This window comes from Ostrea edulis, chromosome 6, assembly GCF_947568905.1.
Source record: "Ostrea edulis chromosome 6, xbOstEdul1.1, whole genome shotgun sequence".
Taxonomy (NCBI): domain Eukaryota; kingdom Metazoa; phylum Mollusca; class Bivalvia; order Ostreida; family Ostreidae; genus Ostrea; species Ostrea edulis.
The window spans coordinates 69,751,823-69,859,322 of NC_079169.1; the positions used below are offsets into that span (position 1 = coordinate 69,751,823).

Here is a 107,500-nt window from a genome sequence, read left to right on the forward strand (position 1 = left end):
GTGCAGATTCTAAATTGTTAAAATCATGGCCCCCGGGGGTCGGATGGGGCCACAATAGGGGGTCAAAGTTTTATATACAAATATATAGGAAAAATCTTTAAAAATCTTCTTCCCAAGAACCACTGAGCCAAAAAAGCTGAGATTTATATGAAAGCTTCCTGATATACTACAGATTCTAAATTGTTAAAATCATGGCCCCCGGGGATCGGATGCGGCCACAATAGGGGGTCAAAGTTGGTTTTTTTTTTTTTTTTTTAGCTCACCTGAGCTGAAAGCTCAAGTGAGCTTTTCTGATCACCCGTATTCTGGCGTCCGTCCGTCTGTAAACTTTTCACATTTTCAACTTCTTCTCAACAACCACTGGGCCAATTTCAACCAAATTTGGCACAAAACATCCTTAGGTAAAGGGAATTCTAAATTGTTAAAATAAAGGGCCAGGCCACCTTCCAAGGGGAGATAATCAAGAAAAGGTAAAAATAGGGTAGGGTCATTAAAAAATCTTCTTCTCAAGAACCACTGGGCCAGAAAAGATGAAATTTACATGAAAGCTTCCTTATATAATGCAGATTCTAACTTGTTAAAATCATGGGTCCCGGGGGTCAGATGGGGCCACAATAGGGGATCAAAGTTTTACATACAAATATATAGGAAAAATCTTTAAAAATCTTCTTCTCAAGAACCACTGAGCCAGAAAAGCTGAGATTTATATGAAAGCTTCCTTATATAATGCAGATTCTAAATTGTTAAAATCATGGCCCCCGGGGGTCAGATGGGGCCACAATAGGGGATCAAAGTTTTACATACAAATATATAGGGAAAATCTTTAAAAATCTTCTTCTCAAGAACCACTGAGCCAGAAAAGCTGAGATTTATATGAAAGCTTCCTTATATAATGCAGATTCTAAATTGTTAAAATCATGGCCCCCGGGGGTCGGATGGGGCCACAATAGGGGATCAAAATTTTACATACAAATATATCGGGAAAATCTTTAAAAATCTTCTTCCCAAGAACCACTGAGCCAGAAAAGCTGAGATTTATATGAAAGCTTCCTGATATAGTACAGATTCTAAATTGTTAAAATCATGGCCCCCGGGGGTCGGATGGGGCCACAATAGGGGATCAAAGTTTTACATACAAATATATAGGAAAAATCTTTAAAAATCTTTTCCCCAAGAACCACTGAGCCAGAAAAGCTGAGATTTATATGAAAGCTTCCTGATATAGTACAGATTCTAAATTGTTAAAATCATGGCCCCCGGGGATCGGATGGGGCCACAATAGGGGGTCAAAGTTTGTTTTTTTTTCTTGTTTTTTTTTTGGTTTTTTTTTTATATAGTGCAGATTCAAGTTTGTTAAAATCATGGACCCCGGGGGATTGGATGGGGCCTCAAGGGGGGCATCAAAGTTTTACATACAAATTTATAGGAAAAATCTTTTAAAATCTTCTCAAGAACCACTGAGCCAGAAAAGCTGAGGTTTATATGAAAGCTTCCTGATATAGTGCAGATTATAAATTGTTAAGATCATGGCCCCCGGGGGTTGGATGGGGCCACAATAGGGGATCAAAGTTTTACATACAAATATATAGGGAACATCTTTAAAAATCTTCTTCTCAAGAACCATTGGGCCAAAGAAATTCACATTTACATGAAAGCTTTCTGACATAGTGTAGATTCAAGTTTGCAAAAACCATGGCCTCCAGGGGTAGGTTTGGGGCCATAATAGGGACTACGGTTTTACATGCAAATAGATATGGAAAATCTTCTGATATGGACCAAGGTGACTCAGGTGAGCGATGTGGCCCATGGGCCTCTTGTTTTTTTGTTTTTTTTTTGATATAGTGCAGATTCAAGTTTGTTAAAATCATGGACCCCGGGGATTGGATGGGGCCTCAAGGGGGGCATCAAAGTTTTACATACAAATTTATAGGAAAAATCTTTTAAAATCTTCTCAAGAACCACTGAGCCAGAAAAGCTGAGATTTATATGAAAGCTTCCTAATATAGTGCAGATTCTAAATTGTTAAGATCATGGCCCCCGGGGGTCGGATGGGGCCACAATAGGGGGCAAAGTTTTACATACAAATATATAGGAAAAATCTTCTTCCCAGAACCACTAAGCCAGAAAAGCTGAGATTTATATGAAAGCTTTCTGATATAGTGCAGATTCAGGTTTGTTAAAATCATGGCCCCCTGGGGTAGGATGGGGCCACAATAGGGGATCAAAGTTTTACATACAAATATATAGGGAAAAATCTTTAAAAATCTTCTTCTCAAGAACCATTGGGCCAAAGAAGTTCACATTTACATGAAAGCTTTTTGACATAGTGTAGATTCAAATTTGCAAAAACCATGGCCTCCAGGGGTAGGTTTGGGGCCATAATAGGGACTACGGTTTTACATGCAAATAGATATGGAAAATCTTCTGATATGGACCAAGGTGACTCAGGTGAGCGATGTGGCCCATGGGCCTCTTGTTAACTTATGTGAACCAAAGGTAAACTTTTTACAATTTCATTTTTCCCAGAATCACAGGGCAAATTTCAACCATAGTTGGACCAGATTGTCCTTGGGAGAAGGTGATTCAAGTTACTTCAAATAAAAGGCCATCTACCTTTTAAGGGGAGATAATCAGGAAAAGGCACAAAATAGGCTTGGGTCACCTAAAAATCTTTTGTTTAGAACCACTAGCCAGAAAAGCTGACTCTAACGTGAAAGCTTCCTGACATCATGGGGATTCAAGTCTGTCCAAATCCTGACCTCCAGGGGTAGGATGGGGCTACAATAAAGAGTAAAGTTTTACGTGGGGATTTGTAGGGAAATCTTTAAAAATAATCTTCTCAAGAACAAAAGGGTGTTTAGTAATATTCAATCATCCTCAGGTAGTGCAGATTCATTTTTGTTTGAACCAATGGGACAGGAGGTAGGTTGGGGCCACAATAGGGATCAAAATTTTAGTACATGGAAATATATTCCAATGTAGTGTAGATTTCATATTTAATCAGTTCTTAAACACTGAAGTTCGATTTAATCAGTTCATAAACCCTGAAGTTCGGGTGGGATTATTTCTGGAGTCAAAGTTTTACATGAGAAAATAGATAAGAAATTATCAACAACAACAAAGTTTCAAGAGTCACAGGGCCACTGTAAATTATATTATTATGCAAATATTCCCAATGTTTATGTTGATTCAAGTTTGGGTGTTTGTTTTTTTTCTTCAAATAATGTACTCGGCTGTCATAATGGGGCTAGAATCAGGGATCAAATTTTACGTAATACATAATTTCTTTTAAAAATCCTTCTTCAGAACAGCAAGACTGTGTTAGTTGTATCCCTATGTTGCATGGGTTCAAATTTGGCTAAGTCGTGACCCTGTGGTGCTAGGGTGGGGTCATGATAGGGGATAAAAATACTTCATGGGAATAAAGAGGGTAAAAAATCTGTTTTGAAAATGAAGAACAGGATCAATGTGACTCAGGTGAGCAGTGTAGTAGTTTGGGACGATACAGTAACCAACTGCAACATTGAAAATAAAGTACATCTGTAGAATGATGTGTTGCATCCCTAATATTCAAAACCCCAAATGATACCAAAATTAGAACCCCGTTCAGTTACAATGGACAAGTCATTAGCAAAGTGAGTGACTGAACTAAGTACATGACCACACCTAAATCTACGTCTGTGTTGTCTATATTATAAACACATGTACATCTACTTTGGCAGTCTATATTTACATTCACCAGCATGTGACAGTTTATTTTGTAGGAGTATTAAGACAGGACACCTATCACAGACTGTCAGTCACTGGTTCAAATAAAATGATGCATCAGAAATTACATAACATACGTATTTACAGGATAATTCAGAAAGGGTTGATTTTACAGGACAAATTGTATCCTGACGAGACAAATGGCAGGTACATGTATAGTTTGCCTTTTACAGGTGTATCATTGTTCTACTGCTTTTGCTTTCAACTTTCCATCTTAAGCTATATCCATAATCCAATTTTATCATGTTACTTATCAGTAAAAACACTCAATCATTCAAGGAAATGAATTATGATAATTATGTGTCTATATCCATAATCCAATTTTATCATGTTACTTATCAGTAAAAACACTCAATCATTCAAGGAAATGAATTATGATAATTATGTGTCTATTCATTTAAAAGACATTGCCTAGCTGAGTAGCTCAGTAGGTTAGCACACCAACTGCTGAACTGTAGATCATGGGATTGAGTCCAGCAGGGGTCTTAAATTTTTTTCAGATTGCGTTCTACTAAAACTGCATTTTTTGACTAAATAAAGTTAATTTGAAATTTCAAAATATTGTTGTACATACTCTCCACTTTTCATCCATATCAAATTTCTCTGGTGTAGCATACCTCCTTAATTGCAAAACCTTTTGTGAAATGGGTCTTGCTAATCTAGTAGTATACAATTTGTTATCTTACTGTAAAACATGTACATTTTCCTATGCCTATACTTCAACTTACTTTGTATTTGTTAGCTGAGTTGCGTAGCAATTCTCGGCTTTTAAATTGGCGAAGGATGGGCGTCCAGTCGGGCAGGCGGCGTCCACAATTAGCTTGTCCGGTCTCTAACTTTCATAATTTTTGGTGCATCTTTGTGAGACTTACATAACATGATCACATCCAAAAGAGGAAGGTTCCTAATTATTTTGAGGTCAAAGGTCAAGGTCACTTTGTCACTAAATGCCATAGATTTGAGCTTGTCCAGTCTCTATCTTTCATACTTTTTGGTGCATCTATGTGAAACTTTCATAACATGATCACATCCAAACGAGGAAGGTTCCTATTTATTTTGAGGTCAAAGGGTCAAGGTCACTAAATGCCATAGATTTAAGCTTGTCCGGTCTCTTAACTTTCATACTACTTGGTGCGTCTTTGTCAGACTTCCATATAATTTTGATCACATCCAAATGAGGAAGGTTCCTATTTATTTTGAGATCAAAAGGTCAAAGGTCAAGGTCTCTTTTTCACTATATACTGTAGATTTGATCTTGCCTCTAACTTTTATACATGTACTTGCTGGTGCATGTTTATCAGACTTCAGATCATGTTGACATTCAAGATTCATGTTGCTTTTGAAATCCAAAGGCCAAAGATCAAGGTCATTATCACATTAAATACCTATTGCAGCCATTCAAAGCTTAATATTTATAAACTATATTAAATACGTGCAATTTTTTACTTCATGAATGCAGATGTGCATAATTTTCCAAATTGCAACTCGGCCATATGCATCTTTGATGCGTTTTAGCGATTTTTGTTAAAGTTTCTGTTTACTAATGTTTTGTGCAAAGTTCTTGTTCAGTTTTAATAAGCTTTCAGATTGAACAAAATCCTGATTAAACAAGATTTACTGTATATTATTCAGTATCTTAATGAATTTTAGTTGGCGTACTTTGGAGACACGGGGAAAGTGGTTGATTTTTTCCACAAAGCTGATGTTTCTATGGACTCCCATTACAACCCAGCAGATTTCATATGTAAGATCCATACCTACGTTCTTATCAATAACACTCCCTGAAAGCTAGGGTAGATAAGCTTCACATGTCCGGGGATTTCTGCAATCATTTTTGTTAGATAAATTGAATTTTTTGAAAATGAATAGATAAGGCAGAATTTTGATGAAAAAATAATTGAAATTGATTTGATGGGAAAGGTAGACCCATGATTTCAGGAACAACATTATTTCCAACGCTCTATGATTTCCAGATTGATTTCTGACTGTTCAACACTTGACTGTATATTCATGTGCATATCTGTTCTTTGTTTAGTGGAAAAATTAAAGGAAGATGAAAAGACAAGATTAAAAATCGTTAGTGCTATGGATCAAATGAGGTATGGATAGTTTTTCCAGCTATTTCTTCTTTTTATTAAATAAAAGCAAATATTGAATTTCTTCTAAAATGTTATTGTATGCACAAGTATATTCCAGGTACTGTGGAATCATTAGATTTTGTAGAGGCTCAATTTTCGTAAACTTTTTAGTACCAGTATTCCATGGATTTTAAAATACAACAAAATGCTCAATTCATACAATTTTACAATGTACAAAAACCATATTCACGAAAATACATCTCAATGAAGAAGATCCACATAACTTGATCCCCATGAATGTAAATGATTTCACAATATTTGTCCAGAATGAATTACTTTCCAGTTAAATTTTTGACTTGCTGCAGGCTATATTGTCCTTTATTGTTCCGTGGTGTGCATAATATGTTGTTCGTTAACAGAAACAGTTCTAACTGGCCAGTAAAATTAAGAAGCTCAGAAGATTTGTTAGATGATGAAATTCAACCTGAAACTGCACCCCCCGCGGACATAATGATGGAACAGCCCTATAACGGTAACAACTAGTAGTCATGCAACACAAGTTTAAAATGTTTTTGATGTAATGGAAATCTAAAGTTCTGCATTTCCATTGCTCTATGGTTTCTAGCATTGATTTCTGACTTTTTAACAATTGACTGTATATTCATGTGCATATCTGTTCTTTGTTTAGTGGAAAAATTAAAGGAAGATGAGAAATCTAAGTTCTGCATTATTACAATGATGCATTGATAATCAATGATGATCAAGTGACCAATAATGATCACTTACTTTTAAAATATTCAGTCACAAAATCATTCTACAATGTAAACTGTATCTACAGTGATATGTTGATATCAGCTGATCGATGTTCATTTCTGCCCACTTGATGTATGTCAGACTTTTGATATATATGTGAACACCCGAGGTAAAATCACTGTTAAAGTAGTTCTTTCAGAAGTAATATTATTTTAGCACCCTTTGCATGGGCTAATTATGTACACCACAAATATATGAACATAAATATACATGGGCTTGCTCTGCTAATTATGTACACCACAAATATATGAACATGAATATACATTTGCTTCTCTACAAGGATGCCTGCCATGTTTCCTGATCCAGGATTTTGCACAAATGTTGAAAAATGCATTAAGTTTGGATTACAACTGTCTACATTTACTACGTGCACAGGGAATTGCTGAGTGTCGGGATTGCTCCAAAGCAGTAAAACAATATGTCTCGTTTCATGTGACATAAGGTGATATAAATGTATTTCGTATGGCATAAGGTCATATTTCATAGGCATAAGGTCATATTTCATAGGCATAAGGTTATATTTCATAGGCTATGCTATCTGCAGCACTGTAGCTCTCCAGAGGAAACGTATATTGACAGACTGATCTATGGCTGGCACTGTACCAGACCGATCTATGGGTGGCACTGTACCAGACCGGTCTGTCAACATCTTTTTTTCCCCGGAGAGCTACAGTTCTGCCGCTAAGGTTATGCATGTATTTGTATCAACATTTTGTGCTTATTTTATGTTTTCCATTTATATCACTACAATGTTGCTTTCCGTGTATCACATGTTGCGATTTTTATCTCTTCAGAAAAAGACAGTGTACGTGTCAGTTTGATTGAGCTGGACAAGACGGATGACAATACACAGGATCAAAAATGGCCCACTGGCTTCATCACTCAATATACTCAACTGACATTAAGAGGTTTCAAAACATCAAAGTCCCAGATTTTCAGCAAATTCAAATTGATAGAAACTGTTACCTTGACTATCATTGTGAGCTTGATCTGGTTCCAGCTGCCGAGAACTGAAGAAACGCTCAGGGACAGGATGGGTTTGGTGAGTCATTTTTGTCCAATATATCAAAACAGCAGAACTTTTGAGATCTGATTTTTCCATGCAAGACATTTGAAGAAATTTCCTAAGTCTGCAAAATGAAACGCACCTTCTCTTTCTACTGGTCCAATGAACAGAACTTTAGACATGCATATTTCAGTATCTCTGAACATTTTCTGTAACTACAGTAAGGAAAGAAGTCTCCCTGGTATTATAATTGCTCAAGAATTTCATCTCCTTAAATTTTAGTATCATTATGTGTATACATTATGTACTAATTTTCCCATTCTTTCCAGCTGTTCTACATGGGCATGCACTTGGGATTCACACCTCTATTTGACACAGTAATAGCTTGTAAGTAGTGAACAGGGAACTGTTATTTGAGATCAGTATAAAGTAGTGAACAGGGGACTGTTATTTGAGATCAGTATAAAGTAGTGAACAGGGAACTGTTATTTGAGATCAGTAACTAGTGAACAGGGAACTGTTATTTGAGATCAGGAAGTAGTGAACAGGGGACTGTTATTTGAGATCAGTATAAAATATAGTGAACAGGGGACTGTTATTTGAGATCAGTATAAAGTAGTGAAAAGGGGACTGTTATTTGAGATCAGTATAAAGTAGTGAACAGGGGACTGTTATTTGAGATCAGTAACTAGTGAACAGGGGACTGTTATTTGAGATCAGTATAAAGTAGTGAACAGGGAACTGTTATTTGAGATCAGTAACTAGTGAACAGGGAACTGTTATTTGAGATCAGTATAAAGTAGTGAACAGGGGACTGTTATTTGAGATCAGTAACTAGTGAACAGGGAACTGTTATTTGAGATCAGTAACTAGTGAACAGGGAACTGTTATTTGAGATCAGTATGAAACACTGCCATCATTTTACTGTATACAGGGTTATTTTTGCCCCGTGTTATTTTCGCCCCTTCTACACTTGCTGACGGTTTTGCCCCGCTTTAAATTCGCCCATACACAGTTGCGTTTATTAAAAGAGATAATGGAGAAAACGATTTCACCCAGTCTTAAATTCGCCCACTGACAACAAGGGTGAAAGATCAAGTACAGGAGGGAAAATTGCGTAGATTTGTGATGAAAAATAGAATGCAAACAACAATCAAGCAACAACTGACAAGCAGTAGCTGGGGTTTTTTTTTGTCATGGATAGTTTCTGGGATTTAGATGTACAAATCGGATACCGTATAGCGGGTTTTTGCCGCGGGTCTAAAATTTGGCAATTTGATTGCTCAAAGGCATGCTAATAATTCTAGCAGATTACTTTTTTGGCGGACAAGGAAGAGTTATCTCTCTTGCTAATATTGAAGTCGTATTTGGGTGCATATTTGGGGAGTGTAATTTTAGCAGAAAGCTATCTAACCACCAAAATAAGCCAAATTTATCACCCGGTGGAAAAAAAACTCTATACAGTATACCATTTGTTTGGTTGGATTTTGATAGTTACCATTGTAAAGAACCTTGTTCGTGATTTAACAGTTCTTTGATAGTTACCATTGTAAAGAACCTTGTTCGTGATTTAACAGTTCTTTGATAGTTACCATTGTAAAGAACCTTGTTCGTGATTAACAGTTCTTTGATAGTTACCATTGTAAAGAACCTTGTTCGTGATTTAACAGTTCTTTGATAGTTACCATTGTAAAAAACCTTGTTCGTGATTTAACAGTTCTTTGATAGTTACATGTACCATTGTAAAGGACCTTGTTCGTGATTTAACAGTTCTTTGATAGTTACCATTGTAAAGAACCTTGTTCGTGATTAACAGTTCTTTGATAGTTACCATTGTAAAGAACCTTGTTCGTGATTTAACAGTTCCTTGATTAGCCTTTTGATTTTTCTCTACTGCACATGTCAATTGATAGGGCTAATCCAGATGTTTGATGGGGGGGGGGGGGGGGGGGGGGGGGTAAACAGAGACAAAAGACAATGTTATGTATGATAACATGTGATGTCAAACTGACTCAATAGTTCAGTGTACATGTTTTTACTTACACATTACTGTTTTTAACTCTTCTGAGCCGAAGGCTCAAAGAGCTAATCATATGGCCATATGTCTGGCGTGCGGTGTGCGTCAACTTTTTGGGAAAAGGGCTATATCTCAAGAACCCCTTGGCCAAATTTTGTCAAATTTGTCACAGGGTATCGTTGGCCCAAGGGCTTTCATTTATACTAAAACTAGGGTTGTGACCCTTTAACAAGGGGAGATAATTAGGAAAATGCAAACAAAAGTAGTGGTTGCTAAAAAATCTTCTTCTCAAGAACCACTGGGCAAATTATCACCAAACTTATGCATAAGGATGAGGATAGGTTGTAGATAAAAAAAATTGTTCAAGGCATCATCCTGGGGCAAAGGGTGTGGTCTCCAGGTCACTTCAAAGTTGACCTTAAATTTTGTTTTGTTAAAACTTTGATATTTTGCTTAGTATAAGGACTAGGATCATCAAATTTTGTCAGTTGATGCATCTTAGGACCTAATATCAAGTTGTCTCAAAAGTAGGTTATGGTGACCTACTTTTTGAATTTCGCAGGTAATTATTATTAAATGGATTTTGATGCATATCTTGGACGCTTTTGAGCCTATCATCATCAAAAGTTGTCAGTTGATGGATCATGGGACCTTGAAGTGCGCCATGTGAAAAGTATGTCACCATGACCTACTTTCTGAATTTTATGGCTAATCATTTATGAATACATTTTAGGTTGTTATTTCAGATACCGAGAGGTTTAGAATCATCAAACCTTGTAAGTTGATGCATCTAGAGGCCTCAAAACATATTTATAAGAAAAGTAGGTCACAGTGAACTACTTTTTGAATTTTGCAGGCATTCAAATTTCACATTTTCAATTTTAGATACATATTTTGGACACTATGAAAGCTAGGATCATCAAACTTTGTCAGTCGATGCTTCTTGAGTCTTCATAGTTTGTTGACCAAAAAGTAGGTCACTGTGACCTACTTTTGGAATTTGACAGCTATATTTTAATATTTCAGATACTATTTGACTTACAATCATCAAACTTTGTCAGTTGATGCATGTTGAGTCTCAGAGTGTGTCGACCAAAAAGTAGGTCACTGTGACCTACTTTTGGAATTTGACGTTTATATCTGAATATTTCAGATACTATTTGACTTCAATTATCAAACTTGATGCATCTTGAGTCTTTGGAGTGTGTCGACCAAAAAGTAGGTCACTGTGGCCTTCTTTTGGAATTTGACGGCTATATTTGAATACTGTTTGACTTGTCAGTTGATGCATCTTGAGTCTTCAGTGTGTCTACCAAAAGTAGGTCACCGTGACCTAATTTTGGACAGTTACATTTAAATTTTCATGTACTATTTGACTTAACATCATCAAACTTTGTTAATTGATGAATCTTGGTTAGTGAGAATTTTTGCTTTACAATGTATCAGAAGAGCAATTCTAGGCCCATGGGCCTCTTGTTTGTTTTGATGCAAGTTTTCTTTTAAGTAACATGTAAGTAGTGAAATATCAAGTTTGAAAGCAGAATTCTCAGCATAGTGCCTTCAGATGACGCTTGTTGAAGTGAAAGTTCATTTGATCTCACTTTTATAAAGTTGAGTTATACATCTTGTTCACTTTTTGTATTTATAAGAGCATCAATAAACTGTTCTCTTCATGTTATATTTCAGTTCCTTTAGAGCGGATGGTGATAACCAAGGAAAGGTTGGCGGGGTGGTACCGACTCTCGGCCTACTATTTGGCTAAAATGACCAGTGAACTAGTGCTTATTCTTATTCAGCCTCTGATCTTCATCACGATCATCTACTGGTGTGTGGGGCTAAATGGAGTGTCATCATATTATGCCACACTGGGAACATTGTGTCTACATTCTTTAGCTGGACAGGTGAGAGAGTGTTGTACAGCTGGACAGGTGAGAGTGTGTTGTACATCTGGACAGGTGAGAGTGAGTTGTACATCTGGACAGGTGAGAGAGTGTTGTACATCTGGACAGGTGAGAGAGTGTTGTACATCTGGACAGGTGAGAGTGTGTTGTACAACTGGACAGGTGAGAGTGTGTTGTACATCTGGACAGGTGAGAGAGTGTTGTACAGCTGGACAGGTAAGAGTATGTTGTATAGCTGGACAGGTCAGAGCGAGTTGTACATCTGGACAGGTGAAAGTGTGTTGTACAGCTGGACAGGTGAGAAAGTGTTGTACAGCTGGACAGGTGAGAGAGTGTTGTACAGCTGGACAGGTGAGAGAGTGTTGTACAGCTGGACAGGTAAGAGTATGTTGTACAGCTGGACAGGTGAGAGTGTGTTGTACATCTGGACAGGTGAGAGTATGTTGTACAGCTGGACAGGTGAGAGTGTGTTGTACAGCTGGACAGGTAAGAGTATGTTGTACATCTGGACAGGTAAGAGTGTGTTGTACAGCTGGACAGGTGAGAGTATGTTGTACAGCTGGACAGGTGAGAGTGTGTTGTACAGCTGGACAGGTAAGAGTATGTTGTACATCTGGACAGGTGAGAGTGTTGTACAGCTGTACAGGTGAGAGTATGTTGTACAGCTGGACAGGTGAGAGTGTGTTGTACAGCTGGACAGGTGAGAGTGTGTTGTACAGCTGGACAGGTGAGAGTGTGTTGTACATCTGGACAGGTGAGAAAGTGTTGTACAGCTGGACAGGTGAGAGTGTGTTGTACATCTGGACAGGTGAGAGAGTGTTGTACAGCTGGACAGGTGAGAGTGTGTTGTACATCTGGACAGGTGAGAGAGTGTTGTACAGCTGGCCAGGAGAGAGTGTGTTGTACATTTTGACAGGGTAGAGTATGCTATACAAACTGACATGTTAGAATATACTGTACATCTGGCAGATGAGAGCAGTACATTTGATTTGCTATTTTCAATCAATACTTTCATTGAATGGACACATTTTATTTGTATGTTTGTTATACAATTTCTACATGCAGTACTCTTTGATATTTTCCCCTTTATAATGTTTATTGTCCTGCTTGTGTTGCAGAGTGTGGGACTGTTCCTGGGAATAGTGAGCATGGACATCAGAAAAGGAATGACACAGGCCACCATTTACATCATGGTTACAATGTTACTCGGTATGCAGCATGAAAGTATTAACTGGGGAGCACATCCCAAAACAAAATTTAAAACAGCAGCATGAAAGTATTAACAGGGGAACACATCACAAAACAGCAGCATGGAAGTATTAACTGGGGAGCACATCACAAAACATAATTGAAAGAGGAATGGGGGGGGGGGGGGGGGGCTCCTGAAACTCTCTCTTAGGTAAAATTTCCAAATCAAATAGGGTAAGGGTTTACAATCCTTGTAATGCACACTCCTTTTAGATCCCAAGCTCTATTGATACATGTTAGATGCTGTATTGATGCATGTTAGATACAACTCAATATAATCTTGAATTCCTTAGAATTGTTAGAAGACAGTTAGCATTGTCTATGATCTCTCCTTCAGGTGGATTTTACACCAGAAGCCTGCCTGTCTGGTTGGACTGGATGAAACATCTGTCTTTCCAATGGTATACTTTCAGTGCTCTGTTGTATCTGGAATTTTATGATGGACCAGATTTAAGGTAATTTTCTCCATCATCTTGTGACTGTTTGTTGTACAGCATAATGCTATTGTGTATTCAATGGAACTGAAGAAAATTTATTGAACATCAACATGTACAGACCCTGAAGCGTACTACTACACCAGAGGAACGGTGAACAGTTTGGGAACAAACGGTTTTGTTTGGGGAATGAACACTGAACGGTTTGATCGGAATGGTTTGAACGGAACGGTTCTCTGCAAAAATGGAATGCTTCTTAACTAGAACGGAACGCTTTGAGATTGAGAATGAACGGTTCTCATCGTGACTATATTATGTTGATTTATTGACTACCTCATTTTGATTTATTGACTACATTATGTTGATTTATTGACTACATTATGTTGATTTATTGACTACCTAGGGTTGATTTATTGACTACGTAGTGTTGATTTATTGACTGCCTTGTGTTGATTTATTGACTACCTAGTGTTGATTTATTGACTACGTAGTGTTGATTTATTGACTACCTCATGTTGATTTATTGACTACCTTGTGCTGATTTATTGACTACCTAGTGTTGATTCATTGACTACATTATGTTGATTTATTGACTACCTAGTGTTGATTTATTGACTACATTATGTTGATTTATTGACTACCTCATGTTGATTTATTGACTACCTTGTGCTGATTTATTGACTACATTATGTTGATTTATTGACTACGTAGTGCTGATTTATTGACTACCTAGTGTTGATTTATTGACTACATTATGTTGATTTATTGACTACATTATGTTGATTTATTGACTACCTTGTGCTGATTTATTGACTACCTAGTGTTGATTTATTGACTACGTAGTGTTGATTTATTGACTACCTTGTGCTGATTTATTGACTACCTAGTGCTGATTCATTGACTACATTATGTTGATTTATTGACTACCTCATGTTGATTTATTGACTACATTATGTTGATTTATTGACTACCTAATGTTGATTTATTGACTACCTAATGTTGATTTATTGACTACATTATGTTGATTTATTAACTACCTAGTGTTGATTCATTGACTACATTATGTTGATTTATTGACTACCTAGTGTTGATTTATTGACTACATTATGTTGATTTATTGACTACATTATGTTGATTTATTGACTACCTAGGGTTGATTTATTGACTACGTAGTGTTGATTTATTGACTGCCTTGTGTTGATTTATTGACTACCTAGTGTTGATTTATTGATTACGTAGTGTTGATTTATTGACTACCTCATGTTGATTTATTGACTACCTTGTGCTGATTTATTGACTACCTAGTGTTGATTCATTGACTACATTATGTTGATTTATTGACTACCTAGTGTTGATTTATTGACTACATTATGTTGATTTATTGACTACCTCATGTTGATTTATTGACTACCTTGTGCTGATTTATTGACTACATTATGTTGATTTATTGACTACCTTGTGCTGATTTATTGACTACCTAGTGTTGATTTATTGACTACATTATGTTGATTTATTGACTACCTTGTGCTGATTTATTGACTACCTAGTGTTGATTCATTGACTACATTATGTTGATTTATTGACTACGTAGTGTTGATTTATTGACTGCCTTGTGTTGATTTATTGACTACCTAGTGTTGATTTATTGATTACGTAGTGTTGATTTATTGACTACCTCATGTTGATTTATTGACTACCTTGTGCTGATTTATTGACTACCTAGTGTTGATTCATTGACTACATTATGTTGATTTATTGACTACCTAGTGTTGATTTATTGACTACATTATGTTGATTTATTGACTACCTCATGTTGATTTATTGACTACCTTGTGCTGATTTATTGACTACATTATGTTGATTTATTGACTACCTTGTGCTGATTTATTGACTACCTAGTGTTGATTTATTGACTACATTATGTTGATTTATTGACTACCTTGTGCTGATTTATTGACTACCTAGTGTTGATTCATTGACTACATTATGTTGATTTATTGACTACCTAGTGTTGATTTATTGACTACCTAGTGTTGATTTATTGACTACATTATGTTGATTTATTGACTACCTTGTGCTGATTTATTGACTACCTAGTGTTGATTCATTGACTACATTATGTTGATTTATTGACTACCTAGGGTTGATTTATTGACTACATTATGTTGATTTATTGACTACCTTGTGCTGATTTATTGACTACCTAGTGTTGATTTATTGACTACGTAGTGTTGATTTATTGACTACCTTGTGCTGATTTATTGACTACCTAGTGTTGATTCATTGACTACATTATGTTGATTTATTGACTACCTCATGTTGATTTATTGACTACATTATTTTGATTTATTGACTACCTAATGTTGATTTATTGACTACCTAATGTTGATTTATTGACTACATTATGTTGATTTATTAACTACCTAGTGTTGATTCATTGACTACATTATGTTGATTTATTGACTACCTAGTGTTGATTCATTGACTACATTATGTTGATTTATTGACTACATTATGTTGATTTATTGACTACCTAGGGTTGATTTATTGACTACGTAGTGTTGATTTATTGACTGCCTTGTGTTGATTTATTGACTACCTAGTGTTGATTTATTGATTACGTAGTGTTGATTTATTGACTACCTCATGTTGATTTATTGACTATCTTGTGCTGATTTATTGACTACCTAGTGTTGATTCATTGACTACATTATGTTGATTTATTGACTACCTAGTGTTGATTTATTGACTACATTATGTTGATTTATTGACTACCTCATGTTGATTTATTGACTACCTTGTGCTGATTTATTGACTACATTATGTTGATTTATTGACTACCTTGTGCTTATTTATTGACTACCTAGTGTTGATTTATTGACTACATTATGTTGATTTATTGACTACCTTGTGCTGATTTATTGACTACCTAGTGTTGATTCATTGACTACATTATGTTGATTTATTGACTACCTAGGGTTGATTTATTGACTACATTATGTTGATTTATTGACTACCTTGTGCTGATTTATTGACTACCTAGTGTTGATTTATTGACTACGTAGTTTTGATTTATTGACTACCTCATGTTGATTTATTGACTACCTAGTGTTGATTTATTGACTACATTATGTTGATTTATTGACTACCTAATGTTGATTTATTGACTACATTATGTTGATTTATTAACTACCTGGTGTTGATTCATTGACTACATTATGTTGATTTATTGACTACCTAGTGTTGATTTATTGACTACATTATGTTGATTTATTGACTACCTCATGTTGATTTATTGACTACCTAGTGTTGATTTATTGACTACATTATGTTGATTTATTGACTACCTAATGTTGATTTATTGACTACCTCATGTTGATTTATTGACTACCTAGTGTTGATTTATTGACTACATTATGTTGATTTATTGACTACCTAATGTTGATTTATTGACTACCTAAAGTTGATTTATTGACTACCTCATGTTGATTTATTGACTACCTAATGTTGATTTATTGACTACCTCATGTTGATTTATTGACTACATTATGTTGATTTATTGACTACCTAGGGTTGATTTATTGACTACGTAGTGTTGATTTATTGACTGCCTTGTGCTGATTTATTGACTACGTAGTGTTGATTTATTAACTACCTTGTGCTGATTACTGTTTTCTGTCTCCTACAGGTGTGCTGTAAGGACTGCTGTCTCGGAGTCCCAATTCAGCACCTGTCTGGACAGTAACTCCACTAGTATCCCATCCAGTGAGGTCCTGCAGTTCTACAGCATCAATTATCCCTACTGGACATACATTCTACCATTGTTTGCATTTATTTTCATTTTTAGGATAGCAGGATACTTCATTTTAAAGTTTAAACAAAAGCCAAATCAAGCCAAGTGATTATTGTCATCTTATTTTTAAAGAATTCGTCCCAGTACCAGTCCTGCCCCTGCACAATCTGCCATTGTTGCATCCCAGTACCAGCCCTGCGCAATCTGCCATTGTTTCATCCCATTACCAGGCCTGCCTCCTGTCAGTCTGCCATTGCTTCATCCCATTACCAGCCCTGCCTCCTGTCAGTCTGCCATTGTTTCATCGCATTACCAGCCCAGCCTCCTGTCAATCTGCCACTGTTTCATCTCATTACCAGCCCTGCCTCCTATCAATCTGCCACTGTTTCATCCCATTACCAGCCCTGCCCCTGCACAAGCTGCCATTGTTTCATCCCAGTACCAGCCCTGCCTCCTGTCAATCTGCCATTGTTTCATCCCATTACCAGCACTGCCTCCTGTCAATCTGCCACTGTTTCATCCCAGTACCAGCCCTGCCTCCTGTCAATCTGCCATTGTTTCATCCCAGTACCAGCCCTGCCTCTTGTCAATCTACCATTGTTTGCTTTTATACATGTATATGTAGTGCGGTTTTAAATGTTCTACAGTTCTTTTATGGAAAGGTAACTGAGTATTTCTGTATTGAGGAAATTTTGCATCATAACAGGTAGATTATAGTGTCTTTAAAGTTTGTTTTTTTTTTCATTTTCTGGAGCATGTAATGTATACATGTATATAAGATGGAGAGGTTAGATATTTAACATGATGTGAGCATTCCATTTTGATATATTTATAAGTATTTACATTTCAAGTGTTTTTGCCTTTGACATCATTACAGTTTTTAATGATAGCCATTTCCTTGTGAATGTGTGGCAGTTGTAAACAATGCACATATGTATCTTGAGGAGTTTAACAGCGGGGAATTTTGACAGAAATGAAAGTAGATTCTGACAGAAATGAAAGTAGAGTGTAACACACCTCATGAAGTATGATGGTGTGAAGTGTCGCAGTTCATACTATCGGGGATTTTCAAAAATGAAATTTATTTCTTGAATAGTAGTTATAGATAAATTGGTTTTATATTTACACAGTTATATCCTCTTGCACATGTTTATTGTAGTGATCGGTTTTATATCACTGTAATGGGAATCATCAACACTTTTAGATAAACTTTTGTTTTATTACAATTATGTGGTGCAGTATGAAATAAGAAAGTTAGAAACTTCAATGAACGGTGCATCATATTATTTTTTTATATAACAGTATGTTTCTAACAGGAATTGCTGTCCACATGATAATCCAGTGGCCTTACAATAGATATCCTAGATATACTCGTAGCTTTACCATGGTTTTAACTAATGAAACAATAGGTGTGAATTATGTTTTGACGGTAATAATAATGTGCTCTTTACCTGTGATTTTCCTGCAATGGAAATAAGTGGGGTTTTTTTTATTAATAACTGAATTTAACCTCTATATTATAAATCATGTATGTGTTTACATTGAATTCAAAATGTATACATAGCTGATTTTTACCTGTTTTAAATATGTTTTTATTATGAATATATATTTACCTTTTATAACAGTGAATTTCTGTTATGAATATAAACGTAACTGATCATTTTTAAAGAACATTTTATTGATTCAATCAATGCTTTGGGTCTCTTAAAAAGATTTATTGATGAAGGCATGGATGAAATGGAATATATAGACTCAGCATCTCATCTCCTTCCTCTGGGTTAAAAGAAAATGTTAATACATTATGCTATATATATTTACATATGTAGTGATAGTGCTGTATGTTAATACATTGTGCTATATATATTTACATATGTATTGATAGTGCTGTATGTTAAATTATTTTGTGGAATAATTTAGATGACTAAGAAGCTTTTTGTTCATATTGTGATATGCATGTAAAACCAGAAATATAAAATGTTGAGAATTCTAAATCTTGTTTTATATATTTTTATACCTTTGTTCACTTTTTAGCTCATTTGAGTTTTTCTGATCACCCGTTGTCCATCTGTCTGTAAATTTTTCACATTTTCAACTTCTTCTTCAGAACCACTGGGCCAATGTCAACCAAACTTCACAAAAAGTACCTTTGGGTGTCACAGAAGGAGATTCAAGTTTGTTCAAATGAAGGGCCATACTCTCTTCAAAGGGGAGATGATCATGAAAATGCAAAAAAAAAAAAAAAAAAAAAAAAAAGGTGGAGTCATTTAAAATATTCTTCTCAAGAACCACTGAACCAGAAAAGTTCAAATTTACATGGTAGCTTCCTGACAGTGCAGATTCAATTTTGTTAAAATCATGGCCCCCAGGAGTAATGTGGGGTCACAGTAGGGGATCAAAATTTTACATGTGATTGTAAAGGAAAAATCTTCTCAAAAACCACTGGGCCCAAAAAGTTCAAATTTACATGAAAGCCTCTGGACATAAAGTAATAAGTTTGTGCAAATCATGGTCCCTGGGGGTTGGTTAGGGCCACAATAGGGGATCAATGTGTTATATGCTGATATAGAGGAAACATCTTTAAAGATATCTCTTGAACTATTTAAGTTGGGGCTTTCATAGTCTGTAAATACATACTTCATGAAAAGACCTTCATGTGATGCAGTTGTGTGTGATCTTGTGACCATGACCTGGAAGTTTGACCTCCTAATAAAAATCTGACCTATTCAATATGTCCTAAACTATTTAAAGAGGAGTGGACACGATTTGAGCTGAAAATTTTCAAAATTTTGTTTTCCATTTTTAATGTTTACAATGCTTAACTTAAGTATTTCTAATGGTTAGCAAGAATTTGAATGTCAGTTGTCGTGGTACATGGGAGATGCAGAGCGTACAATTCTTAATGCTATGAAAACAAGGCTCCTACCATTTTTTTGTTTACATAAGTTAAATATACTAGTAAAATGTTTCATTTAAAGCAGATTTTTTTTTCAATTTACAAGTTAATTATGAACTCAGTTAAATAGTTTCTAGTGTGTGGCACATCTCATTTTGTTTTAAACATGTTATTTTCTATTAAGTAATCTATATGTAAATAAAAATTGTGAGTGCTGGGCTGCGTCCAAGATCGTAGCAGCTAGCCTAGGGGCTGGGTATGGTGACTGATTTGTGCCATTTTACAATTTGTCGTCTTTTCCTTATTTTGAAGCGAAAAATGGCTAATATCATTATGTCGTCTTTTTGTTATTTTGGGACGAGAAGTCGCTAAATATCGTTTTGTTGTCATAGAAACTTGGTTTAAAATTTTGTAAATTTGTTACAAGGGTATCTAAAAATTATACAAATATAGGAATTTATTCTAAACTGGGGAGGTGTTCATTATATATAATTAACTATGTATTGGTGTAGATTATCTAAACGCACCTAGCAACCTACCTGAGGCAACTTTAATACAAAGAATGCATACCAAACACTAATGATTCATTGCATTCTAATTCACTATTATACAGTGAAAAACTTTCAATAAATTTGTCTCATTGCAAAACATTATGTAAAAACAAATTTAAACTTCATATTAAAAGAAACTACAGAACAATTTTCTAAATCATTGGGAACAAATCGCTGTCAACTACTCGCAGCGATCTGGAAAATTAAGTGCATATTCTAAATAACATTTTGAAGAATACCTTGATATCAAAAACAAGGGTAGTCGGGTAATTCTTACATTCAGAATAAGCAATCACTGCCTGATTGTTGAAATGGGTCTATATGGGGAAAAAATCTGTAGCCATGGTAAAGCTGAGATACTTCCTAGATGTGAAAGAGTTTGGGGTTTGAAATGCAAAACGAAACAAAATCTACAGAAACGAAATGAAATCTACAGAAACGAAACCCACTGAAACGAAACAGATTGTATAACAGAACTCTTTTAATTAAAGTAATTAAAATTGTTATCACAGGCCCCTGTGAAAGTTGATACCACACATAAATGAAAATTGCCTCCCTTTGATGCAGTCTTTGGGTTGACTGATACAAACGTTGGAAGGGGGAGGGAGTAAGCACAAAGTACCTATCCGAAATTGATTAAATTATACTAGGCGTAAATTAGTTTCGGATCCTACATTTCTGAAGAGAGGTTAGTTACAGGTCGGAGGTCTGAGAAAATACACTAAACAGGGAGGGGGGGGGATCATAAATTTCTGAAGAGAGGTTAGTTACAGGTCGGAGGTCTGAGAAAATACACTAAACAGGGGGGGGGGGGGGTGTCACTAGCGTTGGATCCGTCTCTGTTTCAGTATTTTTCCTCTAAAGATGTATGTATACATGTGCCTATTGTTGGATTTACAATAAATTGGCAAATGTTTAGGATTATATGGGTGTTGCTAAAACGCGGAGCGGAAAACGAAACGGAAATTTAATACAGTGTATATTTACAATGTTCACGAACTTTGTGATACATATATTTAGCATTCAGTAATACGGTCGTACAGGGGGTGTGGTATATATAAAAGTCGCATCTTACAACAAGCAAGGGGTACTGAGGACCTATTCTAACCCGAATCTCCACGGGACTATAAAAGAACAAAAATTCGTGATCATTCGTGATCTTATTAATTAAGTCAAAGTTGAACATCTTGTGTTTGATTTATTGTCTTTTAACTAACAGCGACTGAATGACCACACCTCTCCAATGCTAAATAGCCTAGAACTTCTACCACTTGATTTCTAATCAAACTGTTGGTATTTTATTATTTAGATTGATAATGAGCTGACCTTTTAATTCAATCATAAATTTTGTTAGTCTTTTCGCTATTTCATACATTGTGAATAAAATTCCTCTTACTTAGTATATCTTCCCGTTCTCTTTGTAATTTCTGCTTCCCTTGTTCATAAGTCTTTTGATTTTACAAAATGCTGACCTCCTCCCAATATTGTCACATCTATGTTTTAGCAACACCCCAAATATATAGAGTTATGTTTAGACTTACTGCATATCGATAATAATTGTTGATAATATATATCTTACCGAATTGTATTCGTATAATATGGTACTATATAGTTTTTCCATTATTGAAAGTACTCGCTCCACAGCAGTTAAAAATAAGATAAGAAGTTAAACGTTTTTCTGACTTCAACTTTCTGGACATGAGGTTCTTCAAACAACTTTTGATACTAACCAATGGACCGCGATTGAAAATGCATCAGTCAACCCGAAAGACCACATCAACCGGGAAACTAGTTTCATTTATAATATGTGATAACTTTCACAGGGGTCTGAGATACTGTTTTTTATTATCATAATTACACAGTTCAGGTTTACAATCTGTTTCGTTTCGGTAGATTACGTTTTGTTTCGCATATTACAGGTAACCAAGAGTTCGTCAGTTTTGTACTTCAAACAAGAAGAATACTTCCTCGTAGAATGTTCATTGTATAACAATGATAGAGGGAAGTTTTTAAGTAATTTATCTTTAAAGCTATGGAGCGCCAAAATAACATAAACTCAAATAATTGAAGATATCTTCAATTATTTGAAGATATCAACTATTCAATTATTGCTCTCTTTAATTGAATTAATGCGCACATTAAATCAATCGTTGTTCTCATCAAATGAATTAATGCGCGCTTCAATTTAATTATTGTTCTTATCAATTGAATTAATGCGCACATCGATTGAATTAATGAGAGCAATAATTCATTTAATGCGCGCATTAATTCAATTATTGCTCTCTTCAATTTAATTGATGCGCGCATCAATTGAATTAATGAGAGCAATAATAGATTTGGTGTGCACATTAATTCAATTACATGTATTGCTCTCTTCAATTCAATTGATGCTCGCATCAATTGAATTAATGAGAGCTGATGCGCGCATTAATTCAATTATTGCTCTCCTCAATTCAATTGATGAGAGCATCAATTTCGTAGAAATAGTGCTCGAAATGATTAATTTAGAGCTTGGTATAAATGATTTAATGATCTCTTTAATTCAATTGAAGATATCTTTAATTATTTACAATGCTTTTGTATAAGGAATTAATGCGCGCATCAATTCTTTTAAAGAGAGCAACAATTCAATTAAAGAGAGCATTAATTCAATTGTGAATATGTTGAATTGAAGATATCTTTAATTTTATAGTTGCTCTCTCTAAAAGAATTATTGCTCTCTTCAATTGAATTAAAGATATCATTAACGCAATTAAAGAGAGCAATAATTGAATTAGTCCGTGCATTAAATCAATTATTGCTCTCATCAAATGAATTAATGCGAACATCAATTCGGTTACTGCTCTCGTCAATTGATTTAATGCGCGCATTACATCAATTATTGCTCTCTTGAATTGAATTGTAGCGCGCGTCAATTAATTTGTTGATATCATTAATTCATTTGAAGAGATAGAGCATTAATTCAATTAAAGCGTGCATCAATTCAACTGAAGAACTAATGCTATCATCAATTCAATCAATGCGAGCAATAATTCAGAATTGAAGATATCATTAATTATTTGAAGAGATCTCTAATTCAATTGTTGCGCGCATCAAATGAATTGATGATATCTTCAAATAATTGAAGATATCTTCGATTGTTTGAGTTTATGTTAATTTGGCGCTCCATACAGCTGTGACGTGGAAACTTCAGCCGCACTGTGCCACAACACACCGTTGCATGTACACAGTATTTGAGAAGTCGTGTAAATGAAATGCGGATTCTCAAAAAATCCAAAGAACCTTTAATGAATTTGAAATAACAACACTTTTCCAGAATCAAAAACATTAAAGTATACAGCTTTTCAGTCACGAAACTTTTCCAAAACCATACGACTTTTCAACACTTTACACCATTATTCCTCATGATGAATTATAAGACTAGGCTTTTTGAATAGGCAGCAGCTCCTTCAAGGAAAATGGACATTGGAAATTTCCATATCGTGTTATCAATCATCCAAGAAAATATTTTGTTAAACACCATTCCTCGTTGATAAAATTATGTACCAGGCTTCGGGGCCACCGACGCTGAGATTTTCTCAAATCTGAGATTTCTCAGAAAATCTGAGTTTTTCTCACCGAAGTGTGTCACCAAAATAAAATTTTCTCACACTCAGCTTTGTCTGAGTTTTTACTTCAACCCGAGATTTGCCTCAATGTCTGTGCCACCAACGTTTTTACGACCTCACCTGCGTCCGAAAGATCGAGCTTTCTCAGGAAATCTTGAGATCAGTGGATAGTAACCTCAAATAAAATCTCACGAGAGTTCATTCAGTAACAAAAATGGCTGTCGGACGACGTCTGCAACGTCGCTGTCGTAATTCAATTCCAAGGTTTACCAACAGTCTGTTGGAATTGGCATGGGCACAAATTATGCTCCTTTTATTTATTTTTAGTTATCTTGCTTTATTTCATTTCATTATTATTATTAATTTCATCTTATAGAGCAAAATTTATTCAAAACCTTCTACACGACAAGAAAACCTTTTTATTAAAAATGGAAAACTAAAACAATACAAATCTATAAAATCGTTATTGAAAACAAACAATAACTGGATTATGAATTTGAAACAAAAATTTTATTATTCAAAGATACCTTTTATAAATATATATAGCCATAATTTAGCATATAAAAAACAAAACAACAGATTTTTATTTCAAAATAAAAATGCAGACTGGGAACACTTTATCTCTATACATGTAAAATAACATCAATGGAAGACAAAAACAGCAGAATGTAGTTACAAACTTTTGAATAATATTTTAAATGTTTTATGCAACAATTCTTATTTAAGTAAATGGAATAATCATTGTAAAAGTCAGCATCAATTAAAAAAACATGACTCAAAAATAAGGAAAACAATGAAATATTATGCTGGTTTTCGCGTTCAATGGAAACAATTAAACTGTTATTGGATATTCTGTTCAGAGTGACACGATATGAATGTACAATCATTTTGTCTCTTTTACTGCATACATAGAAAAAATACCTGTGTATAAACACAAAATGTACGACCATTAACACTGATGTAAATGAACTGTCTTTGGTGCATGTTGTAAAACCTTCGATAACGTTACATTCAAATGGCATTCAAATATTGCATAACATGGATGGTGAATTTTTTTCCCCAAAACCTGTCTTTGTGGTTATGACTTGTTCAGACTCTACAAATCTCACTGCAGAGTGGGACAGTCGTCCTGTACGAGATTCAACCAGGGGTGATATCGTTGATAAGACTTTATAGATATAAAAAGTATGACTTTGGTTGAATGTGAGTGGTATATTCATGTTCTTAGTAATCTGTAATGATATTAGGCAGTTGCACATGTAGCGTTAGGAGCGCACACAGTTCAATGCCGCCGTCTATTTCAACATTGAGGTGAGATCGAGTGCGCCATATCTCCACAAAATATCAAGGGCATAGATGATAGTTTATTTAATGTGTTTAAAAACAATCATTGTCACCCTTTTCCTCTCAAAATTAGATAAATACATGTTAATAACATAAAAACCGGAGTTCTATGTGATTCACTTCCATGTATACTTGGCTAAATCCTTGTCTAAACCACAAATTGTGAAAGGTACTGAAAAGGTGTTAAAAGGGAATCCATTCCCTATAGGCTGTTCCATTCTCTATAGTTTTGCACAGATTTATCAATACCGGTCCCCTATACTAAGATTTCATAGAGTATGGAAAAAAATCATTGATTTGCCCCCCCCCCCCCCTCCCCCCAACCCCCCCGACTCATGTCCAGCTGCCATAATACAGAAGCCCGTTGATTTCAAGTTCGAAAAATGTTTTATCTGACAGATGCTTCGCTAATTTTCAACTTTTAATCTGTGTTTTTCCCAGCTAATTTGCGACCTTTGAATTAATTTTTTTTTTCGCCACTAAGTAAGAGTACGCCACCAAACATTACTTAAGATTATTAAATAAAGAAAGTCGAACAATAAAACTAAGACACTATCATTTGGAAATACCTTCCTGTTGGGCTCTAACGAAGAAAAAAAAGGGTCCGGCATGTATAGCCAAAAAACGAAGAATTCAAGTGTGGCAAGGGGTCTGAGGCCCGGAGGGGGGGGGGGGGGGGGCACCCGGAAACTGCTGGGGTGCACGTTACAAAAGAACCTACGACTTACGACCAACTTTACATGCTGGAATTCTCCTATTTATTGTAAGATAATTCATTCCAATGTATATATATCGATAACAAAGAATACCCTAATCCGTGCACTACATGTACATAATGTACATTATCTAACGTGATATTCAACATGATCATGTTAATGATTAAAAAAGGGCTTTAAATTTGATTGTATGGACTTTATGATGTTGATTAAATTATAACTATATAATCATAAATGCAATTATTTCTGAGGCACAAATATTTTAAACGGCAAAGATCTCTCTCTTTCTTTCCCTCAAATGATGTGTACGCAGTTGCGTACTTGCTTATAGGCAGCTACGCATCTCTGAAGGCGCCAATAAAGTACGTATTTGGGAGCACCATAGACTCCTAAACTGTTTGATGGGATACTAGGTAGGACGACTAATACACAAACTGCAAAATATGCGACTTAGGTGAGACCGGAACGCTTTTCCTAAGATGCAGGCGCAAATATTGTAGACTAGATGACAGTGGTATAAGTAACACGTTTAGAAATTGTTGTTTTAGCATTTGGCCTTCTTTATGGAATATTATATCAAAGGGTCAATATTTAGGCACGGATTTCTGGATACTAGAGCCCCGAACAGAATTCATGAGAAGAAAGGATGCGAAAAAACGAACATATTCACAAATCAGCGAGACGACAGAACGCCAAGAGAAAATATATCAAAATTTGGTTGTTAATCATTTGGAATTTACCGTCAGCTGGATGCTAGAAGACCAAAAAAAAAAAAAAAAAAAAAAAAAAAAAAAAAATGAAAATTGTTGTTCTGCATGTAGACTTTTTGTCTCAAAATAACGAAAACACGACAACGGCACAAATTTAAAACGAAGTCATGGTAACCTTATGATAAATGTACAAGCGATCGGTAACACCGGTATTTAATCATTTCAATAACTTTTTAACCTCAAAACAGGCACATTGATTTTGGTGATTAGATAATTATTGTTTTGCAAGAGAATAATATTCTTCCTGACATATATTCTTTTCACTAAAAGCGGTTATCTAACTTACCGGTAGTTTTATTACTTTCTATTGTTTATTCTACAAAATAGATGTTTTTATTAGTATTAATATATATCCCTATGCCAACGATTTTGAGAAAAAATGGTAGGTATCACTTTCACAGCTTATTATACATGTATGCCTATACCAGTTTAATGTCTCGATGTTCTAGCGGAGCGGAAAAGGATGTTTATGCTTATACGTACAGTAGTAAGTGCATTATGTACATGGTATTCTTCCGATGCAGACCAAGCAATCGAACTCATTTCAGCATCGGAAAGTAATGTGTATCTCTTTATATAAATGTGAAATTACTGTAAATCTTTAGATAAATAGATATTATCGTTTTTCAGAAATACCAAAATTTTATCTATCGGTCATTTGAAATGCTTGTTCCAAGATAGGCCGTGGGCTCTGCTGAAGGGCGCTTCGCTTGGCTGGTTATAGGAACGTCAACGAAAACTGCTATAGATATTTTTAGAGTGGAACGAGGTGTACACACACAAGGTAGCATACAAGACAAGCCTGAAGATCTGTAAGCTGTTCATGCTCGCTATCAATCCGCCATGGAGCCCAGGAACAGTGGAAATCCTGGCAAAGTTAGCAGTAAGTGGTTTTTGTTATAGAATTTTAAATACCGTATTAATATGTCTGTCAACAAGATATGTACGCTATATTAGTACATACAGGACTTAGGACTTACAGGCCATCGGACGCTTACGGAATTATTAAAAACCATTTTATATGTTTGATAGGCCTATATACCTTTAGATATAGGTTGCGGAGAGAGAGAGAGAGAGAGAGAGAGAGAGAGAGAGAGAATGTGAGTACCGACGGCTATCAAATTATATTCACGTCCGTGGTTACAAGCGCTCGAACTGAGTTTTTTCTGGGGTTTTTTTAATTCAAGCCGGAGTGTGTGAATTTTGTTTTTGTGTTATGAATGCAGTGTATGCAGTATATGTGTAAAAATCTTATTTCGAAATTAGTTACATCGGAGTTCAGGGGAATTAACTTGTCCGATATGAATACCCATTAACGGTACAGGTAAACAGAGATTAGTCTGGTACCTGGGGGGAATTCAGTAAGAGGTCAGTCAATCAGAGTATTCCAAGCATTGACGGAACCCGTTAACAAACCAGAAGTCACTGAAGCAGTCCGTGCAGTCACTTATTGTACCAGCAAAAATTCATTTCCTCCGGCATTGCAGATTTCCTGTTATTTTGTTTTCTTTAAAAACAGAGGGAACAAGTGTTTTGGTCATCTAATGGTGGGGGGTTTATAGGAATTCAATACATGAAGTCCCCATAATGACCAATATTTTTATTTATAGATTGTTTGTTAAACAATATTTGTATGGATTGGTTGTGATTGATAATGGACTGCCCTCAGTTAAACTGATTTTTAGCAGTTTATATATTTACTTTACATTGTCTACTGTAATAAAGGCCTCTGTTAGGAATTTCAAAGGGTTTAACATTAACCTGATTGAGAATCATTGATTCACCATTGATGTAGAATGAATATGATAGAATGATTAAAATATAGAGAGTTAAACACATTTGAATTTTTGCTTGGTCAATAATTGAATGTCACATGCATGATATGCCATACAGTTTGAGATAGCATGCAAACTTATTAATCATACACCAGTTGCCAGATGATGTAATGGAAGTTTCATGTTGCCTGCAATGACAGGGTCAGAGTTCGATTTTGCACCTGTAATCTTTGATTGAATAATCATTGTCAAAATTAGTCCAGATTGAATCGAAAGCTGAGTGTAATTTGACTTCTTCATAATACATGCAAGTACCAATATAATTATATTTGGGAACTTCAAAAAGTCAGTTATTTTCTGTAGAACAAGTAAGCCTAATGAAAATATGAATGGTGTAGGTGATCCATAGGTACAATTCATTAGTATTGATAAACGTATCCACACAGAATATACTTCTATTCACCTTGATAAGGTGTGTCACAGGTTAAAACAGAGAATGTCAACATTGAAATTTGGTCAGGTGTGATCAGACTAAATATGGCTTACACAATGAGGAGTGGACACTTGCAGTCAAACCAGAATAGTATGTTATAACATTATGTCACATTATATCTGTATATTGTTTGTTTTAGGTTTAAAATAATAGGATTTTAAATGGCAGGCAAATAACCCCTTAAAAACTCTTGTAATGCAGGTATAGAAAATGTCATGACAGTGGTATGAACTACATGTGCTATCAATTGAGTTTGGACAAGTTGGGACGTGAAGGATGTTTTTGATTCTAAATTGATTTTGGTATCAAAGTAAAAAGGACATGCAACGTTTCTCAATACAGTAATATATAATTTTTCGTGACATTTCTTATACAATTCACTTGCATTCTATCTTTCTTTCTACAAAAAAAATCTTGGGGTATAATTACCATGCGACTATTTTAGAGCTAACATATTTTGAAGGCATTTGGTTGTTGCAAGTAAAAATGTGAAGTCAGCTCTCTCATGTATTACAGTGAGTTGTATAAATGATTGAACCCTGGGCCCTTGCATTACTAGTTAGGTGATCTAACCACTGAGCTAACCTGAGGCTGATAAGTGTGGTAATATTACTACAATTTTGACAATGCAAAATTTAAACCTAAAATTTTGGAAATCATACAAGAACTCTTTGTGAGGAGAGAGAAAGAATACAAGAAACATTGCATAGCATGTCCTTAAAGTTTAATATCTAGAAACATTGCATAGCATGTCCTTAAAGTTTAATATCTAGAATAAGAAAGAAGAAAAAAAATGTCAGTTTTCATCTCACTGATGCCAGGGTCATGCATTTTCTTGCATTAGCATGTTGTAAATCTACAAGGAGCATGAAATTCAGTCACCCCCCCCCCCCCCCCACCCACCCCCCAACCCCCGAAATACTACTTTCATAAGCCAAAAATATTTAAAGGAATTATTTTGTGATAAGTTGGAGCCAGTAGTAATTAATTCATTTAATTATCATTATTATGGCCACCTCTTGCAAATGATCACTTAATTGATTAAATAGATCATTTCAATTGTCTAGCTGTATTGCACCCAAGATGCATCACTAATTAGTACACTGTAATTGACAGCATCCCTGTCTAATTTGATTGACAAACATGAGTTCTCGGGGCAAGTTTTATGTATTACATTTTATGGATATAATCATTAAAATGACCATATTGATATTGTCATTATGTATATAAGGTATTAAAACATTGATGTACATATATACTATGTGTTATACTATGTGTTGTCAGCTGCTGCATAGCGAAACACAAACAATTACTTGTATACATCTCCGCTTTCCTATATTGCATATTAAATGAAGTGTGGTTGTTATTATCGCAGATAAAACACTTACATTCAGTGATCTAACATCTCTTGAAAGGAAAGATGAAAGATTAATTGTTGAAATGATTAGAATTACAAATTCTGAATGATTCCTGAATGATTAGGTTAACTTACTTAAGTGCTTTTTAAAAATCTTGATGTGTTTTAGTGGCATTTAGTAAACATAAAATATTTCCTGTATTTAAAAAGTGTTTATAATACTGGTACTAATTGTCAGCTGGAGATTACATGTTTACAATATTGGGAAGGTTTAAGAATCCTGTGTCAAACACTTCCTCAGATCATTAGGTTCAGGTCTTGAAAAGGGTTGTAGAAACATGAATTAAAATTGTCACAAAAATACAATTTATATATTGATTCAGTCGACACTGCATGTTTCCATGTGTGCTTACATGTTTATGAGAGAGTTTAAGTTTAAAGTGCAGTTTATCCACTTGTATCACATGCACAGGTACATGCAGTTATAATTAAATGACAATAGATGTTGTACAGGTCAGAGGTTGTTCAGAAATGAATGAAGAGATAGACAGGGAAACATTTATATGTAAAAACAAGTACTGATCATGTTGGACAGGTCTTGGCTATGAACAAACATGTTTTTCATTGATTTTACATCTGACAATTCAAGTACGTTTGGGTTAATTATTTATCATCTAAATTTCTGTATAATTAGATACTTTCTGTATAACTAAGCCATGTCTGTATATAACTAAATAATTTTTGTACATTTGAAATGTTTTGAATACCAGTGAGCCATTGGTTTTCAGAGCTGTATGGTTCCTGTTCATGCATTATTTCTTGTACAAAATTACTTTAATAAAAGCAGATGATTTGGTTTTAAAAGTATAATTATATTTCCTTTTATTACATGCTTGAAAACATTGGTGGGTGTAAAAGAAAATGGTAAGAAGATTATATTTAAAAGGTTATAAATATAGTGGGTACGCATAAATAATTTGCTGCTCATTAAGTCTGTTAGGTGTCTATAAATAGACCCAGGCGCATCAAGGGAATTCCAACATGATTTATATAACGTAGATGCAACTGTCTAAACTTAGGTCTGAAAGTGTAAAACAATGAATTACTAAGAGGTATTTGATATTTTGATATTTTCATATCAGCTAGATCTTAAACTGATCTTAAACTTATGGCACATACGGTACAGGGCTTCATTCAAGATTGTAGCGGCAAGGTATGGTGGCTGATTTGTGCCATTTTACTATATGTGTTGTCTTTTCGTTATTTTGAGGCGAAAAGTATTTGATATTATCATTTTGTCGTCTTTTCGTTATTTCGGGACAAAAAGTCGCTAAATATCGATTTGTTGTCTTTTTGCCTCGAATTAAAAACAAGATGATTAAGTGTAAAATGGCATCAATCAGCCACTTTTTAAGCTGCGACGGTATTGAACACAGCCCTGTAGTAACAAAATAACGCAACTTTACGTAGATAAGACTGCCGGTGATCTTCATTTTGAAAGTCTTAACTGGACATGTGACTGTCACTTGATTTGTGCATTACAAACGGCCGAGTGACAGTTGTTTGTAAACAACCTCATAAATACATATGTGTGATGATTTAACATTTTTACAAGCTGTGCTGCTCTGTTCTGAAGATATAAAGTATCTTATTAGATAAATGAAATTAAGTTTTTAATATGGCAATGATTTCCATAGAAAGTCTTAAAATTTTTGTCATTAATCCTTGGAAAGAATGTTGGGAATTGTATCAAAGTTGGAAACATCTGAATAAAATATGTTATAAGTAATAAACTAGCTTAATATGGAAAATATCCGAGGATGAATAATCATATTAAGGTATTTCATCTATATTGGGTATTTCACTGTACCTGTGACCGTAAATTGAACTTGATAACAAAGTGCATTTGTGCCATACATGCACATTTGTTTAGACAGTTTTAATGTACATGTTTTTAGTTTAGTATACAATGTATGTAGAGTGTGTTTGCATGTATATGATGTATTGTTTATTCTTTTAAAGCTTTTTATATTATACAAGTACAACGCCAATGAATACTCTGTGTAAAATTAGGCGTTAAATCAAATAAAAACAGTTTCAGTTTCATGCATACACATATACCCCCAGTGCCCAAGAAAAAAAATAAGATAGGGGAAATGTTTCAATTTGACATATATCCAGAAATCACACACATATATATATATATATATATATATACATCTCAGTCAGTTATTTGAACTAGCTCTTCAGAATTTTACAATGTGGTGACTTCAGATTTAGTGTTGTCAGTTAGCCAGCAAGCAGTCATTATTAAGTGTCCTTGCTGCACCAGTGTTAGATATTTACCTGAGATGAGGCAGTGTAACATTTAATTTTCTGATTTAGAAGGTCATGGACATGAAAGTCGGTGTTGTTTTAACTTGTTAGCTACATAAAGTGGAAATATTGTCCTCCCGAGGCGACATCTTGAAAGGAATCAACCAACCACACAAAAACAAATAGTCTGTGTTGTCAGTAATTTAATTAAGGTTACGTAAATAATTTTAAAGACCTCCACTAATTTCCAACAGTTGAATTCTGAATGGAATATGATTTCGACTGTGTGTTGTGTATAATGCTCTGTTTACATGATAGAGACCAGGTACAGATTAGACCCTCAATGAAATGTGCAGGCAGGGTGCAGTATAAATAAGTTTCTATTTTATCATTGTGACACGGAGTTTTTATTTTAGTGGGGGAGATCTGTGTGTTATTTGATTGGGATATATGTGTAGTGTTCTGCAATGGGGAATAGTAACCACCATTCACAGTACTCACCAAGTGAGGTCCCTCGGGAATCTGGACCATCTGAGAGGGGGAAAGAGATCAATGGAGCAGGTAATTGTGTGTTTTGTAGAGATCATAAATTGACTGCAATTTGGTCTTCCATCCAAAGAGCCTTGGGTAACTTTCTCTTCAGTAAACAGGTCCTTGTGGTCATTCAGTTGAGACAGTACTATTTGTGTGTGTGTGTGCATCCACAATGAGTTTTATGATTGCATGTGTAGCATTTTATTTCATCCTTGAGCTTCAACTGCTCCTATGTCTGACAGCACTGTGATGTTTAATGTACTAAAGAGTATTTTTCATCAGGCAGACTTCATTCATCAGACAGACTTCATACTTACAAACAAGTTGATATCGATGTTACAGGGGTTTCAACCATCTAATGTTTTCAGTCAGCATTTTGCAAATTCTATGGTCGTTATAACAATCTAGTTTGCCAATACTTTAACCTATCATTGGGTCAAATGCTGTGTAATGTGTTTCATACCAATTGTTAGGCCGTTCTTTACATACCAATTTTTACTATGGATATCTGTTTACCTGATCAAGATATAGGGCTCATGGCAAGTGTGACCAGTCAATAGGGGATGATTACTCATCCTAGGCACCTGATCCACCTCTGGTATTTTCGATGGGGGGGGGGGGGGGGGGGGCATTTTGCCCAACTCTTAATTTTGTATTGCTTATAGGAGTTACAAGATTGATCACTGTTCGTTATCTTCACGTTTTCGTTCAGTATGTAAATGGACCATGGTCAGAGAAAGACACTTTTATATTTGAGGTCAGTACATGTTGAATAGTCACAAGAAGGAAATGGCCGACATAGTGTATGGATTTGTGACTTGAGTATTGTTTAACCTGCAGACTTTTCATTGGATACAGAGAGGTTGTAGATTGCCCATAGAAAGTTACCGGTGTATTCAGAAGGGAGAATTACAGGGTAATGAGCCACTACCCAGATAATTATAGGCAGGTAAAAGAGCATTTTACCTGGCCATGGCAATGAAGACCACGAGCGAATGTCCCAAACCAGTCCTTTTAATCATAGTCCTTGAGTGTGTTTACTTACACTTGGTATTGACATTAATTCAGCCAGTCTTTAAGGTTACAGCTCCCCCTTTTCTTAAGCTACCACTCCTTAATAAAAAGTATATTCTAGATCCACCTCTTGAAAATTATGAAATAGCACTTTAGCACTCTGTACTTATATATTAGTTATTTAGTATCATAATCATGTTATGTGTATGGCACATTGCAGAAATACAGTTAGAATTTCGAATTCTTGTAATTTATAATATAATAGTAAATAAAATTTATATAGCGCCTTATATATTAAACAAATTACTCTAGGGTGCTTTACTAGGGTAGAGATGAGGAATGCAATAATAAAACACAATTAAATGAAAGTAATTGACAGTATATGACATAAAATCTTACATCTGTAAAATTTTCACAATAAAACATTATTATTAAGATCGAATCAGCTAAAGGTTTTTTTAATACTCTAAAATGTTTTAGGACAGTAACGCTAAAAATACAAAGATCAAACTCTCAGAACAATAAACACACCTAAATTTGACATATTGGAGCAGATATATAAAGTTATTGAGTAACAGGAAATTTGTCGTATATCATTGTTATTTTTTGCTCAGATGCATTAAATGTCCTGTTCAAAATTAACATAAAACCATTAACTGTTAATGTACAGTTGTATGTAAATTTAAAATTCACCTGAGTTTTGAATTTGCCCATATTAAACAGGGGCAAAATTTCCATAAGATTTACAGTTAAACCTCCTCAGTCTTGAGATTTTTGTTTGAAATGCCAAACTTCACTTAGTTTAATTCATATACTGTACCTATATATTTTCACATTAACTTAAAAACATGGAGGGATCGAGGGGGATAAATATGATGAATTACAAGTTTATTATGACATATTCACTTGTTTGATTTGATCATTCATTCTCTCTTGGGAACAATTGTGCCTGGAAAAGGTGACCAACATGATTGTTACTATGTAGTACAAAGAGCCATTAGCAAAGCATTTACAAACTAGACAGAGTATCGGGAGACAACTAAGAATCAATATTTCATCTAGATTCATCAAAATATGATATTGATGGGGTAAAAGATTTGAATATGCACATTATCAAAATGAAAATTGATAAAAAAAATAGTTAAAATTATACACTCAGTGCTCTACTACAACAATAATTATAGATAAAAATGGAGCAACATTCAAATGTACTAAGAGCAGATTTTTTTAATGGTATAATTATATTCTTAAAATCAGCTTGCACCACTAACTGACAGCTGAAATAGCATTACTTATAACTGCCTCCTTATTGATGAGAAACACTTCCATATAGATTGATTGTGAACTTTGATCATACACTGGTATTTGTTAATATTGCTCACCTGGCAATACATGCATTATCAATTAATATGCTTCCTATTAGTTTCTTCTTATATATTCGATACCCTGCTAATTTCGCATAGAACACAGATATACATATACACGTACACACCATCACTATTTCTGTTGTGTCTCCTTAAGTACTCTTCTGTCTTGTTCAAATTTTTCATTTAGAGGAAATTGAAACAAAAATAACTCCATTAAGGTAGATCATAATACTCGTCCTTAAATGGGCTTGATCATGCAAAAATTGCCTCTATAAGATAGATATAAATTGCAGTAATAGATATAGACATCGAAAAATGTACATGTTGACATGCTATTTTTATTGTTATTGCCTCTCAAAAGTAAGCACCCTCTTCCACATGTAATCAACATTTAATGCACTCCTTCTGATTACCATAATAAGAGGAAGATGCCTAAGGTTTTCAAGGTCAAGGTCATAGTATCAGTTCATAGGAAAACCTTGTAGGAAGAATACTGACCAAATTATTGGGGCTAGGACTATCAAACTTGGTACACATACACCTTATGCCAAGAGGAGGATGCCCTTTGTTTCTCAAAGTCAAAGATCAAGGTTGTAGTATTACTAAGTAGGAGAACCTTGTTTTTGTTACAGATACAGATATTGCCCTGAAATTTAGTGACAAGCTTCTGCTTACAGGAATATAATTTCAGTTTGCATTTCAGCTGAATTGATGCACCATGACCTACTTTATTGATAAAAGTAGGTCAAACAATTTTTCAGATTTTTTTAGTTAGTTATGAATACAGGTATTGCCCTGAAATTTTGTCACAACCTCCCTCTCATAGAAATTTATACATTTCAACTTAATTGGTGCACTGTGACCTACTTTAGGGCTAGAAGTAGGCCATGTAGTTTTCTGGACTTTTTCTCATCATGTATACAGATCTAATGGGCGTATGTTGTACCTTTAGTGGTATACTCGTGTTGATAATTATGCACCAATGCAATAACAAAACTAATTGATACTACATTTGAAATATCCGTATCAATCAACATTGGAGGTGCTTTGTTTTCTCCATTGAAACATAAATATTTTGAAAAAAAAACATAAACAGCCAGTGTAATGATTATAAAAAATGTTACATTTAGCATATATTACGCCACAATAGTAGTTAGGGTTTTGACAGTTAGATAGTGCACTACCCTTGCTTACTATTTTGGCATAGTATACAAAAAAATGTAAAATTATCATGTAAACAAGACAGCAACAGGAATTATTGTAGAGTTCTGTAAGGATTTGAAACATGGTATAAATAAATAGCAATTTGACTGTAATGATTGAAGGCTCAGTATAACTGACTAAGGACACCTGTTAATTGTTTTAGAAAATTTGAGTGTCAGTTGTTGAGGTACAGTTGTTGAGGTACGTGGGAGATACAGAGCTCACAATTCTTTGTTACCGCGGTATGTAAACAAGTCTCTGCCATGTTTTTGTTTACATGGTTAATATACTAGTAAAAGTTTTGTTTAAAACCGATTTTTTTTCAATTTACAAGTTAATTCTGAACACAATTAAATAGTTCTAGTGTTTGGCACATCTCATTTATTTTAAACATGCTATTTTCTTAGCCATCCATATGTACTGTAAACAAAAACAATGACACAAGCCTTATTTACATAACAAAGAATTATCTCATTTGTAACTCAGACAACAACTGTATTCAAATTTTGGTTGATCATTAGAAATTGTTTAGTTAAGCATTGCAAACAATAAAAATGAGAAAAATAAAATTTGAAATTTTTCAGCTCAAATTGTGTCCATGCCCCTTTAAAGTTGTATGGTCTGGATTATGACAATTTTTTCCACCTTGTAAAACCGCTATTAAATCATTGCACGTATGTAGTTATGAGGCTGTACGACATGTCGTACATTATTTCACCTAATTTAACAAAAATTATTTGATTTTAAGTCGGTGTTTACAAACAACCACGTACGTCACTCTGCCATTTCAAGTCACAGTCACGTAACCTGAGTTAAGACTTCCAGATCATCGGTGATTTTATCCGTCTAAACCGGTGTATTTTGTTGCAACAGTACCGTGTGCCATAAGATTAAGAGAAATAAAAATATCAAATAACTCTTTGTTATTCATTGTTTTATGCTCTTTCAGCCAGTTTCATCTAAGTTACACATCATGTTGGAATGCCCCTGACACGTGTCGATCTATTTATAGATGCCTAACAGACAATATGCGTATCCGCTACTATTTACTTTTTAAATAATCTTCTCGTTTTCTTTTAGATGCAAATGTTTTTAAGCATGTAATTAAGAGAAAGTTAATAACTTTATGAACTGATTAATCTGCTTTAAAGTAATTATGTACAAAAATAAGATATAAACATCAGATCTGAATAGATAAATAATAATTACAGCTTTAATGTCTTCATAGGAGTATGTTGTAATTTGCATGTCTTTCTCTGTGTGTCTAGTATAGGTATGTGATGGATTGCAAGGGCATATATGTGCATTGGTCACCACTGCAGGGGAAATGCAGGCATAGTGTAATATTCTAGGTATATTCTTGCACATTCACCTGGGATTTCGTAGAACAGAACTATTGTTGTCTGTGTTACTATTTACTCATGTATGCATAATTTTGTATCGAGGAGAGGCCTATCTAAATTTTTTAAGAAATTGTGTCCAATTATTATTATTTTTTTTGTCAATTAATATATGTGCTCAAATCAACAGAATTATTAGACTGACGTATCACAATTGTTTGAGATTTTGAAGATAGTAGTCTTTTGAGGTAATTAATTCATATGAACTCATTTTATTCCTTACAAGCATACATGGAGAAACTGACTCCATAAAGGAGTGAATTTAGAGAGGGCACACCTGGAGCACTGTGACCCCCTCTAAATTTTTTAATTCAAACTATCGACCAATCAAAATTGATTATCCATTTTCAAATATTGGAATGATATACTTGCCCCACACTACTCCATAATATATATGTGCATATTTGAATAATTTATGAGGACTTAACAGAATTAGAGCATAGACAATTCTTAGCTTTAAATCAATATATATTAAGCAGCTCCTTTAAAACATAACACTGCACCACAATTTTATTTAAATTTTGACTACTTTACCATTAATTTTGATTAGGATTGTTACATGGTTTGGTTCAAATCTGAAAAAATAGCAATATTTATTAAATTACTTTAAATTATTTCAATAAATTAGTACTTTTGAAATTCAGTTGAACTTGTAAAAGTATCTCGATCAAATACCTTGAATATCTTGAATATCATGGATATGTCAAAGTGAATTAGGTTCCCAACTACATTTTCTTTATGTATATGTATTTTTGTGTCGCCTGCGTTACACGCAGTGGCGACATATAGGGATCACTATCCGTCGTCCTGCGTCGTCGTCACAAAAAATTTCTGTCACAGTTTTCTCAAGAACCACATGGGGCAACTCCCTGATATTTGGCACAGAGCATCAGTGTGGCCAACTGTATTGTGTAAGATATTTTCGAATCTGTCGCTTATCAACTTCCTGTTTGCCGGGACTTAGAATTTTTTACAGCAAAAAAATTTCTGTCACAGTTTTCTCAAGAACCACATGGGGCATTGACTCCCTGATATTTGGCACAGAGCATCAGTGTGGCCAACTGTATTGTGTAAGACATTTTCAAATCTGTCGCTTATCAACTTCCTGTTTGCCGGGACTTAGAATTTTTTACAGCAAAAAAATTTTTTGCTGAAGATTTTATTTTATGATTAACTGAAGGGCAGTATTTTTATGTACAAAAGGACAGTATTTGTAATTCCCATACTGAAGGACAGTATATGTGATTTCAGAACAGCACTAATTATGATTTTTCTTGAGAAACAGTAAATTGGATATATAAAAAGACAACAAGACTAAGCAGTAAACCCAACAGATAATTACTTATGGTTATTACCATTGTCTTGAAGAGCACAGTAACAGGTTGATACATATTTTCAAACATATGTTTTCATTCAGTCTACATTTAATAAATGTCTTAATTTCAAACAGATTCTCCCACAAATTCCATTGCATAATAATGTTTCATCTTTCAATTTCAATTAAGTTATCGTTAAAGAATGTTTAGTAATTCTCAAAACCTTTAAAAGGAGTATTAAACTGACAAAAACCATTTGAATAATTTACTTTTTCAACATTATACGTGATATATTACATATAGAATGAACTAGCAGGCGACACATGTCTTCTGGGGAAGACTTAATACTGCGTTTTTTTTATATCAAACTCTCAGATATATTGGAAGTTTTTTCTCAACACCATCAAATTTGAGATAACAAAGTTTGACTATATTTGACTATATATTTTTTCCTCCAAAAAGAGATATGGTTCTTGAAGATTTTAGCTATAGATTTAAAAAGATATTAAAAGGTAATGTTTTGAAATTCTTAAATATTTTTTTTATTTAAAAACTAATAGATATTCATAGCATGTATCAAATCACAGCAAAATTTGAACTCTTAAGATCTCTTATTTATACAAACACATTTTTTTATTATTTTGGAAAAACACAAAACTGAAATCATATGAAATTATTGGGAGCTTGTACACGTGTCACTCTTTTGATGGTGAAATGATAGGATATATGAGATGCTTTAATGAGCATTTTGGTGTAGCGATCTGCTTTAAAGTTTCAACACTAAATTTAGAATCCGTTCCTCTATTACATATACATATATGGTTTTCTTGAATGTACATTTAACACTGTTAAATGGAGCATTCCATTGACCTAGCACCTGGTGGCACTGCCATCTGTAATAACATCACAAAGAATTTGTCAATGCTTAAGTGCATTTTTCTAATTCTTTTGTTTCAGTAAGGCTTAATGTCAAATATACAAGTTTGTGATAAGGGGTAAGTGTATTGACTATCTATAGTCAATAAGCATCAGTTCCCAGAAGTTGAAAAAGAAGCCAGTAATTTTACGACACTTGCGTATGATTATGCATTGTGTGTATCCAGATGTACCACTGCTCTCATCTAAATTTCAAAGAATTTGATGCAGTAAGCTTTAATTCTGCATTGTTCTAATCTGCATGTCCCAGAGATGACACCCATTAAATTCCGGGGCAGAAATATTGGATTTTATATGCTTATTGATCCAGATTGTAGAAAGTTGCTCTTATACCTTGTTAATCAAGTTACAGTGAAAACTGTTAGGGTAATTTGCCAAGAGACATGGTCCCTATAGCATTCAGGGTGGCAGAACTGCATTTGTTCCCATGTAGATGTAAACACAGTACATTCTTATAGGTGATTACTTACATATACTTAAGAGAGTTCTCATTTCACTTGGATAATTGGAATTCATTGTGAATAATTAGACAGTGTTAGATATGAAACACCCAGAATCTTTCTCTTTAGAAGCGGGTAAGTTTGGAATTTTGTTGTTGTTGAAATGTTTTAATTTCTGCGTTGCCTTCTTTGAGATAAAACTTCAAAACCCAACAAGTATTATGTATATTTATGATATGGCACCTGCATGTTAGAATTGCTGTGTAATATATTGATAATTAGAGATAGAAATATATGCCTTATTTTGGGCATGCACTGCAACATGCATTTAAGTTCCAATTTTAATTTGAAAAATAAATTCAAATCAAGCAACTGTGATTCAGTTATTGCACAAAGCATAAGGAAGAGGTAGCAATTTTGATAAATGTCAACTTGTTTCATTAGAATTATGTTTTTTTTCCAGTTGACAAATTGCTGTACATGTTAAATCAAGGATGTACGCTGCACAAGGTCAAAAGTGGTGGTATGCTCTATCCACGCTCCTTCTACCTGGATACAGAAAACATGGTGTTACGCTACGCTGGTTCAGAAAAGCGATTCAGGAAAAAGCGAGTGTCCTGTAAGTGAATTGGCTAATTCCATACGACTGAAATATTTCTAAAAATTAATTCATATGTGATGATCAGAATGAATGGAAAGATAGAATTTGGGTGTAAAAGATCGATCTGTACATGAAGTTTTTATGAAGGAATATGTTTTTCGGAGTTATAAATTGTTAATGATTTTAAAATATTGTTATGATAAAATATTTGTATTGCATATGGAAACTGTACACATTTATAAGGATATAACTGTATATATGCAGTTTACATGTATTCTCTTTTTAAGTATTGCAAGAAATTTAGTTTTAGTGCTATTACCGGTACCCAGTAATTAATATTCAAAGCAAATAATGCAATAAGATGTTTGTTTTTAATGAGAGTTCTTGTGAAAAGGTGTGTAAGGATCGATGCTTTATTGAAATTAAGACTATACAACTCAATACATCCACACTGAAATTGCTTATATCTTAATCAATTCTTATTTTTTGATGAGTGATTTTGAGTTTAACATTGCATTATGATGATCGAGTGATTTTATTGTAGGGCCAATATCGAAGATTCGCGAGGTGCGCGAGGGAGAGAAAGACTATTCTAAACGACTGGACCCGTTTGATGTAAGAATCCTTCTGTATACCTTGATCTACAGTTATCTCCCTCTCTTCGCTCCTTAAAAAATGATGCTTCTCCCAGAATATCTTTGATTTGACAGAAGTTTTAACCATTTAAAAAACTAATTAAGAAAGAATAGAAATGTATATGGTTTAATACAGGGATTTATACCCCCCCCCCCCCCCATTTATATCCAATGAGATGTGACTCTGAAAATCATACAGAATGTGGAAGCTGTGTTTTTGGTGTTATGTAGTTAGGTACAAATAGATGCTACATAATTAATGGCAGGTAATTGGAGAAAAATTATTCTTATTGGAAAACTTTCTCCTTGTTTTATGACCAGAAAATTATCAGACTGATTCCATTAACTTTTTATGATCTGAATGACAAATTACTCCCCAATGCATTCAGAGCCAGTGTGTGGTATTGAGATTCCCATTATTTATAAACAGAAATGCAAACAAAGATAATATACTCTAAGTGGTTTTAATTTCGCGGGGCTAAAAGTTCGTGGTTTTTCATATTGATCTAATTGCGGTGGTTTTATTTTCGCGGAATTCAAATTTTATGACATGTTCAAAACGTATTGTGTCACACTTGCAAAATGATTGTGGTGGTTTTAATTTCGCAGAGAAATCCCTGACCGCGAACATAGCGAAATTAAAACCACCGCAATCATTTCCCCATTTACAGTACTCTATTATAGTCCAATGTGATGTAGTACAAGTACTTTTTGACACTGGTCTTATAGTGTAAGTTAAGCTTCCCATTTGATTTAATTGTTCATGGGATAATCTACCTCGTGTGATTTTATATTTGCTATGAATTATTCAGTAGTTTGAAATGGTGTAAGGTATATATCCAGTGATTATAAGTACATTCAACATTTCGATGAGTTGGATGAAGTTGATGAGTTGGATGAAGTTGATGAGTTGTATGAAGTTCAGATGAGTTGGATGAAATTCAGATGAGTTGGATGAAGTTGATGAGTTAGATGAAGTTGATGAGTGGGATGAAGTTGATGAGTGGGATGAAGTTGATGAGTGGGATGAAGTTGGTGAGTGGGATGAAGTTGATGAGTTGGATGAAGTTGATGAGTTAGATGAAGTTGATGAGTGGGATGAAGTTGGTGAGTGGGATGAAGTTGATGAGTTAGATGAAGTTGATGAGTTAGATGGAGTTGATGAGTTGGATGAAGTTGATGAGTTGGATGAAGTTGGTGAGTGGGATGAAGTTGATGAGTGGGATGAAGTTGGTGAGTTGGATGAAGTTGGTGAGTGGGCTGAAGTTGATGAGTTGGATGAAGTTGGTGAGTTAATTGATGAGTACATGTAAATATAAAATCTCTTTATACAAGCTAGTAGATATTCCACATACTTATACATGTACAACTATTCAATATTTGTCTGAGATTTGCTGACAACTGCGACATTTGTATCATTAGTGACCATACATCGATCGCTGCAACTAAGCTTCATTGTCAAAATGATATCCGTTACATACCGTGCTGAAGATGATTTTGATAAATGAAAACGGTAAATCATGCAGTAAAAAATGAAAACGGTAAATCATGCAGTAAATTAATCTGATTGTGGTAATTGTGATGATAAAGAGGTGTAAAGATAGAACCCAGGCCCTCTCTGCAGGTATGAAAGAACTGGGTACAAATGATTAGTCACAAGATAAACATGTCTGTGAAGTCATAATGAAAAAAAAAATCCACACTGTATACATGTATAAATGTTTAAAACAGCATCAAAATTGATTATTGTGAGAGTAATTTGAATTTGAGAAATTGTTTTCTAATTATATGCTAGCTAGATCCCTGATTAAGCTAGGGTGAATATTGAGATAGAAACCGACAGGATTCATTCCAGAACACCTCTGCTAAATAATTAAACCTACATAACTAGTTTTACATCACACCACAACTTTTTAGCTCCATGCAATTACCTGTAGTTGAATTACTTTCAGGTCATCTGAAATAACTGGCATATCATAAACCTCTCTCAATGAAATATTGAATGTGATTTATGAATGTATTGATCCGTACCAAGTGCCATATGTGTTAGGAATTCCAGTACGTGGGGTGGTAATTCATTCAAATTCGCACAATACATCTCACTTCAAATATATCTATTATTCATATACATCTTCACTACCTTTTAAAAATTCTTCCCACTATTGAAAGAACATATTTTATGACAGATTTTGTCATTTAAGTTTGTGGAAATTACCTAGGAAACAAATTCTGATGGATCTAATTGTACTAAATAGGTAGAGTTTTATATTCATCAAAATGGAAACCATTGATGCATAGGATGAGAAGTGTTGAGCAAAATGCAAGAAATACAACCAGCCCATCAGCTGATCAGTGATGAGACATATTAGTGGAAGTCATTTATTGTTAGATATTTCCCAGATGAGTTTATCATATTGCTGAAATCCATATCGCTGTCCTATACTTAATGTAATGGATGTGCAAATATGAAACCCGGTATCCCGATCTCCTTCAGTGGTTAATCAATTGCAGGATATGCTCTACTGTTAAATGGTGCCTATAATTTCATATGGTGCCTATAATTTTATAATTTTGCATCCAGAGTGCTAGAGGACAAAATGTTCTAATGAATCTCTGGCTCTCTGAATTTCTTGTCCCTTTTAGAATTTCTCTTAGATTTGTCTTTTTTTAAATCTTAAAAGTTATGCCTCTTATTTTAATGCTTTTCCCCCCTAGTTTGATGCTTTTCATTGTGAAGTTTAATTCACACACATACAAACACAACGTGTGTGTGTATGTATATATATGTAACTCCATTTACCTGATGAAGATATAGAGCTCATGGTGGATGTGACCCGTCAACAGGGGATGCTTACTCCTCCTAGGCACATTATCCCACCTCTGGTATATCTGCCCAGTTGAACTTTCTATTTTGTATTGCTTATAGGAGTCATGAAATTTATCACTGTTCGTTATCTTCACCTTTCATATATATATAATTATATACATGATAATGGGAATTTTTTTATATACCTACATGGTGCACCTGATGCAATCAGAGTAACTACTATAGAAATGATCTGTCAGTATAATTGCCTTCGATACACATGCTCTGTTTATTATCATTACAGACACAAGATGCTATCAGAGCATTTATTTAATGTACATTATGATCAAGCATTCAAGTGAGATGACTCACATTCTGAATAAGTTAAGTAACGTGATAAAGACTTCAAAAGATTAGAATACCGCCTCTCCCAAGATCTAAATTGTATATGCGTAGTTTTATAATATTTATCATGATCAAAAGTATGCATATGAATAAATGTTTTCTTTTAGATAAGTAAATTTTTTTTTTGTGCATGAATATCAAAATTAAAAGGGTATATTTCTCCAAAGACTGTTACACTGTGATATAAGAAAATGCTGAGGCCGAGATTCCAGTGGTGTGTCAATATTTTGAGGGCGGTTTAAAATTATGCAAAAATGTTCACGACTTTTGTGTATATGACAATTCTAGGGTAAACAAAGCTCATTCATATACTCTGTGATACAGGAATTTTAAAGGCATGTACAATTCATCATGGCAAGTTTTGTTTGAACAGTAATGTCTAATCGGCTTACACCATTATAGGTGTGGTACATGCAAGTGCAGGTTAGAAAAAAATCATCAAGGGGGACAACTGTTGATGTAGTTAAATGAAGTTCATGACTAAATCAGTCTCCATGGAGATGCTGCTACAGAAATCTAATGCATTAAATATTTGGAACTAATTATATTTATAAGCTTAAGGCTATTCTTGTTTTGAAACTCTTATTAGATATGCAATGCAGAAAACTCTTGAACACCTGATTTAAAGGTGTAATAGTGCAGGACTGCTCGTTCAAGATCATGACAGCTATTCTAGCTCACAGGCTAGGCTAGCTATCTAGGTATATTGAATGTACTGAATTAATGGTTGTTATCCATATGTAGATGGTTATTTAACTTTCTTAGTGCTACCTGGATTATTTCATCCTCCTTAGTGCTACCTAGCACTCTGTAGCTGCTGAACACAGCCTGGATTATTTCATCCTCCTTAGTGCTACCTAGCACTCTGTAGCTACTGTGATTTTGAATGCAGCCTGGATTATTTCATCCTGTAATTCTGATATAATGATAAAAGGAGTAATGTGATGTAACAGCCTATCTACCCCCCCCCCCCCCCCCCCATTACCCCATACAACGAAAATTTTAGAGTTTGAAAGAAAGATGAAAGAAAGACTGAATCTCTCTCCCACCCCAAAAAATTAAAGAAAGATTGAATCTCCCCCACCCCCACCCCCACTCCCAAATTTAAAAAAAAAAAGAAGACCAAATCTTTGTCCCACCCCCACCCATCCCCAAATATTTAAAGATCAAATCTTTGTCCCACCCCCACCCACCCCAAAAAGATTAAAGGATAAACTGAATCTTATTTCATTTCATATTGTAAGAGATCATGCCCGATACAATTTCATATAACTTGTAATATCTTTAGTCTTTTGTAGTACATATGGCATCAAAAGGGATGTAATTTACAGAACACATACATCTATGGTGCGTGCAGCTGTGGAGAAACATTTTTTTCTTTCTCTTATTTAAAATAGGTGTACTGAAATAATAAACCTAAGGCAGAAATATGAGTTTGTCCAAGTCTTCAGGATTCAATGTTTTCTGGAAGAATAAATTACCTAAAAATGTAGCCATTTTACGTCAAAACACTGAAAATGGTGTGAAAATGTCACCTGTATGCTGTCATAATTTGGAAGCTGCATCATTTTGATAAAATTGAAAATATTAACGATAGAGTTGCAGTAGGATTATTTACGAAATACATGTGATTTTAAAACAGAAGGGCACCTTTTAATTTTTGTGGGGAAAATAGAACTTTTATCATACAGAATTCTTTAAACGGTCACACCTCTATGAAGTCCAAACTTCTTTTCTTTACAGAGAGGACGCTGTTTTGCTGTGGTGTTTGGTACTAATCATGAAGTACTATACCTAATGAGTGATTCGTTCCAGACGCGCGATGACTGGGTGAAGGGTCTACGATTTGCTCTCCACATGGACCAGTACATGGACCAAAAGCAACAAACCGACAGATATCCTACTGGCTTTTAGTTTTAAATCAGTATTACCATTGTTACATTGCATTTTATAAGTTTCCACATGGTTAAAAATGTTAGTGGACATATTCTTTGATCAATATAGGAAATAGATACCTTGAAATATAGTGAAAAGGGTGAATTTTTAGTAATGAGATTTGTCGATTCCTTAACATATTTTTTACATGGATCAAAGAAGCATTCCAGATGGCTGATAAGAACAATGATGGGGGTCTGGACTTTGAGGAGATTCTGAAGTTACTGAAACAACTGAATGCAGATATGGACAAGAAATATGTCCAGACACTCTTTGATGTAAATATATTTATAGTAAATGAAAATTTAAATGAAAGTTGAAGAATAAAAGGGAGAAAACTCAAATTATACTACATACATGTATATTTAAGCATTGAGTGATAATTTTTTTGACATATGGCCTTAAAAGCTGCTGGTTTATATTTTATAAATTTAAATCAAATACAAACATATGATGAAAATTAAGTTTATTTGTTTATGATTTTAAAAGTCAACTGAATTTGAAATTTAGACTTAAGTCTATTCTCAGTTTACGGTCTTGAGGCCTGAAGCCTGTTCAGCAGAGCGGACGCCCACAGCAACAGTTGGGTCAGCCCACTTGACGCCAGATTTGACCAGTTCTATAACGCAAAAAAGTTCTTCTTTGTAGCCTTTTATGCAGTATTTCATGCATGTCCCCATTTTCTCAAATGGAGGAGCATCAGGACAAGAATAATCTCAATGGAATAAAACAGAGCTTACAATGTACATGCAGTGAAATGGGAGAAATGAAGTGGAAATGTAAGTAGTTACTTATATATGGCTGAATGAGGCTCCAGCTTTATTTTGCAGAAAGCAGATACAAAGAAAACTCATGGCAAACCTGCCCTGGATGCAGAAGAATTTGTGAGGTTTTATCACATGTTGACAGAGAGGCCAGAATTAGATGAAATATTTATGAGATATGATGATGGCAAGGGATACTGGAGCTTCTCAGACCTCTGTAAATTCTTCTTCCACGAGCAAAAGGTACCCCATGTTAATCTTGTAGCAGAGGATAAGCGGGATATTGAAAACGTTTCTTACTAGATGTACAGGATTGTGTTTTTAGTGGTCAGTGTTTATTGTTTTTTCCTTCAGCTTGATCTAACTGAAGACCAGTCTAAGGAATTGATTGCAGCGTTTGAACCTCAGAAGCAAATGCAACTGGAAGACCACCTTGGTCCAATAGGTACGTATTACCAGTAGTGATTTAGAGATAGGAGGAGTTGCTTCATGTTTTTAGTAATGATTTAAGGTGGTAATTTAGTAGTATAGATTTGATAGATATAAATTAGGAACTATTAAAAGCCCCTTATCTGCATTAGCCCTGTGAATTGAAATGACTCTCTCTCCCCCCCCCCCCCCCCCCCCCCCCCCCCACACCCCCACACCTCCATCACAAATTCCCTATCCACTATTTGTGTGGCATCAACATATTAGTAGAGTTTAATTAAAAACAGGTTATTAATCAAAACTGCATGTCAGCCCCAACTTCACTATCGATTGAATAAAGCCCTCATCTCTTGAATGTTGCCCTCTATTTATGCCATTCGATGATCAAAATAGTAGGTGTCACATCATGAAAATGCTTTTAATTAGCGTTACTTTTTTCCTTGCAGGTTTCAGATCACTTCTTGCCAGCCAGAACCAACAGTTATTTAACCCAGTACACAAAAGAGTCTATCAGGACATGACCCAACCCATCATTAATTACTACATCAGTTCATCTCATAACACGTAAGTTATAAAAAAACAATTAGTAAGTACTTTATGAGAAGTTTATAATTATAGATATATAGTAAAACACTTATAACGAATTCATGCTTATTGATAAGTGATAATCAGTCCTCTATGGGAGGAAATTGATAAAAACTTATTGGATATAACGAAGTTCAGTTATAACGAACTGTATGTAGTTGGCCCTGGAGGTTCACTATACCTGTGTTTTACTGTATAACGAAGTTCAGTTATAACGAACTGTATGTAGTTGGCCCTGGAGGTTCACTATACCTGTGTTTTACTGTATAACGAAGTTCAGTTATAACGAACTGTATGTAGTTGGCCCTGGAGGTTCACTATACCTGTGTTTTACTGTATAACGAAGTTCAGTTATAACGAACTGTATGTAGTTGGCCCTGGAGGTTCACTATATCTGTGTTTTACTGTATAACGAAGTTCAGTTATAACGAACTGTATGTAGTTGGCCATGAAGGTTCACTATACCTGTGTTTTACTGTATAACGAAGTTCAGTTATAACGAACTGTATGTAGTTGGCCATGAAGGTTCACTATACCTGTGTTTTACTGTATAACGAAGTTCAGTTATAACGAACTGTATGTAGTTGGCCATGAAGGTTCACTATACCTGTGTTTTACTGTATAACGAAGTTCAGTTATAACGAACTGTATGTAGTTGGCCCTGGAGGTTCACTATACCTGTGTTTTACTGTATAACGAAGTTCAGTTATAACGAACTGTATGTAGTTGGCCCTGGAGGTTCACTATACCTGTGTTTTACTGTATAACGAAGTTCAGTTATAACGAACTGTATGTAGTTGGCCCTGGAGGTTCACTATATCTGTGTTTTACTGTATGTACTTTTTAATGATCCATAAATTTGGGGATTGTGAAAAAAATATCCTTACATGACCTGAGTGTCTCTTATAGATACCTAACGGAGGACCAGCTGAGAGGACCAAGTCGAGTTGAGGCGTACATCACCGCCCTGTCTAGAGGCTGTCGCTGTGTGGAATGTATGTCGCCTTTACAGAAAATAATCAATTTACATTTCGTCTTTATTCATTGAATTCAGATGGATTTGTTTGACAACAAATTACATGTGTTTGTGGGTTCTTTATTGGATGAGCCATATGTATATATACAGATGACTACATCTCTTGGGAAACGCCCTCTAGTGGACAAAGTTAAAAATCTTAATTTTTGGAGGATTTTAGTCTCAATTTGAATTTGTTTTGGAATAGAATCATGATTTCATATTTTTGTTACTGGAAACAGAAAAAAGGCAGATATTGAGTGTTTGTATACTGAAAATTCCTAAATATAGACGAGGACTTTATTATTGCGTAATTTCACGAGAAGCATCACTCGCGAATTGGATTACTTGCTTTCATTTTTTATATTGCTAAAATGCATGTAAAGAATCTTGATCAACAGAGCACTTGTGAATTTATGTTCTCACAATTTGACGTACATACGAGTCATTTTGCGATATTACGTACTCGCGTAAAATAAGGAATCTACAGTATTACAAGAAATCCCTACATAGTAACCACAGTACGTGCACTTTCCCCCAGTACATGTAGTATGACTTGAATGACTTATATTTTGATAATGCGTGAGTCCAGACTGAGGTGTGACTCTGTTGATATTGCTTTTGAAATGTCAGCTATCGAGGGTGAATCCAGAAAATTTTCAAAGGGGTTTGAGTAATGACCTATTTTTTATTTTAAAGCTTCAACCAAAGGAGAGTTGAAACCCCCTCCCTCCTTTAGTTATCCCCTCCCTCCCTCCTTCAGATACCCCCTCCCTCCCTCCTTCAGATACCCCCTCCCTCCTTCAGATAAACCTTCCTTCCTTCAGATGCCCCACTGACTACACGAACAAACTTTATTTTCTCTGACAGTGGATTGCTGGGATGGTCCGGATGATGAACCTGTGATTTACCATGGTTACACTCTGACCTCTAAGATCTTTTTCCGGGATGTTTTATCTGCCATTAAGGATTATGCCTTTCAGACCTCACCGTAAGTTTTATAGTTAGTTTTTATATTTTCTGAAAAAGTTTTTGCTTGTTTGAAAATGTGTTGACTTGTTTTAGCACATTCGAATGATGTTGAATCTAAAAGCAGTTTGCACACTATGAAAAGTTATAAATTGTATATCATGCCATTTGTTGCATTAGATACATGTTTTCAAATTCATTGAAAAACATGAAATGTTGCTTGTTGCTTGGACACAAGGAGTAAATTTTAGAAGATGTCAATTTTAAATTTGACATTTCACTGGTTCTAATATTTTCAATGCCTCTTGATCTCAATGACTACATAAATGCTCATCAATTTATTAGACAAATTCCATTCAACAGGTAGTATGAACCTTTTTGTCAGATTTGTGTGTATGGTTTTGAGTTAGATTAATTTATGTTTTAAATCTACAACTCATACTGTTGAATTGCACCATTCAAGTCTTTAATTCCTTAATGATAAAATATTTCAGAATTCCATAAACTACTCTTTCAAAGTTGCAGTCTGATATTTTCTAGAAAGCTCTTTTTTTCATTTTTAAAACTACTGAAAAATCAAATACAGGACCATGACCTCCCTCACATGTGACCTTGACACGTGACCTTAACACAGCTGCTTCACAATAATTCACGGTTGTAACTGAAGTGATTGCACTAACCACGTTCTTGAGCTTGCATCTTGATTTTGTTCTTTTTACCATACCTTCTATATCTGAGTGAATTACATTGTTTGTGCCAAACATTTTGATTTATTCTTAGATCATGCAACTACAATCGTTCAGAAATTTGACTTTATTCTATCTTTTCTCAGTATGTATGGAACTCTGGACATAACTTTTTGTAGAAAAGGTTCTTTTAAAAAAGTTCAATTGAAATATACTAAATGGAATATTCATTATATGAGATGATAATATATTCAACCAAATCAAGTTTAAACTACGTACAGAATACTGGTCTAGTCTGTAATTGGAGGAAGTGTTTTATGGCTTTTTTTTTTTTTTTTTTTACACATAAAGTTAAGTGTAATATATTGTAGAAAGCTTTAGGGTTTTTAAATAATCAACGATTTCGCTGTAATGTTTGTGTTAGAAAAGTATTATGATGTTGATAATTTGATATCCTAAATATTGGATGATATGTTAATTCAAATAACCCTCACCTGCAAAAATTCAGAAAAAATATACTACTTTTTTTGGTGAGCATTAAATACAGTCTTTGTTTTCATTTATAGGTATCCAGTGATATTATCCATAGAAAACCACTGTTCTGTTCGACAACAAACTGTCATGGCAGCTTACATCAAGTCCATTCTAGGAGGTAAAAGCAACTTTATAATTTGTCCAAACTTTTTAACCATGTGCTGAGAGCATATCATAAACTCTCATTGCTTCAATTTTAATTCCACATGTTCAAAAATTGAAGGAGCAGTGAGTGTGTTATAAGCTCCCTTGTAAAGGCATTTAAATCATTATACTCATGCACTCATGTTCCACTAAGCTGGGTGTTTAATATTGCCCGGTTATAAAGAATATGACCTTTTTATGAGTGAATATTGATGTTTACAATAAATCACGAGAAGCTTCTACCACAAAATAAGACTTTGCACTTCTATTTATTTATCACTAATTTAGTTTGAGTCCTTCAAAGTACAGCATTCATGATTTTATGTTCTCATGAATGCTGAACATGCAATGATTTGATTATAATGAGTACTGCTGTAATAATTAAGTCATTGGGTTTCAGAGAGGCTCAATTTTCGTTGATTTCATGGGTTATCCCTATCCCATGATTTTCAAACTACCATGAAGTACACAATTCGTTAAATATTCCATTGTACAGAAACGAATTATCCATGAAATTACATGTCAATGAAAGTTTAAAATCTCTTAACAATCCACAAAAATTGGCCTCCTAGAATTTAAATGATTTCATTGCATAAGGAATCTACAATAGATTAAGATTTTCCTTATAGATATAAAAAGTATTTATCATTGAGTCATATGTTTCCTTTATCATGAGGAGATGGTCTAGCCTATATGTCTATAACCTCTGAATTAAGAAGAGCAATTCACACACATATCAACCTCGACTTAATGGTGGCAGTACTGGAGCACGAATTTAACACAAATTAATGTTTCATTCAATAAATAGTAAACAAATGTTATCTTGATCACATTGATTAGCCAATATTAACCACTACATCATCTAATAGGTACATGTATGTCCACACTCTAGTTTACCCTCGAGTCAATTGGCCTCCCTTGGGTTCAAGAAATCAAATATTCTTTTGTTGAACAGGAATTTGTTGGGTCGATAATTATGTTCTTCAAAGCGTGTACCAATTTTTTTTAATTCTCCTTACCGATAGTGCAAAGGTAATGAGAAAATACATATAAGTATTTATACGAATCTCATCTACTGTGTGTTTGAAATATAAAAACACAGACAATTAAAGTAACGCATCAGGTAGTGCCTGTAGATACTCTCCACCGGTCTCCCGTGACTGACTCGGGTAACAAAATCTTGTATGTTGCAGATTTACTATATGCCCCTGCAGAACCACCAAACAGAATTCCCTCCCCCCACGAACTTATGGGCAAAATCATCATCAAAGTAAGTAAAAGAGATTATGAGGGTTGGTATATCTTACATAAGATTTATTTATATATTCTGCTATGTTACAGTAAGCATGGTAATGTTCTCTGTTCTTATTTTGAATGTCTTCACTGTTTGGTGTATTATGCAAAGTTACTTTCAAATTAGTAACAGGAGCTGATTTGTAGTGGTTTTTGTTGTAAATTTTTTTTTTACCGTTTATTAAGTTTTGATATTTTTGTTGTTGTAAAGACTTGAAGATATTTAATGATCCCTTAAAACATTTGCAATGTCACATTGACAATCATCATGTTAAATATATGCACTTTAGTGAGCAGATAATGTGATTATTAATAAGTCATTTGGGAGATGATAAGTATATTTGTATTTATAAACAAACTAGGTTATATATACATGTACTTGTATTTATTTGGGTTTAATGACATTTTATACTTTTCTATTATTGGCGAAAAAAATGGATAATCCAAATGTGGTAAAGTGCAAGCTTAATGGTTTCCTGAATAGCTTCATCACTACCCTCAAAACCTTTGTCTTAATTAACTCTAATTAATTAAAAGAAGTTCATTTCTGGACACATTCAAACACTGAAGACTATAATATCAGGAATATGTGTGCTGTTGAAATAAAAAATCAGAACATTTCAAAGTGGATCTTTACACCAAAATTTTATTTAACAGCTCATCTAAGGGCCCTCGTATGAAGTATGATTTCACTATATTTAAAGAGTGATACAAGCTCTCAATTATTTTATTTTATTTTTTCTGTGTGTGTGTGGTTTTTTTTTTTTTACAGAGTAATAAAAAAGGTATTTTGTTATGCAAATAAGAAATTTTGATATCCAAATTTTGGTGTGATTTGATGCATGATATGAATATCTTGTTAAACATGCCACTAAGAAAACTCGGATTTACATTTTTTAATTTTGAATAAAAAAATATTTATGAAAATTATAAAAGTTATAAAGCTTTGAGTGATCAAGAGTACGAGAGATTGAATCAAATCTGGAAATTAAAGGTTCGATTATTATAGTTAAGATTTTACAGCAACCAGAGTGCAATGGCATTGCATCAATACGTTGCCCTTCATATTTTTAGGTAATTGATTTGATTTCAACACGCAACTTTATACTGCACAAAGAAAAAGTTTTTTAAAGTACATGTATTTATTTGTTCTTTTACATATATATATTTACGCTTTGTGTAGTTGGTGGCTGCAAAACTTCATTATAATGAAGTTTTGCAGCCACCAACTACACAAAGCATAGTCATCATGATTTCCTGTCGCTTACACAAAATAGCAATGATTCCTTGGCATATTGTCTCTAAATTATTTTCTCAAAATTACTGTCTCATTGTCAAGTACAAACAAGTCGTAAATCTTATCTATAGTGTATTTGTATCACAACAACAAAGTGCAAGTGGGGGATTAAATTTACCAATTAAAACAATTTATTAACTGTTGATCCCAAAAGAACATGCAGGGGATGTGTCACCCATAGAAACAATAAACACAGCCGAGCTAGTCCCAGACATTCACTGTTATCTGCAGGGTAAGGTCCAAGCGGATTCCGAAATGATATTATATGCTTGAGTGATTGTGTGTATACGCTACCAACCCTTCAAGAGATCGAGAGTGAAAAAACAATGAAATATGTTTTACGGGACCCAACTTCACTTCGAGAGATCGAGTATGTCTTGAAAGATTTTAGGCATATATTTATTTAAAAAATAGTAACAAACGTTTTTAATTTTCATGAATATATCTTTCATCAAATAAATTATAATACCCGAGTCTCTTGGGAATCTTTTGTTAGATATTCATATCATGCCTGAAATCACAGTGAAATTTAGACTTTCATTGAAATCTTGTTTGCAAACAAAACATCATGTTTTAATTAATATCACCCCCCCCCCCCCCCAAAAAAAAATCACATAACTGAGAGCTTGTAATTAATCACTCTTTTGATGGTGAAATCACACTTCATATGAGTCTTATGCTTTACAACGAACCATTTATCAAATAAAATTTGATGTAGTGATCCACCTTAAAATGATGTTGTGCCGTTCAAGTTTTAATGCAAGACACTTGGCTTTGTACATCTCATGAAAGTTTGACTGGCATAAATGATAAAGAATGGGTTAATTATGACTAATTTTGACAAATGTAATGCTGAAAAAACCTTAAACCCCAATAACCGTGAGTGGAACTAAAGTTTTGTGTTTGCAGACTGCCAGACTCTGACACATTATTCTTTTGTTTATGATTGACCAGTAAATGTCATTGAGTAAGTACTACAATACTGGCACAAATCAATGGAATTTTCATTTAGATGCTATAAAGATTTTGATTGGTATATATTCATGTTTTTGCCCTGGCTTCTGTTGTGTGGGTGGTCATCCTGCGCTGCTCTCCACATGCTGCCTGCACTCATTAATATTTAGTGCCAGATGATGTTCTACTCCCTCAACACGTGTGCACAGGAATACCCAGTGTAAAAGTTGCATTGATGAGATAATTATGATTAACATTGATTTGTCTGTTGATTAGCAGAATTTTCTTTTAATAATTTGTGGACACCAGGGTTAAATGTTGATTTGATATACCAGCAGATTGTATGTAACATGATAATGTTCACTCCAAATTGTTTCACCATCTACTTTTACTCATAAATCTTGATTTTCCTTAAGTTGTCTGAAAATTAAAGACATACCGTAATGAGTCAAACCTTTTCACATTTGCTATGCAGTATTATAGATTTGTACATGTTTTGTTTCACTATTTGATTTCCATTGACACCAGGGTAAGAGACTGCCCCGTACCCACAGCAGCGGTGAAGAAGGGGAGGTAAGCGATGAAGATGAGGCAGCTGACGTGAGCAACGAAGCAGTCCAGCCACCAAAGAAGAAATCAGACCACAAGATCAAGCTGTCTCCCGATTTTTCTGAACGTGTGGGATTTAAAGCTGTGGGATTCAGAGGAATACAGGAATCCCTTAACTCAAGTAAGAATCCCTTAACTCAAGTAAGAAACTTAAGAATCCCTTAACTCATAAGTAAGAAACTTAAGAATCCCTTAACTCATAAGTAAGAAACTTAAGAATCCCTTAACTCATAAGTACTTTTATCCACATTATCTTTTTGTCTCCTATCATGTAAAATGGCCAGGCATATAACATTTGTTGTTACATGTATTTCTGTCTTTGGTCGTTTCATCATCTGTTTGTCCAGTATTGCACCTATTTCATTTCTAAATGAACTAATAGAAAATATATTCATCAGACTTCATACACAGATGCAGCATGGTATGAGCATGACAACTAAATCCACATAATTTGACCTTGACCTGACATTTCTGGATTTTCATATGACCTCTTTTCACAGTGAATTGTAGATATCCTCATTGTAGTGGATACACAATTTTTAAGTGATTCTAGGGAGTGGGAATGGATTGATGTATCAAAGCTGTTAGGACCACTGGGTTTTGAGACAATCTGAGCAAACCTGTGAATATATGCAGTATGATAGGAGGTTTTGTTATACACCTAAAAAGATTTCTTTTATAATAAAACTAACACGATTTAGAGGTAATATTTTTACTGTTAAACAAATTCTCACTTTCGTGGTCTATTGACGGTTCGGGCAATAGTCTGCTTTATTTCTATTGGCTATGTAAGTCACGTGGTTCTTGGTCTGCTGCTTTGTTTACGTAAAGGCGAGGTTCACTGATTTGACTGATGAAAATACAGAATTGATTAGATGGAACGCAGAACACAAATGCGAAAAATGTAATTATTGATTATTAATTAGGATATTACATACTAGCCTTTTAAAGTAGTAGATGCCTTGATAAATGTATACAATTTCTCTGCCATGTTAAAAGTTTGAAGTCAACAAACCATGTGCATCTAGTAAAACATTCTTAAAATTGAAAGTGTATAACAAAACAGTTATAGACTGTCCTCGGACAACAGCTGTTTTGTTTGACCCGAGAACGAATCTGTTACCCTCAGCCTACGGCTTCGGGCAACAACCCCGTTCTTGAGTCAAACAAAACAGCTGTTGTCCTTGAACCCAGTCAATAACTGTAAACTGTTATACTATATACACGGGTTTGCTTAGATATCAAAACCCTGTGGTCAAGTCTTGATTATAAACAGAAAACAGCAACAAAATAAATTAACCTCAAAATCTAGAATATGTTAATTTAGGATGAAATCATCAACTTGTATTGTGCAACATTTCTTTTAATGTACTAAGGATATCCCATTGGCCACAATGCTCACCTTAGTCGCCTTGGGCCTGCTGATTCACATATTTTGAACAAAATATTTTTCATTTTTTATGTTGAACATCTTAATTTTGCACAATCACAAATTTAACTTTTAGATGACACACTTTACCTAAAGAATATTTGAAATGTGATAAATATAATAAACTTAGATCGATATCCATTTCTTTTGAAAGCTTCGTAAACATCGACTTACTGCTATCTTTGTTTACAAAACAAATAATAAACTCTCTAAAATGAGCTTCTGTAATAACGTATAACCTTCATTTTTTTGTGAAATCTTTTTAAAGGACACATCGCATGTTTTTAAACTTTTTAATTTTTTCAGCAAAATTAATTCATTTCATGCCTAAAACTACTTTACATGTGTTTTAAATGAAACAGTTTGCCTAGTTTTTGAGTTTGAAAGCGATGAAATTCAAATCTTGCGATATGCATATTTTCTTCGATATTTTACGCGCCATTATCTGTGACGTCATATGCGACCTCGAGCGAGAAGATTTGAAAACAGTTGATAGCCATTTCATAAACAGATTAGATTTAATTGACAAACAAACAATTATCACATTAACAGCTTGTAAATAACACTGCATTGGGGTGTTTTGTGCCGTTTAAGGGTGTACTTGCTGTCAGTAGAGAGGATTTGGACTGTGTTTTTTTCAATTTTCGAAGGAAGGTATGAGGGACAAGACGTGAATATTTTTTGTCGGCACAATGACTTTGCCATAAAACCCCCCAGTAGAATTTGTCCCTGTACTTTTTCGAACAAGCACTTGGACAAAGACATAGATAAACTGCGAGAAAATGGTTCTATCGAAGGTACGCACTGTTACATATAGGCCTACGGCATATGCTTTCCGTTCTGCTCTCGAATTCAATACACACTCGCACCAACTGACCTTCACCTTGTAGAACTTTGCTAGTAGTGTCTACCAACTGGTAGTTTTAAAAACGAAATTTAAAGATAAAAGATAATTGAACTTTCAATTATAAATAATAAAATATAATATTTCCCGACTTTGAATTGAATTATAATGCTTTCATTTTTTTTTAAGGAACGCTTACGTGTTTACAACAACAGCACGCCGCGCTCCCACTTCCTAAGTAACAACGTGTTGATAACAAAAAATAATGATTAGGCCTAATAAAATTGCTTTAATAAAATAATTTAAAAGTACTATGATTTTCACAATAAGTTTGATCATTATTATTTTTTTTCTTTTCGAAATGCACCCGCGACAGTAGGCCTAGTTGTCAATGATACATAATCGTATCATAATTTAGGCCTATCTAACTACTCCAAAAATAAATTTAATAATAATTGCACTAGCTGTTTATTTTAGAAAAGCAACAACGCTAATTACAGTTGTTTACAGAAATGGCATTACCAAATTGTGTTTAGACAGTGATCCCATGTTTACAAACATTATTTACTCGCAAATTTATGGAGATTTCATACTCGCTTCATTTGGGTCGCTATTTGTATGCACTGGTGGCTAAAAGATATAAGACTCGGGAAATTTGTCAACATCGAAAAAAATGTTATCCATGGTAAATAAATTAGGCCCCTAAAACCCAAGTTTTTAAAAATATCTAACACTACTTTTACAACAAGTTGATTGACGAAGGTCGCATATGACGTCACTGTACCACGTGACTACCTATCTAATTAACTAAGCTTTTTGAAATTGGGGCTTAGATTTAAGTCCGTATTGTGGCTAATTATCGCAATACTTTAGCGAACGAACTATTACAATTAATTTCTATAAGCATAAGGAAGACAAAATGCATATAATTCTGTATACTTTGAAAACACGAGATGTGTCCTTTAACACATTAGACAGTAAATTTTGATCATTAAAAGTGAAAAAAAATGGATCAGTCCCTTTAAATACATGTAGAATAAAATCTTTAAAAGCTTAATTTAGCCTTTAGCTCAGGTGAGCTAAAATGATATTGTCTACATTTTAGATGGCATATTTGTCTCTCTTGGAGAAAACAAAGCCCTGAAGATGGTTGAGAATGATCGGGATGGTGTTGTTCAACTAAACCGCCACATGTTGGTGCGGACATACCCAGCAGGCAGTAGGACAGACTCCAGTAACTACAACCCTGTACCAATGTGGAACACAGGCTGTCAAGTTGGTAAGTTTCTATGTGGAACATACATGTGGGCTGTTGAGTTGGTAAGGACTTGTGTGGAACATACATGTAGGCTGTTGAGTTGGTATGGACATCTTACATGTACATGTAGGTCGCTATGTGGATTACAAACTATAATATTGGTGAGCTCCCAGTGGATGTGGAACATAAGCTGCTATGTGGATCACAAACTATCAAGTTAAGAATACTTGAAGTCTCAAGTGATTGCATCTTTTTCTCAGACTCGAACTTGGTAATTGTGAAGAATATATTTACATGTATCCAATATTTATAAATTTTTGAAGAAAAAAATTATGTGTAATTTATATCCTATGAACTAAAGATTGTCAGATAATTAGCTCACAGTGTATGGTTTTAAATGGGGTAATGAAAATCATAATAAAAAATTGATGTACTTTTAATAATTTCAGTTGTATTATCACACATGGAAGAGTATCTTTGAAACAGCAGTTAACTTATTTATGTTTTTATTTCAGTGGCCTTGAACTACCAGACAGCCAGTGAACCCATGCATTTGTTGCAGGGAAAATTCATGGACAATGGTGGGTGTGGATATTTACTGAAACCAGGGTTCTTGTTATCAGGTATGGAATAAGCAATCCAGATTTTTTTTTATTTTGCATTGTCCATTGTACAAATCAAAAGTTCACCATTATGTGATTTCAAAAGTTATATACAGTGTTATATACAGAATTCAAGTTTACTATCACTTATACATCCACTCACATATTTCAGAAGTAGCTGTAATTTGTACTTAAAAGTTGCTTAATATCTCACAACTGAAATATATAATACCAAAACGCTAGACTGTAAAATATCGACATTATTCAAATACGTTGTTCCACACATTCCATTGCTTTTCTAAAAATAATAGGTTAGAGTTGTAAATCGATATATACATCTTTCAACATTGTATTTTGCTTTCAAATGGTTTTATTAGCAGACCTAAAATGTTTGGTGTTTTACAATGTGATGAGCAAGTAAAAATATATCATTTAATAGTATATAAAATAATGAAGTTTACAATCCAGTTTTTGGTGTATGTTTTGCAAACGCAGAATGTTCAGACTCTTTTAGCACAACAACAGAATTCAGGTTTCAATGCAGTTATTTCCCCTTGTAGATGACAAATCAACACATCCACCGACAAGCAGAAAGAGGCTGAACATTACAGTAAGTGCCCCTATTTTCCAGAGAAAGATTATGCATTCAGTGTGGTTTTGTAGTCCTTTGGAGAACTATGATCTTGATGTTTTGTAGATTGTCAGTGGATACCAGATTCCCAAACCTAATGATTCTAAAAAGGGAGAAATAATTGACCCATTTATCAAAATTGAGGTTCACGGAGCCAAGGAAGACACACAGCAGTGCAAGACCAGTGTCAAAAATAACAATGGTAAAATCTTTCACATGACTTACCTCCCCTTGTCCAATATACACAATATATAAGTTAAGATCTAACAAATTATGATTTCACATACATTGTATGTTTCACATTTTAGTAATAGTTCATACAATGCAATCAAGTTATATCAATTTCACATACATTATATGATAGTATGTTTCACATTTTAGTAATAGTTTATATAATGTTCAAGACCAATTTGGGCAATAAAGCAGGGGTGGCAATACAACAAATTTACCATTTCTGACAATTCACTGAGCAGTCAAGAGAATTTTGGTAACTTTCATTGATTTATTTGGGCTACATTCTGTATAAACAAACAGATAATCATAATTCAGCAATTATTTATAATTAACCTGACCACCTGCATACCTTGTCCAGCCTCTCACACATCACAACACTGCTCTGGAAGTATAGGTGTGATTACCAATGACCAGGGTGTTAGGTGATTGGCATTATTAATGAGGGTACAACCCAACCTGCAGAATTTGACCATCAGTTTGTGAAAATTAGTGGCATATGGCAATATACAGGGTTGGCATTATAAAGGGGGTGTTACATGCAACACAAGGAGAAATGGCAATAAGTGGGGAAGGCATTGTAATGGGGGGGGGGGGGGGGGCAATATATTAAGGGAGCACTGTACATTGAGAAATTATCTAAATTGTTTATTTCATTATGGTTTGAAATTTGTGGGATAAGGACGTCCCACCCATGAAAATTGAGCCCCCCCCCTATATATCTGATGATGCCACAGTATATTGCATTAGGAAATTGGAGCATTATATATAATTTTGATATTCATAATCAGTCTAAGGACAATGCCAGGCAAGTATTAATTGTGGTCATGGACCTCTTGTTTTACTTCCTTAAAGGGACTGGTTCACGTTTTTTGAAAGAAATATTTTTTTCATTTTTTATGTTAAATTACAAAATATAACTTATTTAATGTTGACAACCAAAATTTGGACCGTCTGAATACAAGGATAGGAGCAATATTTTAGCCTTAAATCTGTGTTATGTAAACAAAGACTCAAGTCTTTTTATATAAGCAAACAAACCAGTGAAATGTGAATTTTGTAATTTAAAGCACTTTTATTTGTACAATCACAAAGTTTAACTTTTAAATGACACATTTTACCTAAGTATACTTGAGATGTGATTTATATAATAAACTTGGATCAATATATTTATTTATTTTGAAAACTTCGTAAACAATAACACACCTCAATCGTTGTTTTCAAATCAAATAATAATGAACTTCTAGCTGTCATATGATGAATAACCTTAATTTTTTTGTGAAACCTTCTAAACATATTAGACTGTAGATTTTGATCATTTAAAGTGAAAAAGAAAATTTGGAGGAAAATCGTGAATCACTCCCTTTAAAGCACCACACAAGAGGTGTTTTGAAACATACTCGTGTATTCTGATAATAAAACGGTTTTAAAATTTTAGGCTTTAACCCACGCTGGGACGAAGACGTGTCCCTTGTCATCAACCAACCAGATTTGGCTCTCATTCGATTTGTCGTATATGATCAGGACCGATATGTTGATGATTTCATTGGATATTTTGCTCTCCCATTCCTTTCCATACAAGAGGGTAAGAAGACAAGATTGCAATACAAGTAGTAGTTTTTCCAAATCTAAGACCCCCCCCCCCCCCCCAAATAAAAATGCCAAATTGTGAAATTTATTTTTGCCAGTTTAAATATAAGTTTTGCTTATGTGAGACATTGACAATCTAATTAGAATTAGATGTTAGATATGTGATGAATACTCCAATATAATATGTGAGTCTTGCGAGCAGATCTAACATCTAATTCTAATTTGACTGGTGTCAGTGATAAATACCCCCATATAATTGAGATTCATCCATTTGAATGACAGCTTTATGGGGATTTTTTTTCACAGACACGTCCTGGTTGTAAAATTATTTGCAGAATGTATCGGTACAGAACAGTCTTTATTATTGCTTTATGGATAGTATTCACATATGATTGGAAAAGAACTTCTTTTGTTTGTGTATCTTTTAAAATCAGTACTTCACGATGACTTCAGGTTATCGCCAGTTTTCCCTGTTGACCAAACGAGGAGATAAGATACCCCAGGCTCTGATACTGCTGAAAGTGGAAATTAAAGAGGCTTAACAAGAGGTATAGCAGGATATCTTATGTGTTTTAGCTCAACTGAGCCAAAGGCTCAGGTGAGCTTTTCTGATCAGTTTGACAATGTTGTCGTAAGGTTTCCATATTTACAATTTCTTCCTCAGAACCACTGAACTATCCTAGTTAAAAGAAATTCAAAATTCAAATCAAGGCTCATGACTTTTTATCCAAGGGGAGATAATAAAGAAATAGCGAATACAGGATTGGATTTATGGAAAATCTAAATCTCAAGAACCACTGATCCAGGAAAACGAAGACTTGTACGAAATTTTCTGAACATAATGACGATTTAAGTATACAATGAGCCCATCACAGGAGTCATGAGGAGCCACAATGGGTTTCAAAGTTTTACAAAACAATATTTAGAAAAATTCTTTCAACACTCTTTAAAAATTTCTTTTTAAGAACACCAACAGAAAAATTGTCAAATCAATATACATATAGGCATGAATATAAGCATCCTAATGTAAAGTAGGCTCAAGTTTGTTCACAGTAAACCCCCAGGAACACAGCATAGGTCTGTATTTAAGTTTTACACAGGAATATCATTAATATTGAAATTCTTAAATTCTAAAAAATGCAAACTTGTTGTACAAGTAACAAGATTCAGTTTTGTTTACAGACCCTCTGGGCCTGAGCGGGATTTTGTAGAAAAATGTGCATTATTTATCTTCTTGATAACCAAAATGTTTACAATTTGTCTGGTTGTGTCTAAAATATATGCGGGCATCCTTGTGTACTATAAATTTAATTTTCTTCATTCCATGACATTAATTTTAATTTGTGTGCTTGTCGAGAATTTAGTATTATCCACCGATATTTACAAATAAGATAATTATGGTTTAAACTAAAATAAGTATTTGTCTGAACTACCATGTTAACATTTTAGATATATTGATATTAGTACATGTAGCTGTTTATACTTGATACAAAGGTTGCTTGTGACTAGAATTAGAAGAATCCTAGTACACAACATTTCTGTATGTATGCTTTACACTGTGTGGTATTCAGGTGACCATTAAGGTTCATGGGCCTCCTTGTTTTAATCAAATTTTTTTTTTGTATTTCCAGTTACTAATTGATGTATATTATATTTTCTTTTACAGCCTTTCAACTTCATTATGAAGACTGAAATTGTCCAACATATTTCCAGACAACAGTTTGTCTGATCTGCAATATAACAAGACCACGCCATAAACTCAAGGGACATAACTGCTGCAAACTCATCATACATTTTGTTTGGGACCAATGTACAATGCTGTTAAGTAAAGCTTCCTTAGTGATGTTTATAATCGGAGCAATAGATTTATGTGCAAGAAAAGCCAAATTGTTACGGAGGGGATTGGAGCTCTAGGTGTATGCATTGTATTTTTATTCGTAATAATGCGCTTCTTGTAGATTCATGAATGAGAATATGATTTATGAACAATGTATTTGATTACAGTTTTAAAAATGTTTTAAGGAATCAATATTGATTGTAAACTTTGAAATTTTTAACAAAATATGTGAGTCAGTCTGTTAAATCCGGTATTTCTAGTGATATGTATTATATACTTGTTATTCTCTGTAATTTTACAATCTGAATTGTTATTTCTGTCAGAGCATAAACATTTTCTCAGTGCGTTTTGTGTGATAGTTGTGAGGAGCACAGCTTGCTCTGAAGCCAGGAAGTCTGTTTGCGATTATGTGTATAAATAGGAAGGGAAATGTAATTAAAAATGTATAATTAAAAAACCACTGTTCCAATCTATTCCAGCAATTTAATCTTTCACCTTCATCTATCTTCTTTCTTTGTCACTGTATAAATGACATTCAACTACACATGTCTAAAACCAGAATGTCAGCAGTAACCCCTTTTTTACATGTATGTAATACAATTAGAGAGACAGTCGGTGCAAATCGTTCATTTGTGCTGATTACATGACATGCATCCGATATGAAGAACTGCAAGGTATTAAGTTTGAAATTTACTTGCACCTCCGAAAACGGAAGCCATGCATTGATGACGGATTCATGGAGCTTTTTACGTAAAAGTTTCACATAAATAAGAATTTCTGGCCAAGATCTCCGACAACTGTCTGCAGCTTCAACACTGAAATGAATACAAAGAGACCAACATGCTAACTAGAATACATACAATCTAGAGAAGGAACTGCTTTATTCTGCTTGTATACTCCACAAAAAGTAACACATTAGAAATATTTGCATAAAAACCAAAATCCCAACAAGTTTTAAAATGACAATGGTATAGCACGTTCAAGAAAAATGATTGGTTGTTATTCTGTTCAATAATGGTATAGCACGTTCAAGAAATATGATTGGTTGTTATTCTGTTCAATAATGGTATAGCACGTTCAAGAAATATGATTGGTTGTTATTCTGTTCAATAATGGTATAGCACGTTCAAGAAATATGATTGGTTGTTATTCTGTTCAATAATGGTATAGCACGTTCAAGAAATATGATTGGTTGTTATTCTGTTCAATAATGGTATAGCACGTTCAAGAAATATGATTGGTTGTTATTCTGTTCAATAATGGTATAGCACGTTCAAGAAAAATGATTGGTTGTTATTCTGTTCAATAATGGTATAGCACGTTCAAGAAAAATGATTGGTTGTTATTCTGTTCAATAATGGTATAGCACGTTCAAGAAATATGATTGGTTGTTATTCTGTTCAATAATGGTATAGCACGTTCAAGAAAAATGATTGGTTGTTATTCTGTTCAATAATGGTATAGCACGTTCAAGAAATATGATTGGTTGTTATTCTGTTCAATAATGGTATAGCACGTTCAAGAAATATGATTGGTTGTTATTCTGTTCAATAATGGTATAGCACGTTCAAGAAATATGATTGGTTGTTATTCTGTTCAATAATGGTAATAGCACGTTCAAGAAATATGATTGGTTGTTATTCTGTTCATCTTCTCTGACATCGTGTTGTTAATTCAAGCCCAACTTTAGGCCCACGTGTTTTCTTCAATATGAGCACACACCTGTACAAAGGCATGACCCCAAGATGATCAGGTAAAGCAGTAATTGGTGAAAATTATCTCCCCTTTAATGTGGTGAACGTCATTTCAGTTGTACTGATTTGCTGTCGATTCAATCATCCGTAGGCAGAACTTGCTGATAAAATCACACACTCAAAGGAATAAAATTGGAATTTATACTATAACATTGGAGTCGACACAACTGGGGCTGACCTTAAAGAACTAATCAATGGAGTTTAATTAAAATTTGGCGTACTTTGCTTGTTTGGTATGGACTAAATTACCTTGGTTGTGGGTGAATACACAATATTTGTCTTTAAGCAGCCTTTGTGGCAAGAATGAACTATGTCTTTCCTTTATATTGCAAAGTTATGGACCAGACAACAATTATTATCGACTTTGACTAAATGGTCTTGTTATATGGTCATGGCAAATTATCACGCCATAAACTACCTTTGTGCTAAGTACCTTGCCACTGCAAAGTCATGGCCCGAAAAAAAAATCTGAATCTTTGTTCAGGGCTTAACTAACCATATAACCATAACCAATTATCCTTTGTGCTAAATATAGCTTCTAATGTCTTTTCGTATTAAAGGTTTGGCCGGACAAAATTTCAATTTTTTTTTACCAGTGACAATGGCAACTGACCTCGGTTTATGATCTAGGCAGACCATCTGACTATTCACAACTTTAGTGCTAAACGAGCTTCTAATGACCTAGTCCCGTGGGGATCCGGGCTAGAATAGGTCCTCGGTATTCCTTGCTTGTCGTAAGAGGCGACTAAATGAGGCGGTCCCTTGGATAAGACCGCAAAAACCGAGGCACAAGATCCCTCCCTGTTCAAAGGTTATAAGCACCGAGCATAGGCCCAAATTTTGCAGCCCTTCACCGGCAATGGTGACGTCTCCATATGAGTGAAAAGTTGAATAAAATAGAATTAATCAATCAATGAAAGGTGAAGATAACGAACAGTGATCAATCTCGTAACTCCTACATGCAATACAAAATAGAGAGTTGGGCAAACACGGACCCCTGGATATACCAGAGGTGGGATCGGGTGTTTAGGAGGAGTAAGCATCCCCTGTCGACCGGTTACACCCGCCGTGAGCCCTTTATCTTGATCAGGTAGACGGAATTATTCGTTGTCAAAATCAGTGTGCCAAGAACTATGGAGCGCCAAATTAACATAAACTCAAATAATTGAAGATATCTTCAATTATTTGAAGATCTCATCAATTCATTTGATGCGCGCAACAATTGAATTAAAGATCTCTTCAAATAATTAATGATATCTTCAATTCTGAATTATTGCGCGCATTAATTGAATTGATGATATCATTAATTCTTCAGCTGAATTGATGCGCGCTTTAATTGAATTAATGATCTCTTCAAATGAATTAATGATATCAACAATTGAATTGATGCGCGCTACAATTCAATTGAAGAGAGCAATAATTGATATAATGCGCGCATTAAATCAATTGATGAGAGCAATAATTAAATTGATGCGCGCATTAATTCATTTGATGAGAGCAACAATTGATTTAATGATATCTTTAATTCATTTGAAGAAAGCAATAATTCTTTTAGAGAGAGCAACTATATAATTAAAGATATCTTCAATTCAACATATCTACAATTGAATTAATGCTATCTTTAATTGAATTGTTGCTCTCTTTAAAAGAATTGATGCGCGCACTAATTCCTTATACAAAAGCATTGTAAATGATTTAAAGATATCTTCAATTGAATTAAAGAGATCATCAAATTATTTATACCGAGCTCTAAATTAATTATTGCTCGCAATATTTCTACTAAATTGATGCTCTCATCAAATGAATTGAAGAGAGCATAATTGAATTAATGCGCGCATCAAATCTATTATGGCTCTCATTAATTGAATTAATGCGCGCATTAATTCAATTGATGAGAGCAATAATTGAATTGAAGCGCGCATTAATTCATTTGATGAGAGCAATAATTGATTTAATGCACACATTAATTCAATTAAAGAGAGCAATAATTGAATTGATAATATCTTCAAATAATTGAAAATATCTTCAATTATTTGAGTTTATGTTAATTTGGCGCTCCATAAAGAACGGCCTTACAATCGGTATGAAACACGTCAGACAGTATTTTACCCAATGATAGGTTGTATTGGCAAACTAGATCGTTATAGGCCTAACGACCATAGAATTTGCGATGCTGACTTTAAACGAGAATGTTGAAACTCCTGCACCATCAACTTGTTTGTCAGTAGCCTGCTTAATCTAATGATCCAAATACAAAGATATGACCTGTATGAATTTTGAGACGGACGGACAGACATACGGACATGGTCATGATTCCTATATAATCTTTTACCAAATTTGCAGAAGTATAATAATACACACACACACACACACACACACACACACACACACACACACACACACACACACACACACACTTGTTCTATACTTCTTTGAATTTCAAAAGTTTGACTTTATACAATGACAATGTGAAACACAGATAATGATCCCGGATGGCTTCATTTGACTGAAATCGAGATAAATGACAAGTTATATATGATGACAGTGTTCCAGAATAAAGCATCACGTGCAAAATTAGCAGCACAACTGTAGCTCTCTGAGAAAATATTGGGACAGACCCGTCGCAGTGTATTCTCAGAGAGCTGCAGCTAGAGCAAAATGAACTGTGATTGGGACTTAAAATTCGGAAATGTCGGTTAATCAAGGTACTGCAACATACGACTCCATAGTAAAAATAGCCTCAAAACAAATTTAGTCTTGTTCTCAAATTCTCGTCAATACCATTTTATGCACTATTGTAGTTATAAAGATAAATGTCTGCAAAACCGACATCTGCTATTTTACATTAAACATACTGTGCAACATAAACATCATGGTGTCATCAAACTGTTCACAAGCGACAGTTCTGTCTGGATAAAGTTAAAATCACAGATCCCTGCAGATAGGTTAGCAGCTGTGGCGGGAATACACAATCACCGAGGCAAAGGAAGAATAAAAACTAGAAATAAGAAATTGATAACATCAACAACTTACATGTAACGGAAAACAAAAACCCAAGAAGAGACCATTGATCCACAATGCTCGCCCGAGTCTCATACAGTGAGGAGATTCTTGCACTATGCAAAGACAAATATGAAAAAATTAAATGGGCGTGGTGGTGTTGCACTTTAGATGGTCATTTGTCTACCCAGAAGAGAAATTGGCAGTCCCTTATGGCAAAATACGCAACAGTTTATTCTCTACAATTATTGAAAAAAATTGGAAAAAATGGAAAGTTCTAGATAATGAATGGAATGACTTCACAAGATATTTCATTTAAAACACATTTAATTACGGGAAGTAGTTTTAGGCATGAAGAGAATTTATTTTGCTGAAAGAAATTTAAAACTTTGGAAACATGCGATGTTCCCTTAAAGGGTCCTTATTCTTGTAGACCCGAACTGGTTTTTCTGACACGAAATCAGAAATTTTTTACAAACTTTTAAAATCATCTCAAATAACGGTACATTGTAAATTAACGCGGAGTAAATGGGTTTTCAATTCTTGCTCAGGAGTAATGGAGAAGATAAAAAAAGGTATTTCCTCTGGCAAACTGCGCCCTTATGTATGTTCATTGTCAGTTGTCATGTCATGGACCTTGACTAATATATGTCCATGTACTTACAATGTGCAGTTGGCATATGGTCCCATGAAGATCCAGGTTAGAGTAGGTCCTGAGTATCCCTTGCTTATCGTAAGAGGCATCTGAATGGAGCTGGTCCTTCTGATGAGACTACAAAAATCGAGGCCTCGTGTCGCAGCAGGTCTGGCATGAGAAAGACTCCTCCTTGCACAAAGGTCGTAAAGTCTTGACTTATATCTGTATATACATGTACTGTTGTTCAGTAATGATCTGTGACTTATATCTGTTTATACTGTTGTTCAGTAATGAGTCTTGACTTATATCTGTTTATACTGTTGTCCAGTAATGAGCTGTGACTTATATCTGTATGTACTGTTGTCCAGTAATGAGCTGTGACTTATTTCTGTATGTACTGTTGTCCAGTAATGAGCTGTGACTTAAATCTGTATGTACTGTTGTCCAGTAATGAGCTGTGACTTAAATCTGTATATACTGTTGTCCAGTAATGAGCTGTGACTTAAATCTGTATGTACTGTTGTCTAGTAATGAGCTGTGACTTATATCTGTATGTACTGTTGTCCAGTAATGAGTCTTGACTTATATCTGTTTATACTGTTGTCCAGTAATGAGTCTTGACTTATATCTGTTTATACTGTTGTTCAGTAATGAGTTGTGACTTATATCTGTTTATACTGTTGTTCAGTAATGAGCTGTGACTTATATCTGTATATACTGTTGTTCAGTAATGAGCTGTGACTTATATCTGTTTATACTGTTGTTCAGTAATGAGTCATGACTTATATCTGTATATACTGTTGTTCAGTAATGAGTTGTGACTTATATCTGTTTATACTGTTGTTCAGTAATGAGCTGTGACTTATATCTGTATATACTGTTGTTCAGTAATGAGCTGTGACTTATATCTGTTTATACTGTTGTTCAGTAATGAGTCATGACTTATATCTGTATATACTGTTGTCCAGTAATGAGCTGTGACTTATTTCTGTATGTACTGTTGTACAGTAATGAGCTGTGATTTAAATCTGTTTATACTGTTGTTCAGTAATGAGCTGTGATTTAAATCTGTTTATACTGTTGTATCTGTATATACTGTTGTCCAGTAATGAGTCTTGACTTATATCTGTATGTACTGTTGTCCAGTAATAAGCTGTGACTTATATCTGTATGTACTGTTGTCATTTAATTGGCCTTGACTTATATATATACATGTATGTACAGTTGTCATTTAATGGGCCTTGACTTATAGTGATACATAAGTACATTTACTGTTACCGGATATTTGTACATATCTATTGTGCTCATTTTAATGTAGTTAACCAGAACAGAAATGTTAATGAATTGTAAATAGTGCTATATGTTGTTAGCATCAAAGTTGATTTCACTACAAATGTAATAATGTTAACTGTTTCACTTCCGTAAATGAATTAGATAGACATTGATGATATAACAGAGGGGGGGGGGGGGGGGGGGAACAAAACAGATGTAAAATTCTTGTTTAAATATACGTGCAAAAATGACCCATTATATTAGTTAATATTATCAAAAATGTTTTGAAAGGTAATTGAAATCTTTTTTCGGGGATTAAATTCGATGGAATGCATATTTGTTTAATCAACAGAACTCACTGAACTCCGTTCAGTGTAGTCAATTTCAAAGAAGATAACGAACAGTGATCAATCTGATAACTCCTATAAGCAATACAAAATAGATAGTTGGGCATACACGGACCCCTGGATATACCAGAGGTGGGATCAGGTGTCTAGGAGCAGTAAGCATCCCCTGTCGACCGGTCACACTCGTCATGAGCCCTGTATCTTAATTAGGTAAACGGAGTAATCCGTAGTCAAAATCAGTGTGCCAATGACAGCCTAAAAATTGGTATGAAACACGTCAGACAGCATTTGACCCAATGATAGGTTGTATTGACGAACTACATCATCATAACGACCATAGAATTTGCGAAATGCTGACTTTAAACGAGACTGTTGGAACCCCTGTAAAATCAACTTGTTTGTTAGTAGCCTGCCTCGATTTAAAAACTGATCATACACAGAATGAACACTTCAGTTGAGAGATATAAACACCATATGCAGGTGATAATGGAATATTACTACATATATATGGGAAGTTGACGATGGAGAAGCTGAAGTCATCCCGCTTGGTAGAACATTTACTTGATTAAGATATGTGTCTTTCTTTGCAAGGGTTTATATGGAGTTTAGGAATCCAGTATAGGTACGGTAATTCAGATTCATCTATCCCATTGACTGGGTATCAAATGTGTCTAAAACTGAAGCACGATTTAAAAAAAATTAATTTTTTAAAGGGTAGTTGGAGTACAAGTACAATTACCAAATGTGGAATTAATGCCAATTCGTTTAAAATACAGTTGTATATGTAAGAATGAACCTTTCAGACAAAGATAATGCTGTTACAAGTTTTGTCAGCTGGAACCAAAACATATTCTTCATGTAATCAATCTAATTCTTTTATCACTTCTGATTTACTAAACACAGAATGATAGATGCTACGTACTTTTGTTGTGATGTGTCTAAGAAGCGTTCTTCATATATCAAATTAAGACAGCATACAGATTAAAAATATTTACATTTTGACTTTCAACCTATCATTAGTATTTCTGGCTTGATGAAACGATCATGTATCCTTTAAAGTTTAGATAATCAATAAAACACAGAAGAGAGAACGAATTAGTAGAAAACAAACTGATATTCATTAATGGTTTGTAAATATGACAAGTATATATGGCGGTTTTGATAGCATGTATACCGTAGAGGTGCTTTCTGGTTCCGTTTTGCACAGGATCGGAAAAATTGAATTGATGTAAAAACAGGAACTATTTGATGTTTCTACCTTTTTATCCTCTGAAACAATTCGACGTAAGAAAATACAAAACTCAACCAAGAACTTTGTATGTAATTTTCATTTTACGTTCAAACAAGGAATTTCATGCGTTGAACAAAATCAATTAACATTTACTTCTGATAATAAAAAAATATTATGAAATCCAATAACCATGGCGACACAAATAAAGAATTATCTCATACTTTAGATGCCAAGCAGAAGGTTTAGATTCAGAGTTAGTCGCGAAATGTGTTGTCTTTGAGTAGCTGAACTTTATTTTTTAATGACGAAACAAGTCCCATATGTTGAAATAAAGAGGGGGACAGTACGAAATCTTTTGTTTGCCCTTTGATGACACGTAAGTCGTTTATAAGAAGGTCACAAGGTTTTTCATCAAATAAAACAAGTAAAAATTCAGACACTTTTGGTAAATCAGAGTTTCGAAAGAGAAGTCCAATAAACCCAAGTTTTGACATCCGAAGGTAAAGCCATGTTTCCTGTTCGTTTTGTTTTATAAAATCTTCCAGTTTGTGAATATAATTTTCAGTAGCCATTACGTCATCCTCTAGCTGTAAGTAATACTGAGACATAGGAAGCGAATACGTCATCAGATAGGAGAAATCCAAGTTTTGTTTGCTTCGCCAGGCCACTCTATCCTTGTCGTCGTTATACCGACGCTCCAGCGACCGGAAGTTTGGATACGCGATATGTGGCGGATGCACAATCTGTATAAAACCAGAGTCCACGTGTTCTTGAAATCTTTGGTAGACCTCCTTTGCTCGATGGACTACCCAAGTATGGTTACTTTCGGTGAGGAACACGACAAGTAGTACTCGACTGCGATTGGACGGTGGTGTTCGAGATATCAAGGACTGAAGAGTATCCTCTAAATAGGTCACATTCTTCCTCCTCACGGACGGGATTCCGATTGTCAGGAAACCTGAAACAGTTCACAAGATACACTGTAAATAATGCTAAAATTACGAATGCTTAAGATGGAAAGTTACACTTTAAATAATACTAAAATTACTAATGGTTGAGAGGAAAAGTTACACTTTAAATGACGCTAAAATTACGAATGGTTCAGATGGAAAGTTACTGTAAATGGTGCTAAAATTGCGAATGGTTAAGATGGAAAGTTACACTTTAAATGGTGCTAACATTACGAATGGTTAAGATGGAAAGTTTCACTGCAAATAGTACTAAAATTACTAATGATTCACATGCAAAGTTACATAAATGGAACGTTTACTATTCGCAACAGGACTCGGCTTGAAGCCTTGTTTATATTTCTAAATGGGGACTAATAGTAGTGATCAATATTGTAATTATATCAAGGATGTCAAGGAAACAGTTTTAGCACAAATAGAGAAAACATGGACATGTGAGCCCTCTGGATGGACATGTGAGCCCTCTGGATGGACATGTGAGCCCTCTGGTCATGTTGTTTGTTTTTCGTCCCGCTGAGAATTTTTCACTCATACTGATCAAGTCAGGTGAGCCAAAATGAATTTCTCTGAACATTGAACGGCCTTTTCAACAACAGGTGAAAAATATCTCGTCTGCCATAAAATAAAATACGTACTGAATACATGCAACAAATCACGTGAAGTGCTGCTCGATAATGTTGAGTTATTGATATTATTCCTCAATGGAGCTGTGATTATATTCACCAATCGTCCACATTATGATGGTACCTAGACTGGGTGTTTTCATTCAACCTTGCTTGCAAATGACTAGAAATTGTTAATTCAGAAGTAATAGAGCATGTACATGTTTTGATGAAAGGTTTGATTACTTTAATTTCACAATATATACCCACCAGCTGTGCGACGAATTTTCCCATAAAGCAATGCTTCTTTACGATTAATTTTAAAATACGCCTCCTCCAAGCGCGATTTTCTTAAAGTTCGGGAAGATGTAACGTGCTTCATCTAAAACGATATCAGTAAACAATTCACAGAATTTTTTGTTGTTGATATATTAAACCCTTTTGTGGAACATTGTAAAATTATTTTCATTTTATTTTTATGAAGTTTACGAAAACTACCTTTAAATATAGCAATGAATTTTCATAATTCTTTCCTATATATAGAGATGTGTAATTACAAGGGTTAATGAAACGTTATATGATACATCTTTATTCATGCCTGCATATTTTAATGATTTACTGTATCACTAGACATTTAAAAGTTCGAATTTCCCACGATTCGAGTCATCTCCCGTGGGGATCCGGGTTAGAATAGGTCCTCTGTACCCCTTGCTTGTCGAATGAGGCGACTAAATGAGGCGGTGCTTCGAGGTCCCATGTCGCAGCAGGTGTGGCAAGATAAAGACCTGTTCAAAGGCCATAAGCACCGAACATAGGCCTAAATTTTGCAGCCCTTCACTGGCAACGTCTCCATATGAGTGAAAAATTTCTCGAGAGGGACGTTAAACAATATACAGCCAATCAGTCGATCATAACCGAGACAAAGCACATCACGAAACCGAATACCAAAGTACATGTACTTGTGAGACTTCTGTCCTCTACACCAACTCTCATCTCTTTCATCAAACATTCATGTAACACGTCAGGGTTTGGAAATTGAATTTTTTAAATAGACAAAATCAATAGTCCATGCCACATATTAAGCTGACAGATCTATCGATTGGAAAGCATGTTGACTAAGAATGAAACATCGCAAGGGTTGACAACTGGCAATGGCTGATTGTTTATTTGTTTTACGTCCCGTCGAGAATTTTTCACTCATATTGAGACGTCACCAGCTGTATGGGAAGTACCACAAATTAAGACCTATGCTTAGGTAACACTGGGGGTTCTTTATCGTGCCAACGCCTGCCGCGACACGGGACTTTCGTTTTTAAGGTCCTATCCGAAAGACCCATGATTTTCACTTCTAAATACCGAGTGTTTGGCGAAGGAGCAACCATGTCATAGGTTTCACGCGGCCAAGGTTCGATCGGGGCTCGAACGGCAGTAGAGCTTTCCTTTCTGTTTTACTTTATTTCATCAAATATAATGCGCAACATGACTACTTTATGGCAGCCATGTTGTTCTGGTAAAATGAACCACTTATTGGATGAGTTTCTTTTAAAAAATGAGCTTTTAAAGAATTATCGTCTTTTTCAAAGAGTTAACAGAAAACTTACATGAGTGCCGTTTCCTACACTGTGCTTCAATATGTCTGAAACATTGAACAGAGGTATTTAGAAACCCCAGTCTCTCTATTTGATTATTAGGATACACACAATCGTATGCCTGATCTACATTTTACAAGAAATACCTTTTGAAAAGCTATGAATTACATAGATTTTATTATACTCTCAGCCTATGATAGCGACCAACTACTGCATATCAAATTGAACCCCTCCCCCCACTATTTTGCGGTTATGATATTATACAAAATGTAAAATTTTCCAAACAGAATACTCCGGATAATACGGAAGCCGATAGGTGCCGGGGTATAGAATTAATATTTATTTAACTGGCGGCCGCCACTTAATTTATGTGGCGGCCGCCACTTAATTAAACTGACAGCCGCCACTTATTATCTGGCGGCCGCCACTTATTAAATGGCGGCCGCCACTTATTATCTGGCGGCCGCCATATAATTTAACTGGCGTTTATTCTATACCCTGGCACCTATCGGCTTCCGTAGTATACAGTAACCATTAAACAATATTTGTTTTCTTTCCGTTTATATCAGATGTTGAAGATCACAGGAAAAAATATACATACGCAGTTCACCCGCGATGCGAATCTTAAGCATTTCAGTCATACCTGACTTTTGTCCAGAACGAGAATCACTCCGCATGGATATCAAGATGTAAAAAATAAAAAGGCAGCAAATAGCAAAATAGCACTTCCGCAGCGACATCCGCATGTTCCTGTAAAAATAAGAAATGGCTTACATTTTCTTCTAGAGAATGTTTTCATTTGTTTAAACACGGATACCCATGTCCTATATCATAATGTATCGGTTATGCAAGAAAATTCGTTTGAGGTGTTTCCGGTTATGAGTTGTAAGAGAACAACACGCCGCTTCAACAGGTAATTAGATCTGAGTTTTTCATGTTTATAATAATTTAACTAACGTTGATGTCAATCGGGGAATGTAGTCAGCTGTAGAAATGATTAAAGCACACGAAATAACCCCAATTACCAATATTTAAAGCGGCAAGACGACACGAGCTGATTTTCCTAGAGCAGAAAGAGGTTGAAATTTGAATATTTTTCACGACTCGATTGTCTCATAACTCATAACCGGAAACACTCCAAACGAATTTTCTCGCATAACAGATACATTATGATTTAGGACATGGGTAACCGTGTTAAAAATGGTTTGTAAATCGCGGAAATTGGTATCCTCGAAAAAAAGGAAGATAAAATGAAGGAACGAAAAACGAATTGGTTGTTCTCCCTTGTGGTCCGACAGGCGTGTAATTAAAAAAAAAAATCACCCCTCTCATACAACTCGTGCTACACGGAATGGCCGTATTATATGTTTTTATAAGGTCATAAAATGTATTCTGATATCTGTTTTCCAGCCATTAAAAACGTATCATATTTTAACATTACATGTATATATATTAGAACTTCTTGATATTTTATTCTGAATATCGAATTTTCAGATGCTACTCGTATGTTGTAGGTTTACATGACCGAAGTCTGTCAAGTTCACACCATAGACAAGTACGGTTATACCAGAAATTTTTTGCAACTGAATCAAATATTGTAAATACGACTTGCAAGTGTGTAAAGCAAGATATTCTAAACAACGATGCCACAATTTAATAATTTCAAATTTAACTCAAAAAAAAAAAAAAAAAAAAAAAAAAAAAAAGAAAAAAAAAAAAGAAGAAAAATAGAAAAGGAAAAAAAAAGCGTGATACTTAGACACACAGCTAGCTAGCTGTCGCTAGCAGAATCTCGGATCACATAAATCCTTCACAATCATATGTTTAATATAGTTTTCTGTTAATCTTTATTTGCAGTATCTTGATTGAGTGCGTCTCAACGTGAATTGAGTATTTTAGCTCACTCGATTCATGAGATCTGGAGCACACAAACTAGCAACTCTTTTAATTTTTACATCAATTAAAAACTACATAAAAAAGAGAGAGATTAAAATGGGTTGGCCAGAAAAAAAATATCAAAATATATATAAAAAGTGACAGAGAATTAGTTTATAATTCTATATATATATTGCATAAACAATGCATTTTAGAATTTCATTCGATACAATGAGACATGGTTTTCTGAACGGGCCTCAGGGAGTTATGTTTCAGTGTTTCTGTAAAATTCATGTTTCAGTATTTTCAGGCAAGTTCATGTTTCAATAAAGTGTATGTTTCAGTATTTTCAGTAAAGTTTGTGCTTTAATAAAGTTTATATTTTGGTAAAAATTTGTTTCAGAAAAGTTGATGTTCCAGTAGTTTCAGACAAGTTCATGTTTTTGAAAAGTTGAAAACGTTGAACGTGAATTCAATGTGACGTGACTTCATGAAGGTAGGACAAACAAAGACTTACAATATGATACTGATCTCGCCGATACAAGTGATGTAATAAAACTCAATACAGCCACAATTGTATCGGAAACATCAGAAAAGTAAGCGGTTTTCCGTTCATTGAATGGCTTTTAATTAGACACTTAGTGAGAAGTTTTAAACAATATGATAAGTTTACATAAATATTCAGTAAAAGAGTGGTATTGTGGTGAGTATTTTATCATTAAATTTCATATTACATATTAACAGAGCGGATCTAACTTTTAAACGAAATGGGTAAAAATCAATTCATATGTACGAATATAAGATTAAAAGATTAACTGACTCTATGCACTTACCTTAAGGTAGTGACTAGATGTTTGAGCCATTCTTTGCACATATCATCCATTTGTTGTTAGAAACTTGTTCCTATTGGATGATAAGACGTTGCAGTGAACACGATGCATGTGTTGAACTAGATCCGTCTCTACATACATTATCAATTTCCTCCCATTGCGGATCTATATCATACACATATTGTCAGTCTCCTACAGGTGTTCCCGTGTCAATTCACATAAAAGACTTGGTGCTGCATCGATTCAAATTCGATTTGGTTTCCTTTTGAAGGAAAAAGATAAATAATCTTATACGACCACAACAATTTAGGAAAATTTTAAAATACGTTCATAAGAGTAACCAAAGATTCCGCTAAATCTTTTTAAAATAAACATAGTTTTGGATAAAACGGTTCTTCTTTTTTGGAGGTGGGGGTGGGGGTGGATATATTTTTAACGCCCGTGATTAAGGCTCTGACATAGTGCAATAGCCTAGACTTTTCGGATTTAAATCGTCATGTGCATAATTTTCTCTATTGGACGTCCAAGCCCCATTCAAAAGCCGTCCATCCTGCTGTAAGAATCTGCAATAAACACTTAACAGAAACGACATTATACTTATATATTGACTTTTGACAAGTTTAAGTCGAGGCTGAACGGACGTTATCAAGTATATGGACACTCAGTGTTTGACCATGCCACTAAAATCACGAGCAGAAGTACTCACAAACAGGAAGTTATATAATTATTTATTTAATGCATAGCAGCCTTTCCAATGTTTCTTAACCTAACTGTGAATCACAATATATAAAATCATGGATGTTCCTTAATGGTGGATCATTTTCATCACTTGGACATCTTGGAATTAGTCGCATTATTTTTATTAATTGTCCGCCACATCAGTCATTGTGCCTGGTTTTACTCTTTCTTACTTACAGTTGTAATGTGAAGATAACGAACAGTGACCAATCTAATAACTCCTATAAGTAATACAAAACAGAGAGATGGGCAAACACGGACCCCTGGACACACCAGAGGTGGGATCAGGTACCTAGGAGGAGTAAGCATCCCCTGTCGACCGGTCACACCCGCAGTGTCTTGATCAGGTAAACAGAGTAATCCGTAGTCATAATCATAGAACATTGAACGCTGAAATTGGACGTATCTGGGTATGACAATCAGCACCAGTATGTCCTGTGTACTGACGGTGGGGTCGCCAACCTCTTGAAACCCATTCAACATTACACCTCTCACTGTCTAAATCCGCTGTTGTACCACATTCAACATTACACCTCTCACTGTCTAAATCCGCTGTTGTACTGACGGGATCAGATTGATTGATTTATTGATTGTTTTTATGTTCCGTCGAGAATTTTCACTCATATTGAGACGTTATTGTATAATAGCAATTCCCCATAGTAGCCCCCCCCCCCGGAAAAATACAGCCTTTCCCCCTAGGTGGAAAACATCTTCTACTGTCAAAAATTTTAATCGAACATCTAAAGGTTGAAATTCAAAATATGAAACTGATTTTTACATGTTACATGTACATGAAATATACTATTTATCAAATTTCCAGTTTTTAACGATTTCAATGGAAAAAAACATTTTACCTCAAAATTTCCATTGAGAAACAAAAGTCGATTTTTAATATGTTCTTTGTATGTGGTTTCTTGCATGAATAATAAATATTTCATTTCGTTTGCTATTAGTTTGAGGTTTTGTCCAGATATGACTAAATGTTTATTTCTTGAAAGTGCAATATTCTGTGACATTTGGAATTCAGACATTATTCCAATATCATATGCCTATTATGCTAAAAACCAACCCATACCTTCTACTGCAAAATATATCTACAGACTTCTGGTAATCAACGCACGTACTTTTCAATATACAGTATACTATATAATTAAAAATCCTGTGAACTACTTCCTTTTGAGGAATTGTGCATATCATTAGTCCGACTTTGTTTGAATTGATAATACAAAATGTGAATTTTTTTTTTTACGTTTAAGCCCTGTCACATTCAATGGCTATTCATTTTACCATGAAAGGTGAAGATAACGAACAGTGATCGATCTCATGACTCCTATAAAAGTGAAGATAACGAACAGTGATCGATCTCATAACTCCTATAAAGGTGAAGATAACGAACGGTGATCATCTCATAACTCCTATAAAGGTGAAGATAACGAACGGTGATCGATCTCATAACTCCTATAAAGATGAAGATAACGAACAGTGATCAATCTCATAACTCCTGTAAAGGTGAAGATAACGAACAGTGATCAATCTCATAACTCCTATAAAGGTGAAGATAACGAACAGTGATCAATCTCATAACTCCCACAAGCAATACAAAATAGAGAGCTGGGCAAACACGGACAGAGGTGGGATCAGGTGCCTAGGAGGAGTAAGCATCCTCTGTATGTAAAATCAGACACAATCATTCACAATATGATTTAGTTAATTAAACCAAGGACTGTTGTCATATTTTACTATATAATAATGTTTTGATGAAATTTTAGTCCCCTAAGGAAACCATACATACTTTTACATTGATTGCAATAGGATACCTTCCTAATTCGACATATACCATGTAGTTAGGTGTGGAAGTTTAAGATTCAGGAATCAAGACAGGCTACTGACAAATAAGTTGATAGTACAGGGGTTTCAACAATCTCGTTTAAAGTAAGTATTTCGCAAATTCTATGGTCGTTACAACGATCTAATTTGCAAATACAATCTATCATTGGGTCAAATTCTGTCTGACATGTTTCATACCAAGTGTTTAACCGTTCTTTATATGATTATATTTACATTTGCAACTGTTTTCTCCTACATAACACTATTACGAGCAATACGTATTTATTTCTGGATAAATCTACTACGGGGTCAACAGAGGTCACGGCTGTGCGTATGAACATTTGTTAAAAGTAGGTAACAGGTACTACTTTTACTAAGGCAATACACATCTAGCAATCGCTTTCACTTACTACAGAAATCTTTCAATAGATGAAATCAACACCACAAAATGTATTTACGGTTTTATTTGTATTCCAAGCAGTGGACTTTCATCAATAATTGATAAAAGCATAACTGTAAACAATGTCTTTAGTTACTAGCCTACTAGGCCTAATGTATGTCTAAAATTTCGTCTGCTACAACTTCACCCTGGTCATCGGTGATGCGGAATTGTACCTACTGCTAGACGATGACATTAGGCTTTAGCAAAAAGGTCATTCACAGGATGTATGGCCGATAAGTCGTCAAAGTGCATTAAGACCTACACACCACACTGCTTCCGTGCCACAGCAGCAAGTTTATGTCGGGACATCGAAGCGAGGCGTCGTTAAAAACCTATTACAAAAAATTATCGAGTTAAAAGAAGCGTTCAGTGAGCTCATGTTTATCAACAATTACATATCCAAATCCAAACCGTCCCTTACCTTCGTGCAGTTCCACATTCTCTGCGATATTCAGTTCTTTCCGGAGATTCATCTGAGCTGCGTCCTCTGTCCTGTCTATAAATAATTTGCCTACACCTGACGACTGCCGCCCTGTTCTTCATGTTCCTCCATCTCAGTCTTCTGTTAACTCCGTAATATCCACAGAATATCTTTCAAAGTCGGTCTTCAACGTCTTCACTTTTCAAAAGTCAAAGCGCATCACAACTCTAAGTGTAACACTGCGCATCCCCGTTTAAATCATAATTCCCCCACCCCCTAAAATTAGACATATGGAAGAGTTTTCCATTATATACTTCCTAGTTAATGTATAAGTATATGTTGATATACTTGCTTTCTAGCGTTTTAATAATTAAAACAGTTCTTCATTTTATAGAACTTTGTTTTGTGTTGTCGTCATTTTGAACATCTATGACGCTTCGTTGTGGACGTCAACAATTTGAAATGTATGGAAACGTGTTGTTAACACAATTCAGCAATGTTACCGACCAAAAATGTAAATATAAGTAATAAGGTATCATTTTAAAATATCTATCGGGATATAAATACGGGTTGGTACATGATCAAATTTTCCATAGAGCCCTTCGGGCTTTATGGAATTTGATCACGTGACCAACCCGTATTTATATCCCGATAAATATTCTTAAATGATACCTTATTTCTTAAATATTTAGTATATATATACTGATTTTGACTACGGGTTAGTCCATTTACTTGATCAATATATAGGGCTCACGGCGGATGTGATAGGTCAACAGGGGATGCTTAATCCTCCTAGACACCTGATCCCAACTCTGGTGTGTCCAGGGGTCCGTGTTTGCTCAACTCTTGATTTTGTATCTTTTATAGAATCGATGAGATTGACCACTGTTCGTTACCTTCACTTTTTATGTGCGGAGATAACTTACTTTTTCTTCATATCTGCTCAATGACTATCTCGTGCTTGTTTTGATAATATTTCATAGCATTTTTCTCTGATACAAGTCCTCTTTGAAAATAGTACCACCATATCTTTTAAACAGTTGTTTTGCTTTTTCTATAATAATTCTGTCTTGCAATTTTACAGTGTTTAGTAAACCATGATTTGTTAAATATTTTCATTTCTACAATCATAAAGTTTCCTAATACCAAACACTTCTTTTGCACTTTGAAGAAAAACATTACCAACGGTATCTACGACATTGTCAATATATTCATGAGTAATATCTATGTGGCTGAATTCAGAAACTTGACATTATGGGGACGCGAAAGCGTGGATGGCCTGCAGCCAGTTGACGGAAAAGATTCAGCGATAAAGGACAGTCAGACTGAGAGCGGGATATGGAGAACCACTTCGAGCAATGGATGTGTTGACCATAAAACCATTTTAATACGACTACATACGGTACACGAGATCCTCTTTCTGCGAGATGATAATAATACTCACTCAGTCATCTTGCTAAAATCCACCATAAACGTTAATCCTTCATACATACATATATGAATGAGAAAATCACTGCACTTTGACCTTGCATTGATGATACCAGATCTTCGTTAATACCAATCAATGATTGGTAGAAATTGCCAGATATTATTTTATATCGTTTCTAATACTTACAAAATTTTGTCTGTTTCCAACATCGAAAATATTCTGTTTCATACGACATATACATATCTAAAATATAAAAACTGGTACATGAACATTCTGCAACTATCTTTGGCTAAAAAGTGTTACATGTGATGACGTGGGTTCCAAATATAATTATGTTTCACTTTTATAATTTATTGTTTTTTTTTAAATTTCTGAATCAAAATTTGAAATCACAAAACCTTTCCCAAATCAGGTCTTTCAGTAGTATGTTGGATTTCCCGTTGTGCTCCTTCTGTAACTGACCTGTTTTGTATTATTTTAATTATGCATGGTCATAGTATTTGTTATTGAGTTAGAATGTGTTAAACCCGATCTTTTTGCATTAAAATGTAATTAGAATTTATTCGCATAAACATATACAACACAAATCAATCATTAGATATCAAATAATATCCATATTTTCTGCCTATATCACCATCATCACCATCCATTTTGATTATCCAGGATAAATTAATCCTTTTGCAAGGGTGAGGCCTGTCGAGGTCGAAGTTTGTTTGTTCCATACTTGGCAATCCTGTGGATTTATCCTACCCAATCATGTATATTCTAAGTCTTTGGTCTGCCTTGAGCGATATCCAGTGACATTAAATGTACGAACCTGTGATATCCAACCTGTACTGCGCTCAACATGGACAATCCATCTCAGCCTGGATAACATCAGCGATGTTTCTGATGTTAAGCTGAGTAATAAGAAACTCAAATGTGACATTCACTTCAGGATTGAGAAGGCAGATCCATCTTATCATGGCTTTGTCGTTGCGTATCAGTTTTCTTGGGCAAGCGGCTGTTAATGTTAATGTTTCGGAACCATATAGCAACCATATAGAAACACGGGTCTAATGTAATTTGAATATAGATGGCCTCTGGTTGGGATTTCCAGATGTCTGTTCGTCAGGATTGGAAGAAGCTCTGAATATCTTCCAAGCAGACTTACATGGTATTGTTGCTGCAATTTCACACCCCCGCCTGATGAAAAAGACGTCTGCTACACCTTCAAGTGTGTCCTCACCAACTTTTACCACTGTCATAAGCCTACCATCTATAGGTCGAGCATCTATAGGTCGAGCGAGTCCTTCTATAGATATTACTTACTTATTCTCTTCATCCCGGTGGGACATAAGGCACCAACAAGCTTCCTCCATTTGTCCCTGTCCTTTGTCAAGTGCTGAGCCTGCCCCCAGGTGTACCCTTCCTCTTGAAGTTCCGCTTGGATGGTTCTCCTCCAGGTGGTTCGAGGTCTTCCTGACTTTCGTTTCCCTGGTGGTGTCCAGTGCAAGGCAGTTTTTGGAATTTTCTCACTGGGCATTCTCAGAACATGACCTAGCCATCTAAAGCGCCGCTGTTTTATCTGTGTTGAGATACTACTACATTTGCTAATATTGAACAAGTTCTTGTTTGTTATCTTCTTAGGCCAGTATATTCGATGAATTTTTCTGAGGCAGCTGTTATGGAATGCCTCTATCCTCTGTATGTCGCTCTGTATTATCCTCCAGCATTCCGAGCCGTAAAGGAGGACTGATTTCACGTTGCTGTTAAACAACTTCAGCTTGGTGTTTATGCTGATGTTTTGTGACTTCCAGATTGGCTGAAGTCTGTGAAAGGCTGTACGGGCTTTTGATAGTCTTGATTGTATGTCTTTTTTTTGCTCCATTGTCATTGCTGATTACACTGCCAAGATATGTAAAATCTTCTACTTTTTCAATTGGATGGTTATTGATGGTAATTGGATCTGTGATTTTCTGGTTTAACACCATCAATTTTGTTTTTGCTATATTGATGTTTAGTCCGGTCTTTTGGGCATATGAATTTAAGCTGTTTGTTTTTTCTTGTAGTTGTCTCTAGGTTGTTGATATTTCTGCTTGGTCATCAGCAAAATCAAGGTCTTCTAAATGTTTAAACATTGTCCACTGTATTCCATTTCTAACAGATGTTGTGTTTCTCTGTATCCAATCTATTACCATCAAGAATAGTATGGGTGATAGAATACATCCTTGACGGACACCAGATTTTACTTCGAATGGATCAGAAATGTTGTTTTCTAATATGATGTTGCATTCAAAATTTTGATAGAAGCATTTTATGAGAGTGATAAGTTTCGTTGGTATACCATATGCTGTCAATATTTCCCAAAGTGTATCTCGGTGGAAGCTATCGAAGGCTCTCTTAAAGTCTATCAAATTTATGAATAAAGGTGTGTTCCATTCAATACATTGTTCGATTATATTTCGAAGAGCAAATATTTGGTCAATAAAACCTCTGCCTTTTCTTAAACCAGCCTGTTCTTCCCTTAGCTTCCGATCAATGGCTGTATCGATTCGGCTGAGAAAGATCTTGCAGAATACTTTGCTAGGTACAGAGAGTAGAGTGATTCCTCTCCAGTTGTCACAGCAGAGTAAGTCTCCTTTCTTTGGAAGCAGTACAATAAGGCCTTTATTCCAATCTGATGGTATAGTCTCTTTGTTCCAGATGTTTTTAAAGAGTTGATGTAAAACTTTTGCTGCTAAAATAGTATCATATTTTAATAACTCGGCAGGGACGACATCGATTCCAGCTGCTTTTCTGTTTTGCAATGATTTTATTGCTTTAGTGATCTCTTCTAGTGTTTGTGGGCTTGTATCGATAATAAGGTCCTCGGCAGTTGGTGTAATAGTGGCTTTTTCTGATGGATCAGGACAGTTAAGTACTTCTTTAAAATGTTCTACCCATCTCTTTGCTTGTTCTTCCTCTCTCGTCAGTGAGTTTCCTTGTTTATCTTTTAATTGGCTTGTTTTTGAGGTCTTATTACCACAAAGCTGTTTGGTTATTTTGTAGACAGTACTCAGTTCACCGCGAGTGGCTGCTCTTTCTGCCTCTTCAGCAAGATCATCAGTGTATTTGCGCTTATCCTTTCTTGCACTTCTTTTTACCTCTCTGTCCTTTGTTTTGTAGTTCATCTGCAGCTGGTCTTGCAGTCTTGCTGATTTGGTGTTAAGAATTTTCTGTTTGATGCCCTTCCGTTCTTCTATCTTTTTCCATGTCTCTTCTGACAGCCATTCCTTGTTCTTCTTGGTCTTGGAACCAATTATTTTTTCTGCTGTCTCATTGTAAATTGATTTAATATTGTTCCAATGCTCTTCTATTGTATCTTCATTTTCCAATACACTGAACCTGTTCTTAAGTTCAAGGTTAAATGCTTTTCTAACTGTTGGAGAATTCAGTCGTGGAATGTCAAGTTTCCTCCGGTTGTTTGCTTGCTTTAGTGTTTTTCTGAGCTTTAGTTGTACAATAATTATTGCTCTTAGAAGGTAGTGATCACTGTTGGCATCAGCACCTCTATTCACTCTGACATCCTGTAGTGATCTTCTCCATTTCCTGTTGATAAAAAAATGGTCTATTTGATTAGTTGTTCTGCCATCTGGTGATTTCCAAGTAAGTTTGTGTATATCTAGATGTGGAAAGATGGTACCTCCAATGACTAGGTTGTTACTGAGGCAAAAATCTACCAATTGTTCTCCATTTTCATTTCTTATCCCACATCCATGTTTTCCCATGATTTCTTCAACATTGGTATTTTCGGATCCTACTTTGGCATTCATATCTCCTGTTATTAAGATTAGGTCGTACTGTGACACTTTGGAGAAGATGGATTGAAGCTGCTCATAGAATTCGGCTTTTGTTTCCTCGTCAGCATCGTTAGTTGGTGCATAACACTGAATGATTGTTAGCTTACAGTATTTTGAATTAAATCTGGCTGTTATAAGACGTTCACTAATTGGTTCCCATACCAGTAAGTTTTTGTCACTTCTTCTTTCATAATAATTGCCACACCTCGTATATGGTTACTCTGGTGTCCTGAGTATAGTATTGTGTGCCCTGAGTTGAGTTTCATCCTCCCAGATCCAGTCCAGCGACACTCGCTTACGCCTAGAATATCAATGTCATATTGTTGCATAGTGTTGGTAACTTGTGCAGATTTTGACACCTCATACATATTACGGACATTCCAGGCACCTACTTTGATCTTACTTTTCGGCCTAAGGAGACTTGGTTTCTTTCTACTAACTTCCCTAGTTGGGCTTTCATTAGCAGATGTCATACCGTCATGCTGGTCATGACTCAAGCCGTCCATTAGACTGTTAACAGAGTTTCTATATATGCTTGTTGACGTTTCTGTAACTTGGTTGATTTTTCTAGGGTGGGGTAGTTAACCCAACGCCTAACCTCCTCTCTGGTGGACCGGGTTTTTCTTTTGGGGTTTCCTTCCCGTAGATGATTGCATTGACTGTGTTAACGGGTTGCATCTACCCGGATTTTCTGTCTGGGTTTCTTCTTTCCCATAGCCTTTGGTTAACCAAAACCTTTCTACAAGGCAGTAGAACTATTGAACCCATAGCTGGGGACTAGGTTTGCAGGCACCAGGGCATATCCACACACCGGTGGGCCATGCGTACCGTGCATTTAGGGGCCTAGTCTCCTCCAAGACCCTGTGGTTCAGCTTTGAGGTCATGCCCCAAACCCATCTGCCACCTCGTGGAGGATCCCATATCTGGGCCACATAGGTCTTACTGTGGAGTGGCTATACCTGGCAGGTAAGACTGATGGATTTTGCTTACTTTTCACAGCAAGCTGCTAGCCAGAAGTGGCGCCGAAAGCGAAAGTGACAAGCACAGACACAAACAGACACACACACTGTACGCATCACACAGTCATTTAGCAGACTATATAGATATGTAAAAGCTTAATACTAGTAGATTGGAAGTATATAATGACCTTTTGCCCTTAATATACGGAAAAAGTCATGATATAGAATTTGAGAGTATAAAAAAACAATATTAGGAGTATTGTCAATTTTTCAAATTAATCATAGATTACAAAGCCTTGCCTTAAAATGTAACACGGGACTTTAAAAAATGGGGTTTATGAATCAAATTTTTGAATTATTGGTCAAAATACTAAATTTTCATACAAAATCGCTGTTTTAAAAATATATCAATCAAATCAATGAATTTATTACTATAATTATTTCCAATTTTCTACTACTTGTAGTAAAAGCTATCTTTTCTTCTTCTGTTACTGAATCCATATAATCAATTTTCTGAACTTCACAGATCACCCCGTGAATTTTAGATCACCTGAGTAAATTCAGGTTACCTATTGCAATTCGGCAACAATTTTAAAATCATTCTCAACTTCTGCTTGATAAGTAACATTCTAATACTTGTTTTTGGTATGAAGCATCTTTGAGACAAGAGGGACGTATGAAAGGCGAAGATAACGAACAGTGATCAATCTCATAACTCCTATAAGCAATACAAAATAGATAGTCGGGCAAACACGGACCCCTGGACACACCAGAGGTGGGATCAGGTGCCTAGGAGGCGTAAGCATCCCCTGTCGACCGGTCACACCCACCGTGAACCCTATATCCTGACCAGGTAAATGGAGTTATCCGTAGTCAAAATCAGTGTGTCAAGAACGGCCTAACAATCGGTATGAAACACATCAGACAGCATTTGACCCAATGATGGCTGTATTGACGAACTAGATCGTTATAACGACCATAGAATTTGCGAAATGCTGACTTCAATCGAGACTGTTGAAACCCCTGTACCATCAACATGTTTGTCAATAGCTTGCCTCGATTTAAAACCTGATTATATGCAGAACAAGGTTTGCGTATCGAATCAGTTGAGAGATATAAACACCATATGCAGGTGATAATGGAATATTGCTACATAAATATGGGAAGTTGACGATGGAGAAGCTGAAATCATCCCGTTTGTCATACAGTTGAGTTGTCAGTTTGCCGTTAGTGTCTGCTTTCAATAAAATATCTAAATATGAAGCAGAAATGGACGACTGTGTGGTGTCTTTTATTTCGAGCTCACCGGGATATATCGAATCGACATATGAATGAAAGTTATTATTGTTAATAGACAAAACGTCGTCGATATATCTAAATGTCGAATTGAAGGCGACAGCAAGAGAATTTCTCTTTTCACGTTCAAGTTTTTGAATAAATTCTTCTTCATATGAATATAGAAACAGGTTAGCTAATAAAGGAGCACAATTCGTACAAATGGGAATTCCAACAGACTTTTGGAAGACCTGATCACCAAAGACCACGAAGATATTGTCAATGAGGAACTCTAGCATATCTTTTATTTTAACTTCAGAGAACTTGTGTGTGGAATCAGAGTGCTGTTTAACAAAGTAAGTTTTTGGATGACTGATCACTAGATATGAATATTTCATTTTTCCATTTTTGTTGAAGAAGCAACTATTTATGATGTCAAAAAGTCTAGTCTTTAATTTATCGTGAGGAATGGTTGTGTATAATGTTGAAAAGTCATAGGTTTTAATGTTATTGATTTGGGAAAAGTTTTTGCGATTTCAAGTTTACTAAAAGTACTTTAGAATTTTTTTTAGAATCCACATTTGATTAACACCACTTCTGGCATATGTAGTCGCAAAGTACGTTTGAAGTTTCTCCTTCACAGCTGTTATTTTCGTGAGGAGCAAAGATAGGGGCTTGGTAGAGCACTTACTGGATCCAGCAATGTATCTTTGTTTGTAAGGGTTTTTATGTAGTTTAGGAATTATAAATTTCGGGACTCCTGCACCCCAAGGGGCTTATGGACCGGACAAAAACTGACAAAAATTAACCAATTATCAAAACCCTTCTTTACAACCGCACATCTGTAGGAAAAACTGAGTCAAAATTGTAAATTCCCTGCTCTCTGGGGTAGACGTCCTGATTCCAGGGCGAGGCCAAATTTGGTATATATAGTGTTTATGGGTAAAACATTTAAATAGCATCTTTTACAGTGCTATTGATATTAAATTGAAAGTAAATGAATATTTAGAACGAACAGGTAGTCCTTTACAAAAATTGTAAATTTCATGATTCCATGGGTAGGGAGTTTGGTATCAGGATGGGGCCAAAATGGTCAGTGATTAAATGAAGATTTTTAACTTCTTCATAACTACCATTCTTATGCATGATGATGGGGATAAGGGGTTAGGTTCCATAGTGATCAATGGAAAAACTTAAGACTTCGATACGATATGGAAAAAAACCCAAACTAAATTGCATATTTAGGAAGAGCAGAAAATGATGAACCAAAATTGTGAATTTCGGAATCCCAGGGGTTTGACTCTTGGACGGGTTCAAATTAGTCATATCGTGTTAATGTTGCATATATTATATTATGTAAAGTCTCTCATCAGTAGAGACACTTTCACGGATATGTATATCATTGCTGAATACTCGAATTTAGCTTAGATATGCAGAACAGGTTTTTTTTTTAAAAAAAACATTCCATAACCCTTTACTTCTAACTAATACTCAGGTGACCGATAAGGCCTGAGTACCTCTTGTTAAGATAGGCAATCAATGGTAGAATACCTGATGCTCTGCTGCATCATAGCTGGAAACATGCATACAATGAATATGTTTTTTCGTCACATCAGAATCTCCAGGTGACAATTATATGAACTAAAAACGAAAATATAACAACAATGACAAAATCAACAACCGCAACAACAACAATATTTTTGTGGAGGTACAAAATTCAGAAATAGCGCTGGAGAACCTGGGCATAACTAAACATAATAGTCAAACTCTTTTTCTTTTAACAAGTTAACAAGTGTCCCGTGTTTTAATATCTAAATAATCAATATTTCTTTAAAAAAAAAAACTTTTTCAAGGAGGAAATAGAAATACTAGAAAAGGGCAGAAATCTTTCGTACTTTCAAATTACGCTTCAAAATGAAATGCACCCGCGATAGCGATATGCCTACAGCTTTGGGCAATATCACGAATCGTATATCTGCCATCACTTTCAATTATTTCCTTGACTTTTCAGACATTTGTCTTGCCTGTTACAGTCACAGGTCGGCCAGATTTTGCTGTATCTTTGATTGACAATGTGCCAGTCAGAAATTTCTTTCTCCACCTACGAACTTTCTCATAAGATACCTTATCAGACTCATAAACTTCCCCCAATTCCGTAAAAATCTGCATTACGGAATGACCGAGTTTTGTGCGAACATTTATATCAGCTCTAATTTCTTCAATATTCTCAACCCGTTTCCCCAACCATTTTTACAACAGTGGTCAACGACTGGTTCTATTGAAATAATTATAAGTTTAAAACTATGTGGAGCTGAAGGCTCGTGTTTATACCGTTTGAGAGGTATTGAATAGAGCTATTCTAGAGTATCACCATCCACGAAATCGTGCAAAGCGTTATCGCGCTGTGGTACAATACACATTACATATCGAACAGCCCTCCTATATACGTGTACAGCTAACCTGAGCAAAGCAATTATAAAACACTCAATGCAATGTAGTCACCATAAGACAGATATCCTCTGACTACTTGGGATTATTCTGCCCCTGAATACAAATAAGATAATAGTTACAGTATAACTGATTTAAACATAACACTGAGAAAGCACAACACTACATTTCAAAATCTTGGAACCGGCTCGGTAGACCTATAGCACGGTGGGAGATTTGCGTGTCGGTGCAGAACATTATATCATTGAATAGAATCAACATTTGGCATCAAGGACGGTTGCAGCTTGCAGTAACAGGCTTCCCCCGAGAAGGCAGTCACGAGTCGGAATCCACCAGATCCTCTCTTAACAAGAAATGATTGGTTTAGGTACTCAGCTGTGATCCCCAGCTCTTCAGGTTTCTTAAATACGCCCATGACTTCATTATCATTAAATGGAGTCTGAAGTATTCTAGTTGATTACGAGAATACTGCGGCAGTCGACTCTTTCTCTGTAGAGGCATGGTAGGTCGAACGTTTACATCGGCCTTAAAGGATCCAGCGTTTCCATTATAACCATCTGAGACAGGACTGAAAGTCAAGTAGTTCTCTGTAAGAATATCCTTAAAGACTTGAACAGTCTCTGAGGGAAGAACGCCATCAGGGTCTACAGTGACTACCGATGGGTATGGTGTTTGTAGTTGTTCTCAAAACTACCATAGGTATCTGTCGGCATGATGGGCACTGGCTCTGGTGATGGAATACAAATATGCCGGACATTACAGGGGTGTTCATGCTTGCGAACTGTCACAGGATCACTGCTAGTATTCTCAAAGCGTATCTGGTTCTCAACACTTTGTAAAATGGAAGGGATAACAAGGGATCCGGGAAGGTAAGGTTCAACGGCAAGTAAACTATCACGCTGAAGTACAGACACTAGGATGTCTACCTCTAGACAGTCCCCTGGCCACACGGTTGTAGATACTACTGTACTAACAACATGTGCTTTGGTGTTGTTTAGGGCAGTTCTATTAGCAGTGGTAACTGACCCAAAAGTGTAGATAGTGTCATTTCCAATCAGCACTTGACGTTTGGATGGTCGAACAGCTATGTCGTTTGCCTCCATAAAAGGAATACCCGCAAGATTATCAACATCTAGATTCTCGATCACTAGTCCTTGAAAGAAAAATGAGTGGGGATCTCTGGGAAAGTACAACTTTGTTCGCCCCTAACCTTTAACGGTGAGGGGCCACCGGCTTGATGAGCTGATTGGTAGGTGGGAGTTGATTTTCCATTGAAGTCAGTCACAGTTGATGTTCTTATCATGTTCCCCGTAGCTTCAGAGTCAATTGTGAGACGAACATGAGTGTGTTGAAAGAAAACATCTAGATACGGTGAAAGGTGAAGATAACGAACAGTGATCAATCTCATAACTCCAGTAAGCAATACAAAATACATCATCGGAACCCACGGTTGCTCGTTCTCATGAAAAAATATCGTCCAATCAAAGTAATCGTTATAGTAACGGAACTCTTTTGTCTTTAAATGTAGCATTAACTTAACTTTGCTATCACAATAATTGTGTACCGAAATCGCCATTCAAGGATATATACGTTCTGTTTGTCGATTTACATACATTTTGGAAGACGCGAAACGTGAAAGGCAGATAAAATATCGTATAAAGTACTAGTGTGACATACAGTTATTGATATTTAAACAAGTAGATCATATATATATATATATATATATATCACCGTCATCATATATATATATATATATATATATATATATATATATATATATATATATATATATGATCTACCTGTTTAAATATCAATAACTAATAATCTATATTCCAAAATTCTCCGAGTACTTTTCAAGTAAATCTTGCATGAATATAGGGGGTTGGTGTAATACTAACTTTGTTTTGAAAGCAAAGTTGACATCAATAAAGATAAAAGAAAAATATTCATTTCAAAGCGTTGTAATTCAACACACAAATCATTATGTTTAAGCATCATCTGACACGTCATCGTTATTATCATAATCCATACAAAGTACATGCATATTTTCACTAATAGATTTCTTGTTTAATATATTGAGTTATTTCAGTAATAACTTATGGCTTGTTTAAACATTTGTGCAGCATGTATAATGCTAATGAATGATGATCACCACCATCTCACGTGTTCAGTTCATCATTCATGTATACAAAAAATATTCAATTGAATGATAAATTAGTCATCGTCATCTTGGCAAGGTTCAGCATTCGTACAACTTGTACCACGGCATTCTCCACAACAAATTGAACATTTAATTCCGTGTCGTCTGCAACTGCACCGCTTTGAGTCACAGTTGCTTTGGCAATTGCAACGAATTATTTTCAGAAGATCAGACGGTGCTGGTGCCAATTTAGTCTTAATCGGTAGAAGATAACCAGTGTCATTCACTTTCCATCCCCATTTTGTCGCGTCCAAGTCGTTTGCTATCCATTGTTGTACTTGATGATACGCTCTATATATATGTTGTTTTGCAGATTCATAAGTAGGTGGGAGACTTTGTACATCAATATGTTTCTCTACCTTTGACATTTTGGTAACAAATTTTCTGAATCGCAAGATATCCAAACCTTCTCCTTGTAATGCCCCATACAATGACGCCAACATCTCCTCTCCAACTTGCTCCAATTTCGTGACAGAGGCAAATTTATCTAGGAAAGGCTTACTGGCTGTTACATAAAGTATAAATTTGCCTTCATCTTCTTGAGTGTGACCTGTTTACTGATTCCATACAGCCTAGATGTTGTATCACATCCCGTCAAAGCGTGCATCACTAAGATACACTGACATAGGTCTTTTCCAAGAATCTGCCTTGTGTTATATATGTTCCAAATCCGATGGTTTTTCATTTGTTTGTCGGAATAAAAGAATAACTCCTTTTCGATATCAGGCTCTACATGATAAAGTAATAGTATGAGCAAATTAGTATCCTCGCCAACTAAAGCAACGGACTGAGTTCTCACTTTCTGAAGAGCTGTGAAAACCAAAGTACGGTCTGCATCTGCTTCAGATTGTATTACTTCACAACCGGCTTCTCGGAGTCTTGTAGACAGCATTTGAATGAATTTTTTCCTGTTTTCTTTGTTTGACAGAAAATGGTCTCTTTTCGCGGTACATACAGAAGATTCATTGAATATAGTCTTCCTAGACTGTAAACCCTTTGATCTTCTCTGATGGGTGAGATCCTTGGTTGATTGTGCGTTGTTGTAGCCATCAAATACAACACAGGCATTTGTAAATTTGTGGGTGACATATTGCACGTAGATCGTCAGTATTTGTTCGAAAGTTGATTTCTGTGGCCAGTTAAACCTGTGTAGCAGAGCTCCTCCATCAAGTACGAATGTAGAACATTTATTTAGAGATGCACCATCGCTACTGCAATCACCTGTTGACCAAATAGCATCTGCAAGTTGGCTTTTGCTAGCTTCTCTCAGAAGACCTGAACTATCAAAAAGTGCTGGTGGAATACTTGTCAGTTCGTATCTGAAAACTTCACTCAAATCCAGATAACTATCTTTAGCAATAGCACTGAGACGTTGAAACATCAATTGTAGATCCACATTGACACTATCTCCATCATCGACTTTAACTGAGTGTTTTGATGTTAGGGTGATTGCATGATCCTTCCTTTTGAAAACATGTTTCATTGCATCTTTTCCGACCATTGATTGAATAACCTGCCTACCAATTTCAAGACTTTTGTCAACATTGACATTTGATTCAGCTGTTACACCATCGTGTAAACCACGAAGATCCTTGAGGTCTTCTTGGAAAGGTGCACTCTCTTCCAGATAAGCTAAAATTCTGGTCGTATCGATTTCATCTCTATTCATGCGCGAATGAGACGTGTCTTTATGCTGCTCACTAGATGTGTACAATGTCTCTGTAAGGGTCTGCATTGCAAGACTGAATTCGGCACACAAGGGAGAAGATAAGACCCACAGAGTTCGTTAGTACTCTGTTATACCTCTCCCTCTTGTGAGACCACCAGATGTCTTTAGACTTCTCATGAGAACTTGCTCAATTGTCAGGTCTGTCCAGATACCAGCCCACAAACGATTTGATTTTCTTATCACATGTTTCCCAGACAAGAAAGATTCATATATCAAGGGATGTGATGATTGAAGCTTCTGCATATCGGAAAGGTAGATGTAAGCGGATTTAAGATACAAATTGTGTCCAGAAGCGGCAAAATATGGCAGCATTCTTTGAACGGTGTCTAAGTGAAGCAGCCAGTCACCTGTTCTTTCCGCTCTGATAAATTTCTGGACAAGATCAATCATTTCAAGATACTGGAACCATAAATTTGCCGTTCTGCATTCTGATAGTAAATCCTTATAATTGGAGAGTACACTTTCTATTCTATCAAAAACTGCATTACGTACAGCATCAACGATTGTTATGTTCCTCTTCAGAAGGTCCTCATATATATCTTGCACTTCTTTGAGGTCCTTGTTTGAATTACAAGTGGCACTGCTTTGTAGATCTTCAGCAATTCCAAAGGCTTTTTTGATCACGATGCTGCTAAGGGCGGATTCCACTAAAAAATGACCACGCAGAGCTCTTGATACCGCTTTACCATTGAGCATATGTTTAACTGCGTTAGGAGCATATACTGTTTCAAGGACTTCCTCTAGACCCGAACCTGCCATCAAATGACCAATGGATCCCAGAAAACTCATCTGTAAATGAAATCCACCGAGGCGTAATACGATGTTTCGTAGCACATGATCTTTTGATTCATTTCTGATTATGATAACAGATTTCCAGTACAGTGGCTGGTCAAACGTGACAATTGGAACTCTTGCGTATTTTTCGGCTTCACCTGTGACAAACATTAATGTTGAATATATACAGGACATATCTCCAGGTTCCAAATCTATCATTGGAAAAAACACCATTGATGTTTTTCCGGGATGATCACCTTTGTGCACCATTTGCATAAATCCTGACCACGATGGCGTTGGAGACTTTAGTGGTTTAATTATCCGTGATAAGGCATCCAAGCGATGATACTTGTCGATGTGCCGAAGGCTTTGAAGCTCGTCAAATTTCACTTCTTGCAACTCCAAAGCTTTCCTGTATATTTTTATGTCGATTGTTCCTAAATTTAATATCGAGTCTCTTGAAACATCGACTCTAGGAACACGTTTATTGTTGAAGAAACCTGGGGTGGCTGTTGACATGATCCCCATACCATGAAATGTATTGTGACCGTCTATTGTATTAGAATTATGGTCAACATTATCGGCGATAAATTGCATACAAGACTCCGCAGGTATATCAAATCGGGAGTTTCCTTCAACTAGAGCTGCGCAGGACTCAAACTTTTGCACTTCACTGTATGAGGAACAGAATCCCATTTTGTTGAGAGTGTCAACAAGGTATTTTGAAGCAAATTGTTGGTGAAGTTGTACTGAAAGGCTCAACTGTAATGGTGCTATAATCACCCTTGGGCGCACAGCTTGAATAATAGCTTGTCCAATTGAAGCAATTTTTAACGGATGTTTTTCTTCTGAGAAAATTCCTTGGAGAAGAGCCCCAAGTTCACCTGGAAGAAAACTAAGGTTTTGTTGAAGGCATTCAACTTCTGATGGCTTGGGATATGCTTGTTTTGATACACTCATTGATTTAATTTCTGATCGTATTATTTTCGCTGCAGCTTTAATAATAGCATCTTTGTTTTCTGCTTCTCCGTTTTTGGATTCTCTGAAAAATTCGTGCAGAATATATCTGGCTGTGTAGCGAAAAGTGACAACATCTGGCTTACCATTGATACTTGTAATTATGATATTTTGGCCATATCTTTCGTTTAATTTTTGACGCATATGTTTGACAGAGTACGGATCGTTACAATGCTCAGACATTTTTCTTACTAATTCGTCAATTGTCATTTGTTCATCGTCATTTTCCTCAAAATATTTCATAGTTTCCTCAAACGCAGTTTTACAAGTATCTTTCACAGGCCTTCCAAGAGAGCGCCTCTTCCGACGTGGTTCTTCAAAAGAGCTGTGGACTGGAATCTGTTTCAGTGTCCGAAAATTGATGCTACAAGGCTGATGATATATCGCATCTGACGCATGTAAATCATTCACAGAATGTATGCGACCTTTGACTTGATTTCCCCATGAATCATTTCGTTCAATGCATACTTGTACTATTTTGCTGTGAAAGTCCATAGTTCGAACAGGATAAACGTCACTTCCTCGTTTCTGCTTATTAACTTTGGCTGGCTTGCAACAAAATATGCAGTGATTTTTGAAGTCAAAAATGCTTTTGGATCGTAGTTCCACTGCATCCACATCGTCTGTCTCATATGTTTGTTTTCTTTTAGCTTGTAAAATTCTTCTTTTATCTGTAAAATTCCTTCTACATTGTTGATGAACTACATCACCAGGTTTGGAAAATACTGTTCCTTGACGCTCTTGACTGGCATTATTCAAGCCCAGACTTCCCTTTTCCGTCAAAATTTGTCGTTCTGAACAAGACACAGCTTCACAGCAAATGATGCACAATTCTCCAGTTGATGACATAGCTGAAAAATATCGTTAGATATTGATAAAATTTAAAAAAAACAACAACACATTCCTTTAAAATGCTAACATTTTAACATAAACGGCGTTCCATACTTTGAAAAAATTGACCAGAACGGCATGGACATAAATACTGTATTGCTTCATTAATTGTTACGTATTTGCATTCATAATGCATTAATAAACGTTTTATTTATTTGTTCATCTTAGATATGAGACAACAAAATACATTACAACGTTCTAAGTTGTATTGTAAATGCATTTGGCCTAATGTAAATACGAGAATAAAATCTGCAATTACATTGAATTTTTGAGTGAATATTTGGTGTAATCAAGCCAATTTGTGAAAATTTGATTGATAGTAAGTTTACTTAGCTGTTAGAAATGCAATATATAGAGGAACACTCAAAGGAATCGGCATTTTATGCATTATCTCCGTACATTGTTATCATTTCATGTATTGTTTACGTCATACACTCATGACGTCGCAATGGAAAATCAAGTATGGAATATCACTCAGGACATCGGTTTTGAACAAATATTACGCGAAATAATTATTTTGAATTCTCTGAAACGGCTCGATAGAAATCGGTGGATTTTTGATCAGATATTCCTTTTTACTTATACATCATGTCTGTATTAATAAAAATTCTGTTGCAATTAGGTAAAGTCTAATTTTTAATTTGACTGGACTAATATGGGGTATTTCCATTTTCAAAAAAAGTTGATCGGACCTATAGTGCGAAACTGTCTCCTGCTACCTAAGCTAGCAATTCACTGCTAAAACTCGAAAAGCCCTCTATAGCTTTCACTCGTCGGTTTTCTATCGGATTTAAGTCCAGTAAGGTGGTGGGTCAGTCAATGACGGGTCACGTGATTATGTGAAGCAGCCCTGGGTGTACTCTCCTGCGTGGGGTCTCGCATTGCCCTGTTGCAGAACGTATAGTAGATCGTTTTTCACAATATTTTATTGCAACAGTGACTGTCTCTCCTCCAAAATTTCACAAAATTTTATAACGGATATATTTCTATTCACAGGCACAAGCGGTGTCAAACCCAGGGGCGCATTTTACTAAAGAACTTATGACTTGCGACCAAGTTTACATATGGGGTTTTCCCATTTATTGTAAGATCATACACTTCAATGCAAAATATCTTTAAGAAAAATTAATTTATTTAAACTAATAACTGTTTAATACAATTTAAGACTTGCAACTTTGTCGTACCCGGGTAAGCTGTTTTGTAAAACGGGCCCCTAGATTGCTAATTTTACACCAGTCATGACAGGCGAGGACTTTGACACCATTTTCTGACAATGTCCAAACTTATCCCATCTTTTCATAGTACATAAACTATAAAACTGAAAAGGACTTTCATCTGTAACAATGAAATTGTGATAATGGTCAATTTAATGTGTGATACACAAAGCCTCTCGTTTCCGTTTATGTTCTGCGGTCATCAGTGATATTTTCTTTGGAAGAGATTTAAGAATTTAAGTTTTTCAAGATTTGTTGTTTTTCAAAAGTATCTTTATAAAACATGGAACGATCCTAATGATAGGAGACAAACAAGTTGGTGGTACAGGGGTTTCAACAGTCTCGACTGAAGTCAGCATTTCGCAAATTCTAGGGTCGTTATAACGATCTTGTTTGTCAATACAAACGATCATTGGGTCAAATACTATCTGACGTGTTTCATACCGATTGTTAAGCCATTCCTGGCACACTGATTTTGACTATAGAAAACTCCGTTTACCCGATCAGGATATAGGGTTCACGGCGGGTGTGACCGGTCGACAGGGGATGCTTACTCCTCCTAGGCTCCTGATCCCACCTCTGGTGTGTCCAGGGGTCCGTGTTTTGCCCAACTATCTATTTTGTATTGCTTGTAGGAGTTATGAGATTGATCACTGTTCGTTATATTCACCTTTCTATAACGTGGCCAATAGATGAGACAGAATGCATCCTGATGACATATAAAAATCTGATGGTGCAAACATTTATGAAACCAGTGGTTAGTTTTGTGTTTATTCTATGTTACCTTCGAGATTTTTTCACCAGACGTAATCAGCTTTCGTGAAGCGCCACTACTGTCGATCGGTTTTGAAGATTTCAGAATGCCGAGTTTTATTTAAATACCTTGTCCCCGTAAGGTAGCAGCTTTAAACACTGATCCTTTGTGAACGGTAAAACACAGACTAAATGGTCCATAGCAGTATTGTTCAATTATTTACATGCTGTTGTTGTTTTCAAAAAATGGTTCATCTACTCTGCAATTTCAAATTAATTTTTGTGTGTTATAATCTCTTACAGTATATACAAAAGATCTACCAAAATAAAAACCAAAGTTTTACAACAAACATTTTATGTATCTCAAATCGTCCGTAGTAATGTTACCATCTACAACAGTCTTGGTGAAGAGTAACTAAATCTGCAAACCCCAAACGATGTTGTCTGTTGTTGGTTTACATTATAATATCATATACCTAGTAGTGTATCAGCCCTGATACACCTATCTTGGCTAGGGTGAGACAGCTGCAAGTAGGTAGGGCTGTCTCGCCCTAAGGGCCGAGATATCTCTGTCTCGGCCCGTTGTCAAGGGGCTGTCTCGCCCTCAAATTTCAAATGGCTATTTCTTCTTTAATCTTTTGAAATCTAACATAACTACATGAAAAAATGATGTTAGACACAATTTTTTTCATATTTAATACTTTCTTCCACGACAAAATTTAATTTAAGCAGAAAAATTAAATAAAAACGTTTTTGAAAACAGCGCTAAATTGTAGCGAGTATCTAAGCAAAGGGGGGTAACCCAAGTAACAATTGTTTATTTAGAACAATAACACGTTTAACTTCATTTCAAAACAATCAACGTTCTAGGTGACAGAAAACAGTAGGAGGATTATGGAGGGTGATACTGAAGCATTTTCAGAAATCCCCGGTCCTAATGGAGATAAAATGTTAATTTACAGCAATTTTGATGTAGAAAACTGTTTTAAAACGATTTCTGAAATCTAAAATCCCGAGGACTTGGCAATAAAACGAGAAAAGTAGAACCATTATCTTCCGACGTATTTCAACGACTTATAGATGCTAAACAGATGGGAAACGGTAAAAAAAAAAAAACTTCCTTCAGTATAAGGTAACATTCCTTAAGCAAAGAAATAGCAGCATCAGATCTGTAAACATTCCCGTTCATACGATGACGCCACGTAAACAAAGTTCTACAACTCTTACAAATTATATGAAATATTGAAAACGGGCGAGTTTGGTAAATCCGAAAAAATAAATAAAAATCAGCAATGGAATAAAGCTACAAAACCCAGACTTTAGCATGTTTCACAATGTCAATAGTACTGGAAACGTAACCATTAAAGTAAACTCTCTGAAGGATTGAAATAGTCAAATATCGTTGTACAGTATACCATGTATTTATGTTTGGGTCAATGACCCCCCCCCCCCCCCCCCCCAATTTAAAAAAAAATGTTTATCAACTTGTTGTGTTTTAGGTATATGATATAAACAATATCACACTCTAATGTTGATCTCGGACCTGGGATTGCCCCTCGAGTGATCTCGGGGCCAATCCCAGGTCCGAGATCAACATTAGAGTGTGATATTCTATATTTATCATAAACACCCGCCCACTTTCAAGCTTATCGAACTGGAAATATTACCGAATTATGTAAACTTGGTAAATACTTATATAAATGTTCATCTATTAGATCTCAGTTATTATAAGATTATCCTCAGTATCTATTCTGTCCATGTCCATCAGTATGATATATTATGTTTTGTTATCATTTCATTGTATAAGTTGTTGTATATACTTTATACCTATGAACTGTATGGTTCTTGGTCAATAAACAATACAATACAATACATTTGATGGTAGACGTGTAGCCGTATTACTCGACATTTCGTATGTATGCAGTTATTTAAGGAGGTACTCTACATCGTCATAATGGCTGACGTCCTCTTAAAACATTGATGAAAATATAAATATCAGCAATATTTGTCTATTCATTAAAAAATTTCTCGCCAAGCTGAGTAGCTCAGTAGGTAAGCACGTCGACTGCGGAACTGTAGATCTCGTGTTCGAGTACAACAGGTTTATAAATTTTTCTCAAATTGCTTTCAATTAAAACTGCATTTGTTGACTAAATTTGAAAGTTTTTATTTCCAAAATATTGTTGTACGTATCCTCCACTTTTTATCCATAATATCAAATTTTTCTGGTGTAGCATACCTCCTTAAAACACCTTTCACCTCAGTTAGGTTAACTACACAACACTTTGTATACGATTTATTTGCAAAACTATGCAGCACATGTGTATGTGTCTTGCTTCGATGATGTAGTGCCCGTCAAACTATGAATATAACAGGCTGAGAAATCTAAGTAATTTGGTGTAATACACTGTATAATGTTTTGCATTAACTTACCATATCGGTGAAAATCCCTCAATGACATGACAATAACATGCATGATTATTAAGGCGTGATTAATTATCATAACCTCTTTTGTTTAAGAACACAACGAATTGAAAGACATGATAAGGAAAATAATATATAAAGCCTGAAAAGGCAATCTCATGGGTAGTGGTGGGAGTAAGAAGGCCACCACTCATCAAACCAGATTCCTAAGGATAACCCGATAATCATCTTGACGTCTTTACCACGATGTCCCTTAAAATCACCCATGTGTCCCGGTCCTCATGAATGTCAATGGATATACACCTTACGTTGTGTGGAATGGCTTGATGAGTTACATTTAAAGTAAACTCACCGTCCGTAAATGACCCTATTTTGATTCTATTTAAACATTTTTCACCGTAGGTTTTGACAACAGACGATGCACTGATTGATGTTGACGTCACTTTGTCTTCTGGATGCTTTGAGTGACCGCTTTTTATAGAGAGGGATGTGATATTTAGTGGATTTTTAAAAATAATTCTATAAAATGTTCCATTTTTATGAGACGCAGTCCAGAAGTAATCATCAACATTTTCTGGGTAGTAAGCTGCTTCTGCTTGAAAAGTCTTATAACTTGCCATGTTCGTATAAATTTCTGCTTCCGGATTTTTAGAACCTAATCTCCGCTGTATGGTATTACGTTTTACGTAACCTGGAAAATCTCTATCTTGGATCTTTTGAATTTTATTTTGTAAAGATGATACTAAACCAAGATGCTGAAACAACGAAGGTCTCGAGCGGATCTCCTTTTTTTGCCCTTTTATGCGCTTGAGTTCGTTAATCAACAAATCACCGGGGTTTTCGTCGTAGAGTACCAGCAAAAACTCCGCTAGTTTTGGTAAATCTGAACTCTTGAAGAGCACGCCAATAAAACCTAATCCAGAAAAACGAAGAAAGAGCCAGGTCTTCTGTAAATTACGACTAATAAACGCCTTTATCTTCGAAAGATAACCTGTGGTAGTGATGACGTCATCCTCAGTTGAAGATAGTACTTTGACATATTTCTACTGTACGTCATGAGGTAGGAATAGTCCAAATTCTGTTTACTTCTCCAAGCCACCCTTGCTTGGGTGTCATTAAATTTTCTCTCCAAATATTGAAAGTTTGGGTACGCTATGTGTGGAGGATGAACAATTTGCATGAAGCCGGACTCCACGTGGTCTCGATATTGTTTGTATATTTCTTTTGCTCTATCCACCACCCATGTATGGTTACTGTCTGTTAGAAAAATGACAATCACCACTTTCTCCCGTTCATGAGGGAGTGTATGCGTCACCAATGACGTCAGTGTTGTTTCTAAATAGGAAACATCCTTTCGCTTTACAGATGGTAACCCAATCGTCAGGAAACCTGTTGATTTTACAGCAACATTAAAACAACAGCTTTACAAGATTCCAAACCACATTTTGTTCTCTTCAAATCTTCGATTATATGACGTTTAAACAAGTTTTTTAAACTCACTATAATGGGAGGGAAAGTGAGAACATTATTTTATTGTGTATAGTTGGAAGATACTCTAATGGAAACATAACATGACCGTTAATTAACACACCTTTATTCCTCCTAAACTTTCCATACAGCAATGCTTCTTCGTGATTTATTTTGAAGTACATGTCTTGTAGTAGCCTACGGTCCAATTCATGTGCTTCCTGTTCAGGAATATCATCCTTCAAAGCAACGACACAGACAGAAAATTAATTCGATAATTTTCAAAGAATTACATTTCTCTTTAATTTCTGTTTGCGATGTGATAATGGTTAGCTTTATTCACCTTTAGGTATACATGTTCTTTCATGATTAATAATCAATACTACCATTCAACATGCATGACTAGTAGGTTTGAAAATCAATACACTTTGTCTTTCAAAATCAATTTCGAGTAGCTTTGGGAATATTTTATAGCTATTTGTCAATTACACTTTCATCAACTAAAGAGACCACCTATGTAAAACTTAGACGGGACGTACAAAACTCATATTGACGGCACATGGTTAGCTGACTAATCTACAATTATTCATAGCTTCTTTGGTATCAGTCCCCTGTTCGTCTCCCCTATTGTGATACCAAAAGAAGCTATACAAAAACTGTTTTATTCCTTCATTGACCTATAATGCTTCTTTTATTTAGTAATAAGAGAAACATGCAAATAATCAGCATTTCTTCCTATTTGATTTTGTATCAATATCAACAGCATAGATCGAATGATTACTAAAACTGTAACATACATGTACTTCAGTGTACAGATTTTTGTACAATATACACTCAGCAAGATTCAAAACTCCATTGATACAGATGGCGTTTTTTGCACTCCCCGAGTGTCTATTTTCCAAAACCTTTATCTAATTGTCCTAAGTGAAGCATCGCCAAACTTTAGCCATATTTAAATTTGAAAATAAAACTGCCGTAAACACTAAACATCACAGCAGTTCGATTGTTTAATAATATGCAAAATCATAAACAAAACAAGCGGTGTTTCTTAAACACTGATGCCCACGGATTACAAAGTGGAACTGAAAGACAATGTAGTTTTAAAAACAAGAACGATAGTATTGTCTCGCCGCCTACCTTCTGCTCAATTTTTAAAAGTTATCAATTTTAATTAATTATTTATGATAGTATAGATATCTATATGGATTTTCATAAAAGTTGATTATTCGACAAAATGTGGGTTCAAATCACGTATTTCACCATAGAAATCAATGGAAAACGCAAAATTGGTTTAACCCCCCCCCCCCCCCCCCCCGTGAAACACAGGTATTATAAATTGTCATTTAGCAAATTTATACCAAAACTGTTGTTGTTTCACTGGAGGGAACATGTTTACAGACCAAAACACGGCGAAAATGTTCACTCGCATTCCTTAAGGTTATCAAATAAAAAAACCCTGAAGATTGACAATTATTTTACTCAATAATATAAAGTAATTTGACATGATTTGACAACTACTGCAAGGCTGCTACACAGTATCAGAGACAGGGGAGATAATGGATGACATTATTCTCGATTGCTCCTTAACCACATTTCACTTGTGAGAGCTTTTTTTTCGTCCGATACTTACTACAGTTGTATTACTGTTGTCACTAGGGCTGGCAGATTGATACTTACTACAGTTGTATTACTGTTGTCACTAGGGCTGGCAGATTGATACTTACTACAGTTGTATTACTGTTGTCACTAGGGCTGGCAGATTGATACTTACTACAGTTGTATTACTGTTGTCACTAGGGCTGGCAGATTGATACTTACTACAGTTGTATTACTGTTGTCACTAGGGCTGGCAGATTGATACTTACTTCAGTTGTGTTACTGTTGTCGCTAGGGCTGGTAGACTGGGTCCTCTGTATCATCACACTTTCGTGGCTCAGGTAATTGGTGTCAATATCTATGTAAAGAAATAATACTGAAACAGCACAGTCTACAAATTCCGTCTGCATGTACTGAAACATTGTGTAGGCCATAATCACCGCCTGTTGCGACAGGGATCTCGGTTTTTAAGGTTTTATCCGAAAGACCTTATACTCTCAATTAGAGTAGTCACATATCTATGCTTACTTCTTAGGTTTAACGCGGCTAAGTTGTGATCAGAGCTCGAATCCACGATCTTCCGGTCACGAAGCGAACGTTCTAACCATTTGAAACCAGTATACATATGTATTTTGTATTGCTTGTAGGAGTTATGAGATTGATCACTGTTCGTTATCATCACCTTTCATGTAATTGACTCACATTGGATTCATTTAACCTTTGTATCTATACGAAGTTTGCGCGATAAGGAACCGTCACTGCTACGCTTTGAGTCCCATACATAGGACTAGATTTG

General features: G+C 35.2%; 3 protein-coding genes, 1 long non-coding RNA gene and 1 pseudogene across 15 annotated transcripts in view; 2 read left to right on the forward strand and 3 right to left on the reverse strand.

Moving 5' to 3' along the window:
- The window catches only part of LOC125683804 (uncharacterized), a 36,961-nt gene extending 17,912 nt beyond the window's left edge, over positions 1 to 19,049 (forward strand). For all 3 annotated transcript variants that reach the window (XM_048925274.2, XM_056140634.1, XM_048925273.2), the window contains exons 7-15: positions 5,419 to 5,512; positions 5,804 to 5,867; positions 6,266 to 6,378; positions 7,454 to 7,701; positions 7,995 to 8,052; positions 11,369 to 11,583; positions 12,702 to 12,792; positions 13,169 to 13,286; positions 16,954 to 19,049. In XM_048925274.2, the coding sequence (XP_048781231.1) occupies positions 5,419 to 5,512; positions 5,804 to 5,867; positions 6,266 to 6,378; positions 7,454 to 7,701; positions 7,995 to 8,052; positions 11,369 to 11,583; positions 12,702 to 12,792; positions 13,169 to 13,286; positions 16,954 to 17,167 (1,215 nt within the window). In that variant the 3' untranslated portion in view covers positions 17,168 to 19,049. The remainder of the gene's footprint in view (positions 1 to 5,418; positions 5,513 to 5,803; positions 5,868 to 6,265; positions 6,379 to 7,453; positions 7,702 to 7,994; positions 8,053 to 11,368; positions 11,584 to 12,701; positions 12,793 to 13,168; positions 13,287 to 16,953) is intronic.
- Positions 19,050 to 27,400: 8,351 nt separating this feature from the next.
- On the forward strand, positions 27,401 to 65,518 carry LOC125645955 (1-phosphatidylinositol 4,5-bisphosphate phosphodiesterase eta-2-like). 10 transcript variants are annotated; one of them, XM_056140646.1, is made up of 22 exons: positions 27,411 to 27,823; positions 41,555 to 41,710; positions 42,237 to 42,307; positions 47,282 to 47,433; positions 47,622 to 47,751; positions 48,304 to 48,480; positions 48,592 to 48,682; positions 49,113 to 49,230; positions 50,161 to 50,246; positions 51,137 to 51,257; positions 51,581 to 51,598; positions 52,488 to 52,573; positions 53,793 to 53,869; positions 54,318 to 54,344; positions 56,672 to 56,873; positions 60,131 to 60,304; positions 60,799 to 60,906; positions 61,446 to 61,495; positions 61,583 to 61,718; positions 63,186 to 63,332; positions 63,791 to 63,885; positions 65,004 to 65,518. In XM_056140646.1, exons 1-21 carry the CDS (start codon positions 27,784 to 27,786, stop codon positions 63,877 to 63,879), a joined length of 2,256 nt encoding a protein of 751 aa, XP_055996621.1. In that variant the 5' UTR covers positions 27,411 to 27,783; the 3' UTR covers positions 63,880 to 63,885; positions 65,004 to 65,518. The 10 variants fall into 10 exon arrangements, with proteins under 10 accessions (XP_055996623.1, XP_055996625.1, XP_055996621.1 ...); XM_056140645.1 differs by lacking the exon at positions 27,411 to 27,823 and adding an exon at positions 29,212 to 29,298; XM_056140647.1 differs by lacking the exon at positions 27,411 to 27,823 and adding an exon at positions 31,165 to 31,213.
- Positions 65,519 to 73,441: 7,923 nt separating this feature from the next.
- On the reverse strand, positions 73,442 to 75,367 carry LOC125647337 (alpha-1,6-mannosyl-glycoprotein 4-beta-N-acetylglucosaminyltransferase-like). The gene is made up of 2 exons (XM_048874018.2): positions 75,256 to 75,367; positions 73,442 to 74,373 (listed from the first exon to the last, which is right to left on the reverse strand). Exons 1-2 carry the CDS (start codon positions 75,365 to 75,367, stop codon positions 73,670 to 73,672), a joined length of 816 nt encoding a protein of 271 aa, XP_048729975.2. The 3' UTR covers positions 73,442 to 73,669.
- A 6,924-nt stretch (positions 75,368 to 82,291) lies between these two features.
- On the reverse strand, positions 82,292 to 83,013 carry LOC125648286 (uncharacterized). Its single transcript, XR_007360249.2, has 2 exons — positions 82,708 to 83,013; positions 82,292 to 82,618 (listed from the first exon to the last, which is right to left on the reverse strand). It is a non-coding gene; the product is annotated as an uncharacterized LOC125648286 (long non-coding RNA).
- A 20,485-nt stretch (positions 83,014 to 103,498) lies between these two features.
- The window catches only part of LOC125646339 (alpha-1,6-mannosyl-glycoprotein 4-beta-N-acetylglucosaminyltransferase-like), a 10,368-nt pseudogene continuing 6,366 nt past the window's right edge, over positions 103,499 to 107,500 (reverse strand).

Excerpts from the sequence above, each read along its gene's own strand:
- LOC125645955 (XM_056140641.1), top strand. The coding sequence starts at position 33,349 with ATGGGGAATAGTAACCACCATTCACAGTACTCACCAAGTGAGGTCCCT. Across the intron at positions 50,247-51,136 it reads AGGCTGTCGCTGTGTGGAAT|TGGATTGCTGGGATGGTCCG; the intron begins GTATGTCGCCTT and ends TTTCTCTGACAG. Across the intron at positions 60,305-60,798 it reads GAACACAGGCTGTCAAGTTG|TGGCCTTGAACTACCAGACA; the intron begins GTAAGTTTCTAT and ends TTTTTATTTCAG.
- LOC125647337 (XM_048874018.2), bottom strand. The coding sequence starts at position 75,367 with ATGAAGCACGTTACATCTTCCCGAACTTTAAGAAAATCGCGCTTGGAG. Across the intron at positions 74,374-75,255 it reads GAAAATTCGTCGCACAGCTG|GTTTCCTGACAATCGGAATC; the intron begins GTGGGTATATAT and ends GAACTGTTTCAG.